Genomic DNA, 144,179 nt, shown 5'->3' with positions numbered 1-144,179 from the left:
CATCACGTCACAGGCAAATACATTTGTCAGTCGTAACGTCAGTCTAGGCTGGTAAGACTAAAGATTACACTTCGTAGATGGACTCTACCAGACAAAAGTCATGCTATAAAGGCTCAGGACTTTACGGATTTTGTAAGCGCCAGATCGACGTTGCTCTATCCCTAATATTGTTGAACACCAAACAAGGTAGCAACAACTCCCATAGGAGAATAGTCAATAGGAGTTACTTTCAATATATGTGTAAGTAAGTTAGAGACTCATACTGTATACACCATTTAGAGAAATAAATATCGTCTGCTAACTACATGTATAAAGAAAAGGTATTCTTTCTTCGACGGTAGATGAAGATTAATAAGCACCGAACCCTCGATATATTATGAACACTGTCTCGAGTGCATGTCGAGTGAAAAGGGGGAAGAAGAGCAAGGCGGGTGAAGGGGGGGGGGGGGGGGTGGGGGTCAGAGAGGAGATCAGGAGAGCGATACCAAGAAAGAAAGGGTTGAATACACAGAGGTTTGTTGTAAGATGAATAGTTTTTTGTTAAAAGGTCGTAGAGAAAAGGAGAGATAGTCAGGGGAGGAGGGGAAGGAGATGGGGGAAATGGTAAACTCCAAAGAGGGTGGCCAGATATCCGGACACCAAAAGAGGGACGTAGAAGAAAGAAAAGAAAGTATTACAAAAAGGGCACTTATTGAAGGGAAAGGGGCATTTAATTATATAAGAAAAGAAAAGTAAAAGGGGCACGTAATCATATAAGAAAAATGGAAAAGGGGCACCAATACAAAATGGAAAGGGGCATTTATTACAAAGGGAAGAGGGGCTTGTCAAAGTAAATGTATATATATATACACGTACTGTTTGATTTGCGTTATTGTGCACCTTACGTTTTAATCCGACTGATCGGCTCTGAGCCTTCTCTCACGTAGACATGCTTTAATGTAATCAATACGTTAGAGGCATGTTCCTAACAAATAGAGACTACAAAGAGAGAGAGAGAGAGAGAGAGAGCGAGAGAGAGAAAGACAGAGAGATACACACAGGGAGAGGGATCGGAGGGAGGGAGAGAAAGAGAGAGAGAGGGGAGAGAGAGAGAGGGGGAGAGAGAGGGGGAGAGAGAGAGAGAGAGAGAGGGAGAGAGAGAGAGAGCAAGAGAAAGAAAGAGAGACAGAGAGAGAGAGAGAGAGAGAAAGGGAGGGAGAGAAAGAGAGAGAGAGAGAGAGAGAGGGACTAGTCTTAGAGATTATAGGTGTACCCAAACTTTTAGTAGGCAGTGTACATAAATGAAGAAGTCATATGAACAATTAATAATTCAATTGACAAAGAAATAAAACACCATAAAAAAACTCAGGATTCTATAATACACATGACACATTTTATTTCGATGTTCAAAATTCAATCGTTATCCTATGCATATAACATATATATAAAGCATCACTGTCTTCAGAGTCATGTAAAATGACTACGCACATAAACAAATTTCACACACTGTCTAGCGTTAAAAAAAAAGAATGACATACATTGCTAAACAACATGTTTACACGCGAGAGATCACTATCATACAAAACAAAGTATCAACCCATTCCATCACTAAAACTATATACTTTTACATACAAGTTGAATAATAAAGGGTCTGTACATATTTCATATATTAAGTACATGTTAGTCAACATAAAAGGTTTATCGGCTTTGCATTGCTTTATTGATAACGAATGTTTATCACCGTGTTTTGTCTTTACAAGAACAATGAGAGGAATGAGTGACTTTACTACATAGCAACTAGACAATGAAATTTTCCCAACATATAATAACTTCAATTATGAAGAAAGAGTAAAATACCATGTACTGTAAGAAAAAAAAAACTTCTGCGGCAATCAACGTTTTGCAAATGAGGGCCTTGTTTCATAAAATGCTAAACTTCTTTGACAAATTTACTCTCAGCCATGCAATCAAATGCTACAATTTCAGTAGCTTATGACAGTTAGTGTAATTTGTTATTGATAACACGTTTTATGAAACAAGGCCCTGGACTCTGTGATGGATGAAATATGGATGAATCTTTCTGGAATTTCACCCATAAGTACACATAAGAATAGGTCTTTTACCTATTCAACATTTCTTTACAAAGAAATCATATTTTATCATGAAGTCCACTTTAGATGCAACTACAACTAATCTACAACACCAACCCGAGGAAATATGAAACAATATTAATATTACAAATACCTTCAGATATTGGAGGAAATTTCGGTGATTCTTGTTCAACACCATTTTTTTAAACTGCTACTTTGAGGGTAAGTACAAAAGGTAAACGGAAACACAGAAAGTTTTCCAACACTTTTAGATTAATGAATGTCCTGCTTTGTACACACATATGAATGTAGATTACTTGCAGTATGACGATCCCACTTGGGATGTAACTGCATGTACCGGATAATCCACTGTTTAGGAGGTCCCAGATAATTGCAGCATCAACAAGTAGGTACCTGATATCATATCATTGAGAGTTGCAAAGCACAAAGATATCTTAAACATGTCAAAAGACACTGGTGATTTACCGGTACGTGACTGACGCACTAGGAAGAAAGAAAGAAGAAAACTAGATGGAATTCGACTGCGCGCAGTCGAAAATGATGCCTCCGTCATAGAGCAATTTTACAAACCGAAATGGAAGAAATTTTTCAAATTCAAGTTCAATTGTAATCCATTAACATGTTCTCAGAATATCGTGATTACAAGCAATTTCTCATATACATATATGACCCTTTGATCTTTGACCTCATGACCCTAAAATCTACTCAGTTCATTGGCTCTGCAAGATTTCCTGAGTTAAATAGTAATCCATCTGTCAGTTCTAATGAGAATGCGTCCACAAGCTATTTTTGCATACATAATGAGCCCATGACCTTTGATCTTATGAACTATTCATTGGCTCTGCAAGATACATAAATGATCTAAGTTTGGCAGGAATCCATCAATCTGTTCTAATGATAATACGATCACAAGCTATTTTTGCATACATAATGAGCCGCATGACCTTGACCTTTACCTCATGACCCCAAAATCTAATCAGTTCATCAGCTCTGCAAGTAACATACATGACCTAAGTTTGGCAGGAATCCATCAATCGGTTCTTGAGATAACGCGATCACAAGCTGTTTTTGCATACATAATGAGCAATGTGACCTTTGACCTTTGACCTCGTGACCCCAAAATCTAATCAGTTCATCAGCTCTGCAAGATACTTACATGACCAAAGTTTGGCAGGAATCCATCAATCGGTTGTTCAGATAACGCGATCACAAGCTGTTTTTGCATACATAATGAGCCCTGTGACCTTTGACCTTTGACCTCGTGACCCAAAATGTAATCAGATTGTTTTCCTATAGTGATACACACTATCACTAAGTTTGAAGTTTAAATCTCCAGTGGTTCTTGAGATATCATGATAACAATCTCAATGTATGGAATTTCATAAGTTGACCTCTGTGACCCTTGACCTTTGACATACGTGCTCCAAAATCTAATCAGATCGTCTTCCTATGGTGATACATACTATCCTTAAGTTTGAAGTTTAAATCTCAAATGGTTCTTGAGATATCGCGCTAACAAACTCAATACAAGGAATTTCATAAGTTGACCTCTGTGACCTGTGACCTTTGACCTACGTACTCCAAAATCTAATCAGATCGTCTTCCTATGGTGATAAATACTATTCCCGAGTCTTAAGTTTAAATCTTAAATGGTTCTTGAGATATTGTGATAACGGTCAAACGGGACGGACGGACGGACGTACGGACGGACGGACGGACGTACGGACGGACGTACGGACGTACGGACGTACGGACGGACAACCCGAAAACATGATGCCTCCGGCACCACCTTCGGTGGCGGAGGCATAAAAAAAGGGGGGAAAAAAGGAGGGGGGGGGGGGAAGAAGAAAAAAAAGGGGGAAAAAAAGGGGGGGGGGGTAAACAAAAAAGGGGGAAAAAAATGTGCATCATGGCATGGCTTGCAAGAATGTAATTCCAGTGTAAGGTACAAATATTGTATCCCAATGAAGTTCAAAAAGCACAGGTTTCATACATACATGTATCTCGTAAACGGTCACTGTCACTATACATGCTAAACATCATGCTATACATGTGAATCAAGATGTGCTCTAAATTACAAGTACACTGTGATTTGATAACTATTTAAGAACTTTATTTGAAGACTAAATTGCCTCTGGTTATGTTGCATACATACATGTGCAGACATGGCACAGAAATTGATACATTGTACTTGTAGTGATTGGTATACTACTGGTGGGACGTTAACTTCATTAAAGTAGTCACCCGAAGAATCAAATGTGTTTTGAATTGATGCAAAATTCCTTTCAATGCTAAGGAGAAGCCTTAGCCTACTGATCATCATTACCAACTTCCATCTTCAAAATATGTTTGGGGCCTGCAGTAATCATCTCTCAAAAATATTAATTTTAAGATCTAGATTTTCTGCCTTCAACGCCGTAGAGCGCCAAGATTTGTGACGTCACATGGGAGACACAGCTAGCCACAAAATTGAATTTTACACCTTTCCATGATATCTATACGATTTCCGGCAAATTATTCTTGTTTTTCATGAGAAATTCTTCCATAATGATCAGTTGTCGTGAATTTTCTTCGGGTGACTACTTTAACGTTATCCGCCTGGTGGGACTAGGCCTCTTCATTAACATTTAACCTTTGGTGTTATTCCTCTACCACATACACTGTACAAATGGAACAGAATACTTGCAGCATAAGGTGACCTTTGACCTTGAGGTATGAATGATCAGTGAGTGTTGTACGTACAAAGAATGGTTCACAGTTCTGCAGCATATATATGTTAGTTAGCCAAAGTAATGGATTGGCATGAAAAGACAATTCCGGAACACAAGATGTATCATTGTTTAATAGTGATGTTGGTGAATTAAAAGTTCTTACTAAATCCATCCGAATAAAAGTTAAAGGATATATTGAGCTTGTGCAAAGTACAGTCAGACCTGTCTATAGCGACCACCCAAGGGAAACACAAACAGTGGTCTTTGTGGACAGGTGGTCACTAAAGCAGATTTGACTGTAGTACAGGTACCAACTCAATATATCGACAATGTGGTTTTACCCTGGCTCTACTTGATAAGATTACCATTTTCAGCAATCATGGACACATCTTTTCTTGCTACCACATTTTGATAAACTTCATGAGTGAGGGTATCACGGACAAGGTATCGTTGTGTACAATGTAAGTCACTCGCGAATATATTGTGTGGGTTTATTTCGGCTAGTCAGAGGATCGTTTAGTCATAAAGAGCACAATATTAGCTAGTCATGTAGTCATCTGACATATTCTGACAAATTTGATAGTTTTCGTTGTCCAAACGCTTCCTTAGCTGTTGCAGCCGTAATTCTAGAAAACTTTTGTATTATGGGCGGGGATCACCAAATTCATGATGTTGTTGAACAACACCTTCTATCTTAATAGAGGGTTTTAAAATTAAAAAATTGCAACCATTGATTAATTTCTTTTTTAATTCAAACACAAAATATGTATAAAAAACAACACAAAATGTACATACAATGTACTACACTCAGTCTTGGCAAATGAAAACATAATTATAACAAAATGATATTTTAGCGGTAATGTTAAGGAGCATGCACATAGGGTGTAATGATCTCTATAGAATAATTACAAACTGTTCTCACTGTACAGCAATAAAAAATGGCAGCATATCAGTACTCAAGCATGTTTGAATTCTTCTTACTTTTTAAAATACTGAGATGTGTTTTCTTGTTCAGGGAAGGATAAAGGGAGATAAAGATACTGATATATCAAATTACCTGATAACTATAATATTTTCTCTGGACAAAAATCTTGTCGAATTTTACAACTATGATCTACAGTGGACTAGTCTTAGCAATTCAAATCACACACAAAGATGATTCATAAAACTGTCAGAACAGACTGCATTACATTTAAGTTACTGAATTCAGAAGGTTTTCAGGTATATTCAGACAGAATAAGAAAGAAGTTAAGAAAACTAGGATAATAATATTTGTACAAAAGGTTAAATGATATCATCATCTTAAATAACTTAATACCCTGTAATGGCATAAGGACATATTAAACAGTAAAGTTCTTACTATACATATACATGTATACAAAAAATGGTTATATAATTACAAAATCAAAAAATGATTTTGTAGGTTACATTATAATGGATATGTTGCATATTTGTATTAAAGATCATTGCATTATAAATACCTGACCCTTTTCTTGCAGCAAAATAAACACTGGTTATTTTTCTGTCTCTTTGAAAACTACAATAAGACAGAGGGAGGGGGGAAGTAAGAAATGACTTCCTTTTGACGTTCAGATATCTTGCATGTGGTATCTACATAATTACACTATGATATTGTCTCAATCTGGCAGGCACTACTGTAAAAATAACCACTTTCCATCATATCCAGTATGCTATTCAGTGACAGGAACAACACTGCAGGGTTATACAGGTTTTGAAATGAACAAAAAGAACCAAATATGTATTGACTTTGAGAAATAATTCTGGGGTACAATTTACAATTGAAGGAAATGTATGCATTGTTGACCTTTCTCATAAGTTTCTCTTTTGCTCATGGACAGTTCTGTATGTGGTACTTCTGCTTTGGATACGGTTCCAGGGGGGTGTTTCACAAAGATCCAAGTCGAACTTAAGTTGGACTTAAACATTATGGAGAGCCATTTGTAGCCTTAAAATCAAATATATATTAGTCGTTTTATAAATTCCACATCAAGAACATGAAATCTCCTTGATAATAGAAAATATGAATGATTTCAATCAACATTTTATGCCTTTTAAAATAACTTTTACAAAATATTTTCATAGATGCTAATAGCTTTCCATAATTTTTAAGTCCAACTTAGAGATAAGTTCAACTTAGGATCTTTGTGAAACAATTACACCCCCAGCTCCCCTATAGCAGGATCCTCTCAACTTTTACATTTCAAAAGTTGTCTATAAAGATGTCCATTCACTCCTTGTACAGTAATGGACATCTACCCATTGAAAAGCAACTCATCATTGCCCCTCAATTAAAGATAAAGGTGAGTTCTGGTAAAAAAAAAAGAAAATGAATTCCCACAGAATCAAACAAAACTTACACTGATTGTTCAAGATTACAAATAAATGTCATGTGCCAAACAATTTTGGAAGAAAATGTAAAATGGCTGAGTAAAGAGCACAGAAAGATAAGGAAATCAAGGTAAGCTAGCCCCGACACCATTTGTGTAGTCCCATATACATCTTTCTGTGTACAGTGCTTGTTACTTTACCAAGACTGGGCCAAATGTATTTTGATTTTGATGACTCCAGAACTTTGCAGTGCACACCAATACATGCTACATGATCAACTTTTTTCTGATCCATTCCACACCTCTTCTTTCACAATGCAATCGCATTACCAGAACTCACCTTTATCTTTAACGTTGCTTGGTTAGAGATTTCAGGCTAAGCCAAAGACTAAGAACATTAATACTACTCATTTGAAGAACAACATGCTGTGAACCAATCAATATGCACACTCGCGCGACTCCACTCCCCACATCTACACACACACAATGAAACACGCTGCAGTTTGTTTGATCATAGCTTTATCACAATAACAAACAAAGGAACAAACACTTTCTCTTCTAGCAAGTATACCGATATACAATCACTTTCATCTGTACAATTAAAACTTTCAAAACTTTGCTTTCTTTTTTTCTCCTTGTGACCTTCAACGCTTACATTTTTTAGACTAAATTGGTTCTATCCATATACACACATATATATAGTCTATATATATATTTATTTATATATCTCCATATATATATAATATATATATCTCTCTCTCTCTTTATTCTTTTCCTTTCTTCTCTAGTTCTTTCTCTCTTCACGTTAGTTATCTGAAAATACAGAATCTTTTCTTTGAAGGGAACTTTCTCATTCCCATTGGTATACTCTGAAAAAGAAATATATTTCATAATCTAAACTTAAGATATTCTTTGTCCTGGTTCAATTGGTACATGTAGCTACTGTTTCTGGAAAACTATAATTCTCTCTCTGCTTTCTGAGATGCAGCTAGTGCAGTCAAAAAGTTCCTCTACACATTTTCTCCCCCTACCCATTTCAGTTACTTCCACCTGGAGGGTGTTTCACAAAACTTGTCATCAGTGACAAATGACAGTTTTTGTTATAAGCTAGTGAAATCCTTGCTTCTGATTGGTTATCAGCAGATTTGTCACTGATTTTTGCCATTTGTCATTGAAAAAAGGCTTTGTGAAATGGGCCCCTTGTCTTGGTTTTGTTATGAAGACAGTGGTATACGATATCTTTGACTGTGGACAAACCTGATTTACACGGTGAAATTCTGGAGTGTTAACTTGTCACTCAGTCTTGAAGAATGCACCATGTAGGCCCTGTAACTTCTACACAGAAGGCCTAAAGGTTACAGGATAGCCAAGTCCCATACCCATAGTATAGCCATATGTGGTCCTGGGCCCCGTTTCACAAAACGTATCATCAGTGACATATGACTGTCTTTGTTATAAGCTAGTGAAATCCTTGCTTCTGATTGGTTATCAGCAGATTTGTCACTGATTTTTGCCATTTGTCATTGAAAAAAGGCTTTGTGAAATAGGTCCCTGATGTGGTCCTTCTAGCAAGGCTTTACATCAAAATGTGACTGTAGCATGAGCAACAGATACATCTAACGGTTTTGTCAGACTTCTATCGGTTCGATTTAATACCCACCCTCCTTTTATCTTAATCTCCATGTTTTTCCTTTTCTTTGCATTTCGTTTCTTCCACTGCTGCATTTTAAAACAAATGATAAAAGAGAGACAGAAAGCTCATGACGGCTTCAAAACCTGTTTTCATCATCTAACAACGTTGCTTCAAAAACAACATCTTTGGCAAATAGAATGATCTCACATCCCTGTACAATATACACAAACCAAAAGGAAGCTTCACATCAACCTTAATGTAAGGAGCATCAACGGACTTCACCAGGCAAAACATTTGCTGCAAACAATTCTTCCTTCAGTAAATTTGGCTTTCAACCTGCTGTAGGACTCCATACTCTCTTCTTGTGTAGGAGATCAGGAGTTCTGCTGAAGTGTTAAAAAACAATCTTAAGAAATATCTGTTTAATTTAGCTAATAATTGATTACCATTACCTTTCATGTCTGTACCTTTCCTATCGCACTTTGTATAAATGTATCATGTATGTATTTCATCTTTTGCACAAGCTGCGCCTTGAGCATTTGACTGTCAAGTGGATTTGGCGCCTTATAAATCATATGTATTATTATTATTATTATTATCTTGATTATTTAAAGGGAGATGATATTCTCCAAATGATGAAGGTCATTATGTCATTGACACCAGACTTAGTGGAATAACCATTAGAGGCATCGTTGAACAATGTTAAATCTGAAATACATGGCCCTATGTGTTATCAGTGTCTGTGATATGGTGTAATATATTGAAGCCCTAAAAATAAATTACGCTTCAAAATGATCATGAAGTGCCTCAAAAAAATAAAAATCACTGTAGTGTTATAAAAACCGTTAGGAAAACAAATTTTGAAATAATGATTTCCAAATATCTTGATAACCAGACAGGCGATCGGCTTGTATAAGTCATGGGTTCCTGACTGACTTAAAGGTTTATAATTATCATTGCAGCATGAGCTAAATCCAAGATTTTGTTTCAGAATCTGAGGCAAAGATACCACATCCCTTTAAAGGGCATTTCAGGCATTTTAAAAAGGCAGGGTAAGTGATCAAATTCTGACAACATACTAGCCCTTCTAGGTCTCTGCCAATCATGTGACTTGGATCATCATGTGACTTGGATTGTCATGTGACTTCTCTCTTTGTGAAAGTTCTCTCCTACGCATACATAGTGAGTTGTTTCAAACACAATCAATTGCACTAACCATATAGACCTCTCTTATCTACCATCAACAAACAAATCGTACACCAGCAATACAACACATTTTCAACGGATAAACATTCAGATGTTCCTATGCATGCGCTGCTCATACCAAAGCAAAAATATTCATTTCAGTCTACTTGACACTGATCTGATCTGTAATACCTAACGCAGAATCTTCAAATTGGCAACATACATTAACTCAGCTCTCAAGAAGAAGATGTAGCCAGCATGTTTCCACTTGAAAGGCCAATCAAAATGACATATGTACTGAAATCAACTACGCTAATATTCCTCGAAAACCACTTAGTGTAAACAGTTCTGATCATCTTTCTCATGCATAATGAACAAGATTCTGAACCGATCTCTCCCACTTTCTTTCTCATCATGCATGTTATGTGCCACCACATGTATAATCTCTAATCGTAACCCAGTTAAGTACATGTATATGGACTTCGCAATGTGTGTTCTGTCATTCCACTCAGTACCTGAAATCATACACACTTTCTCAACAGTTCATAACCTTTGCCAAAACGAGCTAATACGATAAAGAAAAGTTGACATGGATCTGAGAACGATCTTTTTTGTACCATCTAACACCTCACAGGCAAGGAGAGCAGCTCCATATCTACCACATTAAGACACGTAGGCTTTGTATGACAGTGGTTTAGCAGGTTGCGAGGATGGACAGCCCTTCAAAAACTAGCATGGTGTGGCAGTGATTAGGGAAGGAACAGCTGGCTGCTGGAGTCTAGTGCATGGCAGTGTGATGGGATCCAATCTGGACCGTGTATGCTCCAACAAGCAGGAGAGTCTGTCAAAAACAAAAGAAACAATACATTCTTGATTACATACTGCTGATAAGCAATTCAATTCAAATCAAACTTATATTCTGTGCATGAAATGTGGCATGGAACATATGTCACGAGAGCATATGACGTACAACTAACTGTGCTTGAACATTAAAATCATTGCAATAGAGGTATGTATTAAAACAATACGTCAAAGCTATTGGCTGAATTGTGGATTCATATGAATTACTTTGCATCATATATCTTCATCATCATCATCATATGACGTACAACTAAATGTGCATTAACATTCAATTCAATATACCGGTAATAATGGCATATATTTTTGAAAAAATACTTCAGACCTATTGGCTGATTTGTGCACTCGGACACATGAAATTTCAATCAGAATGGAACTACAAAATGTTTTCAGTTATAATTCTACATTACATTACATCACAGAACAAGTGTTCACATTGCCAACTAAACAGTTCTACAATACTGGTAAGAACACGACAGGACCACTTACATTAGTATATGGATCAGGAACGGTGGAGATTGTGAGAACATTCTGCCCGCTTCTAGGAGTATAGGATAGCACAAAATTGCTTCCCTAAAAATTCAATAAAACAAACAAAAAACATGCAAATAAATGCTCAATCACAAATTTTCAGAGTTAAATAGGTATACTTACATTTTTGTGGATACACTCAAGATTATTGAGAATGGTCTAGTTTCAAACTGTACCCTGATTGATTTACAACATTGAATTTTGGCAATGTATTGTGTATTGTCTTTGTGCGAATCTAAAAGTCCCTATTACCTTTTAAATTCAGACCTACTATATTGTGTTACTCAGTACGGGAGCCTATTCACATACAAGCTATGCTTTTTATTTAGGCTCCCCACATTTTATATTGTTCTACCTAGCCTGTTATATATACATATTTCGAAATTTCGTACTTATTTTCTGTACTTTATATTTGATTTGAAATCTCTAATTTTTTATATTTTTTTTCTTGTGTGAAATCTATTCGTATAATAATATACGCCTGTATAAACTAGATGGAACTTCGACTGCGCGCAGTCGAAAATGATGCCTCCGTCATAGAGCAAGTTTACAAACCAAAAAGCAATTTCTCATATACATATATGACCCTTTGATCTTTGACCTCATGACTCTAAAATGTACTCAGTTCATTGGCTCTGCAAGATGTCCTGAGTTAAATAGTAATCCATCTGTCAGTTCTAATGAGAATGCATTCACAAGCTATTTTTGCATACATAATGAGCCCATGACATTTGACCTTTGACCTCATGACCCAAGAATCTACTCAGTTCATTGGCTCTGCAAGATACATACATGATCTAAGTTTGGCAGGAATCCATCAATCTGTTCTAATGATAATGCGATCACGAGCTGTTTTTGCATACATAATAAGCCCTGTGACCTTTGACATTTGACCTCGTGACCCCAAAATCTAATCAGTTCATCGGCTCTGCAAGATACATACATGACCAAAGTTTGGCAGGAATCCATCAATCGGTTCTTGAGATAATGCGATCACGAGCTGTTTTTGCATACATAATGAGCCCTGTGACCTTTGACCTTTGACCTCGTGACCCCAAAATCTAATCAGTTCATCAGCTCTGCAAGATACATACATGACCAATGTTTGGCAGGAATCCATCAATCGGTTCTTGAGATAATGCGATCACGAGCTGTTTTTGCATACATAATGAGCCCTGTGACCTTTGACCTTTGACCTCGTGACCCCAAAATCTAATCAGTTCATCGGCTCTGCAAGATACATACATGACCAAAGTTTGGCAGGAATCCATCAATCGGTTCTTCAGATAACGCGATCACGAGAACGGGACGTACGGACGGACGGACAACCCGAAAACATAATGCCTCCGGCTACTTCGTAACGGAGGCATAAAAAAGAAAGAATATAAACTGTTTTTCTATGTAAAATGTGGAATAAATAATACTTCAAACTTCAAACTTCAAAAAAACTGCCGTTAACAGCAATTTTGAAAAATGTTATGTTGCAAAATGATTTGGTTTTAAGAGTAATGTTGACACGTCACTCTGTGAAGAATGAGTTTTCTGTATACCCCAGACAAACCAGGTGAATTGCTGTTTGGTCTACAACCAGTTCGTCTACTATCCACTTATAGGGTGGTATTCTCATAAGTTAAAGGTAATACAAAGTTTTGGGAAATTTTGAAAATTGGGTGGATAGTGAATCTTTACAATTTTGATATATTTGGATGACCCTGTGGATGTATTATAAGCACTAAACAATTTAACCCCTAAAACACTTCTGTTTTCGAGAAAGATTGAATATAAAAATTTACCGGTGCTCCCGGTAAATGTTGACAAATTAAAAATAGCGCCTACGGCCGTACAATGGTGGCTGCGACCATGAAAATCTCAGAATATGTAGTTGTGATACATAATTTCCAAACAGGAATAGCTAATCGGTCGATTTTAGTCAAGAAACATTGTTTCATAGCTAAATTGGTATCTTGACCTTGAGAGGGAGCTATACAACATAAAGGGTTTATTATTTATAATTTCATAACTTTAGACTCGATTTCAACCAGGACAACGATCAATGAATATTGTAGGAACGCATATGCATCCAATATGTTAATTTGAACCAAATTCATGACCCCATACCAAAACTTTGTAATACCTTTAAGCCAGGACTAAGTCCAGACTAAACAAGAATTTTAGTTCACACTTCTATGGAATGCTAGATTTCATCTTCTTCCTTCAATATTCATGACAAAGGTAATCTACCAAAGACTTTGTTGAAATTCAGTTCATACTCGTATTTTCTTTTTCTTCCCATTTCATTGCAAAATTAATTTTTTGGACACTTTTCATTGAAGGATTAAAATAATCTGTACAGGGTAAATGATTTAGCAACTGGCACTCCATAAAAGTGTGGACTAACTTAGTATGCGCTACCGGAATACCACCCATAATCATTTTGTCTACTTATCATTTAGGCTGATAATAATTTGGTCAAATTTCCATTCGGTCTAATCTCCAATAAATCTATTTCCTGTTAGGTCTATCACTCATTTAGTCTAATTTCTGGTCGGTATAATTCCCAGCTTGTCTAATGTCCATTTCGTCTACCATCCATAAGGTCTAACAATCATTTGATGATGATTATTATTTCTGATTAAATTAATTTTAGACCAATTGGGTAGTAGACAAAACATTTGTAGACCATATGGGAATAGACCAATTGGGTAGTAGACAAACCATTTGTAGACCATATGGGAATAGACCAATTGGGTAGTAGACAAACCATTTGTAGACCATATGGGAATAGACCAATTGGGTAGTAGACAAACCATTTGTAGACCATATGGGAATAGACCAATTGGGTAGTAGACAAACCATCTGAATCAAAGAAGTTCTAGTTAAAGCATATCTGCACTAGTTTTGCCAGAAGGGGTTAGACCTACCTGCATAGTCACTGAAAGGTGGTTATCTCATCAAATCAGCTACCAATTAACATAAGAAAAAGGGAACCATGGGGGACTTACGGGTACAGCTTAGGCATTGTTGGCTATATAGAGGGCCCAAGTAGCTACAAGTAGTGCAGTGGGGCTTTAAGGCTTGACGTAGAGAGGATGCATAGTTACCTGAGTTAGTTGAGGTAGATATCTTCCATTGAGTAGGACTTGTTTGATGTAACTGGACCCAGAGAGCTTGCAGCTGATGCTCCAGCCTGGACCCAGTGTGGCTTGGGCAAGAAAGAGTAGCATACCACTACCTATACAAGTCAAATACACACACAAGAAGGCATGTTTAATACAAAAAAAAAAAAAAAAAACTAGATGGAATTCGACTGCGCGCAGTCGAAAATGATGCCTCCGTTATAGAGCAATTTTACAAACCAAAACAGAAGAAAAAAAATTGAATTCACGTTCAATGGTAATCCATTGACAGGTTCTCAGAATATTGTGATTACAAGCAATTTCTCATATACATATATGACCCTTTGATCTTTGACCTCATGACCATAAAATCTACTCAGTTCATTGGCTCTGCAAGATGTTCTGAGTTAAATAGTAATCCATCTGTCAGTTCTAATGAGAATGCGTTCACAAGCTATTTTTGCATACATAATGGGCCCATGACCTTTGACCTTTGACCTTATGAACCAAGAATCTACTCAGTTCATTGGCTCTGCAAGTAACAAACATGACCTAATTTTGGCATGAATCCATCAATCGGTTCTTGAGATAACGCGATCACAAGCTGTTTTTGCATTCATAATGTGCGCTGTGGCCTTTGACCTTTGACCTACGTGCTCCAAAATCTAATCAGATTGTCTTCTTATGGTGATACACACTATCATTAAGTTTGAAGTTTAAATCTCCAGTGGTTCTTGAGATATTATGATAACAATCTCAATGTATGGAATTTCATAAGTTGACCTCTGTGACCCTTGACCTTTGACCTACGTGCTCTAAAATCTAATCAGATCGTCTTCCTATGGTGATACATACTATCCTTAAGTTTGAAGTTTTTACATCTCCAGTGGTTCTTGAGATATGATAACAATCTCAATGTATGGAATTTCATAAGTTGACCTCTATGACCCTTGACCTTTGACCTACGTGCTCCAAAATGTAATCAGATTGTTTTCCTATAGTGATACACACTATCATTAAGTTTGAAGTTTAAATCTCCAGTGGTTCTTGAGATATCATGATAACAATCTCAATGTATGGAATTTCATAAGTTGACCTCTGTGACCCTTGACCTTTGACATACGTGCTCCAAAATCTAATCAGATCGTCTTCCTATGGTGATACATACTATCCTTAAGTTTGAAGTTTAAATCTCAAATGGTTCTTGAGATATCGCGCTAACAAACTCAATACAAGGAATTTCATAAGTTGACCTCTGTGACCTGTGACCTTTGACCTACGTACTCCAAAATCTAATCAGATTGTCTTCCTATGGTGATAAATACTATTCCCGAGTCTTAAGTTTAAATCTTAAATGGTTCTTGAGATATTGTGATAACGGTCAAACGGGACGGACGTACGGACGGACGTACGGACGGACGGACGGACGTACGGACGGACGGACGGACGGACGGACGGACGGACGGACGTACGGACGGACAACCCGAAAACATGATGCCTCCGGCACCACCTTCGGTGGCGGAGGCATAAAAAGGTAGCATACCACTACCTGGAAGTCTAGAAGTGTCATAGTCGAGTGGTTTAATAACTTGACTTGAAATTCAAGGTCGTGGTTCAATCCCCAACACCGGACTAACGTCCTTTGGCAAGGCTTTAATCTACATTTGCCATACTCGACCCAGGTGAGGTAAATGGGTACCTGGCAGGAATTAATTCCTTGAAATGCTAGAGCGCTGTAATGGCAGCCTTGCTAAAGCAGGGTAATAATTAATTTGTGTGCCTCTGAATAGAACTTTCTAGATAGATGGCACTATATAAATGCCTATTATCATCACCTACAAAAGTTAAATACACACACAGGAAGGTATGTTGGTTGGTTGGTTGGTTTTACCAGACTGCTAAGAGAGCGTGTGAATGCCTGTAAGAAGCATCCAAGGGGATGGACGGCTGTAAGTCCTCTCCAAGGGAGGATTAATGCCTTACCAAAGGGTACAAGCACGTCAAATTGTTTTCGAGCCTGGGACCTCTCAGTTACGAGTCCACTAGCAATCACGCCTCATGTTTTGTGCAATATCAATTTTTAAGGAAAATAAGATTGATAATGATATTAAATACATAAGAATTACAATAATATTAATAACATAGGGACAATAGTAATAACAATATTATTGATAGTTATAATATTAATGATAATAACAATAATAATAATAGAAACAGTATTACTAGTACTACTAATACTACTTATAACAACAATATTAACAATAAAAACAATTACAATTATAGTTGTAGTTAAGAACATAAGAAGTTATTGATAATGTAGAGAGTTAAGAAAGTGGCATAGAGTACCTTGGTAGCAGTAGTAGTTATTGGCGTCAAATGATACAAGAGCCACGTGTTCAGTAGCTTCCCTTAGTCTGTAGCAATGCAGCGGAAAGACAGACTTGAGGATTCGAGCTGTGCCGTACAGGAACTGACTTGCCATGGCTTCTAGCTCACAGCATAACCTGTGCAATGAAATAAGACATGTTTTTCAAGGTAAGCCTCATGACAGTGAAAAAATACACGGGGGCTCAGGGCGAAATAGCCCCCGAAATGCAGAAAAGAGCCCCCTTAAATTTGCATAGAGTTCAATGCAAAACAAATTTTAGAATGTTAATTTTCATGCAGGCAAGGTTGAAAAGTAGCCCCCGAAAAATAAATATGAATTTTTTCCGTTTCATAACATGGCGATTGCCCTAGTACATTTTTTTAACATGTAAATGAATGGCAAATGCGCACAACAAAGGACTTGCACATATTCATTGAGCTCTATTTTATAATAGAAAAGTAAAGCGTATTACACTTAACATCACCATAAAAAACACTGCGTCATATATTGTCTCATAAAACCATACTAGGGGGTTGGATTGCAGAAGTAGTTGTGAAAGGTGATTAATTTGAAGGTAAGACGAGTAGTCATCATATTTCACATCTAACCCCTGTACAAGAGCATGAAGTTGTTCAGTTATAGTGGTGGAGGAAGAAGAAACTAGGTTTATAGTCAATTAAAGAATTGTAACTACTGTTAACTAAAGGCTTATCACTGTACTTGGGGAAGTTTTCTCAGAACCTCAGACTATGCGACAAGTTCAAAGAGATGTAGAGGTTTGGGGGTCCAGTGGATAAGTCTCCAGATTGTGAACCACAAGGTACAGGCTCAAATCCATGCTACAACACTAAATGGCACTCTGGGAAGACATTTATCTACATTTGCCACACTCCACCCAGGTGAGGTAAATGGGTATCTGGTAGGATTACTCCTTGAAATGCACAGTGTGCTGATAACGGCTGCCGGAGCTAATGTTAGCGTAATAATTTCCAAAGTTCAATGGAAGCACATAGGGACATTATATCATGATGTATTATGCGGTATATAAGAACGGAATATTATTAAAGTTGTCCAAGAAGGTGATTATCTTTTAGGGGTACAGGTCTAGGATGCTATACTACATACCTCTGTACATGTGCATGAAGCATGTCCTGAACACTGCACTGGTTATGATGAAGAGCAAAGCCCAATGCCGATGAGCCATCTCGTGCTGTCACCATCCAGTTTGCACCATACTCCAGTAACAGCCTCACAACGTCTTTATGGCCTCTCCGACATGCCTGGGTCAACAACAAACGGTTGAAAATACGGTCAAACTTTCTACCAAGGCATTTTTTAACAAAGTTTCCAGTTTTACAAATCGACTTGTAAAAGTCATGGGATCCCTGACTGACCTAAAGGTTTATAATTATGATTGCAGCATGAGCTAAATCCAGGATTTTGTTCAGAATCTGGGGCAAGGATACCCAATCCCTTTAAAGGAAACGTTTTGGAAACGCTCCCCCCTCTCAAACAAGGGAAATGCTCTCGGCGGTCTCACCTGCATAACGCAATTCAATATGATAAACCAGAACGTCAATGACGTAGCGCTCATCCGCATCTCACAACAACAAATATCGTAAATTTTATGTGGTACACTTTTGAACTGGTCAAAAAATAGAAATTTGATGCCCTGGAAGGGACATAATTTCATTTCATTTGCATAAAGTACCATAAATAATCAATGGAGCAAAATCTCACAATTCTGTGTAGAAGTTTATTGTTCCAAATTTAGCTCTACCAGATAAGGCAAAATCGGTCAAGAAATGAGGGAAAAGAAGCAATTTTTGTTATTTTTGGAATAAATTTGCATAAATTATCATAATTAATTAATGGAGAACAATTTCAAAATTCTGTGTAGAAGTTTAGTGTACCAAAGTTAGCTCTACGATATAAAGCAAACCAAATCAAAATCGGTCGAGAAATGAAGGAGAAGAAGCCTTTTTTGTGATTTCGAATAAATTTGCATAAATTAGCATAGATAATGAATTTCACGATTCTGTGTAGAAGTTTAGTGTACCAAAGTTAGCTCTACGATATAAAGCAAACCAAATCAAAATCGGTCGAGAAATGAAGGAGAAGAAGCCTTTTTTGTGATTTCGAATAAATTTGCATAAATTAGCATAGATAATGAATTTCACGATTCTGTGTAGAAATTTTAAATCCCCTCCTAGCCCTATCATATGAAACAATCAGAATCAAAATCGATTGAAAAATAATGAAGAAGAAGCATTTTGAAAATCTTAATGTTGATGCCACAACAAAGTCTAAGTTTGTTGACCTTAAATGGCCTTTGACCTTAACTTAGTGACCTGAAATTCTACTCACATGATTGGGGAGACTTGATAACCCTATAGTCCAAGTTTCATTGACTAAGAACTTATACTTTCAAATTATATCAAAAATTCAAAAACTTAACCTTAGGTTAAGTTTTCGATGATGATGCTACAACATAGTCCAAGTCTGTAGACCTGAAATGACCTTTGACCTTGACTTTGTGATCTGAAATTCTACTCACATAATTGGGGATACTTGATTACCCTATAGTCAAAGTTTCATTGACTAAGAACTTATACTTTAAAAATTATACCAAAAATTCAAAAACTTAACCTTAGGTTAAGTTTTTGACGTTGACGCCGTCGCCGTCGCCGTCGCCGTCGCCGTCACCGGAAAAGCGGCGCCTATGTCTCGCTTTTTGCTACGCAGGCGAGACAAAAATGAAATGGAAGCTCTTATTACTAATCATGTGAAAGAATATGTTTTTACTTATACGAGATGATACACATTTTGCTGGAAAACCGCCTACTAATTGATATATTTGGTAAATTATTATATCTATCCGGACCAGATATTTTTTACCATTTTGATGATTCCAGAACCTTGCAGTACACACCAATACTTATATACTAGAAGATCAACCTTTTCTGAACGATTCCATAACGTTTCTTTCACAATGCAATCGCATGACCATAACTGGTCTTTACCTTTAAGACCATATAAGGGTAACCGAGATTGCGGTCACTGTAGACAGGTGACCTTTTGAGACAGGTTCTACAACACACACTATACACAGGTGGACTTTAACCCTATTTTAACTGGGCTATTTCAGACCAGGTTTTTACTGGGGGGGGGTCAATTTGACCCCCCCCTAAGATCTCGGCCGTTTCACCGCTGATCGCCGCGAAAATTCGCATGCATGTCAAGTGAAGTGTATAGAATACTATGGTAATTTCAAATTTTTGAAAAATTCACTCATTTGCATATTTATGGTAATTTATGCAAATAAGGTCATCAAATTCACATTTCTGCCGATAAATCATAGATTATTCATGTTTACGTATTCTTTTTCACTACATATATTTGTTAGACCATTTGGAATAATAATACAACACAAAAAATTGGAAGAGCCAGGTTATTCCTTATGTTATCTCTTGTTTTTATAATTTCTTATGTATTTCATTGTTTTTTTAACTTATGTATTTTATTGTTTTTGTTGTTTTATTTCAGTTATAAGTACAATTCAACTATTTTGACCCCAAAACAAACATCTAAACTTTAAACATGACTGAATAACCAATGTTTTATCTATTTTTAGGAAAAATGACTTTTACATATGTTTTGTACACAAATCACGAAAATGAGCGATTTTCGGGCTGACATGCAAAGACAAAAGGTCACGTGACCTTGTAACCGTAGGTCCGATTTTTAAAAAAATCGTTTTAAAAGATGCGTAAGACTCGAAAGTAAAAAGTCATGAAAGGAAAATTTTATATCTGCCGCGGTTTCGGAGTACTCGCGAAATTTCTACAGGGGGGGGTCAAATTGACCCCCCCCCAGTTAACGTAGGGTTAAAGAGAGGTGGCCACTAACACAAGTTTCAACATACAAGAAAAACAGGAAAATAAAGAAAATGAAGCACTTTCAGGCTGTGCACCCTTTTCAAAGTTGGTATCTTCTCATTCTGATTGTGCCTTGTCTTTTCACATTAGCAACCAGGTTTTACCAACCATATGTACAAATGGGTTTGAGTGTCTCAGGAATTTGATAATTTGCATTGTCAGTATTTTGTTTCATTTCATTTCATTTACTTCTCCAATGTACATTTGAAAAAGATAAATGTATTGAAAATAGAATGACCATTGTATCTAAAAAAAAATTGAATAGGATAATTGAGTAGAAAATCATAACAACAAGGAGTATGACCATCATTATACCATGGTACCTAAATTGTGATGTGTTGGCAATTGCCCTGAGAAGCCTACTTTCTTTGGGAAATACACATCTCACAGAGAATCCCTTCACACCTCTTGCTAACATATAAGTCAGTAATCCGACTACAAAACCACCCTGACAAAATGAAAACCATTTTATGAATTGGAATTGAAGGTTACAAAAAGGGGCCACATGCAACAAAGATCAATAATCACCTACACATGTATATGTGGTTTACAAGATATACCTGTGTGCACCTGTTCCGCTCCCATAAATGAGCAAGTTTTCTGTTTTTGTTTGTTTTCTTCATAGTCTTAAGCATTAAACCATACTACGCAAGGTCAAGTTTCTAAAGTTGATTTTATTATTCTAATTTAATTATGCACAAATCATAGTTTTCAGAGCTTGGATATATCAGCTAAGAAAGTGAATGGTTTACCTCCATGAGTGCTGATTCCCCAGCCGGTGTTGTTGAGTTGATGTATGCTCCAGCTTCTAGCAAGATACCCAGTGTAGAGGTGAATCCCTAAAAGCAACAACAAACAAACATGGAATATGACAAGAGGTGCCACAATTGATTCAGAGGAAAGAGCAGTTTTTTGTGATATCAGAATGAAACCGTCAACCCACAAGGCCACAACCTAGTACATATACATGTAATAACAATAATAATATTGGATTATATAGCGCACATAGACACCATGCATGGTCCTCAAGGCGCTCCAACTATTACCCCGGTTTTGCTAGGCAGTGGATTTCGGCGCTCACAGCATTCAAGGAATTACTTCCTACCGGTACCCATATAACACCTGGGTGGAGAGTGGCAAATGTAGATTAATATCATGCCAAAGGACATTAGTGCCATGGCGGGACTCGAACCGCGGACCCTGTGATCAAGAGTCCAATGACTTATCCACTAGACCACAACACCTCTACGTAAGAGCGGATGTGCCATTGGATAAGGCACTGTTTTTAGAATAGCCAGGGCTGGTATTCAATTCAGTACCTATGTCAGAAATGTGAGTATTTTACTCTGCTTTCGGCATAGCTAAAATACTAAAATATTAAAACAACTTTGGTTCATGAAGACTATTCAAGGGAATGAAAAGGGTTGTCTTGATGGGCAAGTGGCCTTTATATGCAGGCTGTCAGATATAAAACCCTTGAATGAATCAATGACTGACATTTAAAAGATATATTAACGACTACTTGAAGGAAAATGAATGATAGGATTACGCCCCCCCAAAAAAAAAAAAAAAAAAAAAAGAATACAATAGACAAATTTAACAAAAAGGAGCAGATGAAATAATGATTCAATAAAAATCATTTTGAAGGGGACTATAAAACAGAATATGGTATATATTTTCCTCTTTCAAACAATGAAAGAGTGCTACCTTTTCTGCAGCCATCATGAGAGGCGTCATGCCGTTCTTGTGTGTCTTGTTGACGATGGCCCCGTTGAGGATGAGTGCTTTGACGATATCATCCTGGTTGAGTGAACAGGCTAGCATGAGCGGTGTGGTGCCCATGTTATCCACCTCCTCCACCGCTCTAGGACCGGTCTGCTGCAGCATGTGCACCACTGCCTGGGTGTTGCCTGTCTTGATGGCCTGACGGAGACCCTCTGGAAATGACAAGTTGGATGAGAAGGGTGGGGCAATGTCAAGTGAGGACACTGTCTACATCATGAATATATCCCTCATATTTCTGAACACTTGTGTACACAGCGAATTTGGCATTATCTAATGAATACCGGAACTACATTGTTACAAAAATTCATTCGACTTGGGGAAAATTTGATATGTGCGAATTTGAGTTATGGGTCTGTCCAGAAAGTTGGGGCCATTTTTGTGACATGCCAAAAGTGAGAAGCTATGTCTCCTATCAACTGTAACAATGTTTGCTCAAAATGAGTTTTGCATAAAAAGCGTAGCCAACTATCTTTAGAAGTACTCAAGCTTCATGGAGAATCAATATGATGGACCCCAAAGTTTATGTAATGTTATATGAACATGGTGTCCATCCATGTAACGTTGGTAGAAAGAGAAATGTGAGTTAATCAAAGATTTTGAAGAAAAGCAACTGCAACAGGAATGATTCTGGCAGGGTATTACTATATGCATGTACAGTATACTCATTGTATAAAAATCTCCAACAGATAATATCCATGTGTAGTAAAAGATCTCATACCTACATGTACGTTACATGGACACCATCATATTTTTTGGATGAACTTTATGGAATGACCCTTATGCAGAGTTAACTAAATTTGTGGTGCTTAGGAATGACTTTATAATTTCAGAAATGAATAATGAAACGACACAGGAAGGTTACAACATTTTCTGTTGGGATCTTGAATGCTTTAGGTCCAACAACATCAGGGAATCTTTTCTTACCAAATGTTGCCAATGATCCCATCCCCTGTGGAGTAATAGAGGAGGGTACGCCATTCTGATTTCCAATGAGGCCTGATGGTGGCGATGAAAGGAAATGAATATGTATTCAGTCAAATGCATATCAAACATTACAGAAATTTTAACATTTAAGGAAAGCATAAAAATCAGGGATAGGTGTTCTAAAAATGATGTTATCTTTTATTAAAGGCCCACTGTACATTGAAATTTACATGGATGAAGGAAATAGACAATTAAGATTTCAAGTGGATATGCACATCTTGAAGAACATCAAAATAGATTCAATGTGCCAATAATACTAAAAGAGATTTCAACACTTTAGATTAGTAAATCAAAGGCAAAAATAAAAATTTGCCAAATTTGACATCTAAATGAATGAATAAAGTACCCTGTTGTGTCTCACTCTCATGTTCTGATAAATTTGAAAATATGATTCCCCACTGTGTGACTTCTAACAAACACAAATAAGTCATAAATGTTCCCAATATGTTTCCAGCTCAGAGTAATCTCTCATACTCTTACAGCCATAGCATTGACATACCTTCAATGGAGTCCTGTTTTTGAGGTTCTGGTATCCCGCTGTCCTGATTCAAAGCCAACGAGCTAGGCACAGGATGGCCCAACTCCTGCCCTTTCTCCAGAGGCCCATCACCTTCCCTCATCTCTATCCTCTGGATCTGTCTCTCTATCTGAGACAGAGGTTGGGGTTGACCGGCAATCTCTGAGGACTTGAAGGTGTTGGCAAGACTGGTGTCCACACGTAGCTCCGACAACTGTCCTGTCTGCAACCTCTGCAGCTGCTGCTGCTGCTGCTGGTCATTACCGATATCACCAATGCCTTTCTCACTGGATAAGCTATCCTCTTTTCTTGATGTCGGTGATACATATTTACTGAGCTTATCCTTGAGGCTTTGTACTTTGGCACTGTTTCTTCCATGGGCAGAGGTCAGCTGAAATGTCTGGATCTTTTCAAAGGCATTCCTGCCACCGCTTGGGCTGGTGTTGGGGAATGGAGGGCTCTTCTGGCTTGCCAGGTAGGATTTAGGACTGGGGATACCCTGAGGTGTAGCCTGGGGTGTGGCCTGGGGTGTGGCCTGGGGTGTGAAGCTGGTGCTGGGGGTGTGCGGCGTAAGTGGGGAGTTCAGAGGAGATTTCAGATCTGGAGTTCTATTTGGGGTTCCCTCACTCAGGGGCATGAGAGGGGAGGGTTTCGGAACAGCTGAAGAAAAGGAGGAGAAAAGCGATGCAGGGGGCGTGGGAGGCTGAAATTGGTTTGATGGCGCAGGTTCCACAACGTTTCCTTGCATGCCACTCCCTGCTGTACCTCCTACTTCTCCTGTACCACCTTTCTTTGCACTGTTCACATCCATTTGCACATTTCCCGTAGCTGGCTTTAAATTTCCAAACAAGTTCACTTCTTGCACTCTATAATCAACTTTACACTGTTCACTTTGATACATATTATATACATTATTTTGAGCAGACTGTCCTACTGTAGATTCCTGCTGTTGTGCAAGAGCACTTTTAGTTCCATTACCACTTTGTAACATAGTGAACATTGACCGATTGTCCACTTCCGGAGGTGTGGGTAGATTGCTCATAGTCTCATCGTCCAGGAGCGGACTTGTTTTAGAAAATATCTGCAAGGAGTTTTTAGAGTCACTTTCTCCTAATCTATTCAGGACAGCACCATCCTGCAAACTAGCATCACTGGGTAAACCTGATAAGCCCCTATCAACATCACATGGACTCAAGGGAGTCAGGACAGCATCACAGATCTGCCGATCGGCTTCGTCTACCTCTGGGGTGGGCAGGATGTTGGCAAAGTCATGCAGCTCGCTGGTCTCCTCCTGGAGGTCCAGGATCTCTCTTTTGGTCTCTGTTTTACAAAGGTCTCCAAAGAATGCAGAATGTGGATCAGCAGGTTTGTCCGGTGAAGGTGAGTCTGGCGTAATAGTCATCTGCAGAGAACAATAGTATTATAGTAATACAAAAAATATTGTTCTGCGTTATCAAGTAAGAATTAGTTTTTACATTACACATTTATTTAATAATATATCTCTATGATTTTCGGAAGAGCTTTGGATTATTACCCCGGCTCTAGCCAAACTGCCCTGATTAAGATGCCAAAGCATACAAGGAATTACATCCTACCGGTACCCATCTACTTAACCTGGGTCAAATTTGGTAAATCCAGATTATCGTCTTTCTTCTACATCCTAATAGCTCTACTGCAAGTAGGAAACTACTCAGTGTACCACATGTGTAATGGTAAAACTACGGGCATGATCCAAAGTAAACTCTCAGAATCCATAGATTTTTTTTCATTCAATAATGAATTATCAAAAAATGTAAATTCTGTAGATCTTTGTAAAACACCCCCAGGTTGCAATAAATAAATAAAAAGAAGGAAAAAAAGAAAACATGACATAAAACAGGCATCACCTCTTGAGATATGGTGCTGGAACTGGACGAGGAGCTGGAGTCCATGGATTCCAGCTTGCAAGGGGTTGTGCCACCAGAGACGGAGGCTGACCTCTCCTCTTTGGACTTCTCTTCCAGCTGAGCTATGGTCAGTATCTGCTCAGAGGGCACTGATGACCGGTACATGTTGGCCGAGTTGGCCGAGGTGTCTAGGGCAGACGGGCTCATCATCAGTGTGCGCTTTGTGGCACTTTCTAACGAGCCGAGCATCTTTGGGGAGGAAATCAAGAGGAATTCAAAGAAACGGTCATTAGAGAGTAACTTGCAGGGCACTTTGTAGTTTGTCATGAAATTAATGTTTTCAGAGCATCATCAACTTCAATTACTAGTATTTATAGACACTGAGCGAATGAGCCTTGTGCTTAAAGTAAACAAATTATCCAATAAATGTACAACTACTTCTATTACTATTACTACTACTACTACTACAACTACTACTACTACTACTACTACTACTACTACTACTACTACTACTACTACTACTACTACTTCTACTACTACTACTACTACTAATACTACTACTACTACTACTACTACAACTACTACAACTACTACTACTACTACTTCTACTACTACTACTACTACAACTACTACAACTACTACAACTACTACAACTACTACTACTACTACTACTACTACTACTACTAGTACTACTACTTCTACTTCTACTTCTACTACTCCTACTTCTACTACTACTACTACGGCTACCAGTACTTCTGCTTTTAATACTACTCCTACTACAACTGCTTCTACTACTACTAGTATAACACTTGTAAGTCATATTTTCTCCTATTAGTAAACTAAGGAAATCCTTGGGTTAACTAGCGAGAACGTCACAACGCAGAACAACTCACTTCTAGATCTACCATCCTTTTAGTCTTCTTGTGCTTGTCTTTTTTCCTCTTCTCCTTCTTAGCTTTCTTCTCCTTTTTATGTTCTTTCTTTTTCTTCTTCTTCTTGCTACGTTCATCTTCCTTCTGCTTGCTCTCTTTCTCCTCCCGCTTAGCATCCAACACGGCTCTCCTGTTTTTCACCTGTTCATATCAAAGAATTAAAGTTCACGTACAGTTTTGAAAGCTAAAAAAAAATCGGCACAAAACACATTTAATATAGTCTCACAATGTTCTCCTTGTAGTTGTATAAAAAAGCTACATGTGCAAGATTATTTGATAGTCCATCCATGATTTCATCTGTATTTTAGTGTGAATAACTGAAAAGAAAACTTGATCACAGCTATACAATACTGGGGCCCTTCCACCTTGACGGCTCCCTGCTCAACAGGGTCAGCACTTGCATTGTCGCAAACACACAACCCTCATACATACATCTAGGTTTTACACAATGTGTAGTATGCGTTGACATAGTTTTAATTGATCTCCCAATACGGGCTTACCAAAACTGTACATGATCTTGAACCATATTCTGACTGGGGGGGGGGGGGGGGGGGTAAATTTTCAACATTATCTCCCCCCCCCCCCCCCCTTGAAGATTATTTACATGAAAGGGGTGCTCACCTTTGAATACATGTCGGTTTCAAATGAAACTTCTATGAGTCCTTTCTCCAGCTGGTCCCAGAATGGATCCTTCAGCAGTGCTTCCTCATCCACTTCGTCTACATCCATCCTCTGCCCTGCCTCCTCCTCCCCTTTCCCTTCCTCCAAATTTCCCTCTTCCCCCTTCCCCTTATCCTGCTTCCCCTCCTCCCTCTTCCCATCCTCCCCCTCCTCCTCCTTCAACTTTCCCTCTTCCCCCATTCCCTCCTCCCCTTTCTCCTCCCCCTTTCCCTTTCCCTCTTCCCCCTTCCCCTCCTCTCCCTGTTTTTCATTGACATCCTTATCTTTTCCTTTCTCATTCCCTCCCTTAATTCGACTGTCCATTCTACTTTCGCTCGACTTTCCCGGAGCTTCCAATATGGCACTTTCCCGTTGCTCCTGCTTTATTCCTGTTGTCATGTCTACTTTTGCCTCTTTTTCCCCTCCCTCCTTCACCCCTCCCCCCTCTCTATCCACATCCATCCCCTCTTCCCCATCACCCTTATCCCCATCCCCCTCCTCATTGCCATCTTTATCTTCCTTCCCATCCCCTTCCTCATCTGTACTGTGACTTTTCTTTCTGTCTCTCCTCTCCTCGTCAGCCGGAACTTCCCGCTCGTATAAAGACCGTTTCCGTTTCTTCTTTTTCTTAGGTTGACCTGAGCTTCTCTTCGGAGCGTGCCGCTCCTTAGCAGGGGCCTTGGTCTCTTTCTCAGCTGGCTGACCTTTCCCAGATTTCTGAAAAATCAACATAAGATTTGAAGAGAATAAATCTTGATCACCTACACAGTACACACTGAAAACAATGATTTTGTGTTTTAAAATACGTGTACCAATAAAGAAATAGAAATAACAAGTCATACGTCAACTACATGTACTTGATATGGCATGAAACTGAAAGCTTGGTCCAAACTTTTCAGTTTTTACTCATCACATTTGGACAATGAGGACATTTGAGGAGCTCTCTACTTCAGGAAACATTTCTTCTATAGTGAAACCTGTATATAAGGACTGCTCAAGAGAGACATGAACAGTGGTCTTTGTAGGCAGGTGGTCTTTATCTTCAGGTACATTTACTACATGTTTCAATAAGAAACTATGTAAGGGTTACAGACAAGTGGTCTTTAAGTACAGGTTCATTTTAATACTACATGTTTCAATAAGAAACTATGTTCAAGGGAAACAGAAAATGTTGTCTATATAGACAGGTGATCTAGTATTGAATCCAATGACCAGGGTAATACTAGTATATCTGTAACGCGCATAGAGACATTTGAAAAAGCGGAATATTATTATTATAATTTCCATACAGATGGTCGCTAAACTAAAGCAGGTTCGACTGTATCATACTGTTCCAAATGGAGTAGGCTGGCCGGCAAACTATTTTCCACCTAAATGTATACCAGAACTCTTTCTTTTTGAGTTATGAGGTTGCTTGAGTTACCTTTGTGGCCTTTTTCTTTTCTTCCTTGGCGACATACTCATCTATGAGATCCTCACAGGTGAGCAGGTTGTCTTTGGGTTCCCAGGTGTCGTCATCAACCCCGTACCCTTTCCATCTCACCTTGTACAACGTCTTATCCTGTGCACAGAGAGAGACATAGAGAGTCAGAGAGAGAGAGAGACATAGGGAGTCAGAGAGATATATAGACAGAGAGACAGACAGAGGGAAAGAGATATAGAGAGAGAGAGAGAGAAAGAGATAAAGATAAACAGACAGACAAACAGAGAGGGAGAGAGAGAGAGGGAGAGAGAGAGAGACAGACAGACAGAGAGGGAGAGGGAGAGAGAGAGAGAGAGAGAGAGAGAGAGAGACAGGGAAAGAGAGAGAGAGACAGACAGAGAGGGAAGAAGAGAGAATTAAAAAAGATGGAGGGAGGGACAGAGACAGATAAATTCATTTGTAAATTCATTCTATATAATTATGTACATGTACATATATACAGTTGTATATATAACACCATGATTGCATGTATGAAATCAGATTGAGGAGTATAAAAAAAGAACAGCAACAACAAAAGAAATATTCATTCAAAAGACGAACTGTCTTGAATATCTGACTGTACAGTGCTCACAATGCATGAGCAAGAGCATATATTTTTGTATACATTGGTGCACTTCAGTGTATATGACAGAGCTTCCATCACGTAAATCAATATAGTACGGTGTGTGTTAGCCTCTTTTTTTCACACTCAGTGTGAGCGCATTATGCACAGAGCGAGGGCTTTGTGTGCTACTTTCCCCATTCAACTTACAAAAGCAGGCATTGAATGGGGGGAAGTGTGTACACACACGCAACACACACACACAACCACACACACACAGATCCCCTTCACAAGGCATTATGCATTCAATACAATTTAGCAGCCATTGAGCAGACCTACCAACCTATAACAACCTTATTATATATTTGCCTATCGCTGTTAGAGAGAAGCTGCTCAAAGCACTTGTGCTCGCATATTGTATCCATATTCTACTCTTGCTTCATTTCCAGCTACCCATCAAGATATACAGGTAATATAAAGAGTTTTATATTAACATAGAATTAGGGGTTGCTGCTGAACACATGAATGTACATGCATGCAGAACCATTGAATGTTGATGTCTGGAGGCTACATGTATAAGGCTGTAGTGTAAGCAACACATACAGTACATGTACATCAGTCTACGATTCGTGGCTGGATGTCTTCTAGAGTAAATTAAGCAGCCTAAGTAATGCAGGCTACATGTTTATCACAAGCTTTCCCATTTTACATTGAAAGAGTAAAATGAAATCAGTTGAATGGTTAATATTAGTTGAATAGTTGAAATTACAGTTTAGTTGAAATACTTGAATAACCTCATATTGGACAGTTTCTGACAGTATGATTACTCTGAAAGTGTCATCAAAGGAAAGTTACATGTATATCTCATTTTTCTCTGTTGTCTACCGGTATAATGTCGAAAAAAGGGAAGTAGGCTGAAATTTTACATACTGTACACTGTACATGTACATGTATGATATTCCTTCAACTGTACTAATCCTCTCACATGAAAACAAATCCGGAAAAAATTCTGAAACCACAAAGATATTTATGCTTTTCTTTCAAGGCGTCACTGTGCAACACCCTCTAACAGTAAACTATCCCAACCAATTTTTGAATTTTCCAAACTTCTGCTTCCAAATAGTACTCCAAAATAGTACTTTTTCAGAGCAACCTTAAAATAGTTGAAATATATCTGGTCACATGAAGAGCTCTCAACCACTCAAATACAGTGGAACCTCATTGTAAAGAGCCTTGATATATGATGAGGTACAGGTATCTACAAGGTAATTTCTATGTTCCCAAGGACCTTGTTATTATAACGAGGTTCCACTGGCACAGTGGCACTGTACTGTATTCAAATGTACGCTTCAAATATTACTTCTGTATTTCAAATTTGAATACCGTATACAGTAGTAACTCTAAAACATACATGTACATACTCATGTATTAAACTTGTGGGAATAATACCAGTAGTACATGTACCCATATGTCCCTGCATACTGTACACCGCAGAACGGTTCTTCACTACACTCTGTTCTGTGACTGTCAATAAAATATACATGTACATCAAATTTATCAAAAATCAATACTCTAAAAACGTCAATTAAGATCAAAATTTGAACTTTCATGCTTGGATGGGCATGTATTCATTTAACAGATTAAGATAGAGCAAGTAGCCATTCAAAATATGTCAATGAATATATGAATCTGATAGACATTCTTGTCCAACAATGAAAACAAAGAATGAGAAACAGTGAGGAGGGTTGAGTTCTGGATATCAACTTTAGTCTCAAGACTGCATGGTTTTGACAAGCACGGTCAATTGATACCTCACCATTCGACCCAAGATCATGGACCAGCCATAGAATACCTCAAATTCTTATCAACATTTGAATCGATCGATCAATCTGTAATTGAAAAATTACAGATCAATTTTTTCAATTACAGATCGCGATCAATCGATCTTACATGTACATGTACACTGTATTTACTGGGTGTAAGCCACAAATATGTTCAAACTATCAATTCAATTAATTTAATATTCAACGATATAAAAATAGGAAATGTACAATACAATAGATCATGTTGACATAATCATATATACAAACATATCCTTGATATACAGTATATATCTGCCATTGTTATCAGGGTATCATCTAAACACTTTTTGTTCCTTACTCTCATCCTTCAACTGTAGATCTCCATGAGTCAACCACGCGACATAAACCATGCTTTTAAAGGCACCCGTTTTCCTTGGACCCCAGAGAGAATGGAGTTCATCCTCAACGAACTCATCACACGGCACAACAAGTACAAGACCTATGCTAAACTCATAGATGTTTACATCATATTGGCAGAGAAGATAGGAGCCACACCTAGGATAGTGGAGAACTTCATCAAGAACTTGGGCCGGGATTACCGAGAATGGATGAAGGTGCATCCAAATTGCGATCGCAATAAGATGAAGCTCCGCGGATCCAACAACGTCTTCAAGATGTTTGAGGAGTACAACAGGATTTATCTTAATGAGGATCCACCAAATTTCCCTCTGCCTAAGTTAATGGAGTACTCCTTGGATGAACAAGACAGGCTGGTCCACATACCTGAAGGGGAGGATGAAGATGACGACAGCCCTCAGTATATAGAGGTCATTGATGCGGACATGAAGGAAGAGCCTGGGGATCAGGAAGAAGAAGACTCCCTTCAGATAACATCGGTGATGAGTATGTCATCTCAAGCTAGATGTACTGGCAATACTAACAGTGATCCACCATCTCCAACTCCGCCACCGCCCCCACTGCCCAGGGTTCCAAAGCCACAAGGGCGACGATCTATGGTAACCATACAGGCACCGCCTTCAGCTTCCGCCTTAAGGCAACATGAACCAGTAGGCCTTCAGGATGTTGTAATGATACCAACTGACAGGGCCCACGCTCCCCAGCTGAAGCATGTCACTCCTCGATCATCTGGCCCTTCAAGCACTACTCATGGCCATGTCCAGTCTCCTGTTGCCACTAATGTACATGCTTCGGTAGCAAACCAAGGACTACTATCTACCATCTCCTCGCTTCCTTCTCTAGTACAGCATCCACAGTTTCATCTTCCACAAGGATCAGCTTCATCTCCAGGTGTTGGTTCCCACTATATCCCTCTTCACGTCATACAAAATGGGTCCACCCCTCATGCGACGTACACGGAAGCGTCCGTCCCCTACGAAGGGATGCCAAGCTCCAATCCCGGGACATCGCACAAGCGCCCGATGAAGACTCCTCACGATGCCCCACAGCATTCCTCCAAGAAGAGCCGTACAAGCAACGTGCCACTTGTAGCAGAGAACTTGCCAGAGGGTATGAGTGAATTTGAGAACCGTTATTTACAGGCTTTAGACACACAGAATAAGATGCTCTCAGATATCGGTCGTGAACTGAAGCTTCTTAGGACTGGGTTCTTTGCTATTCACTCAGATGAAATAGCTGACATGGTGAATCCAAACATGCGTTAGGAGTCGCCACAAAAGATGTCAATATCTTGTTTTGTAAAAACTGTGAAAAGATTATTATTTTATTTCTTTCATTCTGAATTGGTAAATGTACATGTGAACATTTTAAGAATTTTGGAGAAAATATTAAGAGATACATTTCCACAAGTTTACCATTATCAATTTCTGAAAATAAATGTACAGATCTTTCTGCACCCAACAATAATTTAAACAAAGTCAAATTAAAAACCATGTGTCCAGGTACTCCAGGAAGCATTAAAGTGCACAAATCACCCAGAAATACATTTATTTTGCTCTAACAGTATATTAATGGTTTCATGTTGCTACCGGTATACAGTATGTATTATTCAAAATATGACTTTCAAATGTTACTTTTAAAGGAGATATTGCAAACTTGAATACACTCTCACTCTCAACTTGTGAGTAGACTGCCAAAGCATGAGTACACTGTATGTACATGAACATGCTCGCACAGAATCAAGTTTAACTTAGGTTTCATGCGCGAGATTTGTATGTTTATATTTATTTTCTTCATGTACTCCTTACCAGTTAACCCTTTGAATGCAATGTAAAGTTTTTGACAATGAGTTCAAACTATCAAGCGATTGGTACACGATTGGTATGTTGCATACTGTACATGCACATGTAACTTAGTTAAGATAATCCTTTTTTCTTTTAGTTCATTAAAAATGAGTGGACTGACTTTCTCTTAAAATTTGTGCATACATGTACAGTGTACACTAAAGCTACTTACTGTAAAGGGCAAGTCCACTCCAAAAATAACTTACTTTCAATAGAAGCAGAAAAATCAGACAAACCAATCAAAAAAAGTTTGTGCAAAATCTGATAACTAATAAGAAAGTTACGAATCTTTGATGACATATAAAAACTTTGAAATCAATGGGATAAAAATATAGTGCTAAATACTAATAGTTAGCACATGATGTCACAAACTGAACCAAATTGTCAATTTGTGTAGTGATTTCCATTGTTCCATGGTTTTACATGTACACATATACTTTTTCGAAAATTCTTAACTATCTTATTACCGGTAGTTATCTGATTTTGCTCATACCTTTTTTGATTGGTTTTCTAATTTTTGTGTGTGCTTCTATTGTAAGAAAGTTATTTTTGGAGAGGACTTGCCCTTTAAGGCAAATTTTGTTGTATTAAATATCATACTCGAGAGTTTGGTCTCTTTTGGGTATATTTATGACTGCATCACCAAGCTACTGTACATGTAATTCCCAAGTATCATCACTACTGTAGTAGTTTTGTTCTTTGTATTTTCTTGTAAGATGACGATGTATACAATTGACTGTGGAAACAAATAAAGTCAAATAATTCATTAAATTTGTGTGGTTGATAACCTGTTTGATGATTCGCGAATGAGTTACATGTTGACTATCTTTTAAAAATCAGATAATCATAATAATGTAAACATTTACAATGTACATGTATGTAGAGCATTTTCTATACAGGTGCCTGTACACCTGTACATGTTTGAATGCACTTTACAATTACAAAAATGTTTGTTGAGTAAAAGAAAAGGTGAGTTTTAAGATATATATATTAAGGTATTGAGAGATTGCTGGATAACAAAAACATGTGTACATTACATGAACATGTACAAATGTACAGATGTACACTATGAAACTACAGAACTGCACGTACAGTACATGTACAGTACAGACACGTGTACGGTACAGGTCATGTCCACAGTAACATGAGAATGTGCACTGAAGCAGGAAGTTGAAAAGAAGGGTCACATCCTTTCCTATTCTACACATAAATACTAACACATAATACTTGTGAATACTGTACAAACAGTGTTCTCCATGAGGGATTTTAATACAAGCCCAACATACTTGTGATTTCCTCCTTCCATGACATGCTTTAAAATCCCGACATGTTTCAATTATAGTCCAGCAGGTTTGAAATCACATTTGGTTAAACTGAGTGTAGACACTCAAATAAATACTGGTAGTCATACAGTGTCAATTTGAGGCCCTGTTACGTGGTGGTGGTTGACATCTTGATTTCCAACGACTTTCTCGTTCACACACCGTAGCTGGCGCTTGGCCACTGAATCAACTTCAGATATATGTACCATATGACATACATAGACAAAGAAATGGGCAGATAACACACAATGACAATCAACACATACATGTAATACAACCTTAACATCATGCAAACAAACCGTCAAAAGCTTTACACTCACAAATCATTTACAGGCAACTCGAGGCAAGACACCACCATCTACTGCACCCAATCAGGCCAGCTATACTGTACCATACGTGTTAGTACAAAATCTCGAGCAAAAATTAAAACTTTCACAATTTGGGCTATATTATACCAGAGAGTACCGGTAGGTACCTTAATTTCCAGCTGCAAGGCACTTTGTGTTTATGATGTTTGTAATAAATGCACACATTAAAGGTATTATGTCCCATTGATTTGCAGGCCAAAAAAATGAAAAAATTAATTAAATTCCAACTGCATTTGAAAGATAATACTAATTTAGAACTTCCCTAAAAAAGGTAAGGCTTGAAAATGTCTTCAAGTGAGAAAATAATGACTATACATGTAGTTGTAAAATCGACTTTAGGGCTATAGAGCCAAAAAGTAATAGTCTTGATTTTCAGACAATTGTACCGAATGGTCATACGTTTTATGCTGCGCAAAGATTCAATCAGTTTAATCTTGGCCATCACAAGGAGTGGGTTATTGATTTGATGTAGACAAATGCTCATGTACCCTTTACAACTCTTTTCATGAATGTTATTACCAAAGAAGTAAAAAGGCCAGTCAGTCACTCAATAGTGTCTGACAGTGAAGTCTAGCAAGTACAGTTGTAAACAGGTTTCCTTGCATAATTTGAATATGAAGACACTGCTAACGTTTAAATTTCACAGATAGGACATACATGACATATTCATAATTCCTGCAAAGTTCTACAGAATTTGAGGTTGGCTGCAAAAGGGACATAGTACCTTTAACATGATTACATTTTCATTTGTGGAGAACCCTGGAAGGACATGAATACAAAGTTTACAAACAAATCTTTGTAGTTTGCACAGATTCTATTTTTTCAATCTGACATTCCAGATAATAATAATACAGATCTGATAATCTGTACAGCTTAAAACATGCATGCAATCAAATTAACTACAAATCTGACCTTTTCCTTGCAGAGAGGGATACACTTACATGTAAATGTACATGTACATGTATGTACATCAGGGAAAAAATACACGGGGGCTCGGGCGAATTAGCCCCCGAAATACCCAAAAGAGCCCCCAAAAGTCATAAAAGAGCCCCAAATTTTGCATAGAGTTCAATGCAAAACAAATTAAAGAGTGTTATTTTCATGCAAGCAAGTTTGAAAAGTAGCTCCCAAAATTTTTATAGTAATTTTTTTCCCTGAATTTATGTACATTTTGATTTTCAAAATTGTAATCATTATATCTTACAACTATTTCTCTTAAATGTATTAAACACATGTACATGTACATGTACATGTATATAAAGTTTCCGTAAACATACATGTACCATACTTTCTTGAGTATACAGAGGTAATTGACGGTTGACCTGTGCAGTTGTAGTCTCTCTTTGACTGAATAAACCTCAGTCAGTTTTACCACATCATGTACAACAGAAAAACAAAACCAATCGAAAAGATTTGTTGTGTGCAGCAACATGTGAAGTACACATAAATCTACATTATGTAGGTATTTTTGTTTACAAGGCTCTCCACAAACATGTAGGCAGGTGCATGCCAATGTCATATTTCATAAATAACGAAGCCCATACTGATTCTGTTCTGATCCTGGACTGGTCCTGATCCTCAAGAGAAATATATACAGTGTACATGTACATGTAAATGACTAATGTACAGTATGTACATGTAGATGACCAATAGATAATATACGCATCCCCTTTCCCACATATGAGGATTCCACCGTCTATCTATTTTTGGAGACATCAATTTTCCTGCTTGCTTTGATCATCTGAAATATTTGCCCTGCCTGCGGAAACCACGGCCTATATTTTACAAGCAATTCTCCATATTCCACATGTTTTTAAATGGGAATACATTACTGTGTTCAATTGTGTTCACACAAAATGGCTTACCGTTTTTCACATCGCCAATCCCATGCTACATGTAATTTATGAAAATTGCTATTATTTTTGTGTACTTACACCATGTACTACTTGCACAGGCGTGCACAGGGAATTACATGTACATGTAGGCTACAGGTACATGTAGCAGAAATGAGCGACACTCCCTGCGCGCGCATACATGTACATGTATGTATTTGCATAACAGAATCAACATCGCGAACACTAGTTGGACGTTAGCTTTTTGTAATGTAAATCGTACGTTAGATCATTATTATCAGGATCATGGGGAAGGTAAGCAGAATTCTCTCACTCAATTTGGTTGAATTCTTAACAACAGATTTTAAAGTGCTTAGTTTGCAAGGTTCATCGTGTGCAGGAATGATTTACTCATGGTGAACTACCGTAATGAGATAACTTCACGCAGGCGTGCGCCAGCCGCCCGCTATCCGCAACCTACCCACCATCTGTATTGTGCAGCGGTTTGCTGTGAAACCTGTGAGAAATTGTTTACTAATATCAACGTTTTTCAAAAAATCCTCCAAAAATAACAAGAAAATTGACACAAAACAGGTAATACACATGCATAACGACTTTTAACTCATGGTCTTTATTTGGACATTTAATGAATATTTACTTCGTTGGGTATGATTTAGTAGGGTATCTCCACGCCTGAGTTACGGGTAAAAAATGGATACGAAAGTACATTAGCGCCGTCTTCTTTCGCACTGCTAGGGTCTATGCCACTGCCCCGGGCATACTTCATTTCATCACATCCTCAAGTCTCAACCATCATTCTAGACCGAATTTTCCGTCTCTTTCGTTCGTTAGCCTCTTATTGGGGTAGGGTCGGCTCTCTCTTTAGAGACGGAAGCCGTTTATACACATGTCCTTGCTAACGCCACGGCCAGTTCTGGTCGTAGCGTTTTGCCCCCAAAATCCCCCAAAATGTCATTTTACCTCGAGCATGTTATATTGTAAATTAGGCCTAGGCTATAATAAATCAGTTCCACTTACCAACTTGACTGAAATAATCAGTTTAATAGTCCCTTTTTAGGAAATTATGGGTCAAAATCGAAATCCATTTTGAAAATCTTTTTCAACATGGATTCCGATTTTGACCCATAATTTCCTTAAAAGGGACTATTAAACTGATTATTTCAGTCAAGTTGGTAAGTGGAACTGATTTATTATAGCCTAGGCCTAATTTACAATATAACATGCTCGAGGTAAAATGACATTTTGGGGGATTTTGGGGGCAAAACGCTACGACCAGAACTGGCCGTGGCGTTAGCAAGGACATGTGTATAAACGGCTTCCGTCTCTAAAGAGAGAGCCGACCCTACCCCAATAAGAGGCTAACGAACGAAAGAGACGGAAAATTCGGTCTACCATCATTCATGTCAACATGCAAATTGCACTGTGAATGTGATCGAATGAAGCTTGAACTTTGAAGCGTGTCTGGCCTGGTGCCAAGGTGCGAAAGTGAATAGAATAGCCCCTAGTGCTGTTGCCTCAATACTCCCAACATTACAAAAATATAATCACTAAAAAAAATATGATCAATCCACATCATCACATTCACAGGCCCTGGCTCGGGCTCAGCTCCCCATATCATTCACATCACAGTCGCGCAGCAGTGCTCAGTCAGGATTCATTGATGAGCCAATTTTACACAGTACACACACACGTACACACGCAAAAACTCATTCAATCCAAGCAGTCCGACTAGACAGTGACACACACGTACTGCCGCGACGACCGGTCAAAAATGCCTGCTTAAAATCGTTTTCCATGAATTCTCAAAATCTTACCCCATCTTTTGATATTCCAACTATTTTCTCCACTTCATATATACTCTCTTGGTCTTCAACTTCTGATTCTTCGTCCGACATTTTACTGTTTTCTTCGTCATGTTTACAATCTTCACCGGCTCCAGATTCGGCCATTATGCTCACTCAGCCAGTTCAGGTCAACATGAGGTCATAATTGTTCTCTTTCAAGCCGTCTATGTCATTTTGTATGACGAGGAGTACTATCATACCAGGGAGGTGTAAGTGACACCTCCCTGATCATACATAAACCGAGTCGAGGGAAATATTAGATTTCCTATTGTAAAACGTACAGACTGGATCCATGTTCCCATTTGCAAAATGTGTCAATAAACTCTAGCCTAGGAAGGGAAGGGCTGATAAGCTCAAGGGCCAGGGCGAAGACTAGCCATAAAAGAGCAACAAAGCCAAAGGGGGTGGGGAGGTGATGTTGCATGATTGTGTGTGTGTTTTTTTTTTTGTTGGGGGGGGGGGGGGCTGATTATGTTTTCCTTTCTGGTGCAGCAAAGAGTAAAGCTATGGCTATAATTTTCTCCTTGGAAATCACTTTTACTTTATCATCACACCTCTAGTTACTGGAATGGCGATATAGAGAAAATGTTAGCTAGCCTCCAAGGCTATATTTTCTGACAGAAATGGTGGATGCTTGGACTGAGGCTGCTCTCCTATGGCAGTAAATGATACATAAATGCTACACGCAATATAAACTAAAACAACAACAACAACAACAACAACATAGTGTCGATCGAGATACATGCAGTTAGGCCATAAATACTGTTTTCTCGATGATAATCTATAGAATTAAAAAAAAGTATTTCCAGTTCAGTCTGATAAACCCTCGAAATGTCATCATTTATGTCATCAATTGCGATCGTCTTTTTGTATCGATTTTTCTTCTAATCTTATCTATCTTTTTTCCACTTTATCTTTTTTCCTTCTGTCTTTTTGAAAATATATTCATTTGTGTATCCATTCATTCATTCATTCATTTCCCAAATTCTCTTTTTTTTTTCTTTCACTCTATATCTTGTTTATAGTTACACTGTTGGTAAAGGTGGAACATTGTTTTTACCCTAATAATTTATGGAATGATTTTGACAACGATTTATTCCTAGTAGTAGTATACATTCTTAGATTCTGTTGAATAATAATTTGCTAGTTTTTGTTTTGCGTGACTGCTAAAGCATGTGGATGCTACTTTGTTTATCGCTAGGGGACCACCGCCCTTAAGTCATAAATGACAGTAATGAGGATTAATGCCTCACTAATTAAGGGCACTAATAAAGCACATCGACACGGTTTTGATCCTGGGGCCTCACAGTTACGAGGCCATTGCTTTGCCACGGAATCATGACTGTACACAGCGGGGGGGGGGGGGGGTAGGGGGCAGCCCCCACAAATAAAAATAAATAAAAGAAAATGCAGTAAATAATTATCAAATGAATAATTCATTACATTTTCCCCTGGTCCCCGACAGGAAAGATTCCTCTTTACAGTCATGCATTATGGTTCTCCGGTGTGAGAGTCAATGGCGGGGCGGACTTTGTCGCGCGAAAAAGTACCACAGATTTTGGGAACACGCATGCGGTCCCTCCGACCCCGGAGTGGGGGGGGGGGTACCCCCGTGGCATATGTCTTTTAATCAAAACTAGACGTGCGTATCTAAAAGCGGCCACAAAATACCCTAACACTAACCCTAGCCCTAACCCTAACTGCTGCATTATACACGGTACTGTATGCAAATGAAATTAATGAATGCAAATCATCAGTTAGCTGCACAGTGTGTGACAATTAATTAGAAACAAGCTTTTTCAACTGATACAAATAATGCTTACCACTTTCATTTAGGTACTGAGGGGTACGCAGCTCAGTCGGTAGAGCAGTGGTCTCGTTATCCGGTGACCCCCCCCCCCCCGGGTTCGAAACCAAGTCGATACGCTAGTGCCCCTTGGTAAGGCATTAATCCTCATTACCAGCTGTCAGGTAAAATAACCACCACTATCAATAATTGTCTGACAAGAAAAGAAAACAAAATAGTTCCTTGCATTTTTTTTAAAATCGCCCTTATATTGCGAAAACGGACAGAAAAACAAAATATTAATAGATGGCAGTCTCCTGCGGTCTCCTGCAAAAACAAAATTGAAATGATTTGTCAGCTATATAGGCCTACTTGTTTTTTCTAAGGTATAGTATTTTAATGGATATCTAGAATGATATGATTATGCATGTATTTTTATTTTGTTAATGATATGTCATGTACCTAATTTGAATATAACTCTTTATCACGTTGAAAATGCAGAAAAAATTGATCAAACAAACACAAATGTATTTTTGTATAACATTTGTGCCACTGCAAACAAAAGCCAGTTCACATATCAACAAATTAAAGGTTGATAGCTGGTCACACCAGCATTCCCTGCATGTAGGAGAACCCCAATTTATGCACTATACAAATTATTATGTACATACCTGGCCGCGGATCCAGGATTTCTTAGGGGGGGGGGGCAAATTTGTAATCAATTTGAATTGTAGTGTGCTGTAATTTGAAAATCGTGCCGACCGAAATTTCGCTCAGTGGGGGGGGGGGGGGGGGGGGGGGGGGGGGGGGGGGGGGGGGGAGTGAGCACTATTTTATTTTTTACTTTGCCCCGAAAAAATTGAAAATCGCGCCGGCCGATATTTCGCTCAGTGGGGGAGGGGGTGGCATAGTGAGCGCTTTTTTTGTTTTTTACTCAACAGCCCCCCCCCCCCTTGAGCACAAATAAATTTCTGATCACCAATTTATTTTGGCGGGGGGGGGGGGGGCAAGGCCCGCTCGGCCACCCCCTGGATCCGCGCCTATATGGACTGCAAACGAGCGATTGATTGAAGGACCATAATAATGGTGTCCTTGTCAAATAAATAAAATACATAATACATCGTATAGGATTAAACTTAATATACATTCAAAGCATATGAGCAAGTTGGAACATAATGAGGGTAATAGGTAGATTGAGATATTTCAAACATTCGAGTGATCTTTAATTTCTATTTTGTATCCAAAGCCCTTTACCTGGCTGTATGAAGGTGTAATTTGATATAGATTATGTACACAGCTTACTTTCTTTTTTGTTTTAATAAATTGATAATCCTATTTTACGACTAGTTTTACATTATAAACATTGTGCAATTAATCCCTGGGCTACTACTTTGAAGGCTATTTCCAATAAACCACAATGAATCGAATTGAATTTAGAAAATCGTCTTTTCCATCCTTTTCTTTCAATTCAAGATGACAATTTTGCAAAAATTTAGATCACAGTCAGACGTTTAACTAATGAATGGCAGATATTTTTGAGACATCGGATTGCATGCTAAAGGGATCGTTTAACAATGTTAAATTATGAGATATGCGGCCTTACTTGTTATCAGTGTCTGTGATATGGTGTAATATTGAAGCCCTAAAAAAAATTGCGCTTCAAAATGATCAAAAAGTGCCTCAAAAAAGTAAAAATCTTTGAGTGACCGGTTTTTACCATACTCGTTTTCCCAATTTCCCCAATAGACTGTAGTGTTATGAAAACCGTTTGGTAAACGGTTTTCAAAATTTGTAATTCCAATCATAAATATCTTGATAATCAGACAGGCGATCGGCTTGTAAAAGTCATGGGGTTCCTGATTGACCTAAAGGTTTATAATTATCATTACAGCATGCTGAGCTAATATCCAGAATTTAGTTTCAGAATCTGAGACAAAGTTACCGGATCCCTTTAATTAAAATTAATGGTGAGACAATGTGGAGGTAAAGTCGAAACCTTGCAAGAAGTAAATCGATGAGGAGAACGAAGAAAGCAGAAGTGCCTGAGCCAACGGGACATTTTTAAGCGGTATCAATAAAAAGGAAAACAAAATATCACTTTCGTTTGATTATTGATAAATACAATTTATTCGGACAAGAAAAAAATGTTTCGTTTTAATAAAAATCATGTTAGTCATAGTCCCGAGTAAAATCAGGGAGGTGTCTATAGTCCCACCACCCGGGTGAAATTTAGCAATGTTAATGTATATAGTGTCTACAAAATGTCGCTTTACTTTACGGTCGCCTATAAATTAAAAATGAAACAAATCCTTACTGAAAAAAAATCGTTGACGTCCGAAAATTCTATTCTTTATTCGTCACTTTAGAAGGTAAATGGTTTCTTCACTGTATTATAAATTATGCCTATACCAGACAAGATAACTCCTAACCCCCCCCCCCCCCCCCCCCTCGACCCCCATGCACCGTTCGCCTCGGAATCGGCCAATCAAGAGCCGCCCGTCCCACGTGATCAGATCAATCAAGTACGTACTTGGCATTATGCAGATTTATCGCACGGCCTTTAGTACACCCCCACGTTAGCGAGTATTCCATCGAGTACTACTATACTACTCGAAAATCTACTTTCATATATTTCATCATTATGGCGAGTAGAAAAAAACCTCGGGAGAGATATTTGAGTTACAAGGTTCCACAGGTGATAGAGTTTAATTTCTACAACTATGCTTGCAATATGAAAAGACGTACGGCAGTATGTTTATCTTGCGATAAAGGGATCTCAGATGCCCCGAATACAACGTCCAATTTTGTGAAGCACTTGAAACAGCACGTAGAGCGGTAAGTCTATACTGTATACTCGAATACACGTTCTTTGTGTGGCGAGTACATTTTTGTCGTCTCTTCTACATATAGCTACGTATACTTGCAAGTATCCGCAGCATATCCTAGTGCATGGGTCATGGTGAGGCGTCTAAAGTCTAGACTCGATGTGACAATAATTTTGTTTGCTTATTCCAATCCTCGAACACAATGAATTCTATGAGCATCATTGTGGATACCTTGATTTGGAGCCTAGGATGAACAAATATTATGCTATTGAAGCTCTAGGTTATAATGGTCACGACCGTGTGTCCGCGTTCCCCGGACCACAGCTTATTTTCTCCAACGGCCTTCGTCCCTTTTCGTCCATTTCATTTTTCATCCATCTCATTCTATCTCATTTCATCTCAGAAACTCATTCTACAATCCTTCAATTATTTTTTCTTCGTATGCTCCTTTTATCCCTCTCCTAAGTGTACTCCTTGAGTCCCTTCCCCTTTTCTCACTCTTTTGTGTTGATATTTTGTATGTTTCCCCGTTTTTTTCCCTACGCTATTTTTGCATGCATGGTTTCTCTTTCTTTATTTTTGTATTTATTAGCACATTAAATTTTGTCCATTCATTTCGTTTCTCTCTCTTGTTTTCATCTTTTTTCTGATTACCTCTTTCTTATATTTCTATCTGCCTATATTCTCCTTCTTCTCCTTCTTCCTTCTCTTCTTGTACTTATTATCATTTCTATCATCAGTTTAATGTTGTTAATATTTCAATAAGTAATTCTTTTATTATTTTTTCTTATCTGTCTGTAAATATTACTATTTTAACTTATTAATTCTATACATGTCTGTAAGGGACCCCACTGGAAATGAGCTCTCGAGCTTTCGTGGGTTATCCTGTTCAAGCTGACTTATTTCTGATCTGTTATTATTGTATATTGTTGTATGTTGGAAGCTTGTCGAATAAAATAAATCAATCTATCAATCAATATCTTTCTGGGTCTCTCTATCTTTTAATAACTTTGCATTGTCTTTCTTCTTCATGTTGTTTTATTCCTCCTCCCTTCTTCTCATTATAAGCCACCCGGAGCTTACTAACTAACGAATTCGCTCATCCTAATCTGAGAATCAGATCAAAAAATTGAATAATCAGGAATAATTCATTTCATTAATGTTTGGCCCCTTATTGGTTTGAATAATGGGCGTGGTTAAACCAAGTTGTAAATCTACCTGCTACATGAAATGGGAGGGGGCATGTCGCGAAACTTGCTGTATTATAGTCATAGCAAATTACGAAATTCTGAAGCAAATTATGCAAGGGAGCCAATTAGCGACGGAGTTTTAGCAAATTTTTCCATTGGAACCCTTCAAAAATTATAGCATTGGGGTACAATATTAACATTATGTATTATCATGACCTGTTTTCCTTTTCTCCCCTCTCTCTCTCTCTCTCTCTCTCTCTCTTGCGCCGTATACACCCCTCTCTTCCGCGTTTTTGATTCTCTACAAGTACCACCCGGGCCGGGCCCATGTCCCCTCTGCCCCCACCAATAACAATGACAATTACATGAATACAAATAGTTATTATACTTTCATTTTCATTATTAATATGATGATTACAGTTATCATTATTATATAGAATTGTCATCATGATTTTTATATTTCTTTAAGTTAATACATTTTGAAGTTGTTTGGGCGGCAGAAATTGGGGGAAATAGCTCGAAAGATGGAATCTCTGCTTGCGCGTCGAAAGCAGTTTGGAATTGGGGGGGGGGGGGGGGGAGGGTGTAAACATTCCAGGGGGCTCACCTTCCAGGGGCAGTGGCGTAATGAGCAAAAACCTTTGGAAGGAGGGTGGGGACAGAAGAAAAATCTGTATCACCACCACTCTTACACGTTACATGCAGGCCCGCTGTAACGTTTTTCAAAGTGTAGTATTAACGATCAGGTATAGAACGTAAATTGGCGTGGGGTCCAGGGCCTGAGCCCCGGCACGGGGGTCAAGGGTCTGAGCCCCCGGAAGCTCAGGGTTTTTAGGCATTCAATTACGGTCAGATAAGCATATTTAGATATTACCTTATTTGTGACACTGGCATGTCACTATTTAGCGGGGAGTCTAGGGACAGAGCCCCCGGAAGCACCGGGGCTTTAGGTATTTAATTACGGTTAATGAGCATCCAGGGGTCCTCTTTAAAGCCATTAATGTGGTACAGGGGGCAGAGCCCCCTGAAGCTCAGAGGTTTTAGATAATAAATACGGTCAGTTGAGCATGCAGGGGTCTACCTTAGGGTCGTTGGCGGGGTCCAGGGGGCAAAGCCCCTTGAAGCTCAGGGATTTGAGGTATTTAATTACGGTGAGATGAGCATCCAGGGAACCGCCCTAGGGCCCTTGGTGGGGTCCGGGGCGGAGCCCCCGTAATCTCTTTGGTTCAGCTGAGTAAGTTTAATCTGTATTAGACCTGGAAAAAATATGTTGTAGGCCTATTGCCCTTTACGTGCCAAAAAATGGATCGATCGGTCGGAAACCTTTTTTTTTATATACTTTTTTTCTTCTCCCTCCTTGGACTGATATTTATCTGTTTGGAATGCTGCAATATTTGTTTTCTCTAGAAAACGGTTTAAAAAAATGCCGACCGTAGATTTTAATATTTTTGGGTCGGTCGCAAAGGGCAATACAACTTTTTTTTTTTTTTAGGCCTTATACTTTGTCATGGACCTTGGTTTTTAAAATATTAACTTTCCTGTTCAGTTCATGTTCCAACTACTTTTTAATAAAGACGACACAATACAGTCATGGATTGCATGTCCGATATGGAAAGGTGAGAGAGATGGGAGAGAGAGAGGGGAGGGAGAGAGAGGAAAAAGAAAAATGATGAAAAAGAAAAAGGATGAAGAAGAAGAAGAAGAAGAAGAAGAAGAAGAAGAAGGATACGGATAAAATGGTGATTGCAATATTCCGCCCACAGAAGACTGTTTGAAAAGTCAGAGAAGCAAACAGAGGGATATGCATGGAAAGGCACATAGAAGGATACAGAGAGGGGCATTATGTATAGGGTGAAGAGTAAGATAAACCGAGGAGAGAGAGAGAGAGAGAGAGAGAGAGAGAGAGAAAGAGGGGCGGGGTATAAGGCTAACCGGGAAAATGTACAACCCTAAATTATTATAACTCCTAGATATAACAACATGCAACATCCATAACAGAAATAGTGAGAAACTGTATTTTGCTAATAACCACAATGATTACACAATGCATTAATACATCTAAGTCATGCGAACTCGAACTGTTCTTTATAAGAGAAGATGAAATAACAGAGATATATCATATTACTTATTAGACATGTCGGAAGAGAACAAAATGGCAACTGTTGGGAAGATACATGAAAGGGTATATAAATATAGATGGAAACGAAAGAGGTTGAGGAGATGGAAAAAACTGCTCTCTTTTTATTCTTCTCCTCCTCCTGCATGCACGTCATTCTAATTCTTTTCCCCTTCTCCTTCCCCTTCTTTACTTTCTCCTCCTCCTCCTCCTCCTAGCTCCTTCTTATTTGTACTCGTCACATTTCTCTTCAACAAACTTCGGTCTATACCCCGGTTGTTCCATGTTCTCGTATAATTTTACATTATTCTCTCTTTCTTTCAAAACATCTCTCCATGCACAGCTACCAAGCATACCTAGCGAGCAAGAATCAGAAGCCCCCACCCCGCCGACCTGTGCCGCCACCAGTTCCCCCACCACCTCCACCCCAAGACATCGACTACGCCGCAATGTTCCGCGAGGCACAGCCGGTACCAGCAGCACGATCGATGACAGTGGAACGACCCTCTACTACGGTGACGATAGAGAGACCGAGAGAGTTAACGGCCGAGAGCATCGCCTATGCCTTTCCAATGGCCGAAGCGGATGATGATAATGACAACTTCTCTCTTGCATCTTCAGATGACTGCATCATACAGGTTGGTTATAAGTGGAGAGAGATCAGGGGTGGATCCAGGGGGGGGGGGGCGTCACCCCCACCTGTCAGGATATTGTCGGTAAAATTGCGCTGCCGTCTGGAAAAAAGAGAAAAGGGGGAGGGAAAAAAGAGAGGGAAAGGGAAAGAAAAGAAAAAAAGAAAAGGAGAAGAAAGAAAGAAAGGAAAGAAAGGAAAAGAAAGGAAAAAAAAAGAGAAATAGGAAAAAGGGGAAGGAGAGGAAAGAAAAGAAAAGAAAGAAAAGGAAAAAAAGAAGAAAAATGAGAAAAGGGAAACAAACGAAACGGGGGATGAAAGAGAGGAGAGAGGGGGGAGGTAAGAGCCTGAGAGAGGAGGAATGGGAGTAAAAGAGAAAGGGGGTTGTTGGGTGGAGTCGTCTCGTCGAGGGAGCAAGAAAGACACGGTTAAATATGTTGCTGTGTCGGGTCAGCTGTGTCGGTATTCTTGCTCGATCCTCTTGTACCCTATCAATGCAGAAGTTTGAAGTCGGTGAGATGTATATTGTCGGTCGGCCGACAAGATTTTTCCCTACGAACTGTGAATTTTTATCTGCTGTGACAACTTCGAGAGTGACTACAACTTGTATGTTCTCGAAGTTACGCTTTCCTATAATATCAGCTAAAGAAATCAGAGGTTTAAAATTTTGGGGGAAACTAAATTCAAACAAGGATTAAGAGTCAACAACGGTACGACGAAATCGTCTTCATTTCTCCATATTTGATGAAACGCCAAAAAATCCGCGCTTCGCGCGGGAGGGGAAAACTTCATCCAGACGATTCGAGAACGGTAAAACGAATCGTCTTCTTTCTCTAGTAATTTAGGGAAACGTCAAAGTTTCCGCGCTTCGCGCTAAAGGGGGAAACTGAATTCAGACAAATAGGGCTTATTAAGAGTCGAAAACGGTACAACGAATCTTCCACTTTCTCTAATAATTTAATGAAACGCCAAAGCTTCCGCGCTTCGCACGGGAGGGGGACAAATTCGTTCAGACAAGGATTAACAGTGGGGGAGAACTGAATTCAGATAAGTTTAAGAGTCGAGAACAGTACACTGAATTGTCTGCTTTTTCTCATAATTTAATGAAATGTCAAAGGAGAAACTGAATCAGACAAGTATTAAGAGTCGAGCAAAGTTCAACGAATCGTTTACTTTCTCTAATAATTTAATGTCAAAAGTTACCCGCGCAAAGTGCGGGAGGGGGAAACTTCATTCAGACAAGGATTAAAAGTCGAGCACGGTTCAACGAATCGTCTACTTTCTCTAATAATTTAATGAAACGTCAAAACTTCTGCGCTTCGCGCGTGAGGGGGGGGGGGGGGGGAACTGAATTCAGATAAGGATTAAGAGTCGAGAACAGTACACTGAATCGTCTGTTTTTTCTCATAATTTAATGGAACGTCAAACTTCGCGGGAGGGGGAGAAATTGAGTTCAGACAAGGATTAAGAGTCGAGAACGGTACAATAACTCGTCTTCTTTTCCTAATAATTTAATAAAACGTCAAAACTTCCGGGGGGGGGGGGGGTAGTGAGCACAATTTTCTTTTTTGGTTCTCGAATATTTTAAAATTTGCACCCTCCCCTTGAGCGCCAGGGGGGGGGGGGGGCCCAACCCCCAAAAAAGGTAAAAATCGCGTGATTTTGCATGATTTTTTTCTCAAGGGGGGGGGGGGGGCCCGGGCCCCCCGCCCCCCCCCCCCCCCCCCCCCCCCCCTGGATCCGCCACTGGGCCAGGGAATTTTTCAGATGATTGCAAAATCCTTACAAAATTAAGAATGCTCTTTGTAAAGCCGAGATGCTTTCAACCGGGCCGAGCCGATTGCGTACTGGGCAAAGTATATCCCCCAAAAATCGTACCTATCGATTTACACTCTAAAGAATTATCAAAGCAAAATAGAGAATGATACGTCCTATAACGTTGATGAGGGTGACCATGGGTGATTCACATTTAATGGGGAAGCGATGGAAATAGTTACAGCTCCGTTTCAGCTCTAGTGAACATAAAATTATGAAGTCATTTAAGATGATAGTTAGTTAAAGGTATTACAAAGTTTTGGTAAATTTTGAAAATTGGCTGGATAGTGATTCTTTACAATTTTGATATATTTGGATGCCCCTATGGATATATTATAAGCACTAAACAAATTAGCCTTTAAAACACTTCTGCTTTTGAGAAAAACTGAATATAAAAATTTACCGGTGCTCCCGGTAAATTTTGATAAATTTTAAATTTTAACTTGGGATACTGAATAAACACTGTCTTCTATACAAACATTTCAAGGCTCTGACTCGCAGGCCCAGGTTTAAAACCAGCTGGCTGATCTTACTTTCACATTCTTACTGTCCGAACCTTGAGAGTCTTCTCATTCTATTGTATCCCAAGTTGGCCACTCAGTATTCAAATTTGCATTTCTTTTCTTATTTAAAATCTTTATATATCAATTTGAAATCCAACTACCACATTAGTCTGTGAATATTGATGTGCATCCCCTCTTTCTTTTCTCTTCTATTTTCTGTCTTTTCCCCCTTTTTTACCAATATTTTGTTCTTCCATATTTGTATTATTATGTATCCTTTGAGGGTAGTCATACTATCAAGCTTTGCTTATTTTGTCAACCCTCCTGTTTGATGTTCTCGATTAGTTACACCCAGCCTTACCTTATTCTACATATATTCTTTTGTCATGTGTAAATTTGCAATATTTGTTTGTTATATATTTGTAAAAATGCAAAAGAAAAAGAAAATCAAACAGAAATAAATAAATCAAAATCAAATCAATCAAATCAAATCAAATAGCGCCTACGGCCATAGGATGGTAGCTGCGACCATGAAAATATCAGAGTATGCAGTTGTGATATATATATATTCCAAACGGTAATAGCAAATCGGTCGATTTTAGTCAAATAACATTGTTTTATGTGTGTGTGTGTGTGTGTGTATTGGGTTTTAACAGACGTGTATCAATCAGATATGATTATTTACGTCTGGGGACCGACCTTTAAACGTCACCATCCGAAAGACGTGATTCAGCTTCGAACCTGCGTCCTCGGCTGAATCAATTTGTAACTTCCACTTATAGCTGGATTACAGGCGCACGCCACAACGCCTAGTCTTTTGATTATTAAAATGGCTAAATTAATATCTTGACCTTGAGAGGGCGCTTTACAATGTAAAGAGTTTATTATTTACAATTTCATCAATTTAGACTCGATTTCAACCGCGACAACGATCACTAAACATTGTAGGATCGCATATGCTTCCAATATGTTCATTTGAACCAAATTCATGACCCCAAACCAAAACTTTGTATTACCTTTAATTATCTTGAACTTTGGTCGCAAATCATTTTGCAAGTTCAACTTGATTTATGCAGGTCAATTCATCTTACATCAAAATGTTTATTTTTAGTCAAAGCGAAGATGACGTTTTTGGAAAGCCCAACCCTTGACACACCTCCAGTTTTGACCAATTGCGAAGAGGAAACATAGATGGCGCGCGCATAATTGGCTCGTGTACACGTACACTTACGAGGCATACACAGTACGTAAAATTGATTGCTAGCTTCATCGGATCCGATCCGAGATTGATTCGCGAGCCGCGCTCACCGCGTACCGGCGCGGCCGCCGCTCCGCCAAGCGATTCGTGCCATATCTGGTGCTGGCAGAGCTGCGAGTGTGACGGACTGGCATGCAGAGCTTTGAGAAGTAGACACTAACTTAATACTTTATTATCAACATTTCAATAATCAAAAGACACTGGGGTTATACTGAAACTGGAGGTCATGGCTGAGCCTGAGGCGTTAAAGGTAACATTTAGGTTGACCATAACATCAACAGGGTGATAATTGGTTTTGAAGCGTTTTTATTTTGTGTCGTCTTTTCTACTGCGCTATTAATTTATTAATGCAACTGCAATTCGCGGTTTGTTTCGCACTCACAAATGAAACTGTCATGACTTGTTACGGTTAAATCCCCCTGTAGTACATACATGTATAAGTGAGTCCGCTAATGTTTAATATTTCAAGGTAAGGAAAGTTATGATTAGACAGAAAAATAAGTCTGCTCATGCTTGGACTCGGGACTAAATTGATAACGGAGTGGTAGCGCTTTGCTTAACCGTACGTCTACATGTTTCTGATGATAATGAGCCAACAGTAACATGCGTTTTACTTTACAAAATTATTGATCTCTCACAAAAGTTTGCCATGTTTATTCCGCCGTGAACACAAATACATGTGATGTATGCGATAATGCCAGTTTTCTTGTTGCCAACTTGACACTTAATTTACAACAATTAAGTATCAAGGATCATGGTCTTGTGTGCACCTGTACACTAAACTTATCGTTATTATCGTAAAGTATGTTATTGTTATTATAATTTTTTAAAAATTATTATAAATCATTATTCTTGTTTCTATTATTACTTTTACAAGCAATTTATTTATTTCTTGTGTTTATTTGTATTTGTATTTTTTTTTACAAGAACACTCGAGCTGCAGTTAATTTTGTATATGTTCCTGTTTTCTTTCTGTATTTAGAAAACTGTACAATGAAGGCAATAATAACATATCACATTCTGAGACAATATCGATGGCTTAGTAATTCATTGGAATTTTAACCCTCATATTTTACTTCCGACATCTTAAAGTGCTGGTACTGCACAGTGAAATGGCAGGGGGGGGGGGGGGTAGACTTCTTTATGAGTCTATTGATCTCTACACATTTGTCATAGGTGATCCCTACCATGTACTAAAAGCTGATTCAGAGATAGTTTCTGTACATGCATGGGCAGATAAAGATCATTTAAATGCAGGATTGTAAACCTCATTTGGACAAATACTGGATCCGTGCTCATGAAAGTTATTCATTTATACATGTCATGTGCCATTAGTAGATTCTGTGATATAAAGGTGGAAGTGTTCATTTCAAGAGGCAATCAAAAGAAGTCCACAAACAATAATAAGAAAATTATGAGTGTTCAAAATATGAGCTCCTTCAGCTATTCGAAACTCAAATCGCCAATGTTCGTAATGGATTGTGACGTACATGTACATGTAGTCGGAGATACATGTAACTCTCTTGTTTGTTGTGTACAAAAATATATTATGAATTTTTGTTTTTGTCACAAGTGCCTTCTCCATTGGGGCACTAGTACTAAAAGATATATTAGGGAATATTTTTTCTGAATTTTGGGCCAGAATTTTTTAAATATTTTTTTTTATAGATATCCTGTTCGGTACCCCAGTTTTCTCTCCATTATCCCAGGCATAGGGGTTAGGGTAAAAAAAAATGTTTTTGTCATTTTTTTCCTCCTTTTTTCATCTGTTGTTGTCGTGTGATACATGTGTGACTTGAAATTTGAGAGCATTATGTTCAGGTTTTCCCTTGTATTTCGAAGAATGAAGTTTTGTATAATCTTGGTTAATATAAATGAAGAGTCTTTAAATAGACAGGTTTCACTGTAGAAATTTAGTTATGATATGACTCATCGTGTTCTTGTCACCCATTGCAGTATATGAGCGGTTTTGGCAATGAGTTTGCAACAGAAGACCCACGTTGTCCAGGAGCCCTGCCAGAGGGTCAGGTAGGTCGTTGTCTCTCTTTAGCTCTCTGTAGCCCGTACAAACCAGTCTGCACTCTGCAGGCACACACTCTAATTTGACACCTAACCATACTTCTTAAAGCCTTGAGTAGAGCCCAGCTCTGTCAGTCTCTGGCTGCAGTGTCCAGGGCAGCTAAAGTACAGAAACTATGCTGTATGCTGTCAGCTTAGTCTTATCTTGCAAACACTGTTATGCACATCCACTGACAAGGGTTTCTACCTGCGAACTACCCACAAACTTGCAGGACTCGATGAACACGCATATATACATATAGGCAGACCCAGAAATCCAGGATTTCCCTTGGATGCATGGGATCGAGGGCTCACTAGCCACAGAAATCTATGAACGGGGGAATTGTATTTTATTAATTTCCACTTTTGTGCACTTGAAATAAAGTGCAAAAGATAACAATGATAAATTTACAGACACAGCTAATCTGTAAATAAAGACAGCTTTTTGTCGTAAACTCATTAAGAGTAAACCACAAGAGTTTTATTCGCAACTATTCTTCTATTTTTCAGTACCAGCCATCATTATTTTACGGAGCATATTCTTTTGTTCTGTGGAATCCTCAACTTGAGATTACTATCCAAATCTCATTTTGCTGGAAGTTGCCCTGGTTTTATGATTAATGTTGATGAAAAATTATTTAAAATTTTCAATGATAATTATGTCAACTCATGAACTTGTATTGCATATAAAAAACTTCTCCTTTGTCCAAGAATATTAATTAAAAAAAAAAAAATCATTATTTGATAATTCAAACCCCATATGACATTGATGAGGAAAAAGAATAGGCTGCAGAAAAGATTTTGATATCTTTATTTTTGGTCGATAAGCTCTTCTACACTTTTTATGATAGTGATTATTGTGAGAGCCAGTTAACTCTGCACGAGTCAATTTTTTTAAAACCAAACTATGGAAAACTATGCAAAACGTGTTATTTACACTTCCCAAGTCAAATTTTTAATAAGTCGGAGCTATATTTTGCAGCCCCAACAGATATGACCATGGTAACATGTATGCAGAGTTAAATGTATTTGCAAATATATAAAGGATATTATGATTGACTGATATCCTTTCTTTATCTTGATTTTTATCTTCAGAACAACCCTCAGAAATGCCCATATGACATGTACGCTGAGCAGCTGAGTGGGACGGCCTTCACGGCTCCCCGGGCCCATAACAAGAGATCGTGGCTCTATCGCATCCGCCCGTCCGTTCTCCACACTCCATTCAAACCCATCAATAATGGGAACATGACCAATAACTGGGATAGCTGGCCACCAAATCCTAACCAGGTACAGTCAAGACGGTATAGAAGTAAAAAAAAAAAGAAAAGAAAGTCTTACAAATTAGTTTTCCACAAATCACCCATGCTGACAGAGAGATAGAGAGAGAGGGGGAGGGGGGGGGGGGGGGTTGTATGTACACTGTACATGTAGATTATATCTTATCAACCCAAACTGCACTGACTTATTGAAGCTTCTCATTTACTAGAGTTGGGTGAAGGCCCCCAAAGGCCCCCTCCCCCGACATGCAGTATTCCATTAATTTGTACACAAGACTCTGCGTCTCACTTAAGTATGATAGTATGACCGACTTTGTGTCGAAACATGTGGATCAGTTAGAAAGTACAATGGCTTGAAATGCACTGAAATATGTGTGTAGTACTGGTAGAGTTAGATGCTTTGTATCACAGGATACATAAGCATTAGGCAAGGAAAAAGAACAACATCCAGTTAAAAAGAAATACCAATTTATAGAGGTGTTAGTGGCAAGTGAGTGCATTTCCCACTAATCTAGATCCAAACCAGAGGGTGAGGAGAGGATTGTTGGTGTTTTACACAAATTGAGCTGAAGAATAGCATTTTAGATTAAGTGCAAATTCCTGTCTTCATTATCAATGACATACATTGTATACATTGTACTTGATTTGATTTGATGTGATTTATTTATTTCTGTTTGATTTTCTTTTTCTTTTGCAGTTTTACAAATATATAACAAATAAAATTTAACAAATCATTGCAAGTTTTACATATGACAAAAGAGTATATGTAGAATAAAGTAAGGTTGGCTGTAACTAATAAAAAAAATATCAAACAGGAGGGTTGACTAAGTATTTTAGGTTGTACGGCAGTTGCTCCGGCAATAACTGCCTTGGGGTCAACATCCTACACTATCCAAATTTTAAAGTTCATCGTTGGACCAAACACTTACCCTAACACTCAATATTAATAATAATAGCTAGTTCTTATATAGCGCTTTTCAATCTCACTAAATACCAAATTGAAACCCTATTGAACCCTGTATTTTTCTTGAAATATTCCCCCGAGCATTTGTTGCCAGAGTATATGTCAGAGCACTTTGATGTAAATTACTTCTTTTGTTTTATTTTTTTGTATTTATTCAATTTCCAGGAACATGTATAAACAAAATAGAAATGACAACACAGAGCATATAACATTAAAGAGTTACAAGACAGTGAAAATGCCACCAGCGGACTCATGAGGATTACCTAAAAGAATTTCCATTCTTTCATGAGGTTCTCCACGTCCACTGGTGTTACATGTGAATAGATTGAAGAAGTAACGGTAAAATAACATGAAATAATTCAAGTACTTCCATCAAGCATAATAACTTATAGAGAGATTGCATGTATGTTGAACTTTGTGGCATGAAGAAAAGAAAAATCATGTACGGCATGTGAAGAAACATAAAGCGCAACAACAATATTCATAGATTTTTTAAATGACCTAAATAGATTGAGATAATTTAATCAAATCAATTTCTTACACTTATCTGCTTATATATACAGTCAAACCTGCTTTAGTGACCACCTGTCTACAAAGACCACCTGTCTACAAAGGCCACATGTGTTGTTTTCCTTGAAAATGGTTTCTCATTGAATCATGTACTAAAGGAACCTGTCTACAAAGACCACCTGTGTACAAAGGCCACTTTTTGTGTTTCCCTTGTGTGGTCGCTATAGACAGGTTTGACTGTATATAAAACAAAGAAGATATATATTCAATTTAATGACAATGTACAATGCTCAGTCGAGTCTTTCCTTTTAGAATTAATATATTTTGAGGAACATATAGTTTTAAATACATATTTACCTGTAATTTTACCGGTAAATTTACAGGTAAATTGAGAGTATTTCATTTTGTTTCTAACACCTTTCATGTTTTGAACCATATATCTTTAGCTGCGCTGGCGTCCCTTTGACATGCCTGGTGAAGGCGCAGCAGAGGTAGATTTTGTTCAGGTAAGTGTTGCTATTTAAAAAAAAAAAAAATTAATAATAGAAATTTATTTTTTTTGAAAAAGAGAGAGAGGGGACATTGTCCATTCTCTTTTACTAATGAGAAAGTATTATGGTCATACATGTATCTGCTGAGGGTTTCAGGAGCATATCCTTAATTTCATGCATTTGTATTGTGAATGAAACTAGAAGCAATGGGGAAGATGTTGATTATGTGGTTGTAAGAATTAATGAATACTGGATACTGTGAGATTTAAAAAATCCTCACATTGCCTCTATATGTGTGAATGCTCAGTGCCACACAAGTATATTTACACTAATCTCTACAAGTACTGCTGCACATCACTTACTTTGTCGCAAATTTGTTTGATAGTACTAAAGACTATTGCATCCTTTTACGGGGAAAAAATGTGTGATAGTCTCAGTTACGTTACTGCTTTTGACCACTCATTTCATTAGGATCTTGTACAAATGTGTATGTCCATAAGGTTTTACAATTGATATACAAACATTTAGGAATATTATATTCTTGATATACAGTCAGACCTATCTATTAAGGCCCCCTAAGGGAAACAGGAAAATCGACCACAGGTGGCCTTTCTAGACAGGTTCTGCAACAACTGTTTCTTCCTAGATGGAGCCAATATAGATAACCTTTATCTAGAGGTGGTTGCTATTAAGACAGGTTATTACTGTATTTAGAATCTGTTCATTTTGTTTATGTTGTGATGTGTATAGGGGCTGAGTACAGTTTGCGGAGCGGGAGACACTCGGAGTAGACATGGTGCAGCTATACACATCTATGCATGCAACTCATCCATGTCAGAAAAGTAAGGAATTATACACTTGACTTAGGGATCCACTTTAACTTTCTATGAAGAGAATCACTTTTTAGAGTCTGTAGGCATGAGTCCCATGTCAAAATTTGAATTTTACAGGTTCTGGGGGGCGTTTCACAAATCTTGTCACCAATGACAAATGACAGTTTTTGTTATAAGCTACTGAAATCCTTGCTTCTGATGGGTTATCAGCAGATTTGTCACCGATTTTGTAATTTGTCACTGAAAAAAGACTTTGTGAAATGCCCCCCCCCCCTGGACTTTAACTATGGGCTCCCATACATGTGATGTCTATGTCCTGTGTGCTCGTTAGGCTAGAGCCCTGGCTCCCTGACGAAGCACAATAATCCATACTGTAAATTGAATGTTTTAGACGATTCTTTGCTACTTTATCAGTCATAATAATAATCTGCTTGTAGGCCCCTTGAGCATCGACCTCTGAGATGGATACGTGCGCATTATGAATGTAGCTATTATTAGTATTGTTATTCCTTTTCAGAATGTACACTAAATTGTTGTCCAATAATGCTAGGTAACGTTGAACATGTTGTTATAAACATGTAGTTAATTCAATGAAATATGATTTTGATTATTTGTTACATGTATGTAAATTGTTTCTGTATTTTTTAAACGAATATTTGTTGAACAACTGTCATTGAGCAGGACCTTTTATGCCAAATAAGTTAGAAATATATGATTATTATTATTATATTTGTTTAGGGCATTTTGCCCTTTATCTTTCTTTTAGACATTTAATTGTATATTCTTTCCTGAAGATTGATGTAAATCATTAAATGATACATTTATCAAGTCATGTGATACAATGCATACTCTTCTTGTTTGTAGGAGTTTCTACAACTCTGATGGGGACTTTCTCATAGGTGAGTCAAATTATTATTATATCTTTCCTTATGAACCACCCTTTCTCTTTAATCACCACACCACTTCATGAATCTGCATTTGTTTTCCTTTCACCTAAGTATCCCCTGCTTAATCCAGCATTTTAAAACTCTGTATTTTCAATTGCGCTCAGCAAAAAAGGAAAAGTGGTCACTCGATCTTTATTGTTAAAATCTTGATATCAACCGTCAACAAAATATAATGAAAGAAAAATTAATGCTCTACCAACATCATTTAAGCTAAAATGTTAAACTGTCATGCTTGGATGGGCACATTCATTTAACCATTGGAAGGTCTTATTAACAAAAATAGAGCAACTTGCCATTAATATATTGATGAACATGTGCATCTGTAAGATATTTTTGTTCAATAATAAAACCAAACAAATTTGGATGATTGACCTCTGGATGTCAACTGTAGTCTCATAACTGCATGGATTTTACAAGCATGGTCAAGATGCAGTAGGATACCTCCAATGCTTATCCACATTTGAATGGCCAGATGACCCATTTTTTTTGCAATTTTCTTTCAGAAACTCATTTATGTTAAATAACTATGTTCACTCATGCATGCCTAGTGTGGTTTTAATTGCAGATTGCCTTAAAGGGGATCTTTATTTTGATTATGAAACATAATTTATACTAAACATTTTGTTGTTGAAAATATCAACTTTTAATAGTGTCCACTTTCTTTTCTTTTTTTTGTATGCAATGGAGGTTTATTCAGGCAAGATTTTTTAGTTCAATAGCATATTGAACATTTAAAATGTTTTGCTACATTGTCTTTATTCTCTCCAGTCCCTCAGCAAGGAGAGCTTCTCATCTATACAGAATTTGGAAAGATGCTAGTCAACCCTAATGAAATCTGCGTTATTCAGGTGAATATTAGCCAGTGAGGGCCCAAAGGGCATCAGAGGTGTCGTGGTCTAGTGACTGTGAATCGTATGGTTTGCCGTTCGAGTCCTGCCATGGCACCAGTGTCCTTTGGCAAGACATTAAGCTATACTTGCCACTCTCCACCCAGGTGTTAAATGGGTACCCGGTTGAATGCAAACGTTAATGTGTACTTTTGATTGGCATGTGTGTGCTTGTACAATGACGCCTGGCCGGAATGCATTGAATCCAATGACCGGGGTAATGATAATTACAATGTAAATAACTTAGAAACAAAGTACTAAGGCTACCGGTATATAATTATTATTATTAGTTTTTCAACCTTTTATACATAGTTATCATTCTTGTGGTGTTAAACAAATAAATTCATCATTTTAGTCTGATGTATATTTACCTTCAAATGAATAGTAAATAAAGTAATAAAAAATAAAAATAAAATGTACTCTTTTATGCTTTGTTTCCATGTATTGCAAATTCAGCAACGCTCATATTCAAGAAACTTTGAAATGAAATTTTATGTATAGCCTAATACACTGCATATCTTCAAATTTCTTACACAAGTTTGCATGGTAGTTTTTTTCGGGTAACTTCACTACCATGATCAACTTCGGTTTCATTTATTTTCAAAATGTAGTTAAATTGAATTTGTTGTTCTCATCATTGTTCTGTTTTCAGCAAGGAATGAAGTTCAGTGTGTTTGTAAATGGACCTTCCAGAGGCTACGTTCTTGAAGTCTTTGACGGTCACTTCACCCTACCTGACCTGGGTCCCATAGGTAAGCATTGGTGTTGGTTCACAAATAATACACAACAGTGAGGGTATTAGTAAGAATTACCCACACAAGGTAACTTTGGAACAGTCTAACACCCGAGGTGATAGCCGAGAGTGTTTGGACTGTTTTGAAGGTACCGAGTGTGGGTAATTTTACTAATGCCAGAACAAAATGATGTGTATTATTTGTTTCATGAGATTATGTTTTATTTGTATCATAAAATGATGTTTTATAACATAATTTTACTAATGACTGGTCATTAGCATTTGATAATGACCGGTCATTATCAAAATGATGTGTTAGGCAAAATAGATTGCCACCTTCAAGTGAAAAAATAGAAACTACTTGCAGAAAGAACTTGTTTTGAATATTAAATTCTGCAAGACATAGGGCGAGTTTATTGGGTCTTGCCACTAGATATGTACATATCGTACCCCACTATCATACCCCACTATCGAACCCCACTATACGAAAGTGATTTGCAGGATGTCGCGTTTATCCTTGTGTCTGCGCATCTGTTTTGGCCCGGGAAGCCGACAGTTTCTCGGAGGTCAACTACACACACATGCTCGTACACAACACATGGTGCGCGCTAGCCTCCGAACCCTTAACTTAGGTGGTTTGATTTGTATGTCACATTCAAAACACACCTTTTTGCGTCTTTAGATATGCCCATACCTAAAGACCTTTAAAAAAAGGCTTTGCGTTTATCATCTTCTAAATTTGCCTGATAGGCATTTGAGAAACCTGATTCTAGCCCAAAATTTGGTCAATAAACGCAACCATAGTGTTACCTCCAGAGCAAGTAGCATGGGTGCTAGCAGAGGCATATGCCGGGCCCTGTAGCATAAAACCAACCATTGATGGTAACTTTGATATAAATGGTAACTTCCATGGTAATTAACCTTGATTTGATTGGCTATTGAGTGATGTTGCCATGGTAGTTGATATTGATTGATGGCAAAGTTACCATCAATGGAAAGTGTTATGCAACAGTGCCCAGCACTATGCAAAACCCATCTTAAAGGCCATCTGTACTAGTTTGGCTAGGAGGGATTAAACCACCCAGGGTAGTCACTGACAAGTGGCTATCTCATCATCTCAGCTCTCAATTAACATAAGAGAAAGAGGATCATGGGGGACCAATGGCCACCGTCGATTCGGCATTGTCTTCTATATAGAGGGAGCAAGTAGCTACAAGTAGTACAGTGGGGCTTTAATTTCTGTATTTGTACTTTTCAGTGTAGATAATTTTCTCCAACAGTTTTATGCCGATTATAGTTTCTCTTACTTGTATAGTCAAACCGGATTTTGCAACTACCTGTATAGAAAGACCACCTGTCTACAGAGACCACATTTTGTATTTTCCTTGCAAATGGTTTCTCATTGAAACATGTACTAAAGGAACCTATACATAAGACCACCTGCCTATAAAGACCACTTTTCTTGTCTCCCTTGGGTGGTCTTTATAGACAGTTTCACCAGCTGTAGTAGACAGGCTTTTTAGCGATTGCTTCCTCCCTTCCTCTCTTGTGGAAGCATCATGGTGTAGTGGTTCTGACTCTCGTCTTTCAATCATAAGGTCGTGAGTTTGAATCCCACTCCAAGACGTTAATTTCCTTCAGCAAGAAATTCATCCATGTTGTGCTGCGCTCCCTTCAGGTGAAGTAAATGGGGACCTGGGGGTTGTTTTACAAAGATCCTAAGTAGAACTTAACTCTAAGTTGGACTTAAAAATTATGGACAGCCATTGGAGTCTTAAAATGAAATATATTCAAAAGCAGAAATTCAAGTATTTTAGACTTTTTATAAATTCAACATCCAGAACATGAAATCTACTTGATGATAGACAATATGAATGATTTGAATAAACAATTAATGCCTTTCAAAATAACTTTTACAAAATATTTTCAAAGATGCTAATGGCTTTCCATAATTTTTAAGTCCAACTTAGTGTTAAGTTCTACTTAGGATCTTTGTGAAACACCCCCCAGGTATGAATTTATTCCTTGAAAAGCAGAGTGCGTGACAGCTGCTCTGCTAAAGCCAGGGTAATTATGCCGCATTATTGTAGAGCGCTTAGAGACTTCTGATAAAGTAAGTGTTAAGCACTATATAATAATAATAATAATACATAAGATTTATAAGCCGACACTTACAAGCAGCATCTAAGATTTATAAGGCGCCAAATCCACTTGACAGTCAAATGCTCGAGGCACAGCTTGTGCAAAAGATGAAATACATGATAAATATATACAAAAGTGCAATAGGAAAGGTACAGACATGAAAAGTTATGGTAATCAATTATAAGCTAAATTAAACAGATATTTCTTAAGATTGTTTTTTAACATTTAAGCAGAACTGCTATTCTTAATCCATTGAGGGAGAGTATTCCATAATGAAGGCCCATCATGAGCGAAGGTTCGCTCCCCCACTTTGTTTTAACTCTAGGAGTAACAAGTAAGCCAGAGTTTTGAGAACGTAGCTGTCTAGAAGGAAATTAATGTTAAATCAAGCCGATGTATACAGTGAAATAATAGCAAAATAATCTTGAAAACAACACGTTTTTCTATGGGGAACCGCTTATCACTATTATTATTATCTTATAGGAGCAAACGGACTTGCCAACCCCCGTGACTTCCTGACCCCTATGGCCTGGTTTGAGGACCGTCCAAGCGACTACACCATGATCAGTAAGTTTCAGGGCAAGCTCTTTGCTGCCGGTCAGAGGCATTCACCCTACGACGTTGCAGCCTGGCACGGCAACTACCACCCCTACAAGTACGACTTGGAGAAGTTCATGGTCATCAATGCAGTTGCCTTTGATCATGCAGTAAGTACAATGTATTTTTGTCCTTGTCTTATTGTGTTATTGTCTTGTCTTGTCTATTTTGTTCCGTACATTACAGACTCTATGTAAGATTTAAATTTGTCCGATCACTGCATTGAGTAAAAAGCCATTACTAGAGCTTAGATCAGATCAAATTAGAAGGGAGATTTCACATTTGAAATCAGTTTATATTGTAAACTTCTAACTACTCGTCAATGTATTGGGCACCAGGGCCCCGTCTTACATAGAGTTGTGATTGATCCAAACCAATTGCAAGTCCTCCAATCAATCGCAAGTTTGCAGTCTCATATCTCTTACCGATATGTACATAGTTGTGATTGATATCAACTCTTTGTAAGACGGGCCCCAGATGACCAAACCTTGGACCTTTCTGAGTACAACATTGATCAGTTAGTAGACTGTTTTAGGATCCTCCATGATACCAGAAAGGCACAACCAATAGGAGATTTAAAGCCCCTCTGCACTAGTTTGGCATGGAGGGATTAGACCTCCCTGCAAGGTCACTGGCATGTGGTTATCAACTCAGCTTTCAATCAACATAAAAGGGCATAATGGGGGATCAAGGGGTACCGCTTAGGCATTGTTTGCTGTATAGAGGGCGCAAGTAGCTATAAGTAGCGCAGTGGGGCTTCAAAGAGAATTTGCTACAAGATTTATATAGTTTAGAAAAGATATAGAATAATGTATCCGGGCACCTCATGCTGAATGTAAATGAATAAATATCATATATTTGGTCATGACCTTGATACACGAATATGAGAATATATTCGGGCATGTCGTTGGCCAGATTTATTGTTTCTACATTATATGAGCATGGTAAAAAAAAAAGAAGGAATTTCAACGGTTTAAAAGATATAAGATATATCCGGGCACCTTGCTGTTAAGTATGGCGATATTCAGGCACTTGAAATCTGAAATCTTTCCATTTCTAAATGTTGCCAGTGAGTGAAGTGAGTGAGGAAGAAAGACACTTTAATATTTAAAAAATATTATTTCCTCCTGAAATTACATGCTCTAGCGATTTTGTTTTGATGAAAATTTGTTTGATGAAATTAAGGGTATTCAAAAGTAATGTTTTAATTTAACAAATTTCTCTTGCGGCACCCTGGTTAATAAAAGCTCACCTTGAACGTTCGCCTATCTTCATTTGCTTAGCTTGTAACCCTGCCTGTAATCATTATTTCTTTGATATTTATTTCAGGACCCTTCTATCTTCACCGTCCTAACCTGCCAGTCTAACAAGCCAGGTACTGCCATCGCTGACTTTGTCATCTTCCCCCCTCGTTGGTCCGTTCAGGAGCGTACCTTCCGCCCACCTTACTACCACAGTAAGTAGATCATGCTAGAGAGGATGGTACAGGTTGTAGCATGTTGCAGGTTTTGGTGTCATTTTAGTGATACAAATTGTGGAGCATCATACAAATTTGTGATTTATCCAGCCTGAAGCCAGCAAATACAATTTATTTATTTATTGTTTATTTGTTTTTAAATTATATCATTTTCATCATTTTCACCGAAGTCATCAAAGTCGCATAAGTTGAAATCAAAATATGTGTTTTATTTAAGCTTCCAAAGTCAAAATTTGCATTTTAAGTCGATCTGTTTTTTGTGGTCCCAACATATTCTGGGATTGCAGAGTAAATTGTAGTTTGTTTTTATAAAGCTTAAGCGTTTTACTTCTCTTTTGCTCATCATATGTATTTATATGTACATGTATAGGATTATTCCATGTATTATTCCAATCACAGTATTTTTATATGCAATGCATCTTTCTTAGGTTATAGTTTGTATATCTCTTTATGTATCAACTCACAACTCCAAGTCCGCATACCCGCTATTAATATACCCTGCACCGCCCGTGAAGTATTCATTTGTGATGACGAAGAGTCAACCTGTTTGGAACATTAACAGTTTCATCGGACCATTATTTTTCTTCCCCTCTCTGTACAATACAGAGTAGTCCTCCATAGGACAAAACTGAAAGAATATCACTCTCTCACTTGCTTTTCCCCTTTTATCCCCTCTCAAACCCTCTCAAACGCAACAGTTCTTTTCAGGCCTACCCACATGGTGAAACCGTAAACTTATTAATTTATTGACAGACTTCTTGATTAATGGCAATTGGCTGAAGCAAGTAATAGGAGTAGGATAGGATGGGAATGGAGATGATAATGATATGTACCAAATTTATATAGCGCAATTTCTGTTCTTAGACATACCAGTGCGCTTTACATGAATTGCTTAATTCATCGCCTGGCTGGCAGAAGGATGTTAGCTCAGATTTCAGGTCAATAATGAAACTTTAAGCAGATTGGCGTTAGCACTAAATCGCCTCAAACTTTTGTAAAACTGACTTATTTCCAAGAAAAAATTGTGGCCGTGTTCTACTACAACATTTCTATTATTCTTTTATGATTGAAACCAATTTTCGGGACGGAAAGCAGTTAAATATAAAACAAATCTTTAATTTGCGAATAATTTTAAAAGTAGTTTTCGAGTCGGTAACGCCCTTCTGCCACCCGGCCGACGAATTATTACCCTAGCTTTAGCTCCAGCAGCCGTTATCAGCGCACAGTTCATTTCAAAGAATAATCCTACCCGGTACTCATTTACCTCACCTGGGTCGAGTGTGGCAAATGGAGATTAATGCCTTGCCAAAGGACATTAGTGCTGTATCGGGGATCCAACCACAACCTTTGAATTGCAAGTCAAGTGCTTAAACCACTTGACACACTAGACCACAACACTTCTACATACCAGGAACTCATTTACCTCACCTGGGTCAAGTGTGGCAAATGTAGAAATGCCAAAAGAAATTAGTATGATTGTTCTAATCTTTGATTGTTTTTGTTTATGTCTCCCGTAGGAAACTGCATGAGTGAATTCATGGGTCTCATCAAAGGAAAATATGAAGCCAAGGTAAATTTTTTTTTTTTTTTTTTTTTTTTTTTGGGGGGGGGGACTAAATCTGGGATCCAATAGTTGATGGGGTTTTGGGATTGATGCTTTTCACAAACCTAAGAACATGACTGACTGGATAAATTGACTATCATGCTCTTAAGATTTTAAATAAGCTTTTCCTTTGCTAGGGCTAATTACACCACAGTCCTATCTTGTATCACGATTTTGGTTGTCAAAATATGAGAGCCTGATATTCTTTTTTTACTTTATAAAGACTGTTTTGATGCAAATTTGGCTTGTGCGAAAGAAGTAACAAAATCAAAGTTATTGCATTTACAAGCTTATGCCGCCTTAGTGAGATAGTAATGTTTAGATTTACTGCTCTCAGTTTTAATACAAACAGATAATAAATAACAAATCAAATAATATAAAATCAATAAGATGAGAAGCTGAGGATATGGAACAATGTTAGCTAATTGGTTTATCATGTTTAACTTTTGTTTGAAACCTCTGTAGTGTTGGGTCCAGGGTTATATTTAAACCCTTTAACTACTGTACAAGAAAAAGTACTGCAAAATCCCCTCTAGTGCTATCTCAGGTCAGTTGTAGCACTATGCTTCCCTAGCTGTGCTGTTGAGTCCTCTGTTTACGAAGTGAGAACTAGGTACTGGGTTACGCACTGTTGGCAAGTTGACCATGAGATGTTTTAGTATCGCTTTAATGAATGACGTTATTTAATCTGGTTTATCGCTCCTTAGTCATGTTTCAAATGTAAATAACATCCAAGTTAGTAGATGGAGTGGAGTGCATTCATGAACTAGCATATTCTAAACGAGGGGCAGGAGGGGCGTTCCTGACAGATTACCCATGAAGCAAAAAGTATGCAGCCACCTTTTATATACTAGTTGTAGTAACTGTTGTGAGTCAATAATTACACAAGTGCACTTGTATAAACAAGAAATATAGACACATTTACATCAGGTTTGCTCTTTGTTCCTTACAAATTTTCCATGATGTTTGGTTTGCAGGAGGAAGGTTTTCAACCAGGCGGTGCTTCCCTGCACAGTATGATGACTCCTCATGGTCCAGATGCTACATGCTTTGAGAATGCTTCTAATGCCCCTCTGAAAGCAGAACGGATCGCTGATGGGACCATGGTGAGTTGAACAAACCGGGTCACCGGATTATGAGACCACTGCTCTACCAACTGAGCCATCGCGCCTCCTCATGTAAACTGTGAGGTTTCTTAATAATCAAAATGATCAGAAATGGATTCAGTCCTGGCACAAAATCATGTATACGGGACTACTAACATATATGGCATTGTATTTTGTGTGCCGGCACGCACTGTGTTGAGGGGCAAGTGGGGATGAAATCAGTGGCTATAAGCAACAGGAGTCCTATGCATATTAAATATATGTGTGTTATAGGACAGAGAAATGTGAAACATATGATGATATCATACCCATCATAAGAAGACAAAAATGCTGTAGTTTACCACATCACCTATGGACATGCAGGCAAATAGTGGGTACACCCCAACGTTGTGTGTCCGGACAGTTGATTTAACAGCAATTTGAAGAGGTTAACAGCTATATTTCACAAATCTCTTGATATTTATGTTGGACAATATTATACAATATTACACAGGACAAATATTGATGATGGTTGGTGCTATTTGATGAATATATTCATAAAGTGTTCAGTAAATCCAAAGGCAAAAGAGAAGGCTTTATGTTTGTTAAGTGTCCAGACACCCAAGCCCCCATCATATAGTTTGTACGAAAATAACAGCTTTTTCATATTATTACCTTCTGATTATATAACTGAATGTTGCTCTAGCAATCGCCATTAAAATTACAACCAAACACAATTAAAGACTAGCTGTGGCATACATTTGTGACTATCCTCATTGATATCTTTTCTTGTCTAGGCGTTCATGTTTGAGTCTTGTCTGAGCTTAGCCCTGACGGAGTGGGGAGATAAGACATGCCAGAAAGTGGACCCTAGCTATTACGAGGTTTGGCAGCCGCTTCAGAAACGTTTCAAGGCAGAAGATGGCCAAGCGATGGCGTAATACAGCTCCAAATCGTAGATTCTTCAGCAATATTGATTCTGTTGCAGCTTCTCTCTTAATTGCAGTCACACGGCAGCTTACATCATTCGTTTCCTTGAATATTTGAAAGGCTTTAAAGTGTACCAATCATCAAGAAGTATTTTTTGCTCTGCAAGTTAAAGGTTTCTCATCGCTATACTACATGTACATGTATATTCAAGATAAGCGCTCTAAATATAATTTCTATAGAGTGATAATGAAAGTTTAAAGGTAAATACCAGTTTTGGAAACGCCCACCTCTCAAAAATGAAATGGAAGCTCTTATTACCAATCATGTGAAAGAATATGTTGTGACTATTACGTGCATGATCATACAAATTTTGCAGAGAAACCGCCTACTAATTGATATATTTGGTAAATTATTGTATCTATTTGAACCTGACAGATATCGCGCACATGTCGCGTTGTCCCATATACATCTTTCTGTGTACAGTCCTTGTAACTTTACCAAGACTGGGCCAAATTTCTTATCATTTTGATATTTCCAGAACCTTGCAGTACACACCAATACTTATATGCCAGATGATCAACCTTTTCTGATCGATTCCACAACGTTTCTTTCACAATGCAATATCGCATGACCAGAACTAAACTTTATCTTTAATACTCTTTTATTCAACATAAAAATGACTTGTGAGTAGACTAATCACTGCACCTGTACATGCTCACATACATGTAGAGTAAAGCCTGCACTGCATGAACCCTAGTGTGACTTGGCTTACATGCACTAGGTTTTATGTCCATACTCTGTAACCTTTGACCCATAGAATGTCAGGTCCGGTTTTCTTAAAGATAGAATTTACACATTCTCGCTTAATTGATTGGTAACCTTAAAGGTAGATCTGTTATGGTATTATGGTTAGTCTTCCAGTAATGGTCCCATATAATGAGTTCCATGTCGGTGAGGAAGAAATGATTGAATTCTTGTTGATCATCAAAGTAAGGGGTTGTTTACTATAACAGTCTCATCTTACATGTACATGCACCTACATAACAATGTTCTGGTATTTTTACATAACCTTTAGAAATGTGTTTTGTAAAAAGTCTTAAAGATGACTGCTTTGAAAATGAAATAAGAATACATTTTTGTATTGAAAATGTATTGGTTGAAATAGGACATATGCAGTAGTCCTAAATATATCCATATCATTTATTTTTTTCACCAGCATAGTTTGGAGCTCATGAGTTTTAAAGTGTTGTCATGATATTGTCCATTTGTTTTGTTTTGTTTTTGCTGAAAACTTTATAGCTACATATTGTATAGTTATTCATACACATGTGTTACAATTTTGCTTTTATTTTGTTGGTTTTTCTTTGCCCCTAGTCTATTGCTCCAAGTTTAGGGTCATAATTTTGCTGCATCAAATGATCAGGAGTGTTTTGTTTTTATTAAGCATGTACATCTAAAGATGAAGTTGAGTTCTGGTCATGCGATTGCATTGTGAAAGAAACGGTGTGGAACCGACCAGAAAAGGTTGATCATCTAGCATATAAGAATTTGTGTGTATTGCAAGGTTCTGGAATCATCAAAATGATAAGAAATTTGGCCAAGTCTTGGTAAAGTTACAAACACTTGCACAGAAAGATGTATATGGGACTACACGAACACGTGGCATAAAAAGCCGGCCCCCTGAGTTTTACGATGTTACATGCATATTTAGAATATGAAGGCATTTGAAGAGCCATGCTTTTCAGGGAACATGTCTTAACTGATGTCCTTCCACACTTGCATAATAAGAATGAGTAATGCTCACAAATTATTTTTCACCTCTTCCCAGAACTCAACCTTCTCTTTAAGATTGGTTATTTCCAATCATGGTGTAAGTAGGGTTCTAGTGCGAAAAGTGTATTGTTAAATCATGCAGGCCTACATGCATGTATATTTGACATCGTTCGGGTGTTTACCCAAGAACAGGTGTTTTCAATCACCAGGATTAGCCTTCAGTTTTTTTTATGCTTTGCTTTCCCTTAACCGAAGACTCTCAGAGAGACTAGGAGGTATTTCTTGATAGGACTCTGGGTTTGCTGTGTGCAAACTTGTTCATCCATTAATGGTATTTCCACCAAGTCTGGTGTCAGCGAATTATTATGGCCTTTGCACATGGAAACTGACGACCCAACCTCTGGCTCTTAAAAGACAATATGTAGAAACCTCTGAGCAAATTGTGCAATATTAAGTGTTTTCATATTGAATGCATTGTTGGTACTAATTAGGCTTGCACTCATCATTCAATTTCAATTTATCTTTTATCTTGCAGTATTCTCATGTACTCTGAAGTTATTTCATAGGCTCAAATGTAGTAATAAGTGTGTTTTTCTTTTTGTTTGCTATTTAAAAAAAAAATTACGTTGGCATCAAAACAAGTTTTTAGAAGATGGTGTCAGATCATAAGAGTACAATGTAGCTGCTAATTACCCCCATTTTTTTTTAAAACTTCATACCATGTGCAGAGTTCTGGGTAAATTTCCTTATCATACAGTCACAAGGACCACCTTTGTGTTCAGTGATTTAACTTTTTACAAACCAAAAGAAGAAAACATATTTATAGTTAAGAACCCTTTTTTAAAAGTTTATGGCAATTCTCTTTTAAAAGTCTTTGGGTTAAGTACCCTAACTATAAGCCCCCCTTTCCACAGATATCTTTCTACTTGCTCTATGCTATTAAAACAGAAGAGAATATAAAGCAGTCTACCTGTTATTTCTTTGGCACAAAGTGCAGAACATAATTTCATCTTTCAGATGAATACATATGTACATTGTACATATATTAAATTGTTTATTTTTTTCTCTTTTTTTATTTTATAGAAACATTGTTTTCTGTTTTAGTTTTTTTCTTGCAGTATTAATATTTTGTCTTGTGTATTAATACGATACACATGATTGTAGTGAGTATGCCCTGAAATATAAAGTGTGGTATTTGTTCCTCTCTTTTCTTTGATATCATACATGTATGCGACATACATTATAAAGGAAGGAAGAGAATATGTACAAATTATCCTGTGATAAATCGGTACTGGGACAAAAAGCATCTTAAAGGTATTACAAAGTTTTGGTATGGGGTCATGCATGTGGTTCAAATTAACATATTGGAAGAATATGCGTTCCTACAATATACATTGATCGTTGTCGCGGTTGAAATCGTGTCTAAAGTTATGAAATTATAAATAATAAACTCTTTATGTTGTATAGCTCCCTCTCAAGGTCAAGATAATAATTTAGCTATGAAACAATGTTTCTTGACTAAAATCGACCGATTAGCTATTCCCATTTGGAAATTATATATCCAAACTACATATTCTGAGATTTTCACGGTCGCAGCTAACATTATACGGCCATAGGCGCTATTGCAAATTTATCATAGTTTACCGGAGCACAGGTAAATTTTGATATTCAATATTTCTCAAAAACAGAAGTGTTTTAGGGGCTAATTCTTTTAGTGCTTATAATACATCCACAGGGGCATCCAAATATATCAAAATTGTAAAGATACACTATCCACCCAATTTTCAAAATTTCCCAAAACTTTGTATTACCTTTAATGTGCTTAGAATTGAACAATTGATTGTATTTGAAATTTATGTACATTTATTAACCATAGAAAAGAAATATGCGGTTATCACTGAGATGTACAATCTTGAAATGCTGTACATCACCAAGCATTACTCAGCGTTACATACTCTCCGTGTATTGAATGATGATTCACAGTATTTATGTGACGCCATGTTTCTTAAAAAAAAACAGAGGCTCATCCTCCTCAAATAGATCAGTTCATAATAAGGACATGGTTCAAATGACCCTGAATAACTACAGATCAATTAACATGGAGAAGTCCCACTTTGTGCTTTTTAGAATAATCACTGCCAAAGTGATGGAGGTGTTTCATGAATACGTTTTGTTTGCCCTCACAAGAAGAATGCTTCCATGAGTGCATATCCAGTATTTGCTCAGTGGGTATTAAATTAATTAATAGAAATTGTTTTTATAAAGGAAACTTGCAAAGTTGCACAGCTTTAATTAAAAGTGCCCAATTGCTGTTTATACTATTTTGAGAGAATTTATTGTCTCATTTTATGATGAAGTTGTGCTACCATGTGTTATACAAACAATCAAGAGAGCCTATTGTACAGTTATGAAATAAAGAAAGTATCTCATTCAAAACTAGACAACTCTTCTATGTGTAATATGTTTATGTTGCAGTAAAAGGTGTATTGTGTATAAAGCCATTATTTTTATGAGGACGATGCCTTTAACAAAATATAAACAGGAAAAAATAGTGCTAACATGAATTGTAAGATGCCTGTAATATTTATCACTAAAATCCCCCGTCATCAACATAAAAATTTGTATTGAAAAATATCACCTTATAAAGAGTAGAGACATGAACATGTACCTGTACTATTCAATTCTCGCAAATGATTTTTATAAGTGTATTAACGCTTGAAGAAGAAAAAAGCCAAATAATTGTTTTAGAAAAACATCCTTCTCAACCCTTATGAAAAACTGACAGAAGAATGGTAAAATTACAATTTTCCAAGATTCTGTTTTTTTTCTTCATTTAGAGCCGATATATCAGTATCTTGAGGCACCGTTAACCTACACGTATTCAGAGAAGATGATATTATACAGTGTCAATGGCAATCTACTTTGTTCAATATTTAGGTATTAGGTAAGCTATTTGCATAAAAACAGTTTGAAAGAAGACAAAAGATGCAGAACTATTGTTTCAATTTCATATAAATTTTAATTTCAATGACATACATTACACACTTCACAATTTCTTTTAATCAAAGGGAGCAGTGTGGCCGAAGCACCTCTTCAAAGATTCCCCTATGCTCAATAAGAAAGGAGCATCCACATTGATAGATACAGGAATAGACGGCCAATAATATCTGCCAAAAGCCAGATAGGCATTCACTCTATGATACAAGGTAGAGCCTATCTTGCTTTTTCCAGATATAATGAGTAATGACTACCCATCTTTTCTTTTTTTACAGGAGTTTGACATCTAGCTTATACAGTCAAACCTGCTTTAGTGACCACCCGTCTACAACAACCACCTTTGTTGTTTCCCTTGAAAGTGGTTTCTCATTGAGACATGTACTAAAGGAACCTGTCTAAAAAGACCACTTTTTGTGTTTCCCTTGGGCAGTCGCTATAGACAGGTTTGACTGTATCTCTCATTGCACATGATAAGTTTCTGTAAACATCATCAATTCTTGATATTAAGATTTTATATGAGCTTGATTTTATATGAGCTCATTTTTAAAAGTGGATATTTTTTCTCTTTGATCTGAAAGTCAAAATCATCTCTGGTCATTAACCCCTTGACTATTGGAATTTTTTATTCCCATAGGCTCAATACATGGTCCACCCGGTTCCTGCAGGCAATGAGTCTGAATAGACCAGTTCACGGTTAGCACATGGCTGCAATGAACCCGAATATCCACAGATCTTCAAAACATGAAGAGGTCCCACTTTGTACGTTTTGAAATAATCACTCCTACAACGACGGAGGTGCTACATAAATAACCTTTGTTTCCCTTTTTTAAAGAATACTTCCACCTGTGTATCATGGAGGGCACTGCTTGTGCATGAATAAATACCGGTAATGATTACATAACTTTCATGAGCACGTATCCAGTATTTTGTCTCTGTGTATTTCACAATTTGTGCTACAATGACCTTTATCCGCTCATGCTCATGGCAACCACATGTTGGTACTGTAAGCCAATCAAAGTTCACAGGAACTGTTCTAGTTTTATCATCCTGCGATGCCATTGTAGATCTTGAAGTTAGGACTCGGTCATTCTCTCTCTCTGCAAAGATTCTTTCATACTAGCAATGCAAGGTAATATGAACAAGTTATGTGTATATCTTCCTCTGCATAATTGCATAATTGAAGAATGAACTACAATCGGCTCATGAACAAGATCGATCTGAAATTCCCACTTGTTCTGAAAAGAGAGTAGAGACCCATACACGTACAATGTACATGATGCAGGCCTGTATGTTCTGTGCAATATGGAAGGTGTGAATCCAGGCCAAAGCTTGGACAACAAGTAATCCTCTAAGTAGTGCTCCACTGGTGTCCAATTCGGAATTCACATTGCTGCCTGTTTCCTATAGATAGTACATTCCCACATAGCATATTAGAGAGATAGTGGTGACCTAGCGGACGTGTGTTCAACTCTGCTGCCCTCGTATTTGAGGAACAGAGCAGGAGAGTATCAAGATCATGGTAAGTCCTTGAGCAACCCAAGGCAATGGTTATCTTTTCTTCCAGGTGAACTTCTTTCTGGCTCCAGCTTGCCCTGGCTTCTTCCTCTCTCTGAGCCTAGGATCTAATGTGAGCAGTCCCGCTGTAAGAGAGAGAGAGGGAAAGAGAGAAAGAGAGAGAGAGTGAGAATGAGTGAGAGAGTTTTACAAACCTCTCTTTAGTATGTTGAATACACCTAGTCGTCTGATTGGTCGAAATTGGAGTCATGATTTCAGCCATGCCCGCAAAGAAACGAACTGTGCCCGTTGCCCCGTAATGGTCATAGTTAATGACACAGATGCCCTTTGCTCGGGTAATGGGCATAGTAAGATTTTGCTGAGATCCCCATTGGTTTATGTGTAAAATTTTCTTTATGCGAGGCGGATACCATACAGTGTGTGTGCAATTCCCGATCGATCGCAACATTCAGGCAACTTTCCATCTAAGATTAACTGACAGTGTCTCAGATTATCTGTGATGTTTTAACCAATCTTTACTCAAGAAAAAGAGTAATAAGGCAAGAATTCTTTGTAGGCTATTTTGTGAATTTGGTATATAAAATATATATGGACTGCTTTAATATTCAAGGCATAGCAGGATGTAACGACCCCTTGAGCCTATAGAAACGGTTATCCCACTCATAGCAGTCAATATTATTATTATTATCTGTATCAAATTATATACACTTAAATATTGTATCAAACCATATTATGTTCATGAAAATGTATGATGAAAAAAAGAAAAAAGATGCAGAAACCAATAAATCAAATCAAATCAAATATATCTATAATATAAGAAATGGTTTCAATGGATGGTAAAGAAGAGAAAAGTGCATTCACCTTGTCTCATCTGCTCAATCTTCTGCTGGTCCACGAAGCTACACAGCGCCCTCGAGATAGCAAGTCGGACAGCCCCGGCCTGACTGGTCCTGCCCCCTTCAACCACCTCACACTCCACATCAAACCGGCCCAAGGTCTCTGTGAAGTTAAAAGGAAACAGGATTTGTTCTCTGTGGAGAGAGAGAGAGAGAGAGAGAGAGGGAGAAGGATAAGAAATGTTTAACGTGACCTAAGTCTATCAACTACATTATAGCCTGTAATCTAGGCGGAGTGCCGAGCTTTTTTCTTTGCTGCTAGACTAACCCTAAGCAGAACGTCTGATACGGCGAGACTACGAACCGTGAGTCGCGAAGCGGCTCACCGCCTATAATCACTGGTCTAGCTAATCAATATTCATATATATTCAAAATGGCGGATCTATGAATCATTCAACAGCCCTACCAAATAAGGTACACCTATGTTACGTTCGACCAATCATAGAATCCGTGGTCGCGTAGAAAATCACAGCACAAGGGGATTGCTTGGTATATTGCACTCTTTCCAAAACCAGTAGGTAATGCAACAAAAATATCCCTGCCGGCTTCAATAACGCTACGAATAGCGGATTCCTGCAGTTCTCTGAATTTTCCATTAGGAATGCCTAGTTTGTTGGCCGCATATGATAAACTTTCTCGCAGAAGATCGTCGTCGCATGAACTACCCGCCATCTTGGATGAAGAAAATGACGTAATGTCACGTGATTTATAATATGCATATGCATAGATTCTTCTCCATACGTGTTTCTGATTGGTTGAGTTCATTTCATATTCATGAGGTTTTTTCGTACGAAAAACTGCCACGGATTCATGGTCGATAATAAAAAAACGACTAAAGCTAGACCAGTGATTATAGGCGGTGAGCCGCTTCGCGACTCACGGTTCGTAGTCTCGCCGTATCAGACGTTCTGCTTAGGGTTTGTCTAGCAGCAAAGAAAAAAGCTCGGCACTCCGCCTAGATTATAGGCTAACTACATTACTGCTTTAGCCAATTTGAAGTGCTCATATGTTTTTAGTGATTACAACTTTCAAAAATTCATACGGTAGTCAATTTTCATCATTTTGCCTCTCTGATTTTTCTGCTTTCTTTTAGAGTAGTTGTGTATTTGGGTTGGATTCCACTTTAATTAATCTATTAAGAAGAAGGAGAAGGAGGAGGAGAAGAAGAAGAAGAAGCAGAAGAAAAGGGGGAAGGAGGAGAAGGAGAAAGAGGATGAGAAAAACAAGAGGAAGAGGAGGAGGAGGAAGTAGGAGGAGAAGGAAAAGAAGAAGGAGATGACGAAGGAGAAGAATAGATAAGTGGTATAGCACTCATGTCCTTCACACTTGACACTTTTGGTGCTCCAATATTATTACCCCAGCTTTAGCATGGCTGTTGTTACAATGCTCTAGCATTTCAAAGAATTAATTCCTGCTCGGTACTGATTTACTTCACCTGGGTTGAGTGTAGCAGATGCAGATTAATGTCATGTCAAAGGACATTCATGTCGTGGCGGGGAATCAAACCCTATACCTTATGACCTGTAGTCCAGTGACTTATCCACTAGACCACAACAACTCTACTATGAAGGTGGACCTACCTTACTCGCACCCAAGTGAAATACTTGAGAAACTCCATTCCATTGACCGTGACTTGACCTTTCCCTTGATCCTTCAGCGTGACCCAGGCCTTGGCGCTCTTCCTCCAGGCATCCCCCTTGCTGTAGGGTTGACCATTCTCGTCTTCTAGAATCTAAACAAAAACAGTTTCAAAATTATATGAAAATTAGCATGATTGAAGATTTGAAAGTGTACCAATAACCTAAAAAAACTAGATGGAACTTCGACTGCGCGCAGTCGAAAATGATGCCTCCGTCATAGAGCAATTTTACAAACCAAAACAGAAGAAATTTTTCAAATTCAAGTTCAATTGTAATCCATTAACAGGTTTTCAGAATATTGTGATTACAAGCTATTTTTGCATACATAATGAGCCCATGACCTTTGACCTTATGAACCAAGAATCTACTCAGTTCATTGGCTCTGCAAGAAACATACATGACCTAAGTTGGCAGGAATCCATCAATCGGTTCTTGAGATAACGCGATCACGAGCTGTTTTTGCATACATAATGTGCCCTGTGATCTTTGAACTTTGACCTTGTGACCCCTACATCTAATCAGTTCATCGGCTCTGCAAGTAACATACATGACCTAAGTTTGGCAGCAATCCATCAATCGGTTCTTCAGATAACGCGATCACAAGCTCGTTTTGCATACATAATGAGCCCTGTGGCCTTTGACCTTTGACCTCGTGACCTCAAAATCTAATCAGTTTTTTGGCTTTGCAAGTAACATACATGACCTAAGTTTGGCAGCAATCCATCAATCGGTTCTTCAGATAATGCGATCACGAGCTCGTTTTGCATACATAATGAGCCCTGTGACCTTTGACCTTTGACCTCGTGACCCCAAAATCTAATCAGTTCATCGGCTCTACAAGATACATACATGACCAAAGTTTGGCAGGAATCCATCAACCAGTTCTTCAGATAACGCGATCACGAGCTCGTTTTGCATACATAATGAGCCCTGTGACCTTTGACCTTTGACCTCGTAACCCCAAAATCTAATCAGTTCATCGGCTCTACAAGATACATACATGACCAAAGTTTGGCAGGAATCCATCAACCAGTTCTTCAGATAACGCGATCACGAGAACGGGACGTACGTACGTACGTACGTACGTACGGACGTACGGACGGACGGACAACCCGAAAACATAATGCCTCCGGCTACTTCGTAACGGAGGCATAAAAATTGTTATGTAAAGCTAGAATGCATATAACCAACCTAAACAATATCTAACACAAAATTTACCAAGCTTTCTATTGGCTAACAGATAGGGAGTAAAATAAATAAAGAATAACATAAAACAGCGCACACGGAACCCAAGTCAAACCTGGGTTCCGTGTGAGCCCTACTTTAAAGGTATTACAAAGTTTTGGTATGGGGTCATGAATTTGGTTAAAATTAACATATTGGAGGCATATGCGTTCCTACAATATTGATTGATCGTTGTCGCGATTGAAATCGAGTCTAAAGTTATGAAATTATAAATAATAAACTCTTTATGTTGTATAGCTCCCTCTCAAGGTCAAGATATTAATTTAGCTATGAAACAATGTTTATTGACTAAAATCGACCGATTAGCTATTCCCGTTTGGAAATTATATATCACAACTACATATTCTGAGATTTTAATGGTCGCAGCTACCATTGTACGGCCATAGGCGCTATTTGAAATTTATCCAAATTTACCGGGAGCACCGGTAAATTTTTATATTAACTTTTTCTCGAAAACAGAAGTGTTTTAGGGGCTAATTTTTTTAGTGCTTATAATACATCCACAGGGGCATCCAAATATATCAAAATTGTAAAGATTCACTATCCACCCAATTTTCAAAATTTACCAAAACTTTGTATTACCTTTAAGTGAGCGTGTGCATTGAGTTTTCATTTCAGGTACACTATATGATTTTACATAAAACATGATTTGAAACTTAAATGCACCAAGAGATGAATAGTGCATATGAACATACAGTGTAGTTCATTGTTACAAAATAATGTTTTCATAGGTATAACATACATTTTAACAAATAAATATCTAGTGGACTGCCCTGAAAATCTGGTCCTAATGAAGAAAATAACGTTCAGAAACAAAGAAATCTATATTCACATGAAAAAAATGGACTCACTAATAAAATTCATAAACATGTAGATAAATATATCTTGAGATAAACCCAGTGCAAATTAGTACAGAATAATGACCATATCAGAAGCAAAAATATAGAATAAACTGTCAAAGACCAGCTAAAAAAGGTATGCATTGTAACATGCTTGTGAGGCAAATTAAAGATCCTCCATTATTTAATACTGAATTTGTCTTGCTGTTCATGTTTGAGCCCAGAGAAACTTATTTAGTACGTCTCACAAATGACATCATCATAATAGATACAGGTAATCTATGCATGTAATAATAATCAAATAGTGAGGTTACTCTAGCATGGCTTGCTGGCCCCACAGGCCACAATACAGTCAGGTGGGGAATTCCGATTACCATGCCCTTGACCATGTTATTGTTTTAAAGGGATAGTTGAGTTTTGATTTTAGACTGCAAATGCCTTCAAAGTGCATGTTTATTGCTATGAAGGTAATTTTGGACCCCGAAATGTGTGAAATTTAGCCAATACAATCATATCAATTCAGCTCCACTTTTTAAAACTAGATGGAATTTTGACTGCGCGCAGTCGAAAATGATGCCTCCGCCATAGAGCAATTTAAACATGTTTGGAGTTTAAATCTCCAGTGGTTCTTGAGATATCATGATAACAATCTCAATGTATGGAATTTCATAAGTTGACCTCTGTGACCCTTGACCTTTGACCTACGTGCTCCAAAATCTAATCAAATTGTCTTCCTATGGTGATACACACTATCATTAAGTTTGAAGTTTAAATCTCCAGTGGTTCTTGAGATATTTAATATGGTGATACATACTATCATTAAGTTTGAAGTGAAAATTCTCCATGGTTCTTGAGATATCGCGATAACAATCTCAATGTATGGAATTTCATAAGTTGACCTCTGTGACCCTTGACCTTTGACCTACGTGCTCCAAAATCTAATCAGATTGTCTTCCTATGGTGATACACACTATCATTAAGTTTGAAGTGAAAATTCTCCAGTGGTTCTTGAGATATCGCGATAACAATCTCAATGTATGGAATTTCATAAGTTGACCTCTGTGACCCTTGACCTTTGACCTACGTGCTCCAAAATCTAATCAGATTGTCTTCCTATGGTGATACACACTATCATTAAGTTTGAAGTTTAAATCTCCAGTGGTTCTTGAGATATAATGATAATAATCTCAATGTATGGAATTTCATAAGTTGACCTCTGTGACCCTTGACCTTTGACCTACGTGCTCCAAAATCTACTCAGATCGTCTTCCTATGGTGATACATACTATCCTTAAGTTTGAAGTTTTTACATCTCCAGTGGTTCTTGAGATATCATGATAACAATCTCAATGTATGGAATTTCATAAGTTGACCTCTATGACCCTTGACCTTTGACCTACGTGCTCCAAAATGTAATCAGATTGTTTTCCTATGGTGATACATACTATCCTTAAGTTTGAAGTTTAAATCTCAAATGGTTCTTGAGATATCGCGCTAACAAACTCAATACAAGGAATTTCATAAGTTGACCTCTGTGACCTGTGACCTTTGACCTACGTACTCCAAAATCTAATCAGATCGTCTTCCTATGGTGATAAATACTATTCCCGAGTCTTAAGTTTAAATCTTAAATGGTTCTTGAGATATTGTGATAACGGTCAAACGGGACGGACGTACGGACTGACGTACGGACTGACAACCCGAAAACATGATGCCTCCGGCACCACCTTCGGTGGCGGAGGCATAAAAACAGTGACCGTTAATTAATTAATAATGACAATACATGCATGGGCCGGCTGTTGCGCAATAAACTAGTACAAAAAGGCCAACAAAAAAGCCAACATCGGCATTGGCTGAAATACGAAGTTAAAGGCGTTATTTTGTTTTTTCAACGGCTTTTTCAAATTATCAAATATATGTGTAGCGCCCTCTGCAACAGAACTCAACTATCCCTTTAAGCCTCTTGTTATGGATGCTGAAGAAGCTAGAAGAGATGGCTTACTGGACTAATGACTTCCTTGCTGAGCTCAGCGACTAGTTCTCGTCTAAACTTGTGGATATAATCGCTGACTTCACTTGCATACGGTAGCTGCAGTATCCTCTCCAACAGACTGATAAAATTTAAATACTGTGGGTAAAAAGATGGATGGAAAATGTTATATAACCCAGTATCTGTTTTGAATTCTTCTTGTTGATCCTAACAATGAAATTAATTCTAAATCTGCACTGTGAATAAGTTATCAGACTTTTAGTTTTAGGTGTCTACATGTATTAAAAGGAATTCATGAATTGAAATGATTTGTTCTAACACATACAAGGTATAGGATGATTGGAGATGCTTACAGTTAAATAATATTCAAATATACATAATACAAAATACGGTTCCATAATAAAATCAGTTGAGATCAGTGAGTACAGTCATCTAAAATTACCTTTTGAATGAATTTCATTATCATAAATAATTTGAAATTTGCATAGATGTAGTTATCTCATATTTCAAACATTCATAACTTTCTTATGATTGGTCAGAATCATTTCAAACTCCACCTTTCCGTTTCTCTGATTTGTCTGCTTCTATTCAAATGAACTCAAAGAGCTTATTACAAGGGTTGGACTACCCTTGAATGCTAATGTTTCTAAGCCAGTGAAAAAAATACACGGGGCTCAGGGCGAATTTGCCCCCGAAATGCCTAAAAGAGCCCCGTAAATTTGCATAGAGTTCAATGCAAAATAAATTTTAGGGTAAAATTCTTATGCAGGCAAGCTTGAAAAGTAGCCCCCGAAAAATAAACATTAATTTTTTCCCTGTCTAATCATTGTACTATTATTAAATAGGCATTGGCATAGCTACCCTGATAAGGCGCTCTGGGTATCGAGAAATGTCTTCCTACCAGGTACCTATTTATATCACCTGGGTAGAGAGTGGCATATGCAGATTACACCATCCTCCATCACCACTACCCCCCTCCCAACAAATAAAGAGATAGAAATAGATATCATAAAAATGATACCAATAAAAACAAACCTCCTTGTCGGACAGTGCTTCTACCACTATTCTCTCAACAGACGCTTTGTCTATCCATTCACTCCTTGCAAGGTTCCTGCATTCAAATTCAAATAAAATTAAAGTAATAGTCAAATATTAGAAAGTATACATCCACTACTAAAAAGACTTCTCTTCCCTACAGAAGGGTAGAATAATTGTCCGGGGCCAAACTCCAGGGGAGTGTTTCACAGAGACTAAGATCGACTCTAAGTTGGACTTAACTATGGCAGGCTGTTCATGCCACTGTTTGCTCTCGCCATTATGATCTTAAGATATAGTATCTGTCCTAGGAAGGATTTTGGTTCATCGGTAAAAATCTTTAAGGTGTACAACATTTAACCTGATCTTGTGACCACCTGTCTACAAACACCTTCTTTTTTGCCTTTGAATAGTATTTCTCATGTATGAAAGACACCTGCATAATATAAAGACATTCTTCCTACAGTCAATCTTCCACATTAGCTGTCAGTATATGTTCACAGTACTTACACAGGATGAGTTTCATGTATGAGGATTCCTTTTCTTATCATCTCGTCCTCCTTAGCGATGACTTTATTTGCTTCATTCACTGTGTCCTGCAGAAAATAGGTAAAATATTTGTTAATAAAAACTTCAAGACGAGCGTTCAGTTTTCATGATGGAAGAAACCAGTGGTATATATATAGAAATTTACAGATGGAAAGAGAAAGTTGGGTGACAATATCAATCGCATATGGTGTAGAACTAATTACAGTATGTAAGTAAATATTTGCAAGTCTCACATTCTTCCCCCTCCCCAACTCTTCTATCTCTCTCTCTCTCTCTCTCTCTCTCTTTCTATCCTTTCCTTCTTCTGTGTCTGCTTATTTCTATCCATTTATCTTTTGCTTCAGTAAATGTCTGATTCTGTCTCTTTCTCTCTCTACAATTTTCCTTGCCATAACCTGTTTCTCATAAACTTTTTTTTTTTCCGCATTCAACCATTTTTTAATATCCTCTAAATCTATATCAGCATGTTATTTTGAGATGAACAAAGTCTTCGCCAGAAGAATGCCCAACAAACAAACAAATTAAAAATCATTTCACACACTTGACACATGCAATTGAGAAATATACTTCCATCTTCTTAACTCACATGCATGAGATTATAGTAGTTTGGTTTGCCAGTGTAGAACAAGGCATCAAAGGGTCTACCATCTGGTCCAAACTGGGCTGCCTTCTGGGGTGGGTAGTAGTCTGCTGGAGGCTTCATCATAGGCCTCGCCTTCTTATCAAATAGACCCGATGGGAAGAGATACTCAATGGCCCTCTGGAAGGTACAAGAGAACAAGCATTAAAGATAAAGACCAGTTCTGGTCGTGCGATTGCATTGTGAAAGAAATGTTGTGGAATCGATCAGAAAAGGTTGATCATCTAGTATATAAATATTGGTGTGTACTGCAAGGTTCTGGAATCATCAAAAGATTGAGAAATTTGGCCCAGTCTTGGTAAAGTTACAAGCACTGTACACAGAAAGACACATGCGCGATATCTATCAGGTCCAAATAGATATAATAATTTACCATATATATCAATTAGTAGGCGGTTTCCCAGCAAATTTGTTATCATCATGTATTAGTCAAAACATATTCTTTCACATGATTGGTGATTATAGCTTCTATTTCATTTTTTGAGAGGGGGCGTTTCCAAAACTGGTCTTTACCTTTAACTTCATTTTCTTATTTTCATTGGAAAACAGTTGAGAAAATTAAAAAATGGTTGGGAGAATTTACTCTTAATCCCTGTTAGAGGGTGTTGCACGGTGATGCCTTCAAAGAAAATCTTAAATATCTTTGTGGTTTGAGAATTTTCTCAGGATATTTTGCCTGTTAGAGGGTCAGTACAGTATTAACAGGAATATAATAAGTACCATTTCATACAAAAAATTACACAGTTTTTTCATCATCAACCATCAACAATGTTACCGAGTCACTTTGATGAGAAGTTTATTGTGTTATTCAGTAACTAATGCAAAAGTATATACACTGTAAGTTGATAGCAGAATTAAAGTATCTGAGCAGAGTCTGTAAAATGAAATGAGAAGTTTAGACTTACATCTACATCTTCTTGTTTAAAGTCCTCTGGATCCTCCCCCATCATGTTGGCAAGGTGACGTCGCCCTCGCTCATAAGATAACTCCTCTCGTTGAATCAACGTATCTGAAACAAATCAGACGATAAAACACATAACATTTCATTTCTTAAGTATTTTGTGTGTACTTCCAAGTCTAACAGGCTTTATATATTCATTATCAATGAGTACAGTGTATATGCCATTTCTCGACAAAACTCCTATATTGGTAGCCTAAACCTAGCGGTTCATCTCAAAGATTGCCAGTCATGACACATTCAGATTTCTTCAAGAAACTGTGAATGCATAACAGTTATTGTTGACGTTTGAAACTTGATAAAGATGGCAGATTGTTTCTTTTATTTACTTTTGACAAGAATACACTTGTAACTAAGCAAGTGATGCCTTGGAGAATGTGTAGAGGAGGGCCACTAGGGTTTGTACCTTCATTCAAACGACTTGGTTATGACGAGAGACTGAAGGTGCCTATGGCTTTTAAGTTATAGACGAGCTCTTGGCGATATGATAGAGACTTTCAAACTGCTCAAAATATATGATTCTAATGCAACTCCTCTCTATTAAAGATAAAGTTGAGTTCTGGTCATGTGAAAGAAAAGGTGTGGAATGGATCAAAAAAAGTTGATCGTGTAGAATGTAAGTATTGGTGTGCACTGCTAGGTTCTGGAGTCATCAAAATAATAATAAATTTGACCCAGTCTTAGTAAAGTAATAAGCACTGTACACAGAAAAATGTATATGGGACTAAATAAAAAATGTCGGGGCTACTAACCTTGATTTCCTTATCTTTCTATGCTCATTACTCAGCCAGTATACATTTTCTACCAAAATTGTTTCGCAAATAACATTTATTTGTACTCTTGAACAATCAGTGTAAGTTTCGTTTGATTCTGTGAGAATTCATTTTCTTTTTTTTACCAGAACTCAAGTTTATCTTTAATATATAGACAAGCTCTTGGCGATATGATTGAGACTTTCAAGCTGCTCAAAATATATCATTCTATTTGCAACTCCTCTCTAACTCTAAGTCTCTCTTTGAGCTCAGTACCACTAGTACTAGGGGAACACAGATTTGAAGCACAGAGCAGACAAAAGTATTCAGAGTAACGTCTTCTCTACCAGAATAATTTGTAGAACAGCCTTCCAAACCAATTTGTGGAGGCTGATACTGTTTTTCAGTTTCAAAAATAGGCTGGATAAGTTTTGGCAAAATGCTGAATTTAAGTACAATATTTACAAAGCAGCTTCCCCAGATCGCACCCATACTGCTGGAGTACAAGCAATTACCCAGGATCTGGGGGGTGTTTCACAAAGATCCTAAGTAGAACTTAACACTAAGTTTGACTTAAAAATTATGGACAGCCATTGGAGCCTTAAAATGAAATATACTCAAAAGCAGAAATTCAAGTATTTTAGACATTTTATAAATTCCACAACAAGAATATGAAATTTCCTTAATGATAGAAAATGTGACTGATTTGAATAAACATTTTATGCCTTTCAAAAATATTTTTACCAAATATTTTCAAAGATGCTAATGGCTTTCCATAATTTTTAAGTCCAACTTAGAGTTAAGTTCTACTTAGAATCTTTGTGAAACACCCCCCAGGACTAGGCTTAATCTGGACATAGGCATCTCAACCTGTATCAAGAAGTCCACCTAAGTAAGTAACTTTAAGTAAGTACAGTATGTTCTCAGGCCTTAAATTTCAACATTTTTAGGGCAAGGCCACTTTTCTGTAGGGCACATTTTTATATTACAGCACAAATAGGAAGAATTGGAAAGGGCACAAAACTCTCCAAGGCCAATGAGAGGGGCATTGAGGCCGATCAAAAGGGCATCCACGGCCATGGCCTTGGTGGCCTTGGATTAATTTAAGCCCTGATGTTCTACAGCGGTTTGAAGAAGTACTTGTTCCGCAAATCTACTCTTACCATAAGCTGTTCTTCTGTCTTGGGCAGCAGCAATCACGGCAGCTACAGAATCTTTCTGTTTCTTCTCTTTCTTCGGCTGGACATCTGTGGAGAAGAGCTTCCATTGTTGGGTGTCTATAACCTACATTTTGATGACAAAGAGACAACAACAGAACATGGTTTAACTGTTATGACACTCAGAGACCCATAGCCATGTGGAGCAATGGGGAACATCTACTAGTGTACTAGTATTAAAAACAAAACAATTATATTGTACATGTACTGATGTATTGAATGAGTCTACATGTAGGTAAGATTGAACTTGATTACAATCGTCAAGGTCTTTTCACATATACATGTACTTTGCTACAAAATATCACCCCTCCCCCTATTTTAAACGGTTACTGCGCATAAAGAAAGATGACGTCAACAGGGCTGTCAACCTTTGGGGAACTGCTTCGAGGGAGATGGTATGCAATTTTTTGGCTCAACAAGGAAGGGGGTGGGGGGGGGGGGGTGTTGAGTAAGAATTTTTTTTTTTTTAATCAAAGTACTTACTACCCCCCCCCCCCCCCATACGATACGAGTACGCTGTCGCCGGTTCTTTGTACACGTCTGGCGGGAGGTTTTTTCATAAACCGCGAGATTGCAGGAGAGCGGGAGGGAGGGCGTGGTGGCGGGAGTCTCCCACTACGAGCTGGTGGGACGGTGGGAGAATGAGCGTGGTGGAGCAAGACTCCCTCCAAATGCTGGAGGGTTGACAGCCCTGCGTCCAATGATAGTAACACTAGTTTAAAATATGGCTGCAAAGTGCAAGAATTTCAATACAGAGCTAAATTTTGACGAACAAATTCCTGTTATTAGTGGAAACAATGTAGTTTAGCTCTAGGCCTAGATTCTATAATCAGTAGGGGCACTGGTCCTAGAATGAAACAAGGATATCCTCATAAACGCAGACAAAATGTGTCCTAAAAAATAAGGGTTGTCTGCATTTTTGAGGACGTTTTTTTTCATCGGTGCTTCGGGGGTTTCATGTTACAGAACGGCCTGCTGGCGATGCCAAAATGGATTCCCCGGGGGAAAATAACCCTAGTTCACCGTCTACTTTTATGGGTTGTCCGTCTTCCCAAGGATTTATTGCTCATAATGTGAAGGTCTCTGTACAAAGTCAATGTAAAAAGCATCAAGAAAATCATTGCAGAATCCGTTTTGTGCATTGCCAATGCACCAATCAAAAATATGAAACGTCTGCGAAAATGCAGACATCCTCGTTTATGAAGACGATCCTTATTCTCGGACCAGCGCCCCAACTGATAATATTGGAGCATAAGTGCTTCTGATAGATCTATGCATCCGCTAAAATTGAGTATTTAGGCCTTATTAGGGCACAGTTTTGTGGCAGGATCTGGCCACAAAGTTTGCACAGGAGACCCTATGGTCGGCTTCTGTCTTTAGAAAAAGGAGCTGACCCTACCCAAATAAGAGGCTAACCGTCTAGCGAACGAAACAGACAGAAATTTTCAATCTAGATTTAGATCTTGCTCCACAGCTTGGACAGCCTACCGACAATTCAGGAACCAAGTTGCCAAGAATGTGCACAGAGCACGTTGTGAGTACGTCAACAACATCATCGGGGCAAGCCTTAAGGACAACCCAAAGTCTTTCTGGTCTTACATCAAGACATGTCGTTCTGAAAACATTGGTATTCCTACCTTGCGTACTCCATCTAAACTATGCGCCTCAGCATTAGACAAGGCAGAGACACTGAACGACTACTTCCAGTCTGTCTTTACTCCTCACCAGCTCCAACCTCTTGTACAGAAAGGACCTTCTCCTTTTCCAACTATTGGTCACCTGCATGTTCACAGGACTGGTGTCGAGAAACGCCTCCAACAACTGGACCCTTCAAAGGCCAGCGGACCTGATGAACGTCCACCCAAGCTCCTAAAGTTGGTAGCTCGCGAGATTGCTTCTCCACTGTCCTTCCTGTTTCAACAAAGCTACAACAGTGGCATCGTTCCAGCCCAATGGAAACAAGCACTGGTTACCCCTATTCACAAGTCGGGAGAAAAGTGTGACCCCTCCAACTACAGACCGATCTCACTTACCTGCGTTTGCTGCAAAGTCATGGAACATATCATCCTGAGCCATGTGTCGAAGCATGTTGCAGTGAATAATATCCTCACTGATGCACAGCATGGCTTCCGACGAGGGTTGTCAACAACCACTCAATTGACAACAGCCGTCCACGACTGGTCCTCCATCCTACAGCAGCGTAGCCAAGCTGATATAATCTTCTTGGACTTCAAGAAGGCATTTGATCGAGTACCACACCTTCTCCTGTCAACCAAACTTCAGTACTATGGAATAAGTGGTGACTCACTCCAGTGGATAATGTCTCTCCTCACTGATAGACAACAGGCAGTCGTAGTTGATGGATCCAAATCAACATGGAGGGATGTAACATCTGGAGTCCCCCAGGGATCCGTCATCGGCCCTACCCTCTTCCTGTTGTATATCAACGATATCCAAGACAACATCCAGTCCACAATGCGTCTCTTCGCAGATGACAGCACCCTCTATCGTGAGATTCGATGCCCCGAGGACCATCAAATCCTAAAGGACGATCTCCAACAGCTGTCCAGGTGGTCTTCAAACTGGATGATGGACTTCAACGTGAAAAAGTGCGCTATCCTCACCATCACACGGAAGCGTACTCCCAGCATCCGAGAATACCACCTGTCAAATGGACTGATTCCGAGAGTGAAAGAGTACAAGTACCTTGGAGTAACGGTTGCTGCTGATCTCCGTTGGAACAAGCACTGCCAAACCATCCGGCATAAAGCAAGCCGTACTCTAGGTCTTCTTCGCAGGACTCTCTCACCCTGTACCAGGGATGTAAAGTCCAGGGCCTACACAGCCTTAGTGCGCCCCCAATTGGAGTATGCCTCGGAGGCTTGGAACCCACACAGCGTCACGGTCACAAAAATGCTAGAGCAAGTACAAAGAACAGCGGCTCGCTTTGTGTACCGTGACTACAGATACACCACATCACCATCAGCTCTTGTGGCAGCTCTAGGGTGGGACACGCTTCACACACGTCGAATCCTCGACCAATGCACCCTTCTCTACAAGATCCATCACCGACTTGTCTCCATACCTGCACCAACTATTGTTATCCCTGCTACATACTTCGGAAGACATGACCACAACCTGAAGTATGTAATTCCTGTTGCAACTATCGACTCCTTCAAGTTCTCATACTAGGTCCAAGAGCAATAAGGATCTGGAACCATCTGCCAGGCTCAGCAGTCAATGCAACAGGAATAACCAACTTCAAGGAGGCTGCTCTACCCTCCATCAGAATGATGCAGCCCCCCGTTGGTTCTCACATCATATAAGCTTACTAGCTTGGTTTTTACTTGCACTGGACTTAGCATATTTTACTGTAAATTGACAAGTGCTTTGTCCACACACCATTCCAGCAATTCATGACACTCCTTGTAGTCACTTGCCTCACCTACCATCCCAGTATAGCTTCCTGAGTGAGCTGCCAAAGGGATTACCCAACCAAGTACCAAGTAGACATCATGTACATCTGCACACACTGACACAGCACCTAATCCCACATCAGGCGCGCAGCCAGGGGGGGGGCGGTGGGGGCGGTCGCCCCCCCCCCCCCAAAACGCAGGCCAAAAAAAAAAAGAGAGAGAAAGAGAAGAAAAAAAAGAAAGAGGACGTAGGAATAAAAAGGGAAAAGGAGTCGAGAACGGTACAATGAATCGTCGAAGCTTCCGCGCTTCGCGCGGGAAGGGGGAAACTGAGTTCAAATTAAGAAATATGAGTCGGGAAAGGTACAACGAATCGTCTTCTTTCTCTAATAATTTAATGAAACGTCAAAGCTTCGCGCCAGAGGGGGGGGGGGGGGGAACAGAATTCAGACAAGGATTAAGAGTCGAGAAAGGTACAACGAATCGTCTTCTTTCTCTAATAATTTAATGAAACGTCAAAGCTTCGCGTGAGAGAGGGGAGGGACTGAATACAGATAAGGATTAAGAGTCGAGAGAGGTACAACGAATCGTCTTCTTTCTCTAATAATTTAATGAAACGTCAAAGCTTCGCGCGAGAAAGGGGAGGGACTGAATTCAGACAAGGATTATGAGTCGAGAAAGGTACAACGAATCGTCTTCTTTCAAAGCTTCCGCGCTTCACGCGGGAGGGGGGAAACTCCCCCTCCCTGCACCCACCCCCCTAGGGAGCGCGCTTCGCACGCTCTTTAAGTGATTCGCACGCTTCGCGTGCTCACTACCGCCTAAAATGAAATGAAATGATATCCTGGCTATGCGCTTGTCCCACATCAGTATGAGAATTCACCAGACGGTGGCATGTAGGTCTAGACTCTACTTTAGTCTTTACTTAGGTCTAGATCTAGTTATGTATAGCGAAGAAGAACTTGGATTGACACTTCAGTCAGAGCTTAGCTTCGCTTCGCTTCGCGAGCGAGCTGCGCTCATCCCGATATGATATGCACGAGTTAGCTTTCGATTCACTCCCCGTAAAATAAGCCGTACCCACTGGGCTGGGGTGGTGCGTCTTCCATGACCGCTGCAACTAAGTTAGTTAGTACCACTGACGTTGGCCAAGGAGCACTCTAGTGAGTCTAGTCTAATTTTTACTCGATTTCGTGATAAATGTTTCATACTTAACACAACAAATACAATTATACATTTGATATTTTTCGAAAATATTCACCAATACTAACCTGCAAGGCACGACTATGGTGTGATATTCGCAATAACTTTCCACCGAAAACTCGGAAAAGTCGCCCACCGTGCGCTGCCATCTTTATTCTACAAGAACACTTGAGATTTTAAATACAATTTTTATTTTATTAAGCAATAAAATAATGATATTCGCTATCAAAATATTTTATTTTCATTATTAATATTAATATTTATATAACTGTATGGTTTTTATTGTTTATTACATATTTTAGAATAATTAATTAATATATGAACCTTTATTTATACATATCACAAAATTAGCAAACCTGTATTCCATATCCTTGGATTATACGATTACGACCTTGGGACTACGTGCAAAAATGAGCATCGAATCGTTTTATGCCCACTACATTTTTGACAAATCATTTAATGATTTAATGTTTTAAATCAGTCACAGATTTGGGCTTTAGTGGTGTACACACACGACCAGGTTAGTTTTGAAGGTGAAATTTCAAAGTATAAACGATCCAAATTGTATCCAACTTCATCTTTAAAATTGAATTTCCAATTCGTCAGCAGACGACGAGCGCAAGCTCATATTTCAGTCAAACTCTAGGCCTTCTCCCAGCTTTTGAAAGACATTACTACTTATCAGTTACTCTATAGGCTAGCAGTCTTCACGGAAGTCAATTATTACTTTCACAAATTGAGTAGAGAAGTATTCCAATTTGCCCAAGATTATCAACCAGCCTGTTTTCACAAGAAATTTTGTTGAGATCAAAGAAGAGTTGAGTAGCAATCGGATCAGGATGCAAGTCGGTCAAACAGGCAGCAGAGCAGTCATGACACTGTTTCATAGAGGGATCAACATGTCCAACCAAAACATAAAAATGTTCAGCCTCGGCCTCAGGAAAATGGCAACATCACCCAGTAAAAGCCTTGTCAATTCAAGCGGATCTAGGCCTAGTGTCGTAACACAGATGGGACGTGCATCTACTGGCAGACAACTTCTTCTCAGGAGTGAGCTTTCTTCTCAGCAGATTGGCGGAAGGTGGTTATGTGATAAAACGAACAGAGTCGTTGAAGTGGATGGAAAAACAAGCAAAACCCCTGAGAAAGTACAGCAAGGTGATTTTTATTTTCATTTTTTTAATTGTTTTATTTTGTTCTGTTCTGTTTTGTTTGTTTGTTTTTGTTCATGATTATCAGACCAAGAAATCTCAATATTTGTTAGGGTCTAGACCTACATCATGTATGTATGGTGGTGTGACCAAAGTTCGCGCGTGACCTAAGTTCGCTATCTCCAAAAATCAGTAAGATTACGAAAATCTGATATCACCAATGGAAAGAGGAACATAAAATCACCCAGAATTGAAATTTTCTTTGGAATTGGGTACGAAATTGTGAAAATATTGACAAAAGATCGGCAAATTTTGCAATATTTTGCGTCCATTCCGAAAAATGATCAACTTACCGATAAGGGTCTGAAAATCTTCAATTTGAGAGCAGATTTCCTCAAAATTGTAAGTAAAGAGTGGTACTAACTGATTGTATGATATCTTGCCTTGCAAATTATGATATTACCTTATTTTTGATGGATCACACTTGGATCACCCGTGCGTGAAGTTAGGTCTCGTTGTTTTTATGACTTTTTTAGATGCAGCGCGCACGAACGATCGGACATCAAATTTTTAGATCGCGATATCTCCGAAATCCTTCGACGATAAAATTTTCTAGTTGAACTAATCTGTAGTTAAAAACTTCGCCGTCCCTTTGGTTATAATTGAAATCAATAAATTTGTGTAGAATATGAGAAATCGTAATTCGAATATCACATTTTGTAATATGTTCTAAAATGTCCGCGAACTTTGGTCACCCCTTCATAGATCTATTTCACAAAGTAAATATTCATAGGACTCTTTAGGAGAAATTTTTTTTTACCTTTGAAAATGTGCGAATAAATAAATTTATTCACAAAATTCTCTTGTACTCAACCTGTCTTTTGTAAAGCCACAACATGTCCATGTACTTACATAGTACAGTATGATTTGTATAATAATATGTTGATATCGCAAATAATTATATAATATTGACTGGCCTTGAGGGGTATATTAAATATTGACCAAACTCAGATCATATTGCCCCGAGTCGAAAGACGAGGGCAATATGGTCTTAGCGCGGTCAATATTTCTTATATCCCCCGAAAGTAAAGCCAGTCAATATTTTTATTGTTATCCAAATCAGACATCTAGAGCAAATACAAAAATCCACCATGACAATCTCAAAGAACTGAACAAACTTTGTCAAATCAGTACTGTGCATCCAGTGCTTGACGAAAATGTTTGATACACTGCAAACAGTGTGCAGTTGGTGTGATTATTACGTCACAATAGAGTGCGCGCAAAGTGCGCAGGTTCTCGTACGCATAATGCGCAATGAAAATGACAAAATACGGCGCGGTCAATACAAGATGCCCGGATGCCAGACCGTGGAAAATACCAAGGTATATTTTCAGTTTTTCACTCGTCTCTTCACGCAAAGTCTATACGAGCAAGGAGACCAAGGAAAATACAAAGAATATACCCCTTCGTTCCCACTGCTAGTGAAAATTAGGGCAATACGGTTTTGTAAATGACCAGCTCAGATGTCTGATACGGGTAATAATATTGAATATTCCATAATTCTAGCATACAAATTTTCAAATGAAATTAGTTAACTGTTTATAGACCCTCTTCTTCTTCTTCTTCTTCTTTTTCTTCTTCTTCTTCTTCTTCTTCTTCTTTGGGTTAAGTCTACCTCCTTCACAGTTGAAGATTCTTGCAGACTGATGACCCTCCTACAGTGTTCTAATTGGACTACCGGTAAATCATTTTGTTTCATAATCGTTTGTTGACCTTTTCTTTTCTTTCTTGTCTTTTCATGATCTGAACACAGTTGCCAGCAATCAACAGCATGAACACTTCAGTGCAAGAGCTCCATCTGGTTTTGATAAGCGTCTCCTAGTGTCCTTTGGAAAATTCAAGAGTGCAGAAGAAGTGCCTGATCTGGTCTCGTACGTATCATGATTAACAATAAACAATGACATTACATGATGTAGTCATTCTTGTGTCCAGGAAGCTATATTTGATAAATATTGCTGGAGGCATTTAACAAAAAAATGTTTCTCAGGCAATTAAATCAGCCCCCCCCCCTCACACACACACACACACCCTTTCTTCATGGACAAATCAAATTTATCTCTTTGGTTAAAGATAAAGACCAGTTTTGGAAACGCCCCCCTCTCAAAAAATGAAATGGAAGCTCTTATTACCAATTGTGCGTAAAAGAATATGTTTTGACTAATACGTGATGATACATATTTGGTAAATTATTATATCTATCCGGACTGGATAGATATTGTGCACGTGTTGCGTAGTCCCATATACATCTTTCTGTGTACAGTGCTTGTAATTTTATCAAGACTGGGCCAATTTTGTTTTTGTTTTGTTTTGTTGTTGTACAAGGGTGAGATACTGTAGATTAATGTCTTGCCAAAGGACACTAGTGCTATGTCGGGACTTGAACTGCAATCCAAGTCATCCATACCCTAGTTGGTGACGTATACACTTCTCTTTGATAGTATAGTTCTTTCAGAAGGGGGAGGGTGGGGGGTAGGTATCCTAGGGCAATTGCCATAATGCTGTTATTAGAGGTAGTTTTTTTTCTTTACAAGGGAAGGGGGGGGGGGGAGGTGGTGGTGGTAATGTTATAATAGCTTCATTCTATTTTTGTAATGCTGTTTATAATGCAGAACAAGAATCAAAGATATCACCATTCTGTCTCCATAGGTAATTTCAAAGGAATTTCATGGCTTCTAAAGTTTTTTTCTTTCAATGATCGTTTGGACCTGTTTTTCAATTCTACATTTTTATAAGCTGAATAGAACATACCTGTAAGAGTATTTTATAGTGTACTACTGGTTCAATTAATTTGGATGATGTTACTAGTATTTTAATTTAAGATACATGTACATAGGCTGTACATGGACACTGTACATGTATGATTTGGATTTCACTTTGATTATTATAGTGAAATCTGTTTAAGGCTCACCTTTGATAAAACATATAGAACACTGTAAAATAAATAGCTGTAATGCGTTTATGTGAATTTAACACAAATGTATTGAGGACCCTTCTACTCACACATACACTTATATGCTGATAAGCGTAATTCATAAAAACCTTTTCTTCTCTTTCATGTATTAGGGTGCACCTGTTGAATGCAACGAGGAACAAGTTCCGTGTGTATGTCAACATGTTCATCGCGTTCCTGACCATGTTTGGCTGTGGGGTCATGATCTATCGAGGCCACCAGAGGGCAGGCACTGGCGAAACCATAGCTGACCATAACATGCGTCGCCATCCACAGCACTATAAGCAACCAGAGCAGAAAGACTGAGTATATTAAAAAAGAGGTAAAACTGCCACATGTATGTGAGCACTAGCTTGCCCAATTATGTAGGCAAGTGAGCAAATGTTTGAAACAAATATTGCTGTTGAGTTGCCCATACATGGAAATGGCAGGCACAGCATGATTCGACTGCTGATTATAAAGTGTGACACAAATTAAGATAATAAGTTGTCAACAAAACTGATTTGGGATTCAAAATCATTGAAATTTTTAGCATAATCAGCTTCATTCTGGAGCCAAATCAGTTTAGGAGCAGAACTTTGAAATATATTTTTCTCCAGTGATGTGATGGTTTATGGCAAGTAGGTTTTGACGTTGGACCAGCAAATAATAATTGTAATTTTACTTTGTAATATATATTTGCCTTGAATTATAGTACTTGTACTTAATTTTGCCATTTGCAATGGGGTGAAAGACACTGGTATTTACCCTGGCCATAGCAAAGTTGCCTTTATTAAATGGCAATCATAGCATCAACCAGGACCCCATTTACTACACCTGGGTTGAAAGAGGCAAATGTAGGTGAAATGCAAAAAAACAAAACAAGCGCTGGGCTAGGATTTGAAGCTATTACCTTATGGTTGAAAATAAAAAAGACTAACTGCATTTCTATTTTCCACAATGGCAGATTACACAACACACCCTATTTTTAAGGCAAAATTTTGTTTTTTACCTACTCAATAAAAATTTATTTAAATAAGTAGTGCATTTTTGTTGTCCAGTATGTGTAACATGTTCAGAACCATTTAATACTGTTTTTCAATCAAGATTATTCCAATGTTTTGTGGACTTTCAGTTACAGAGATATATGTATCTTGCTGTTTTCTTTGTAGCTAATCAATCAATTTAAGGTTTATTTCGAGAAAAAATATAGAATACAATAATGCACATGCCGCAGCTAAAAAGCTGAAATGTATGAGTTTAAAACTATCGAGGATATAATAATAGAAAAGAATATCTATTCACAAAACATATCTACATAATCATACAATGAAACTATGAAAGTTGAAATACTGGTCCGATTAAAAAGACAACTGTTCAAATAATAAAATTTATCTGAGTTCAGATAAAACAATGGACACAACATTGAGAATCTTGCCTGGAGTATATCTGTTCGCTGTAGCATGCATTGTTTAGGTTTCTTTACTTGTTATTAAACCAGCAAACTGTAAATAAACTGCCAACAAATGGCTGCAATTATATTAACTGAAAAGCACAACTACTTGCATGTAAGTGCACATATGGGACTAGACGTTCTAATGTGTGATGACTGGTACTTGGTCAGGACTACTAGCTGAATTTCCTTCCAATTCCTTTCTTTGCTCATCACTTACATGTGTAGCTTTATCAATTATTCTATGAGAACTGTTTAGCAGGTATACATGTATATTTGTAGTCAAGAGAATGTGTTGGGGCAAGCCTTGATATATAAGTGCTATCATTAATTCAGATCATTACTATATTATCATTATTAGATGCTGCTTGTAAGTATCGGCTTGCATGGTGATGTAGATAAACAGTAGGCTTGCGGATACACCATGTGAGAGAGAGTGAGAAAAGGACTCTCGGTAATCTTTCTTTAGGGTGTGTAGTCCTGAAAAGGACTGTTGGTGTAGTCTTGAAAAAGACTGTTGGTTATCTTTCTTAGCTTATAGTTCTAAGGAGAACTATAGCGCTTGGAGAGGAATATTATTAAGCACTCAGTGTGAGTTTTATTCTATGACTGTAGATATCCTTTAACCAGCTTATGTTTTAAATTGTAGCTCTTCCAGTTTCTAAAAACCAAACCAAACCAAAAACCTGTCTTTGATACAATACATTTATCATCTGTGTGAAATGAGAGTCTCTGAAAAATATTGAGTTGATGTACATGTACTGTATGTTCATCAGAAATATATTAAATAAACATATTATTGTAAAAGTTCAATTAAAATTGCAATTATTAGCATTTTTCGGATCTATGTTAATCAATATTTCTTTACATAAAACTTTTATTCCAGGTGCCTTCTATGATCATTAAAATGTAGGGCAATGGGCATGTACCAATATCAGATTATTTCATTCTAGATTTCTTTTCATTTAATCCCCTCTTCACAAGTTAAAAATGACTGTCGCCACGTTGTGTGTAAAAGCACCCCTCCCCTCTGTTCTTGAAGCAGGCTCGGGTTCAGGGGAAAACACTCTGTTCCTTTAGACAGAACATTATTAATTGGAGGCCCTGTGTATAGCAGAGTCATACCCTATGCACGGTAATACACTACACTTCTGGCAAAGAGCATGGGTATAAACCTGGGGGTGTTTCACAAAGATCCTAAGTTGGACTTGACTCTAAGTTTGACTTACCAATTTTGGAAAACTGAAAGCATCTTTAAAAATATTTTTATAAAAGTTGTTTTAAAAGACATAAACTGTTGATTCAAATCATTCATATTTTCTATTATCAAGGAGAGTTTGGAATTTATGAAAAGTCTAAATACTTCAATTTCTACTTTTGAATATATTTCATTTTAAGGCTACATATATGGCTCTCCAAAATGTTTAAGTCCAACTTAGAATCTTTGTGAAACACCCCCTGGTGTTTAGTGTGCCTGTATACTGGTAATCTACTTACAGATCTTCGTGATAGGCTGCATAGCCCTTTGAAGATTAACAGAAGAAGAAGAAGAAGAATATCTTAGATGTAGATCAGGATGGTATCATAAAAGTGACAAATAGCTATGGACATATTTCGAGTGGAAAAGAATCACATTATAATACTTTCAGACAAAACAAAATTAGTAGATCTACAATGTACATCATCCAATCGACTATCGATTTTCATTGCACAACGTCACTTACATGTACAAGGCAAAGTCCTCTTCACCAGACATATCAAGGTAAATAGAATGATAACAATATTACAACGACAGCAGATTGTTATGTGCAGTCGCATAAAAATGGCCAAGTATTAAGTAAACATACCAATTATTATGTACACTGTAACCAGGGTGGAAATGATAGCATGTCTCGTAAATTATTATAGTGGAGCATGCACCCATACAATCAAAGAATCAGAGAACTATGATAAGTCATCACCATTTCGTGATACAACATTGTGGAAGAAATATTTCTCTCTCTCTCTTCTGAAAGAATCCAGGGTCGTACACAAGGAATTTGTGTTTATGTTGAAATAAACAATTACTCATGTCATCGTATCTGTTGATTACCTGTTTGACTTGAAAGTACATGTATTTTTAAAAGATGTAATATTATTTCGCCATGTTCACAAGAAATTTTAAATGTTCCTAAATGATTTATCAATTTTGGAGCCAGTGTCCAGTGAGGAAGGCATTTTATCGTGTTATACAGTATTGATGCCTTTCTGGCTTCAGCAGATATCAGTTTAACCCCTCAACATTTCTCAATGTGTCATTGCAGGAGGTATACTTTAATTGTGTATACATGTACATGTGTGAACGAATGAACTGTTGAAAATGTTTGCATGGTAATAAAAGAAGTCCATCGCTTTATTTGGACTAGACTATATTAAGAATGATATTCTCAGAAGTTCTTAGAAGGCCAATACTATATTTATATACTAAGAAAAATATTCTTAGGAGTTCTTAAGAAAAATAACAAATGCATACATGTAGTAAGAGTAAAATGATTGTCTATTTTCATTGGGCTATATCGCACAATACAAATAACTATAAAGGATAGGTATTTTCATAAGTTGTGTAATTTTCAAAGGCATTACATAACATGGTAGCCACCCATCATCCTTTGGGTCGATTTATCAGCAAGTTTTTTCCGAAGTTAGATAATTTTTTTGAAAAGCTCCTTTTCTGAATAACAGGCATGCTATCTGTGACATTTCTATCTTAATTTCTTTAGAACAAAATAATCATATCACTTGATTTTCATTGGTCAATTATACTTTAATTTACAATTCAAATATGCAGTACCTCCAGGCCATCATTATAATGATGAGAAATATACTTGTATTCTAAGAAACAAGCTTAGACTTCAAGTACCTGCTTTATTGTACCAGTGCTGGGACTGATTAACATTATTTCAGCTAGTATCTCAGCTAGTATTTTCCAAAGATGAACATTTGCTGTGAATACTTTTATTTGTTGTTTTTCTGATTCAAATATCTTCAATCATTCATAAAATGGTATGATCACATAAAAGTCTTCAAGACAATTTTAATGAAAATTACATTTTGCTTCGATTTCTGTCAGAGTTGGTGATGTGGTGATTTGTGTCGGCCTAACAGGGTAAATTAGGGAAGATGTTCGTATAAAGTACGTGTATTTGAAATGAGGGTACTTATTTTTAATGATAATTTCTCTGGAAACTATAAATGTTATAATTAAAATGAACCGAAAAGTATGAAAGAAAATTTAAACTAAATTTGGATCGACCAAAGTTCTGAATGAGTCTCGTACGTGGAACCTCGACACGAATTGCTCATTCTGACCGCTAGCTAGGATTATAATATTACAGTTAGAATTACTGATATGAATTATCAGAGCTAAAGCGATATAGTATAGGTGAAGTTTGAAGTTGTTGAAATTGAAGTCTGTTGTTCTTCATTTTTGTTGATCTTTTGCAGGGGCGGCGGAGCGCTTTTCAAAGTGGGGGGGGGGGGGGACCAACAAAAAAAGGGCACTTTTTGGGGAGAAAGTGGAAATATACCATTTTTAGAAATTGGTATATACCCCTGCATTGTGATTACCTTATCAGGGATGATTCTAGTATATTCTAATATATGGTCCAAGATAATGCTTAAGCATCATGATTTGCAGTTGGGTTTGGTGGTTTGAATATTCATTTGCAAGCAAGCGAGCAAAAATTTTAAGATTTGTGAGGTCGCAGTGCAACAAATTGCATCTTATAAAGAGGAAAAACAACCCTGATAGGGTTTTAAGAACAATCTAATCATGAAAGAATGAAAAGACCTTTGATAAGAAACAAAATTATATCAAATTTAAATCCGAGATCTTTGGGTGAAATTTAAAAAATTAAAAAAAAAACTTTGGTCGCTTTGAATTAGTACATTTTATGGTGAAAAGGGGCGTTTATTTTAAGGGAAAATTAAGGCACTTATGAAAACGGAAAAGGGGCGCTTATTACAAAGGAAAGTGGCAATTTTCAGAAGAAAAATGGCACTTATTAGAAAGAATAAGGGGGCCTTATTTCAAAGTTAAAGAGGGCACCTCTCAAATTTGAATAAGGGCACTCACCGGAGATGAACAGAGGCACTTACAAGAATGAAAAGGGGGCAAAGAGGTAATTATACAAGAGACGAAGGGCCACGTTTCAGATGTGGTAAGAGGCACTTCTTGTACCTGAAAAGGGGCACTCACTTAAGATGAATAGGGGCATTTTTTACAAAGGAAAATGGGCACCTGTCGAAGAAAAGGGGCACCTATTAGATTTTAATCGAGTCCTTCTATCAGAGATGTGAGAAGGGGCATTAATGAAATGGGGAAGGGGCATTCATCAGAGATGAAAAGGGGCACTGATTACAAAATAAAAGGTCACTTATCTGTAATAAAAGGGGCTCTTAAACTATGTAGACAGGGGCACCTTTGGGATACTCTATAAAGTGGGGGAGCACTGTGCCTCCTTCCCGGGTCTGCCGCCTCTGAAAGTTTAAATGTAAGCATTTTAAATCTACATTGCGTCGTCACATATAGTCAGCGCACAATCTTGAGCACGGAGGTGGGGGGGGGGGGAGGAGGGGCTGACGTACGTTACTCAATCCAAATATAACGTTTCTTGCTTCGACAGTTAGAGAGGGAACAAAGGGGAAAAGAGAAAATAGTGGAAATGGTGGTGTTTTTTCATCAAAATACATATATATGCTAGAGCGCCAATATTGTTAGCCATGTTAGAGTATGGGGTAATAATAGTGCGGAGGGCTATGCATATGCAGTACTCTTAAAACTGGCAGACATGAGCTCTATAAGAACCCACTATTATTACTATTATTATTATATCGGTTATTGTTTTCATAAATAGATCTCCTCTCTGCCCAAATCGATGACGGTTCTCAAAATATCATGCAGTAATTTCACTTTCGAGCTACTCCCACCCCCATCGATCCCCACTGCCTCGTACGTCTATGTTTAACACATATCATGAATAGGCTTACGTGGTATTGAAGGGGTGAAAAAACCGCCCCCCCCCCCCCACCCATTTCTCATACCTAAACGGGGGTACTCATCAGAGATGAAGGGACACTTCTTAGAAAGATAAATACACTCATTACAAAGGAAATGGGCGACCATAATATTTGATAGGGGTATTTCTCAGAGTAGAAAAGGGAGCATTTGAATAAAAATTGGGGAAGGGACACGTATTAAAAAAGTTAGAGGGCAACTTATTCAGAAGGGAAAAGGCACAACTTAAAAAGAAAAAGGAGCATGTGTTAAAGTAAAAGAGGCATTTGTCGGGGTAAAATATGGGTACTTCTCACACTGGAAAGGACGCACTTATTAAGGAGGAGAAAGGGGCATTTATTACAACTTGTGCAAATGGGGCACCTATCAGATTAGAATAGGAGCATTTATCAAAATAGGTTTCAGCTCAGGATAGTGGGGTTAGGATTAGATGTATTATTGGGTCAAATTAAGGTATATATAAAAAATAATTGGTAATAGGGATTTTGACCACGGGGCACTTTTCGCCGGTTCTTGGACTCATACTCCCTAGACAACCGCCATCCGGATAACCACCCCTATAGGGTAACCACCCGATAGGACATCTACCCCTAGGGCAACCACCCTCTAGGATGACTAACCCCTAGGACAAATACCCCCGGATAACTATCCCCTAGGACAAGTACCCCCCCCCCCAGACAACTACCCCGCGGACAATTACCCCCTCCCCCAGATAACCACACCCTATGACAACCAGCTTCTAGGACAACTATTCCCCCGAAAACTATCCTAGGGGATAGTCGTCCTATAGGGTGGTTGCCCTAGGGGTTAGTTGTCCTAGAGGGTGGTTATCCTAGGGATGTTTATCCGGGGGTGGTTGTCCAGGGGGTAGGTGTCCGGATACGCTTTTCGCCGGATAATGTCACGTACCGACCCCTACGACAATCGACACGCCAGTCATTGGGAAAACCCGCCATCGGTGGAAAAACCCAGTTGTAATGATAATAATGAAAATCACATGACACAGTATTCTATTTTTAGCAGCTTATCTGTTTATTTTCTCCACCCTGTGCCTACATGATATCGTATATGTTATCATAAATGCGTATGTTTTGCAGACGGTAGGTTGCCACTGTTTATTTCGGAAAAAGCTACGGTTTGATAATTGGAACATTTGCTTCCTGCATTTCGAAACATCCATATGCTTTCTGCAGAATACGGCCAATTTTGGTAAGTCGGTTATCTCAGAACAATCCGATATGCATTATAACTATTGAATGTAATACTAATAGTGTATATCTTATAGGCACTGTGTACATGTTACACTTTATTAAAAAAAATAAACAAAATGATTCGAAAAACCAATAAAAAGGGGAGTTGGAAGCATGATTATTATGATGGAGCACTTAATTAGTTATGATGATATTTATGATTTCGTAGCGTGAGACGATCTGATAGATTTTTGTAATCTTATCTTAACTTGGGGAGTGTGACAACTTAATTTGTTGCCGTGTTAAAAATGAATGAGCTTTAATTTACGTAGGGCTGTATTCAATCATCACCACCACCACATAAACGATAATCTCAAATGGAATATTAATACCTCAAGCGAGGCTCAAATGTACTTCAATTTGTTCCTCATTAACTTTGTGCCATTTTAATGCAATATATATTGTATTACGTCTATGTAGATCTAGTGTTGTTGTTGTTGTGTTGTTGTTGTTTTTTTTTTGGGGGGGGGGAGGGGGGACAAACATGAATTTCTTTTACTGTAATTATATTTTATTTTATTTTATTTTATTTTCTAAGTACAAAGTACAAAGTTTTTCGATAACCATAATAATATAAAGTACAATAAGTATTTTTTTCTGACAATGAATCATAAATAAGCAAATACATTATAGGCTATATAAATTGTTATTTTCAAAATCAAAATGAAAAACTGTCATAAATACTAAATTTCCTCACACATTATCAAACATTAAACAAAAATTGCGGAAGAAGGACTGTCATTGTAAGCAGATTGCTTGATAATACGACAGCCCCAGACAAAACTCATGAAATAGATTAACACATTTATTCAGCAGAAACGGACAGGTAATTAAAAATACAAATTTTGATGATGGTGATATTGACAATGCAGATGATGATGATGATGATGACGATGATGATGACGATGATGATAATGATGATGATGATGACGATGATGATGAAGATGATGATGATGACGATGATGATGATGATAATGATTCGAATGAAAGAAGTGGTGACATTATGATAAAAACTGAAGAGTTGAAGAGTTGACACAGAAATGTTACCTTGAATATTCTGATAATAACATCGTTTTAACTTTGGCCTTAAATGAGTATATAGAGGAAGCAACATGATTTAATAGATTCCGGGAGAGAGTTCCATAGGTCAGGACCATGGTGTCTCATGGATGTATGGGCAAGAAGTAATTTCGGGTTTACTAGATGAAAATTTGAGGAATTACGGGTAGGATAAGAGTGAACGGCTTTATTCATAGTGTAAAAGTTTTAAAATGTAAGAGGGAGCATGTTATTTAAATACTTAAAGGTATTACAAAGTTTTGGTAAAAATATTTAATTCATCTGAAACTCTTTGATGTTATAACAAGATGCAATAGGAATATCTTTAACCAATCTCCACCGCTGAAATACTTTTTTTTTTTTTTAGTGAATTAAACAGTAATTAATAAATCAATTATTAGTTCCAAGCTGCCTGTATTTAAACCGGCTCATGATGTTGTATACTAGCGCCATCTACTGTTGTAAATGGTTCATGGTATAATCGATATTGAAACACTGTGTTACGTTCGCCCCGCCCGACGCAAGCCACATGGACAGAAGACAAACAGCAATTTTGACACCGCGCTGACCCCGCTCCACGGCGGGGAAGCGACTGTATTCGAATGGCTTCGGTCCATGTTCTTTTTTATAGCTCCATGGTACCAGCATGCGTGTGCGTTTGTGTGAGAGCAAGTACCGTTCAGGATTGTATCGCACAAATCAAGGGAGTTATAATCTCCTTGCAGAGTGAGTTTGACCATAAACCTATGGTTTGACGTACCCGTAAATCCTCCTCCGCAACCGTCTAAATCTAGTCTCAGCTTCGACTGATCAGTCTTTTTGATATACATTTATAACAGACAATTTCAAGTAGGCCTACGGGATACATGAAGTCTTATCATTTTTTCCAATTGTTATGTCCGTGAAATGCATTCAGAAAAGAATATCAGAAAGAAAGCAATTTGAAAATGAATGACCACATAATCGTTCAGATAAACATGAAAGAAATACAATAAATATGTCTATCCAGATACCGCTCTCTCTCTCTATCTCTCTCTGTCCCCCCCCCCCCCCACCCCCTCTCTCTTTCCTACAGAAGTTCGATGTAATGTTCATCATATACCCTTGGAAGTTTCGAAAAAAATCATTTTCACCACATGGACCCTCTCTCTCTCTCTCCGAAATATAGACCCAGGCTCTCTCTGTCACTCTCTCTCTCTCTCTTGTTCCCTCTTTCCCTTCCTCTCGCACCCTCTCGATCTCCCTCTCTTCGCCTGTGCTCCTCTGCACTGCATGTTTGACTTGTTTTCTTTCATCCTCATCTACATTATAACCCCATCAAAAAACTATGGTCCTATCACGTGAATGAAAACTTCTATCGTCTTTGTGATTATTATTTTCTTTGTCATATATTTATATGATCCTCATTTACATACACCCCAACTATGGTCCTATCGCGTGAATGAGAACTTCTATCGTTTTTACGATTATTATTATCCTTGCCAAACGTACTGTATTATCATATTCATTTACATGAACCACAACCAATTATGGTCCTATTACGCGAATGAGAACTTCTATCGTTTTTGTGATAATTATTATCTTTGTCATATAATTATATCACCCTCATTTACATAACCCCGACAAAAAAAATATGGTCCTATAACGCGAATGAGAACTTCTATCGTCTTTATGATTAGTATTATCCTTGTCATAAAATCCAACCAAAAACTACAGTCCTATCACGTGAATGAGAACTTCTATCTTCTTTGTGATTATTATTATTCTTGTCATATCACCCTCATTTACATAACCCCGACAAAAGAAATATGGTCCTATCACATGAATGAGAACTTCTATCGTTTTTGTGATAATTATTATCTTTGTCATATATATTTATATCACCCTCATTTACATAACCCCGACAAAAAAATATGGTCATATCACGCGAATGAGAACTTCTATCGTCTTTATGATTATTATTATCCTTGTCATAAAATCCAACCAAAAACTACTGTCCTATCACGTGAATGAGAACTTCTATCGTCTTTGTGATTATTATTATTCTTGTCATATATTTATATCATCCTCATTTACATAACCCCGACAAAAGAAATATGGTCCTATCACGCGAATGAAAACTTCTATCGTCTTTGTGATTATTATTATCCTTGTCATAAAATCCAACCAAAAACTACTGTCCAATCACGTGAATGAGAACTTCTATCTTTTTTGTGATAATTATTATCTTTGTCATATATATTTATATCCCCCTAATTTACATAACTCCGACAAAAAGAAATATGGTCCTATCACACGAATGAGAACTTCTATCGTCTTTGTGATTATTATTATTCTTGTCGTATACTCTACCCCAAAACTAATGTCCTATCAGGTGAATCATAAGTTCTCTCGCATTCGTGATAATTATTATCTTTGTAATATCTTTACATCACCCTCATTTACATAACCCCGGCCGGCAAAAGAAATATGGTCCTATCACGCGAATGAGAACTTCTATCGTCTTTGTGATTATTATTATCCTTGTCATATTACTCCAACCAAAAACTACTGTCCTATCACGTGAATAACAAGTTCTCTCGCATTTGTGATAATTATTATCTTTGTCATACATTTATATTACCCTAATTTACATAACGCCGACAAAAAGAAATATGGTGCACTCCTATCACACGAATAAGAACTTCTATCGTCTTTGTGATTATTATTATTCTTGTCATATACTCCACCCAAAAACTAGTGTCCTATCACGTGAATAATAAGTTCTCTCGCATTCGTGATAATTATTATCTTTGTCATATTTTTATATCACCCTCATTTACATAACCCCGACAAAAGAAATATGGTCCTATCACGCGAATGAGAACTATATCGTCTTTGTGATTATTATTATCCTTGTCATAAAATCCAACCAAAAACTACTGTCCTATCACGTGAATGAGAACTTCTATCGTCTTTGTGATTATTATTATTCTTGTCATATATTTATATCACCCTCATTTACATAACCCCGACAAAAGAAATATGGTCCTATCACGCGAATGAGAACTTCTATCGTCTTTGTGATTATTATTATCCTTGTCATAAAATCCAACCAAAAACTACTGTCCTATCACGTGAATGAGAACTTATATCTTCTTTTTGATTATAATTTTTCTTGTCATAATATAACCCAAATTTACATAACGCCGACAAAAAGAAATATGGTGCACTCCTATCACACGAATGAGAACTTCTATCGTCTTTGTGATTATTATTATTCTTGTCATATACTCCACCCAAAAACTAGTGTCCTATCACGTGAATAATAAGTTCTCTCGCATTCGTGATAATTATTATCTTTGTAATATTTTTATATCACCCTCATTTACATAACCCCGACAAAAGAAATATGGTCCTATCACGCGAATGAGAACTATATCGTCTTTGTGATTATTATTATCCTTGTCATAAACTCCAACCAAAAACTATACTGTCCTATCACGTGAATAATAAGTTCCCTCGCATTCGTGATAATTATTATCTTTGTCATATATTTATATCACCCTCATTTACATAACCCCGACAAAAGAAATATGGTCCTATCACGCGAATGAGAACTTCTATCGTCTTTGTAATTATTATTATCCTTGTCATAAAATCCAACCAAAAACTACTGTCCTATCACGTGAATGAGAACTTCTATCGTCTTTGTGATTATTATTATTCTTGTCATATATTTATATCACCCTCATTTACATAACCCCGACAAAAGAAATATGGTCCTATCACGCGAATGAGAACTTCTATCGTCTTTGTGATTATTATTATCCTTGTCATAAAATCCAACCAAAAACTACTGTCCTATCACGTGAATGAGAACTTATATCTTCTTTTTGATTATAATTTTTCTTGTCATAATATAACCCAAATTTACATAACGCCGACAAAAAGAAATATGGTGCACTCCTATCACACGAATGAGAACTTCTATCGTCTTTGTGATTATTATTATTCTTGTCATATACTCCACCCAAAAAAACTAGTGTCCTATCACGTGAATAATAAGTTCTCTCGCATTCGTGATAATTATTATCTTTGTAATATTTTTATATCACCCTCATTTACATAACCCCGACAAAAGAAATATGGTCCTATCACGCGAATGAGAACTATATCGTCTTTGTGATTATTATTATCCTTGTCATAAACTCCAACCAAAAACTATACTGTCCTATCACGTGAATAATAAGTTCCCTCGCATTCGTGATAATTATTATCTTTGTCATATATTTATATCACCCTCATTTACATAACCCCGACAAAAGAAATATGGTCCTATCACGCGAATGAGAACTTCTATCGTCTTTGTAATTATTATTATCCTTGTCATAAAATCCAACCAAAAACTACTGTCCTATCACGTGAATGAGAACTTCTATCTTCTTTTTGATTATTATTTTTCTTGTCATAATATCACCCTCATTTACATAACCCCGACAAAAGAAATATGGTCCTATCACGCGAATGAGAACTTCTATCGTCTTTGTGATTATTATTATCCTTGTCATGAAATCCAACCAAAAACTACTGTCCTATCACGTGAATGAGAACTTCTATCTTCTTTTTGATTATTATTTTTCTTGTCATAATATCACCCTCATTTACATAACCCCGACAAAAGAAATATGGTCCTATCACGCGAATGAGAACTTCTATCGTCTTTGTGATTATTATTATTCTTGTCATATACTCCACCCAAAAACTAGTGTCCTATCACGTGAATAATAAGTTCTCTCGCATTCGTGATAATTATTATCTTTGTAATATTTTTATATCACCCTCATTTACATAACCCCGACAAAAGAAATATGGTCCTATCACGCGAATGAGAACTATATCGTCTTTGTGATTATTATTATCCTTGTCATAAACTCCAACCAAAAACTATACTGTCCTATCACGTGAATAATAAGTTCCCTCGCATTCGTGATAATTATTATCTTTGTCATATATTTATATCACCCTCATTTACATAACCCCGACAAAAGAAATATGGTCCTATCACGCGAATGAGAACTTCTATCGTCTTTGTAATTATTATTATCCTTGTCATAAAATCCAACCAAAAACTACTGTCCTATCACGTGAATGAGAACTTCTATCTTCTTTTTGATTATTATTTTTCTTGTCATAATATCACCCTCATTTACATAACCCCGACAAAAGAAAATGGTCCTATCACGCGAATGAGAACTTCTATCGTCTTTGTGATTATTATTATCCTTGTCATGAAATCCAACCAAAAACTACTGTCCTATCACGTGAATGAGAACTTCTATCTTCTTTTTGATTATTATTTTTCTTGTCAGAATATCACCCAAATTTACATAACGCCGACAAAAAGAAATATGGTGCACTCCTATCACACGAATGAGAACTTCTATCGTCTTTGTGATTATTATTATTCTTGTCATATACTCCACCCAAAAACTAGTGTCCTATCACGTGAATAATAAGTTCTCTCGCATTCGTGATAATTATTATCTTTGTAATATTTTTATATCACCCTCATTTACATAACCCCGACAAAAGAAATATGGTCCTATCACGCGAATGAGAACTTCTATCGTCTTTGTGATTATTATTATCCTTGTCATAAACTCCAACCAAAAACTATACTGTCCTATCACGTGAATAATAAGTTCCCTCGCATTCGTGATAATTATTATATTTGTCATATATTTATATCACCCTCATTTACATAACCCCGACAAAAGAAATATGGTCCTATCACGCGAATGAGAACTTCTATCGTCTTTGTAATTATTATTATCCTTGTCATAAAATCCAACCAAAAACTACTGTCCTATCACGTGAATGAGAACTTCTATCTTCTTTTTGATTATTATTTTTCTTGTCATAATATCACCCTCATTTACATAACCCCGACAAAAGAAATATGGTCCTATCACGCGAATGAGAACTTCTATCGTCTTTGTGATTATTATTATCCTTGTCATGAAATCCAACCAAAAACTACTGTCCTATCACGTGAATGAGAACTTCTATCTTCTTTTTGATTATTATTTTTCTTGTCAGAATATCACCCAAATTTACATAACGCCGACAAAAAGAAATATGGTGCACTCCTATCACACGAATGAGAACTTCTATCGTCTTTGTGATTATTATTATCCTTGTCATGAAATCCAACCAAAAACTACTGTCCTATCACGTGAATGAGAACTTCTATCTTCTTTTTGATTATTATTTTTCTTGTCAGAATATCACCCAAATTTACATAACGCCGACAAAAAGAAATATGGTGCACTCCTATCACACGAATGAGAACTATATCGTCTTTGTGATTATTATTATCCTTGTCATAAACTCCAACCAAAAACTATACTGTCCTATCACGTGAATAATAAGTTCCCTCGCATTCGTGATAATTATTATCTTTGTCATATATTTATATCACCCTCATTTACATAACCCCGACAAAAACTATACTGTCCTATCACGCGAATGAGAACTTCTTTCGTCTTTATGATTAGTATTATCCTTGTCATAAACTCCAACCAAAAATTACTGTCCTATCACGTGAATGAGAACTTCTCTCGTTATTGTGATTATTATTATCTTTGTCATATATTTATATCATCCTCATCTATAACCCTAAACAAAAATAATATGGTCCTATATCACGCGAATGAGAACTTCTAGAGAGAGAGAAAGTTGGAGCGAAAGAAAGGTGAAGGGTTGCTATCATTGACCTACTATGGTGATAGTAAGTGAGAGAGAGACAGTCATCAGACAGACGGACACAGACCGACAGAGAGAGAGACTAACAAGTGATATGGATATAGAAATATGATACAGAAGGGGATGAACGAGGTGATGCGATGAGAGGGAGAGAGAGAGAGACACTCAGACAGATATATATATATATACAATATACATCAAAAGAGAATGGTATGGGGTAGAGAAATAAAGAGAGAGGGAAAGAAAATGGGAGAAATAAAGATAGCGAGAGAGAGAAGAGAGAGAGAGAGAGAAAGGAGAGAAGGGATAGAGAGGGATACAAAAGAGAGATACAAAAGAGAGAGGGGGAGATGAGAGTGATATAGAAGCGACAGAGAGAGTGAGAGAGAGAATTTCAAGGGAGAGTGTTATAACAAGGAGTTACTACATGTAGTAACTCCTTGGTTATAACATGGACCTGGTTGGGGGGCGAAGGATATAATTCAATTATACGGAAAGAGAGAGATTAGCCCAAACCATAGCCCAAACACGTGTAGCAATTACTGATCTCTACCAGAGGTCATTTAGCAGGATAAACAAAACGTACTCGTAAACTTACTAAGGGATGATCTAAAAATAAGAATGTGCAGTATACACATGATGGACTGTTCGGGAAAACGTCAAGTCAACCTTATTATTGATTAATCTTCGTTTGTAAGATTAAACGTATCTTCCTTATTTTTAATAAAGAAATGCAAAATAAATAATGTTACGTTCTCTCTATAAATGATTACCCAAACTGTCCCTGTACAACGACTTTGGGGAGTATTTTGAGATCATCCCTAAAAAAAAATGTGCTAGGAAATTCTTCGGGCCAATCCGGCACATAGACTAATTAGTCCAGGCATAATTTGATATGACCTCCCACTAATTGCAACAGAAACTGTCTCAACTGTTTTGTGCTCTTGGAGGTGTCCATTATAACATACCAAAAGTCTTAAGGAATCCGGGTGGGGGAAAGTGCCATGGCGGCCATTTTTTCAAAATGGCCGCCATGTATAACTACTGTTGTACAATTCTGGGGATTACTTTTTAACAGCACCTCATTTTACCATGTATAAGGTGTCATATGAAAGACAATTACATTTCCTACAAGATGATACCTCATTCGATAGGTTTCGGGATGATTTACTTACCAATTTTGAGCCAAAAGTGTGATTTTTTACCATTTTTTCCAAAAATGTGAATTGCGCCAAAATACATATTTCTCCATATTTATTTGATTATTATGCTAACCAACTTGAAACTTGCTGAAAAACTGTTCAGCATCCTGGTTGATATCATATCCAAATTTCAAGTCTATTACTCTTCAAACTAAAAAGTTATAGCGCTCTAAAGTTGAAACTTTGTTATGAGCCAAAATAGCAAATTTGGTTGCTAAGGGCTATCTTCTCCTTAGCAACGGTAACATATTGGCGTGAGAAATAGAATATATCACAAGAAATTGCTATCACCAAGCAGATGACTACTTTTGTAGGAAGTATGATGTCCAATGATGCATTTTCATCCTATTTTAATGATAAATATCGCTAAGTTCCCGTTGCTATGGTAATAATATGCCTAGCAACCGATATAAAACACATATTTTTGTTGTAAATCTAATTTTTCCATATCTCTGCTTCTAAATAACATAGAGTTTTGATTTTAAGTGATAAACATACATTTCCAGGGACAAGGAATCAAATTAATTAAATTTTAATGAGCTAAACCTAGCCAAAAAGCCGAAACGGCAGCAATTTTCCAAAATGGCCGCCATAAACCTGATATCTCGCAATATCTCCGCTTCTAAATGACTTAGGGCTTTGATTTTCAGTGCTAAATATACATTTTCTGGGCCCAGGAATCCCTTGAAACACATTTCAAAAGAGCTTAACCTGACCAAAAAGCATTATTCTGAGGATGTGTCAACTATATACCATGGCATGCCATATGCCTGATGGACAACGTACATGTATAGGTCATAATTATTCAAGGACAATATCTAGGAATCCTGTGACGACAGGAAGGAGGCCTGGGCAGGAACAGTCAAAGCCCGTGTCCTCCATGTGCATGACCTTCATGCTGCAGATGCAGTGTACCACCAGGTCTGCAGTGTTAACTATAATGCTGTGATGTCTCATGGAACAGACATACCTGATTTCAGTTCGGAGTTTATCCAGTATGCTGCAGACAATGTAGACCACAACATCCATATCCTTGATGGTAACAACACATTCCATGGTATGGGGGTGATTGCTGCCATAACCCCGGCCACCAAGACCAGCAGACCTACCCTCAGGGCGCAGGTCACCTCCAGCGATATCTCCACGGTGGGACGAATTCCTATCCATTACCACAAAGAAGAGAGCCGCGGTACGACAACACTGGCATACCAGAAGGTGGTCAACATGAAGGCAAAGGACCCAACAGCAGAACTTGATCTCCTGTGGAAGACATCCGTTATGTTCACCTCACCAACACCGGCATGGTCTGGACTGATGCAGCTTGTGCATCATGGTGACCACCCCAGGAAATCATTGGTGATGTTTCTCCCAATGATCGACATGAATCCCAGCGATGTCACTTGCATCTATTCCACACTGAAGTTTGTGTGTGAGCATGCTTGTCCCCATGGTGTTACGCCCATCATCACCTTTGACCAACCACTATGGTGGCTAGCCCTCATGATCATCGAGACTAAGCTCACAGGAAGTGTTTTGAATGACATACTTTTGCGCCTGGGAGGCTTTCACACAGAAATGAGTTTCCTGGGAATCAATCTATGCAGATAACACGGTGGTACACAGGATGTCAAGCAAGGCTATTGCACGATCAATACGGGGACATCTACTTGTTGATGAAGCACTTAACGCCTTGATTTTGTCAAACGCACTTGGTGTGCCACTCCCCCTTAACCATCTGCAGATCCACATGAAGTGGAGGAGACCGATGAGGCAACCGTGTCACCAGATGATGAGCCTACAACAAACGGAACTGGAAACACTGATCTTGATGAACGTGCTGTCCTCTACAATAATCTGAAGGTTCTGTGTCTGCAGAGGAGTTCTGCCAAGCTGATGTTTTAACCAGAATCGAAGCTCCTCCAGGCCCAAACCGAATCCTTGAAGTCCTCTAGGACCGCCACACTTTGGCTACAGTACATATGGTTGACATACTACGGAAGTTTATTAGAGCAGAGCGTATTGGCAACTGGGCGTTGCACCTTGAAGCTGTGTCAGAAATGTTGCCCTACCTGGCAGCCTCTGGGCTCAACCTCTACACCAAATCAATCCGCCTCTATGTGCAGCAAATGAGCAAGCTCAAGGATGAACATCCAGATGTGTACCAACGATTCGAAGAAGGGTTCAATGTTGTCAGAAGAAGTGATCGTCTATGGGCTGGTCTGTCCGTAGATCTCACCATCGAACAGGTCCTAATGAGGAGTATGAAGACCAGCGGTGGCCTGACGAGAGGGCGAGGCATGACAGAGCAACAGCGTCTCATATGGCTGCTCTCCATGCCTGCCTGTGCTGAATTCAACTACATGCTACATGCTACATGTATGCAACAGCTCACAGGTGTCAACTATTACACTGGTGAACAAAACAAGGGCATGGCAAATGCTAGACAAGCAAGTGACATAAAAGACACACATGCTGTTATCAGCTGTCTGAAAGAGAGAACACCCTTCAGCTCAGATCCGGGCTTGCGCAGCATTTCGACAGGGGTACATGCAACCAGCAAAGTCAATGTGGATTCAGCAAAAACTGTTGGAACAGCAAGCCTGACCAACATGGATGGACAAATTGCTGCTGACTACACATTCAAGAGGAAGGATCAGGCCATCACCTTGGCTTTGAAATCGGCAGTAAAGATTGATGATGAGGCAGTACAAGTGGATCCCCAGCTGCTTTTCCAGCGACTGACAATTGCTGCAAAAGTAACAGAGACTCTAGAGTCTGTGTTCAAATATGAGCTGTGCAGTTACCCACCAGCTCTGTTTGATTCCATACTGCTGCTCCGACAGCCACAGAAGCCAGTGCTAGCAGATGCTATCTGGACACTTATGACAAAGGATGCACCAGGAATCACAGGCCAAGTCCACTACGTGTTGGATGGTGGGGCACTAGTTCAGCGCATTCCATGGGCACGTGGCTCAACAAACAAATGTATCTGCACGCAATACACAGAGTATATCCCAAAGAAGTATGGACAGGCAACAGTCGTGTTTGATGGATATGATGGTACATCAACAAAGGGCACAGCACACCAAAGACATGCAGGAGGAAATGCTGGATCAACGGTGACATTTGATGAAGATATGCAGGCTACAATGAAGAACAAGACAAATAAGCAGCACTTCATCAACATGCTCAGTACCAAACCAAACTTTGGGCAAAGAACTGCCAGACACATCATGCTGCAGGTGACGCTGATCTCCTCATAGTGCAGAAAGCAGTGGAGTCTGCAGCCACCACTGATACTGTGCTGATTGGAGATGACACAGATCTACTCATCCTGCTCTACCACACCAACCTCGAGTCATGTGACCTGTTCTTCCAACCCAAGCCAAAGAAGAATATGAAGAAACCGCGTGTCTGGAACATGAAGTCTGTCAAACAGCAGTTAGGCCCCGATGTATCACAGCACATTTTCGTCATGCACGCTCTCCTGGGATGTGATACTAATTTCCGCGTGCATGGCTTTGACAAGGGAGCTTCCCTTCACAAATTCAAAACCTGTGCGCACTTCCGTTAACAAGCAATTGTGTTTGACAGACCGACAGCGTCCACCGATGATGTTGTAGATGGAAGCAGGAGAGAAAGCCTTGGCATGCCTGTACAATGGGAAGCCTGCAGAGTCACTCAACGTAGCGCATTAAGCGGTTCTGCTAGAAGGTCGCCTCCAGCATTTCTCATGTGCAACCCCAAAGTCTACCGCCCACATCAGCAGCAGCGAAACACCACAGCCTTCGTGTCTACTACCAGGTCCGGCAGTGGAAGGGCATTGCAGCTGATGAGCTACGACCAGATGACTGGGGTTGGTGGGAAAGCAGTGGAGGAGTCGTGCCCGTACAGACGGACTTGCCACCAGCTCCGGAAGAGCTCCTCAAGATGATCCGCTGCAACTGCCAGACAGACTGCAGCAGTCTGAAGTGCACCTGCAAGAAGCAGAGCATAGAGAGCTCAGCTGCATGTGGCAACTGTAGAGGGTCAGCATGCACGAACTCAACCCAAGTTGCATGTGACAGCGATGACAATGAATAGACTTTTTGAGGAAGATTGATAGATCGAAGATGGTAGTCTGAGGCTATGGTAACTACATGCAGTATTATAATAATTATGACCTATACATGTACGTTGTCCATCAGGCATGCGGCATGCCATGATATATAGTTGACACATCCTCAGAATAATGCTTTTTGGTCAGGTTTAGCATATTGAAATGTGTTTCATTGGATTCCTAGCCCAAGAAAATATGCGTTTTGCACTAAAATTCTAAGCCTTTAGAAGCAGAAATATTGGGAATTATCAGGTTTATGGCAGCCATTTGGGAAAATGGCTGCCATTTCGGCTATTTTGTAAGGTTTAGCTCATTGAAATGTGTTTCAAAGGATTTCTGGGCCCAGAAAACGTATATTTAGCACTGAAAATCAAAGCCCTAAGTCATTTAGAAGCGGAGATATTGCAAATTATCAGGTTTATGGCGGCCATTTTGGAAAATGGCTGCTGTTTTGGCTTTTTAGCTAGGTTTAGCTCATTAAAATTTAATTAATTTGATTCCTTGTCTCTGGAAATGTATGTTTAGCACTTAAAATCAAAACTCTATGTTATTTAGAAGCAGAGATATGGGAAATATTAGATTCACAACAAAAATATGTGTTTTATATCGGTTATTAGGCATATTATTACCATAGCAACGGGAACTAAGCGATATTTATCATTAAAATAGGATGAAAATGCATCATTGGACATCATACTTCCTATAAAAGTAGTCATCTGCTTGGTGAAAGCAGTTTCTCGTGATATATTCTATTTCTCACGCCAATATGTTTCCGTTGCTAAGGAGAAGATAGCCCTTAGCAACCAAATTTGCCTTTTTGGCTCATAACAAAGTTTCAACTTTAGAGCGCTATAACTTTTTAGTTTGAAGAGTAATAGACTTGAAATTTGGATATGATATCAACCAGGATGCTGAACAGTTTTTCAGCAAGTTTCAAGTTGGTTAGCGTAATAATCAAATAAATATGGAGAAATATGTAATTTGGCGCAATTCACATTTTTTTTTTAAATGGTAAAAAATCACACTTTTTGCTCAAAATTGGTAAGTAAATCATCCCCAAACCTATTGAATGAGGTATCATCTTGTAGGAAATGTAATTTTCTTTCATATGACACCTTATGCATGGTAAAATAAGGTGCTGTTAAAAAGTAATCCCCAGAATTGTACAACAGTAGTTATACATGGCGGCCATTTTGAAAAATGGCCGCCACGGAACTTTCCCCCACCAGGATTCCTTAAGACTTTTGATATGTTATAGAGGACATATTTCTGGGTATAAAACAGTTGACAGACTTTCTGTTGCAATTAGTGGGAGGTTGACCCCTTTTTTTCATGAAATGCCTGGACTAAATACACATACACACGTAACATGTACTATACGTAGGCCTAATACATGCACAGGGATGCCAGATCATGTCACCACGACCACTTGACTGACTTGACCAAAATACAGGCAATGTGTGCGTTCGTTCACAGAGCTGACGAACAACAATATTATCAAAGTCGAGCCATAACAAATGCGTTTCAAAGTTGAAAACACAGAAACGATTAAGAGAGGGAAATGGAAAAATGAGTTGAAGAGAACGACACAGAATATTCCGGCCCGCACAGGAAATACATAGACTAACGTACGTAAGTACAATAAGATGGCGGCGGTCCGATCGATTATAAAAATTTATATAGCGATTACAGTGTACAGACAAGTGTTTTTTTTCTTCAAATTTGGGAGACAGTATAAAAATCTTACACTAAGACAACTCGACTTTAAAATAATTATCTTTATGATTATATATATTGTTTAAGTCTGGTAATATGATTTGGTGTCAAAACATGTTAATTACTACACTTTGACAATAGTGCTATATATGTGTTATGCTGTTCAGATGACATGTAAATTTTCGAACTGAGAGGGAGCTATACCAAATTTACCGGGAGTACCGGTAAATTTTTTTATTTTTTAAAATTTTAATTACTCCAAATCAAAAGCTTTTTAGAGCCCAATTTTTTTAGAGTTGGGTGTTCTAACACTATGTTTCACAATAGTAATGCAAATTTTAAATTTCATGATCCAATCCTGATGAAATATTCCCAAAACTTTGTAATACCTTTAAACATGATCAGTAATCTTTGTAGCGAATTTATGTCGAATACTGTGAGGGTGTTTAGTTTGTAAAATATTGGACTCGTGTGAGATAAAAATGGTGAAGCAGTATATTTACGAAGGGCTGCATGCTATCTTTTAATATTGGACATTATTGTGAATGTATATAGCAACTACTTCGTAAAATCAACCTAAGGCTTTTTCAATTGCCTTGTCTGTGAAATATAGAATATGAAAATGACGTATTAAAGATACTATGTCCCATTTGCAGGGCCAACAAAACGAAAAGGTTAAATTCCAACGGCATTTGAAAGATAACACTGATTTATAGATCTTCCCTCCAAACGAAAGAGCTTGAAAATGTCTTTTAGTGGGAAAATAACGAGTATTAGTTGTCGAATCGACTTTAGTGGTTGCAATCAAATAAGTAATAGTCTGATTTTCAGACCCTTGTACCAGATGGTCGTACGTTTCGTGCTGCGCAAAGATTCAATCGTGTTAATTTTGGCCATTACAAGAAGCGGGATATTGATGAAGAAAAATGCTCATGTACCTTAATTCACAGCTCATTTATATTACAAAAGAAACAAAAGATTTAAGTCAGTCAGTCACTCAATAGTTTCTAACAGTGAAGTCTAGGAAGTACATTTTGTAAACGGGTTTCCTTTCATAATTTGAATACTAGGACACTACTAGCGTTTGAATTTGACAGATAGGACATACGTGACTCCTGCAAAGTTCAACTGAATTTGATGTTGGCTGCAAATGGGACATAGTAGGTTATCAGTCAAAAATAAATACTAGACTTATGAGATCAATTGTGAACTTGCTTCTTAACCTACAATCTACACACTCTTAAAATGTTGGGGAAATTAAGTTGGGCAACCATTTTTTAAAAAATGTTTTAATTACATGGTCGAGCATGTGATCTTTATTCACTGGGTGCAAGCCAAAATTACTTTACAAATTGACATTACGCCAATGAAGCCCAACGTTCAAATTTAAACACTGGTTGATATAAAAATTACCCATTTCAAAACTGTTTTATCCAAGTTCTACTAAAGAGACCTGGGCAATTATCTATATTTAATAATTTGGTATGTATGTACCAATGCTACTAAAGTAGGGACGGGTAAGGGTTGCCTAGACTCTAAAAAGTGCTAGGCCAAAAGTTGCCCAATTTTTACCCAACATGAGGGCAATTATTACACATTTGGAATATTGATAAACAGTACATGCAACAATCGGTAACATATACAGAGCCCACAGTATGGAATTCTCTTCCATCCTCTCTCACTCAATATGTTTACTTAAACTCATTCAAGAAAAATCTTAAAATATATCTATTATCCCTTTAATTTGTTTTAGATTAATACCTATTTCAAAATAAAATATATAATTTGTAAATTACCATAAGAGAGAAAGAAGGGGGAGGGGAGGTGGTTGTGGGGGGGGGGGGGTAGGGAGGGAGGGGTAGAACAAATCCATGCTTTTATATCTGTGTAATTATTTATTCAGTTTGTTTAAATTAATTTAACATAATGCTCATGATTTGTATATTTTAAACTGTCTGTACTTTATCACATGTATATATTTGTTTGTTGTTTAACGGAAATAAAGTCTTTTGAATTGAATTGAATTGAATTATGTGTCCGACCGACAATTTGCATGATTTACCCAGAGTTGGATAAAAAGAAAATACCAAACTTTTAACCAACAAAAATTTACCCAACCAGAAATTCACCCAAATCTCACCAAGATGTGTAGCATATTGGACAGTATTTGAGCAAATCAGTTGGATATAATATTTTAGTATTGGTAGAAAATAACCCAACTGTTGGACAATTATGGCCCAACTTTGATTTGCCCAATAAAATTACCCAATTATTTCATCGATAACTACATAGTTGGTAGAAAATAACCGAACTGTTGAACAGCATTTTTCCAATATTGATTTGCCAAGTAACACCTACCTAACCTATTTTGTTTACCTTTCATTAGGTAACTTCATATAGTAAATGGTTGGGAGAAAATAACCCAATTATTAACGGACAACATTGCCCAGTAACATCTGCCCAACTTTTTTTTACAGTGTAATACTTCTTTTTCTTTTTACCAAGTTGGGTAAAGTTTGTTTGGTTAATAATGTGTTGGTCCAAAATTCCAAGTGATGAAGGTGACATTTTATCTAAGATATTGCAAGGTTAAACTCTACCTAAATAAAGGATAAAGATAAGGCCTAACAAAAAAGATGTTGTATTGCTAAAACATGGGTCGGTCTGTCGGAAATCTTTTTAAAAAACAAATTAAAAACTTTTTTTTTCTTCTCCCTCTTTGGGCTGATATTTTTCAGTTTGTAATGCTTTAATATATTTTTTCTCTAAAAACGGTTTAAACGGTTTTTTAAAGCCGACCGTAGATTTCAAGATTTGGGGGTCGGTCGCAAAGGGCAATACAACATCTTTTTTTTAAAGGCCTAATATTCAATGTTGGTCGGTCGATATCAGTGGTAATTGTTCAGCAATATGCACATTGCTCAATGTTTTACTGGGTAAACAATACTGGTCAAGTCTTGCTCAACAGTTTGTGGGTTATCATCCCGAACCATATAGCCATGATACCATCCAATAGGTAAAACGTGGCTAAATTATAGATAAGCATTGAAGAAAAGAAGGTTATCCAAGTACTGGGGCAAATATGCAGCGGATGTCTTGAACCAGTGGTTGGGTAAAATTTGCCAAAGAGTTAGCGCCGAACAAAACTATGAATAGTTATGCAAATGTTAGTAGTATTGTTTGGGGTCAGTCGATTAACTGTGTACTTATCACTAGACACATCCTAAACTCTAAAGGGCGTACATAAGAGCTTCTATTTCATATGAATGGCTGTATAGGATAGTAAAGTAAGATTTAGAATGGGATAGTTTAGGTAAGGATGATATGGGTGAGGTTAGCACTAAAAAACACATCAGGGATAGATATTTTACAGATTTGAATGGATAAGCGGGAGAACAGAACAACAACAAATGGGGAAAATTTGCTGCCCATAGAACAAAGCAATTTCATTACTCAAAATTGTGTGTAGTGGTGGTTGTTATATCTGACTGCTAAGAAAGCAACCATGCTTGTTAGTAAGTAACCAGAGGACCGATGGCTTTAGGTCCTATCCGAGAGACCTGGTAATCAGGTTTAATGCCTTACCAAAGGGCACCAGCGCATCGCCTTGGTTTCGAACCCAGGTCGCCGTAATAAGGGGACCACTGTTCTATACCAACTCAGCAACTGAGCTATTGCTAATTACTTATCGTATAGCTATAAGATGAATTTCGGTATCCTGAACGCAGGGTGAGGAAGAAATCCGCCTTTTTGAATGTAGAGGGGTTACGTTACGTTACGTTTAATAAGCCATATTAGGGATCGTACTGCCAAGCCCTTTGTTAATCATGCCTTTTCTTTCTACAGGTGAAACACCAGAATGGCGACTCGAATCAACGACCTGCTGTCACAGAATCTTCAGTGCCCCATATGCCTGAACATCTACAAGGAACCAACGCTGCTAGCCTGCTCGCACACCTTCTGTAAGGGATGCCTTTCTCGACTATTCAAGTCTCAGCAAGAAAGCGCTAAGATCTCCTGCCCAGTCTGTCGCAAGTCCACGGCTGTCCCAAGTAGAGATGTCAGCAATCTTCAAATCAATATTCCTATACAGGCTATGGTCGAGGATATCAAGAACCAGAGTCAGATCTGCACCATCTGCAAGGACAAGCCCCTAGCTGCCACCTACTGCCAAGAGTGCGACGACTTCATGTGCGTCGACTGCTACAAGACCCACGCCAAGTGGGACAAGTTCTCCGGTCACGATGTGGTCAAGGTGGATGACATCATCTCGGGCAAGATCACGACCAAACATCGACGAAAGTGCAAGAAGCATCGGTCGGAGGTTGAAGAATGTTTCTGCGTCGAATGTAAGAAGTATGTCTGCTTCCGATGCGGTATGATGGAGCACACTAAGGCTGGCCACAACATCCTGGAGGGAATGGAACATGAAGATCAGCAGAAGGAGAAGATCCGTGAGTTACAAAACAAGGTCGATGTCAAGAAAGGCAAGGTGGACGACTACATCAGCTTCATTGAGAAACAACAAGCGAAGCTGCATATCGTCCAGGAGCAGCTGACCGACGAAATCAGCCAGACGTGCGAGGAATCGATCCAGCAACTGAAAGAGAGGAGGGACATCCTCGTCGAGGATTGTAAGAGCCGTTTGAATGAAATGAATAAAGAACTTCAGGGCATGAAAGATGAGAATAAGTTAGAGATGGGTCAGATTGAAGATGTGGGTGCTTTGGTTGGGAATGGAGTGAAAGTACCTCTCGAAGGTGAGGCTCTTGCTGCCCATGAAACCCTCTGCCAGGACCTGGAAGAGATCCTTGCTAACGGTGATCCTGATTACAGCAAGCCTAGGGATACTACCAAGCAAGGGCATAAGGTGACCTTTCAGCGTGTACGCTGCCAACAAGCAGGCCAAAACGAGCTTGATCTAGGCAAGATTGAAGAAGCTGAATGGAGTCTAAAGAAGTCAACTGACTTTCCTGTCAAGGATGCGATCAACTGTATGGCATCTATGCCAGATGGTAGAATAGCCGTAGGTTCCCGCTTTGGTGGACTTGTTCTGGTATCTTCGACTGGCTGCATGCAGTCGACTGTCATGAAGGATGTTGCCATTAGACAAGTCGTATTTTTCCCAGATGGGAATGTCGTTGTCAGGGATATCCACAACAAGATCTCCATGTACTCGAAGTCATTCGTAAATCTCGATGTATCTTTTGGCCAGAGTTTCAGTAGTGATAAAGGTGGGTTTGGTGGTCTGGAGGTTGATACGAAAGACAACACCATCCTCTGCAGCTTCACTAAGGTGAAGAAGTTGTTGATGTACAAGGCGATGGGTGGGAATCCAGTGAACAAGATTCAATACAACTTTGAGCCTCATCAGATCTTTACTCTGCGTTCAGGAAGAGTCCTGGTAATGATCAATGATTTCACTGTTGGTGTTCTTGATGCAACAAAAAGCACCATTGAATTTCGGGTGACCAAGGACGGGAGCTACGCGAGCCCCGCTGTGTGCTTGGATGGGTCTGTTCTCATTGCTTGGGTTGATCATACCAAGGGGTTCGTTTCCATAGAGCAGTACTCACGTGAACTCCATCCGATTCGGTCCTTGATAAGAAATGTCAAGATTGCAGTTCCTCAGCACCCTTACTACCATCTTCGTGAGTTCTTGACAGGGGAACTTGCCTTCTGTACTCCTGATCATTTGTACATTTTCAAAAAGACCATTTCGGCTTGATTTCGCAGTGGCTTGATCTGTTCAATTCCAGAGTGACCACTGATGAGGCCCCTTTTGAATACTAATGCGACTGTCGAAGCATGATCTACTATAGATATATTCCCTCTATTATTATGCTTTCCCTGTGATGCGCTGTCTTATGTTGAAAGATTGCTGTTCTTTTCTATAGAATTAAACCTCGTGTCCTCTGCAAACCATACCCTGTCAATCAGGTCTACTTCTTTCGTCTCCTTTTCTTTGTACCGGTTTGAAATCACTTTCAGGAAATGTTTCCTGTCTCTCATTGGCAGTGGAATTTAGTTCTCTCTTATGGGTTCAGCGGTGTATATTTCTTTCGATATGGAAATAAATCATACGGAAAGACTTATACCTATTCTCAAAGAATGTCTATCTGTTTATGATTGTTATCGCTAATTTGTCGTGACTAGTTCGAGGCCCGGCCCCCACTCAGGGGTCGGAATGACCGCATGCGTGTTGCCAAAATGTCTGGTAAAGGGGTACTTTTCGTGCGACAAAGTCCGGCCCGAGAATTGTAAAAAAGGGGGTGTATTTGACTTTTCACCCGGAGATTTCTTTAAAAAGGAGTGTTTTTCCTTTTTTTTTCTCTCTTCTCTTTGGACTCCTGAGAAGTTATTCCGAATTTAGGGGGGTCTCCAAGGCAGGAAAATCCCGCGAAAAGCCCGCGAAAGGGTTCGGAAATGTTGGCAGTCCTCAGATAGGGGGTGCTTTCAAAAAGAGGGAACGAGCATATGCGTACCCTAAATAACACTGAGTGGGGGGGGGGCGGGGTTCGAAGCCAGCAAATATTTCTCTCCTGTGATCTTGGTGACCAGTAAGCACCCGTGATGCTGACGGTTGTCCTGAGAAAGAGCCCGTCAGACTATGCTTTTCGTGTGGCAGATCCGGGATTCATGGGGGTCTTGAAAACCTGCCCCCTTTTTACGAGTGTTAGAGGTTCTTAGGGTGTCTAATAAACATTCTAATATCCTGTTTTCAAGTCCCGCATCAAAATTGTCACAGTTATCCTATGCATTGTGACGTCCTCTAAACTGTATCTACTCCATGCATTGTGACGTCCTCTAAACTGTATCTACTCCATGCATTTTGGCGTCCTCTAAACTGTATCTACTCCATGCATTTTGACGTCCTCTAAACTGTATCTACTCCATGCATTGTGACGTCCTCTAAACTGTATCTACTCCATGCATTTTGACGTCCTCTAAACTGTATCTACTCCATGCATTTTGACGTCCTCTAAACTGTATCTACTTCATGCATGTTGACGTCCTCTAAACTGCTAAGGCGTCCATTTGAAGATTTGTATTTCACTATAATCGTGATTATTATACCACCCTATCAGGTAAATTGCCATGTATTCTAAATCAAATTATTTGAGTGAAAACAATAGAATGTATCACAAGGGTTACCAAAATCAATGTCGGTGCTGTATTTGATGTCAATTTGCAGTTTTATATTGCATACAATTATGCAGCTTACAGTATGTAACAATCTTTATCTTTATTTGTTGTATCTGTGTATACATGTATCTTTGGCTTAAAAAAAAAAATCATTATCATCTTTATCTTCATCCTTATCTTTATCTTTTATCATTTATCTTTTATATGTTGTTGTTTTAGTTTTAATGGCGTGTATCATTCATTTATAAATATTTTATCTTTTATTTTGGTCTTTATTTCATCCCTTTCTTATTATTAGTCCAAACTAGATTATGTTCATGATATTATACACAAGATATTATTACTGAGGTTAGGGGATGTTAGAGGTGTAGAGGTTATTCCGCTTGCTGTCGAATATGTATCCTGAACACATCTGTCTCTAAACAACAATTGCTAACTTGCAAATACATTGAAAGAGTATGGTTGTTAATTTTTTTCATTGTGATAAACGTTAATAAGTTTAAATAATCACGAGATAACGATGTTTTAATGTCTTAATTAAATATGTTGCGAAGTTTTAGTTTTATCCAATACAAATAGTTGTTGTAGATAACGCTTAATTGACAAATCATCAATCATAGTTGCATATTACAAACAGATCGATGAATATTTCAAGCATTCACCGCGAAACTGAAGCAAAAAGAATTAAGTAGGATTATGGTTCATTTTAGTCTCGTGTGTGTGTGTGTGTGTTAGTTTGAATATTTTTGCATGTATTTGCATGAGAGCTCATCAAAACATATAGATAATGAAACATTTTACATTTCATTATTAGTGCATCACATTTATACTGGTATAGTTTGCACGAGCAATCATATGGGATTTCGTATCTAGAGAATTTGAAGAATGGAGTTTCTCGGATAAAGGAAATATATTAGTGAATCAGTTTTACCCATGGAATTTATGGTTTGTAATTAAACTAAGAATTTGTTGTTGCCTCTGTTATTGGTAAGGGTAGATGTGTTATTTCTATATGATGAAATCAGTCGTTGATTATATGTATTGTATTTTCAATTTCAATTTCTATTTCAAATTCAATATATTCATGTTTCCAACAAAACATTACAAATCAATTATAAGCATTTAAAACAAATGTAAGAAATACATGTTGGAAACAGAAGGGTCCACTAAAAAGCAATGCTTGTACAAGTGTGAACACCTCAAATGATACTTAGAAATAATAAGTAATTAAATTAACTAATCCGTACCTACAAAAGGAACTACAAAATAGGGGGATGTCAACAGAGACGAGAAAGGGACAAGACAATGCTTTACACGACAAAGATAGAAGAACACGGTCATAATACAGACGTGAGAGATCGAGGGTACAGAAAATAATACAAAATGATGAGCTGCATGTGGGGTTGAGAAGAAGATAAGGAAAGAGAAATGCGCGTTAGAAAGGAGATAAGCATGAGAAGGCACAATATAATATATAAAATTACATTTTGAGTCAGCGAGTGGAGAATGATCTTGTATTAGACAAAAGCAATGTATTGTTACAATGAGTAGATGGTTTATATTATGTATATGATATCGATGTAATGCGAGGACCATTTCATTTTGTAGTTTGTGAACAGTAAATCAAACATAACGATACATGAATACAACATTTTAAAGAAAGAAGGCTTTGAATTAAAATTTTGTCTGATATTGTCTGATATGCATAATATTTATATAATATATACATTGTTTGAATATTTGTAGAATCGCGGTTGTCACTTAGCAGTACTTTTATTTGTGCCATTGAAAATTGTAACCATTAAATGAATTTGCCATTACTCAAAATGTACAAAGTGTAGATTTCCATTCATTAAAGTGTAAGCATAATGATTAGACAAAGCTTGAAAGATGTATGTAAATTTATTTTGTATGTAGCAATATATTGTTTGTCATTTAATAAGATAAGGAGGGAATGAATAGATGATACTTAGAAACTTATGCCTGGTAGTAATTGTGAAATGAGAACAAAGGGTAATGATGTGATTTAATGATGGTGTATATGTTGCATGGAGAGTATTCAATTAGTGTTTTTGTTTTAAGTCACTTCATTCATTCATATGTATGGGTGCGGAAGAAAGAGAGAGAGAGAGAGAGAGTGTGTATATGAAAGGAATTGGATCACATTTGTGTAAAAGGATATGGTAGGATAAAGATGAAAAAGAGGCACATGGCAGAATGAAAAAAGGGCACTTATAATTCGAAAATGGTTATAAGACTATATTATCAGAACTTTCAGAAGTACACTATGCACCTGAACAAAAAATTTAAAAGAGACACATTACATGAAGGAAAAGTGCACTTCATATAAATATTAAAAAAGGTAACTATCAGATGTGTTTAAAAAGGGCACTCTTAAGGACAAAACGGGACACTTTTACGTACTTTAAAATATAGGCCATTGTGCCCCCACCCCCTCCCCGGAGTGCCGCCTCTGATATTGATAATGCTTGAAAAATATATTTAAAAAATGAAGAAGAAAAAATAACTTTGGTATTTTTACCTCTGCAATTTTTAACTGCCAAATGGGCACTTATCAGATGTGAAAAAGGGCACTCATATGAGATGAAAGGGGCATTTCTTAGAAAGACCTAATGCACATATTACAAAAGATGAGACTATGAGGGCAGTAAAAAGGGGTACCTATCGAATTTGGAATCGCAACGACAGTCATTGGGATATTCCGCTATTGTTTGGAAAACCGCATGACACAATATTATATTTTTAGCAGCTTATCTGTTTATTTTCTCCGCCCTTTGCCTTATTGATAAGTGATTCCGTCTTCGTTGTCATAAATGCGTGTGTTTTGCAGACCGAAGTTTGACACTGTATATTTCGGAAAAAGCTAATTAATGTATACAGTTTGATAATTGGCACATTCGCTTCCTGCATTCGAAACATCCATATACAGTGCATGCTTGCTGCAGAATACGACCATCTTTGGTAAGTAGGTTATCTCCGAACAATTCGATATGCATTGTGACTAATGTCCTTTGGGAAGACATTGATCTACATTTGCCTCACTCAACCCAGGTGATGTAAATGGGTATCTGGCAGGAATAATTCCCTGAAATGCTGGAGCGCTGTAATGGCAGCTCGGCTAAAGCCGGGGTAATAATAAATGCGCCTCGGAATAGAATTTTGAACTCACCGCCCAGTGACCGACTGATCTCCCAGCGGCGACCGGGCGGCGACCGCTTGGCAGCCTATGACCTAGCGGCTTCGATTTTTGACCTATATCGCTCGACGGCGAACGCTCGATTAGGTCGGTGCCCGGACGGCGACCGCCCGGGCATCGAGCGTATTTTGGGCGACGATTAAAAGTGAGCAGGCGCCGCCCGAATTTTAACTCCGCGCTTAAACTTCAGCGGCGACCGAGCGATGCCCTAAAAACAAGCGGAGCCCGGTCGGCCCCCGCTCGGTGACCGGGAGAAAATGGCTAAAAACTCGCCTCCCGGCCGCCCAGCAGGCTAATTTTTGGTGTTGTGACTATAGTCAGTACCCATAGCGATAAATGCACGCGCCCACAGGGCAAGTGCGTTATCGATATCGCACTGGAACTGCCATAACTAAAACGAGAGAAACAGTGCATTATTTGTTTTATCAGACGGATCGGCAATTCGTTCTTACAATACAGTATAGATCTAAAGTATAGATATATTAGATCTAGATCTAAATTAGATCTAACTATATTGTTAATTTTGTTCCAGCTGTTTAGTGACTTCTTTGGTTATAGTATCATGTACATATTTAATATTTAATTTAATTTTCATTTAATTTTTATGTTTAAATTTGTATTACCTGAATTACCCTATTACATGTAAGCTATATAGGAATTGTGTATCATTTTTGTTGTTGTAATTAATTCTTTTCATGTATGAGGCATAAATGTTCATTTCTATTCCGCCCTTTTCCTTCATTTCTAAGCGCATAGGGACTTTCTTTGTGTTAGTGATATGCGCTATACAAATAACATTCATTATTATTATTATATGTAGGCCTAGAATATTCAAGATTTTAATCAAGATAATGACAACTTTGCACAAATTAATTTGGCTGAATTACGCGAAAGAGATATCGGCAGTATCGAGCGTATGTTATCGATTTTTGATGGGAGCTTTTTGCATGGTGGGAAAAACTAATGCACGCCAACGTGATATCAATTGACCAATCGGATTGCTTAGATTCTAGAACCCGTCTTATAATTTAGCTTAGGTACGTTATAAAGCACTCATATGCACAACAGGGAGACATATTTTACAGATTTGAATGGATAAGGAGGAAAGAATTATACTATACTTTTTTAACCATGCAGGTTAGGGAAAAGAACAGAAAAGGTGGGGCAAAATTTGCCCATAGAAACATAGCATTTCGATTACTCAACATCATACTACTATATTCTAATCACTCATGTACGATGAATTTCGGTAGTCTGAACGCAGTGTTAGGGAGAAATCCGACTTTCTGAATGTAGAGGAGTTGAAATCCACTACGTTTAATAAACCATATTAGGGATCGCCTCGATTCTAGTTGAATCTAATCCAAAACTTTAGTGGCTCAATAACTCATTTGAGAGTCAACTCCATTATTTTTAGTTTGAATTTTCACCACACCTCTAGGTTTAGAGAGTAGAGAAGGGAAGAACAGCCAATGCATTCTGGAATTAGTCAGCATCTTCATCCAATGATTTGCCCGAATCTATCTGAAATTGACAAACTTAATAGAATAGGCATTTGTTTCATTTTAATTAATATTCCTTTCAATCGAGCCGTTACTTTATTAGCCTTTTTCGTGATGAACTGCCTAGCTCTTTCTTAGGCTTTATGTTTATCATGCCTTTTCTTCCTACAGGTGAAATACCAGAATGGCGGCTCGAATCAACAACTTCCTTTTACAGAATCTTCAGTGCCCCATGTGCCTGAACATCTACAAGGAACCAACGCTGCTGGCCTGCTCGCACACCTTCTGTAAGGGATGCATTTTTCGACTTTTCAATTCTCAACAAGAAATCGCTAAGATCTCCTGTCCAGTCTGTCGCAAGACCACGGCTGTTCCAAGTAGATATGTCAGCAACCTTCCAATCAATACTCCTATACAGACTATTGTCGAGGATATCAAGAACCAGAGTCAAATATGCACCACCTGCAAGAACAAGTCCCTAGCTGCCACCTACTGCCAAGAGTGCAACGACTTCATGTGCGTCGACTGCTACAAGACCCACGCCAAGTGGGACAAGTTCTCCGGTCACGATGTGGTCAAGGTGGATGACATCGTCTCGGGCAAGATCACGACCAAACATCGACGCAAGTGCAAGACGCATCGGTTGGAGGTCGAAGAATGTTTTTGCGTCGAATGTAAGAAGTATGTCTGCTTCCGATGCGGGATGATGGAGCACACTAAGGCTGGCCACAACATCCTGGAGGGAATGGAACATGAAGATCAGCAGAAGGAGAAGATCCGTGAGTTACAAAACAAGGTTAATGTCAAGAAAGGCAAGGTGGATGAATACATCAGCTTCATTGAGAAACAACAGCAAAGCTTCATGTCGTCCAGGAGCAACTGACCGACGAAATCAGCCAGGCTTGCGAGGAATCAATCCAGGTACTGAAAGAGAGGAGGGACATCCTCATCGAGGATTGTAAGAGCCGTTTTAATGGAATGAACAAAGAACTTCAGGGCATGAAAGATGAGAAGAAGTTAGAGATGGGTCAGATTGATGATGTGGGTTGTTTGGTTGGGAATGGAGTGAAGGTACGTCTCGAAGGTGAGGCTCTTGCTGCTCACGAAACCCTCTGCCAGGACCTGGAAGAGATCCTTGCTAAGGGTGATCCTGATTACAGCAAGCCTAAGGATACTACCAAACAAGGGCATAAGGTGACCTTTCAGCGTGTACGCTGCCAACAAGCAGGCAAAAACGAGCTTGAACTGGGCAAGATTGAAGAAACTGAATGGAATCTTAGGAAGTTAATTGAATTCACTGGCAAAGATGCGATCAAATGCATGGCATCTATGCCAGATGGTAGAATAGCTGTATGCTCCCGCTTTGGTGTACTTGTTCTGGTATCTTCGACTGGCTACATGCAGCCGACTGTCCTGAAGAATGTTGCCATTAGACGAGTCGTATTTTTCCCAGATGGGAATGTCGTTGTCAGGGATATCCACAACAAGATCTCCATGTACTCGAAATCTTTCGTAAAGCTTGATGTATCTTTCGACCATAGTTTCAGTGGTGATGTTGGTGGGTTTGGGGGTCTGGAGGTTGATACGAAAGACAACACCATCCTCTGCAGCTTCACTAAGGTGAAGAAGTTGTTGATGTACAAGGCGACGGGTGGGAATCCAGTGAACAAGATTCAATACAACTTTGAGCCCCATCAGATCTTTACTCTGCGTTCAGGAAGAGTCCTGGTAATGGTCGACGACTTCACTATCGGCGTTCTTGATGCAACAAATAGCACCCTCAAACTTCGAGTGACCAAGGACGGGAGCTACGCGAGTCCCGCTGTGTGCTTGGATGGGTCTGTTCTCATTGCTTGGGTTGATCATACCAAGGGGTTCGTTTCCATAGAGCAGTACTCACGTGAACTCCATCAGATTCGGTCCTTGATAAGAAATGTCAAGATTGCAGTTCCTCAGCATCCTTACTACCATCTTCGTGAGTTCTTGACAGGGGAACTTGCCTTCTGTACTCCTGATCATTTGTACATTTTCAAAAGAACCGTTTCGGCTTGATTCCGCCGTTGCTTGAACACTAGTGCGATTGTCGAAGCATTATCTACCACAGATATATTCCCCTCTATAATGCGTCGTCTTATGTTGAAAAATTGCTCTTCTTTATTACGGAATTAAACCTCCTCTCCGTTCTGCAAAGACAGAACCCTATCCTAGCAATAAGGCCATTTTTTTCTTCTCCTTTTTCTTTGTACCGGTTTGAAATCACTTTCATTGGCAGGGGAATTTTTTTCTCACTTGTGGGCTCAGCTGTGCTTATTTCTTTTGAGATGGAAAGGAATGATATGGAAAGACTTGTACCTATCCCTCAAAGAATGTCTATCTGTAATTATGATTATCGCAAATTTGTCGTGACTGTCTAGTCAGAGGTCAGCAAATATTCCTCCTCCCTTGATCTTGGTGACCAGTAAGCACCCGCGATGCTGACGGTTGTCTTGAGAAGATCCCGTCAGACTATGCTTTTCGTGTGGCAGATCAGGGTCATGGGGGTCTTGAAAACCTGCCCTTTTTTACGAGTGTCAGACATTCTTAGGGTGTATCATCAACATTATAATATTATGTGCATCCTGTTTTCAAGTCCCGCATCAAAATTGTCACAGCTATCTTACTAGGGCTAAAACTTATACCCCAACCGTGTTGACGTCCTCTTAATTGCTAAGGCGTGTATTTGAAGATTTGCATTTAACTATAATCATGATTATTATACCACCCTGTCAGGTAAATTACTTGTATTCTAAATCAAATTATTTGAGTGGAAACAATAGCATTTAGCACGTGGGTTGCCAAAATCAATGTCGGTACTGTATTTGATGTCAATTTGCAGTTTTATATCGTATACAATTATGCAGATTACTGTATGTAGCAATCTTTATCTGTATCTTTATTTGTATTTTTGTATGTATCTTTATCTTTGTCTTTATCTAATTTATCATCTTTATATTTATCCTTGTCTTTACCTTTTATTCATTATCAGGTGGGCTGTATAACGTACAGACCACCTTATAATTTCGTTAGAATTGCCTTTATTTATTTATTTATTTATTATTATCAGGTGGGCTGTATAACGTACAGACCACCTTATAATTTCGTTAGAATTGCCTTTATTATTTATTTATTTATTTATTTATTTATTAAATATTTTTCTTATTTCTAACCACTTTTTTGTTAGCAAGATAACGAGAAAATGGCTCGATCAAATGCCTTGAAATTTGGCACACATATGTATAGGCATATGTACAAAGCACAATAACGTTTTCAACATTGACCTTTAATGATGACGTCATCTAGGCGCCATTTTGTAAAATTTTACGAAAATCAACTCATGATCATATCTTCATAACCAAAAGTTATTTCTCATTCATATTTATCATGATCAAGGTCAATATCCGTCCGGTCAATTTCAGGTCAAAGAACGAGCGCGTGCGCGTACGTCCGCGCGATAATGCGCGCGCAAAATCCTAAAATGCTCAAAATCGTCTTAAAATCATTTTGCATACGTTTTGGTTTTCTAAGCATTTTATAAAAAATCGCGCACACGCGCATGCGCGCTCGTTTTCGCACGTAAAACAATTACACAACATAGAATCGCAATTTTTTTCTTTCATAATATTCCACATATTTTTATAAACAAATTGATACCATGTTTATCTCTTTATGACTATTAATGACGGAATGATCGACCGTTAAACATAAATTTCCGTGCGCGCGAGCTCTTGTAATACATAGCATATATGGGCAAAAACATGCCTATGCAAAATCCATTGTAGCTCTTTAGGATGCAAGGTGACCCCAATTTGTTTTCATATTTTGATTCAGTATGAATCGGAGATATGATTTCATGTCTCATTTGATCTCAATTAACTCATGACGTCATCATAATGGCCTCCAAACTCAAAATTTCAATTTGCATATTATGACGTCAGCATATTTATGGAAAATTGATTGTATCATTGTAAAAATTGATCGATTTTCATCCAAATTTTGATATGTTCTAGCTGAGACAATCTTCTACAAATCCAGTCCGCACGATTTTTCGTTTTGACAAAGGAATCATGGCGTATTTTTGCGATTAAAGGAGGCATGTCAATTTTTCACATTTTGCGTGTATTCTCTATGGGACATGACTTTTTCTCAAAACCTGATTCTACATTCCCGTCTTTCGCGAGCAATATCTACGTCGTTTTAGCTTCATTTACGCTGAACTTCGAGTATGTTGTAGCTGAGACAAAAAGCTATCTCACATGTACCCTTCATTTTGTCTCAATTTTTTGTTGGATCAACCCACCTATACTTGTTCGAAACAAGTATTACAAATCTAGTCTTTTTTTCTTTTTTCATTTTCATTTTATCTTTTAACTTTTATCTTGTCTATATTTTGTATAAAGTTGTATACAAATAGATGTCAAGCCTTCACCGCGAAACTGAAGCAAAATAATTAAAGGGATAGTTGAGTTCTGTTGCAGAGGGCGCTACACAAAATAATTTTTGTGAGATAATGAAAAACCAAGTGTCGAATTTGAAAGAACATACAATTTAAATTACAGGTCATTTTTGTTTAATCAAAATCGGTTCAGAGACGGCTGAAATATCCAAATATAACGATTTCTAATATTTGTGTACCGACACAAATATTCGATAATTTGAAAAAAACCGTTGAAAAACGTTGAAAATACGAAATAACGCCTTTTACGTTGTATTTCAGCCAATGCCAATGTTGGCTTTTTTGCTGGCTTTTTGGTGTTGGTTATTATTACGCACAACCAGCCAGCCCATGTATTGTTATTATTAATTAATTAATTAATTAACGGTCACCGTATTTTTTTAAAGTGGAGCTGAATTGGTATGATCGTATTGGCTAATTTCACACATTTTGGGGTCTAAAATCACCTTTATAACAATTTTAGGTCCTAAAACGGCATTAGAAATGTTACAGATAAGAATAAGAGCAATAACCATGCACTTTGAAGGCATTTGCGGTCTGAAAACAGAACTCAACTTAGAGTTTAAATACGGTTAATGTTAGTCTCTTGTGTGTTTGTGTTAGTTGTGTATTTGCATGATAGCTCATCAAAACATGTAGATACGGAAACACTATACACTGCATTACTAATGCATCACATTTATACTGGTAGTTTGCACGAGCAATCATATGGCATTTTATATATACCGAGTTTAAAGAAGGGAGTTTCTCAGATAAGGAAAATATTTGTGAATCAGTTAAACAATTATAAGTATTGTTTTTCCCCTTTTCTTGGTATGGGCAGATGTATTATGTCTATAATGATGATGAGAGCTGTGAGGATTACGTAGATGGATTGTATTATGCATATTATATCGATATGATGTTAATTTGTAATGTATTTATTTAATCACGGTAAAACCTCCACTCAGCTAGAAGCTGCTTTTCATCAAGGCCGTGAACAAAATCTCAAACATAATTATATATGAAAACAAAAGTATATAAAAGGCAATCACAGATAATCATACAAAAACTAACAAAATCAAATAGAATAAAATTAAAGATTTGTATTTGTTAAAGAAAAAGAAATCTGAAGAGATGAATATTCAGACAAAAGGCGTCAGCCCCCTAGATCCGTGCAGAAATAAGTTGTCCCCTTACACCTTTAAATTAAAATATTGACTGATTTATCTTAATTTTTATCTGAGAATAAACGATAGTTCATAATATATGATTTATACATTGTTTGAACAGTTTTAGGATCCCGGTTGTGACTGAGCAGTACTATCATTTGTGCCATTAGAAATTGTAACCCTTGGATAAATTTGCTATTGCCCAAAATTTAAATAGTGTAGATTTTCATTCATTAAAGTGTAAGCATAATAATTAGACATTATAGCTTGAAAATGTGTGTAAATTTATTCTGTATGAAGCAATGTATTGTTTGTCATTTAATAAGATAATGGGGGTGGGAATGATTAGATGAGACTGGAAACTTACGACTGGTCGAATTATGATATGATGAGGCAATGATGTGATGTAATAATGGTGTGTGTGTAAGATTGGGAGTATTAAAATGGTGGCGAAAATATAGAAAAAGGGGCACGTGACATAAAGGAAAACGGGCACTTATCAGACGAGAATGGTGGCAATTATCAAAAGTACAATATGCAATTGAAAAAAAGGTGAAAAGGGACACATGACATACAGGAAAAGTGCACTTAATATAAATAAAAAGGGGTATTTATCATAAATTTTAAAAGGAGCTCTCATCTGAGATGAAAGGGGCATTTCTTAGAAAGAAAAATGCACTTATAACAAAGGAAGAAGGGCAGTGGTCAAAGTAAAAAGAGGCACTTATTGAATCAGGCGCGTAACCAGGGGGGCGATGGGGGCGGTCGCCCCCCCAAAAAAAAAAAACGCCGGCCAAAAAAAAAAGAGAGAGAAAGAGAAGAAAAAAAGTAAAAGGACGTAGGAAGAAAAAAGGGAAAAGAAGTCGAGAACGGTACAACGTCTTCTTTCTCTAATAATTTAATGAAACGTCAAAGCTTCCGCGCTTTGCGCAGGAGGGGGACTGAATACAAATAAGGATTAAGAGTCGGGAAAGGTACAACGAATCGTCTTCTCTGTCTAATAATACGTCAAAGCTTCCGCGCTATGCGCAGGAGGGGCGGACTGAATTCATACAAGGATTATGAGACGAGAAAGGTACAACGAATCGTCTTCTTTTAATGCCCCTCCCTGCTCGCTCATTAAGTGATTCGCACGCTTCGCGTGCTCACTGCCGCCCCCCTAAGATAAAATACTGGCTACGCGCTTAGGGACATTTCACAGTGCAGAAAAAGGAGCATTTATAAACTTAAAAAAAAGAAGAATAGGGGCACTTATCAGAAGATAAAGGGTACTACTTAGAAGGGAAAAGGGGCGTGTTAAAGTGTTAATGTGTTAAAGTTAAAAGGGGCACTTATCAGAGGTAAACATGGTTATTTCTCACACTTGAAAAAACGTCACACTTATTAAAGAGGGGAAAGGGGCATTTATTACAAAGGTAATGGGGCACTTGTAAAACTGAAAAGGCCACCTAACAGATTACAAAAGGGGAATTTATCATATTGGGTGTTAGCTAAGGATAGAAGGTAAGGGTTAGATATTTGGGTCCAAGGTGAAGTTAGGAATTCGGTAATTAGGATTTTATCCGCGGGGCAATTATCGCCAGATTAGGTCTCGTACCGATACCTACGACAATCGAGACGACAGTCATTGGGAAAACCCGCTTTTGGTGGAAAAAAACAAATTTTAATGATAATAATGAAAATCACATGACACGATATTCAATGTTTAGCAACGTATCTGTTTGACTTTGCCTTTGTAGGTGATTTCGTCTCTGCATTTCGAAACATCGCTATGCTTCCTGCAGAATACGGCTATTTTTGGTGAGTAGGTTATCTCAGAACAATCCGATATCAGATCTACCACAACGCTGGGAACGAGGTATCCATCCCTGTCTTCCAGACCCTCTTGTGAGGATCTTGCGGACATCATTTCCCTGCTACCGACCATAACATTTGTGGAGGAGTAGTGGGCTTCGGGGCGTCTTGGATTCCTGGCACGTAGAACGATTGGGCCACCACCACCACCACCACCACCACCCTCGGCCCCGTCTGGAACAATATAGTACGTTACTGTCATCTATGCATATAACTGGGTTTGACCTGAGCGAAGATACGTCGATTCTGTTTATGGATAGATTCTCCTGCAAGGGGTCTTTTCTTTGTGCAGGATGGCGGCCCGATGAAATGGGACATGATTGTAAGAGGATGTCCGGGTTATCCGCTGCTCTTTGTGTGGGGACGGGATGCTTAGCCCTCCTGGTGATGTTACGGTTCCAAATTCCTTTCATGGAGACATACATTTTCCGATTTTCGTTATTGTTGGCATTTTCAGTCGGTCTTGCAACTGCATTACTACCGATTTTTGACCGACAAAACTTGAGGTAGATGGCAAAGCAGAAAATGATAGCAAATAACACCAACACTAAAACAACTAACGTCAAAACTGTTGTCATCCCAAATGTTTTATCGAGGACAGGGTCAGATGTTTTGTTCGAATAGTCCGACATTTGAGTCATGACGGTTAAGAGTGATTCCGACATCATCACGTTCTTGCGTTGGTCATCCGTTATCAATTGACATCTCACTAGCACGGGTTCGTCTGTCAGAACCTGAACGCCTTTGATCAGCAGCGTGCTCGCTTTGGTGGATTGCGTTATCTCCATGCTGCTGATGAGCTCCTCCGGATCGAACAGCCTTGAAGACACATTCCATTGGAACATTCCTTCTGGTGCTTCCAAACTTGCGATACAGACAAACATGGCATCCATCCCCTGCTGGATAACACTGTACATGGGATCAACGCGGACGCCTTGACGACGGACTGGAGCTAATAAACCTGATTGTATCTCCTGCATGTAAGAACAGGACGCTAGCTCCTTGAAGGCATCCTCGCCTATGGCCCCCATCAAGGCACACGTGAAATTGAAACATCCTTCAGCATCACTCTCGCTGTCACCATCTCGCCAACGAAGTACTTGCTGAGAAGCTCCTTCCCATTGCAGAAGAGTGTCGGCGAGGCATCTGGATGATCAAAGGCAGACCAGCTACATCTGACCTCCATCTCGCAACCTCGTCTACATTGATCAAATTCATCATCGGCGGTATATAAGACGCAGAACATTCTAGAGAATGCGGAGGATTCGGTTTGTTTGATTTTTCTGAGACCGATTTTGAATTTTTAGCATAATTTCAAAAGTGTTTGTTTAAATGCCATGAAACTTGTACACAGGGGCTATCAAGTACCACAGGTCATATGACACAAATTCCAGGTCACAAAGTCAAGGTCAAAGGTCATTTTAGGTCAGTAGGCTTGGATTATGTTTTCACAACTTAATATGAGAATTAATAAACCATTTTTTGTTATCAATCTTGGTACAAATTATAGTAAATAACACTTCTGATGATTTTTAGTCAATATTTACCTCAAAATGCGAATTATATTCAAAGGATTTCATTTTTGGGGCCTGCTAAAGGGCCATCCTGCCTATAAATAATGTCACAACCTCAATTTTTGATCATATCGAATTGCGTAATACAGGCGAGTCCGCCGAGAGCGTTCCCCTTGTTTATTGATTGATTGATTGTTTAATTGCTTTTCTGATGAATAGATGTCTATTGTTAAATTGATTGTTAGGAATATAATGATTGTTAGTTTTATGGAACTTAGATTTACTGAGTTACACTCTTAATGTCAGCGAGTAAATTGTGCCGAGTAAAATAAGCTGAGTAACAAAATGAGCAATTCAGTACTCAAGCTGGAGTAAGAAGTAAATTTTAGTGGTACTCGGCATCCGAGTAATTTGTTACCTTCGATAAAGAGTAAATCAATGACTCAACATTGAGTAAGAACTTCGTTTGTGTCAATTTTGAGTAAACTACGGTTGGGTATTACGCGGCGGCAGGTGATAAATAACTCAACATTGATCTCTTACCCGAATTTACCTCGGGTGCGAGTGAAAGTTGGATCGATGGAAAGTGCAACTAGCTGTCAATATGCAAGTGACACCTGTTCTACACGTTTTTACATAATAGCAGCTGTATGTTCCTTTGTCTACCTAAGGAACTGTATATTTTGTACTCTTTCATTGTCCGTCATGTGCATGTCTCGTGCATGCATGTGCGCGTGCAGAAAGATGCGAAAGAACTGAGATAGATGTGACACATTGGGAAGAAATTCTGAGCTCATGGATCGAGCTTGGAAGAGCTCCAACCGACATCTAGGTAAGAAATCCTCATGATAATATTAAAAGAGCTACCGTGTGATATTTAGTCAAGGCTCAAGGCTCAAGGACACTGTGTTGATCGAGATTGTGAAATTATTGTTGTCACTGTCGATGTCATTAATGTGATTTTGAACTTGGGCGATTCTCTAAGGGCGAGCGTGCATAGCTAATAGCTAGCCTACTTTATTGTATTTGTATTAAACACGTATTGGCCTGGGGTAGGCCTATTGATGCAGATGGTTCTAGGACAATTACCCCTGGGCAATCGGCCAATTACCAGTGGGACAATTACCCCCCCCCCCCCCCAGAAAATAACCCCCTGAAGACAACCACCCCAGATGACAATTACCCCTAGAAGATTACCTCCTAGGACTCGCAGTAGGACAACTTCCCCCCGAAAAAGACAATCTTCTTTTTATCAAAACCAATTAGTTGTTATCATCCTATCGAAACTTAATGCACATATTAACCTCTACCTTGTTAATTCCTACCATGTTAAATACATATCCAAATGTTATCATTTTAGGAAGGAACTGGCTTGGACTTTTTTTCTGGCCTCCTTCAGAGGAAGGAGCCCACTGTGTTTGTTGGTGCTTTGAGGAGCACCGAGGAAGCCAGGACACTGTTATGTAGTCCTCGAGAGAAGCGCCTATTCATGCTCTTCATTAGGGACTTTTAGATTTGCGTGGACTAATACGTGGTACTTCCATTCACGGCAGTGCTTTAAAAGGACGTCGATCATAGCATAGACCTATTGTCTTCGTGCGAATCTAAAAGTCCCTAATGACAGCAGCAGTTGACTACTGCTACAAGATGTTTCAAGTACTACAGCTGGATTACCATGCCCAGGCAGCTGTCATATGGGACTTCTTTGATCGTCTCATTCATGGAATTCGTACCATGGATCTTGTTAAACCATGGACCCTAGTATACGTATACAGATGGACTAATAATGAGAGTCTTTCTTTGATGAGAGAACTCTGAGTTTTCACTGTGATTCAAACTTATTTTGGAAATCCAAATCCACAAATTATGTTACTGAATTTAAAATGTCGTTGACTTTATGTTATTTGCATAGTGTGTGAGTCAAGAACTTCAAATCAATGCTAAATTTAGAAATCGGGCAAAATTATGGTTTATATTCTCTATTGACAAATAATGGTTACTTAACAGCTGTTAAAAAAAGAACAATATTAGTCAGCGGTTCAGTTAAACCCTTAGTCAAAAAGTTAAAACCCTAGTTGAATCCACCTTTGTTTTAATCAGTATTGAGTAAAAACATGTACTTAACTTAATACATGTTTTTACTCAATATTGATTGAGCAACTAAGCGTTACCCAGAAAACATCATACTCAATATTTGAGCAAAAGAATCGCTCAAACAATTTGAGTCAAAACATGTACTCGTTAATTGAGTAAAATTTGGCTCAACTCATGAGCAGTTTCTTACTCGACATGAGTTGATCACGTTTCTACCCAGTACTGAGTAAAAAAGGGAACCGCTCGACAAAGGAGTAAATATTGAGTAAAGGTTTACTCATTCAAACTGAGTAGAGATTTAGTCTTTTATTGAGTAATATTTTTACTCAACAGATGAGTAGATTTGTTACTCAACACATGCTGAGTAAAGTTTACTCAAAAGTTGGGTGGTTCCCTTTTGACTACTCAAAAGAGTAACATTTTGACTCAAATTGAGCAGTTTTTTTTTAAGAGTGTACTTCTTGCGCGAGAAACTAGTTAGCTTTTACGATCGAATTCCTTCATAAGCAACGACGCATTTGCTCTATCTTTTCAACCAAGCATTGCTTTTAACATGTAAAAAGTAATGTTTTAGGGAATGAAGGAAAGTGTGCATTTGAATGATTATTATGTTCCTACTCATAGCTGATGCTCTTTAATATAGCCCCACTACTCTATTTTGTATTCACTTGTTTACGTACTTGTTTGTTTTACCTGACTGCTAAGAAAGCATTGTATGCTTGTAAGACAAGCAACCAGGGAATCGGCGGCTTTAAGTCCTCACCGATGGACTGGGTATGAGGATTAATGCCTTACCAGACCAGAGTGCACTAGCGCATCGACTTAGTTGAACCTGGAATCTTCCGGTGACGAGATCACTGCTCTACCACTGAGCCATCTACTTTTTGTTATATAACTAAATTGATAATGATGTCAGAATCCACATTGCTGGGAAAAGAAATCAAAATAAAAGATTTTTTTGGTGATTTCCTATTTGATTTCTCTTTAAAACGACATAACTATATTGGCGTAGTTGCATACTTATGGGTCCAACCACTAGGGGGCACTGATGTCATAGGGAAGGGGCAGTCCCATTGATTAGCAGAGTTTGACCGGCCCTGTTCGAATTGAGTACAATATGGCGAATACTGCTTTCTTGTACAAGGAAAGAATAATAAAAAGATACGCCATGTCGTGACCAATAGAATATGTAATTATTTTGTGTACAGGTGTGTATCAATTAAGATATGATTATTACAGCTGGAGACCGACCTTTTACGTCAATGGTTTGAATAGAACGGTTTAATATCAAAAAGGAAGACGAGTTTCGGTTACAGATAAATCAATAAACTCGGACGAAGCTCAATCAATCGAGACCCATTCCATTCTTGTATCCATGATTTTGATGAAAATGGAAGGAAAACAAAAAATAGTAAGAAATTAATAATACATTATTGAAGGTGGAATTAGTTTACATAGTTATACCTGGAGGTACGATCAATTTTCAAAATATAAAGGAAGGTACGTCAAACGAAACAATAAAGGTCACATGCCTTTTGCACACGAGGCGGTATTTTCCTATTACCGTCAGGAATTACGCGGTCTTTGATGCACCATGTGTGTGGATGACATCGATAAAGAAAATAACAAAATACAAAAAACGAAAACAAACAGGAAAAGGAAATAAAAAAAGAAACCCTGCACACTGGACAGTGCACCCTCTGAGGTAGATTTGAGGTACTTACGGGTGTAATTCACTTCACAGGCTTGAGCGTCAGAGCCTGGCGGATACCGGCGCTATATAAATATCCATATCATGATCATTATTATTATTGGCGCATGTATTAGCGCAATAACAATCATCGTGTGTAATTGGCATATAAGGTGAAGGTTCGTCAATCTTGAGGGTTTTTTTGTCATGAAAGATGTGAATTGTATGGAACCAGCCTTCGAAACAAAAAGGACCATAGCCATCACTATGGAATATGCTCGAGTCAGAGGATATTGAATTTCAGCGGGCATGGAAGGTGGCGCCCTCTTGTTCAAATACAGCTTTACAAAATATGATTTGAAATGATAGCTTACTGTCTTTCAAAAAATCACGGCATAACCTACTTTACAGCCTTACTTCTTTACGCTAATTTGTTTGGGAGAAGATATCAGGAAAATACAAAGTAACGAGATAGTTATTCCAGTTAAAAGGATGATTGATTCTTTCATTTAATAATTTGTTTTTTTAAATAAAAATTAAAGAGTGAGATTGTTTGAACGTACCCCTCTTCTTAACCTATTCCTACACGACGTTAATAAATAATATGTCTACTCCGCATCCTATGAATAAAATACCAAGTACAAATTAGTGTTCCTTTGTGAAGAAGTCAATTCTTTGTCAATAATTATTTGAGTGCAATTATTTGTCTACGTGCGTGCCAAATTTGATATTTTTATCACAATATGGACAATGAAATTGCAATTTACTGCCTGGCGGAGGGGGGGGGGGGGGGGGGGGATTCGTTCTGATGTGGCATATTACAACTCATGTCATCTATATTACTTTGTGTCGTATGAATAACAAATATAAAGATTGTTCCTATCGTGGTTATGAGTTCAATCTATTTTTGTTTTCAAGTTGTCATGGAAAGGTACTTCTATCCACGCTTTGATTTCAAAATCAATTATATTTCAATTAACAACGAGCGGACGAGAGAGAAGCAAGTGGAAGTATCAAAATTACATCGTCACAAAAGAAATTACAAGTTGTGTTAACAAATGATATAGTGGCAAAGCTGCAGGGGGCTACGGGGGCACAACCTCTACCGTATGGTGAAAAAAGAGAAAATAAAAGAGAGTTACAGAGAGAGAGACGAGGGAGTAAGAGGTGGAGATATAGGGGAAGAGGGAGGGAGAAAAAAAAAGAGAGATTGGGGGAGAGGAAGGGAGAGAGCGAGAGAGAGAGAGAGAGAGAGAGAGAGAGAGGAGAGAAAGCATGAGGAGAGGGGGAGTGGGAGGGAACGAGAGAGAAAGAGAGAGAAAGAGAAGAAAGCGTGAGGAAAGGGGAAGGGAAGGAGGGAGGGAGCGAGAGAGACAAAGAGTTAAAGAGAAGAAAGCGTGAGGAAAGGGGAAGGGAAGGAGTGAGGGAGCGAGAGAGACAGAGAGAGAAAGAGAAGAAAGCGTGAGGAAAGGGGAAGGGAAGGAAGGAGGGAGCGAGAGAGACAAAGAGTTAAAGAGAAGAAAGCATGAGGAAAGGGGAAGGGAAGGAGGGAGAGAGCGAGAGAGACAGAGAGAGAAAGAGAAGAAAGCGTGAGGAAAGGGGAAGGGAAGGAGGGAGGGAGCGAGAGAGACAGAGAGAGAAAGAGAAGAAAGCGTGAGGAAAGGGGAAGGGAAGGAGGGAGGGAGCGAGAGAGACAGAGAGAGAAAGAGAAGAAAGCGTGAGGAAAGGGGAAGGGAAGGGGTGAGAGAGCGAGAGAGACAGAGAGAGAAAGAGAAGAAAGCGTGAGGAAAGGGGAAGGGAAGGAGGGAGGGAGCGAGAGAGACAGAGAGAGAAAGAGAAGAAAGCGTGAGGAAAGGGGAAGGGAAGGAAGGAGGGAGCGAGAGAGACAGAGAGAGAAAGAGAAGAAAGCGTGAGGAAAGGGGAAGGGAAGGGGTGAGAGAGCGAGAGAGACAGAGAGAGAAAGAGAAGAAAGCGTGAGGAAAGGGGAAGGGAAGGAGGGAGGGAGCGAGAGAGACAGAGAGAGAAAGAGAAGAAAGCGTGAGGAAAGGGGGAGGGAAGGAGGGGGGACGAGGAGAAAAGGAGATGATAACACCCGACCCTCTCGCATCCCACTCTTTATCGATACCCTGGTTCGCCGGCTCGCCGCTTCATGTTGGCAGTACTCCCTGCATCGCTGGTCTCCTGCTACGCCAATGATGAGTGTAGGAAAAGCAGCGATGATTAGAATGATGCGTTCCGTCTCTATATATGAGAGCTTGCATCATACTGAATAGAATAGATCATATCAAACGGCTGATGAGGAACGGATACACCTTGACTCATTCCCAACATGTTGCTCCGAGAGTCTTTCTTCTTGATTTTCACCAGATGCTTGATACTTGGTAAGAACTTCGAACTATGTATGAAGGCATTATTTTATAATCATCTACTTTGTTTATGTATTACAAAATTATGA

General features: G+C 38.2%; 7 protein-coding genes and 2 long non-coding RNA genes across 10 annotated transcripts; 5 read left to right on the top strand and 4 right to left on the bottom strand.

Moving 5' to 3' along the window:
* Window positions 1-10,664: 10,664 nt before the first annotated feature.
* On the bottom strand, window positions 10,665-26,921 carry LOC115928097 (flocculation protein FLO11-like). Its single transcript, XM_030994843.1, has 11 exons — window positions 26,844-26,921; window positions 25,951-26,199; window positions 24,047-25,466; window positions 23,488-23,559; window positions 22,486-22,715; window positions 21,531-21,617; window positions 17,966-18,120; window positions 16,819-16,976; window positions 14,458-14,588; window positions 11,315-11,398; window positions 10,665-10,808 (listed from the first exon to the last, which is right to left on the bottom strand). Exons 1-11 carry the CDS (start codon window positions 26,856-26,858, stop codon window positions 10,746-10,748), a joined length of 2,664 nt encoding a protein of 887 aa, XP_030850703.1. The 5' UTR covers window positions 26,859-26,921; the 3' UTR covers window positions 10,665-10,745.
* A 22-nt stretch (window positions 26,922-26,943) lies between these two features.
* LOC115928098 lies at window positions 26,944-27,688 on the bottom strand. Its single transcript, XR_004065874.1, has 2 exons — window positions 27,504-27,688; window positions 26,944-27,023 (listed from the first exon to the last, which is right to left on the bottom strand). It is a non-coding gene; the product is annotated as an uncharacterized LOC115928098 (long non-coding RNA).
* Window positions 27,689-29,847: 2,159 nt separating this feature from the next.
* Window positions 29,848-33,815, top strand: LOC577814. The gene is made up of 2 exons (XM_794879.4): window positions 29,848-30,035; window positions 31,746-33,815. Exon 2 carries the CDS (start codon window positions 31,752-31,754, stop codon window positions 33,048-33,050), a length of 1,299 nt encoding a protein of 432 aa, XP_799972.2. The 5' UTR covers window positions 29,848-30,035; window positions 31,746-31,751; the 3' UTR covers window positions 33,051-33,815.
* Window positions 33,816-43,358: 9,543 nt separating this feature from the next.
* On the top strand, window positions 43,359-67,948 carry LOC575623 (homogentisate 1,2-dioxygenase). 2 transcript variants are annotated; one of them, XM_776010.5, is made up of 14 exons: window positions 43,359-43,637; window positions 47,277-47,571; window positions 53,097-53,168; window positions 54,294-54,488; window positions 56,399-56,458; window positions 57,194-57,285; window positions 58,141-58,175; window positions 58,992-59,071; window positions 59,763-59,862; window positions 62,469-62,692; window positions 63,912-64,038; window positions 65,577-65,629; window positions 66,640-66,768; window positions 67,545-67,948. In XM_776010.5, the coding sequence occupies exons 1-14, from the start codon at window positions 43,444-43,446 to the stop codon at window positions 67,686-67,688; spliced, it is 1,800 nt and encodes a 599-aa protein (XP_781103.4). In that variant the 5' UTR covers window positions 43,359-43,443; the 3' UTR covers window positions 67,689-67,948. The 2 variants fall into 2 exon arrangements, with proteins under 2 accessions (XP_781103.4, XP_030850702.1); XM_030994842.1 differs by lacking the exons at window positions 43,359-43,637; window positions 47,277-47,571 and adding an exon at window positions 51,245-51,390.
* A 5,631-nt stretch (window positions 67,949-73,579) lies between these two features.
* Window positions 73,580-90,502, bottom strand: LOC575681 (28S ribosomal protein S9, mitochondrial). Its single transcript, XM_030994841.1, has 10 exons — window positions 90,411-90,502; window positions 85,670-85,790; window positions 83,702-83,805; window positions 82,743-82,916; window positions 82,118-82,203; window positions 81,608-81,683; window positions 80,585-80,710; window positions 76,439-76,590; window positions 74,824-74,993; window positions 73,580-74,087 (listed from the first exon to the last, which is right to left on the bottom strand). The coding sequence occupies exons 1-10, from the start codon at window positions 90,489-90,491 to the stop codon at window positions 73,996-73,998; spliced, it is 1,182 nt and encodes a 393-aa protein (XP_030850701.1). The 5' UTR covers window positions 90,492-90,502; the 3' UTR covers window positions 73,580-73,995.
* A 196-nt stretch (window positions 90,503-90,698) lies between these two features.
* On the top strand, window positions 90,699-95,351 carry LOC115918928. Its single transcript, XM_030994840.1, has 3 exons — window positions 90,699-91,500; window positions 93,307-93,424; window positions 94,617-95,351. Exons 1-3 carry the CDS (start codon window positions 91,182-91,184, stop codon window positions 94,807-94,809), a joined length of 630 nt encoding a protein of 209 aa, XP_030850700.1. The 5' UTR covers window positions 90,699-91,181; the 3' UTR covers window positions 94,810-95,351.
* Window positions 95,331-98,274, bottom strand: LOC115928096. The gene is made up of 3 exons (XR_004065873.1): window positions 98,263-98,274; window positions 96,110-96,115; window positions 95,331-95,418 (listed from the first exon to the last, which is right to left on the bottom strand). It is a non-coding gene; the product is annotated as an uncharacterized LOC115928096 (long non-coding RNA).
* A 3,777-nt stretch (window positions 98,275-102,051) lies between these two features.
* LOC105438260 (E3 ubiquitin-protein ligase TRIM68-like) lies at window positions 102,052-123,273 on the top strand. The gene is made up of 2 exons (XM_030994839.1): window positions 102,052-102,200; window positions 120,911-123,273. Exon 2 carries the CDS (start codon window positions 120,924-120,926, stop codon window positions 122,790-122,792), a length of 1,869 nt encoding a protein of 622 aa, XP_030850699.1. The 5' UTR covers window positions 102,052-102,200; window positions 120,911-120,923; the 3' UTR covers window positions 122,793-123,273.
* A 5,840-nt stretch (window positions 123,274-129,113) lies between these two features.
* LOC115927975 (probable RING finger protein 207 homolog) lies at window positions 129,114-129,812 on the top strand. The gene has a single exon (XM_030994405.1). It carries the CDS (start codon window positions 129,114-129,116, stop codon window positions 129,810-129,812), a length of 699 nt encoding a protein of 232 aa, XP_030850265.1.
* The last annotated feature ends 14,367 nt before the right edge of the window (window positions 129,813-144,179 follow it).

Source organism: Strongylocentrotus purpuratus, unplaced genomic scaffold, assembly GCF_000002235.5.
Source record: "Strongylocentrotus purpuratus isolate Spur 01 unplaced genomic scaffold, Spur_5.0 spur5_scaffold_21, whole genome shotgun sequence".
Lineage (NCBI taxonomy): Eukaryota > Metazoa > Echinodermata > Echinoidea > Camarodonta > Strongylocentrotidae > Strongylocentrotus > Strongylocentrotus purpuratus.
The sequence above is the reverse complement of the archived record's forward strand: the minus strand, read 5'-3'. Positions and strand labels throughout refer to the sequence as shown.

What these genes read in the sequence shown, in the direction of transcription:
- LOC115927975 (XM_030994405.1), top strand. Translation starts at nt 129,114, where the DNA reads ATGGCGGCTCGAATCAACAACTTCCTTTTACAGAATCTTCAGTGCCCC.
- LOC105438260 (XM_030994839.1), top strand. Translation starts at nt 120,924, where the DNA reads ATGGCGACTCGAATCAACGACCTGCTGTCACAGAATCTTCAGTGCCCC.
- LOC577814 (XM_794879.4), top strand. Translation starts at nt 31,752, where the DNA reads ATGAGTCAACCACGCGACATAAACCATGCTTTTAAAGGCACCCGTTTT.
- LOC575681 (XM_030994841.1), bottom strand. Translation starts at nt 90,491, where the DNA reads ATGGCAGCGCACGGTGGGCGACTTTTCCGAGTTTTCGGTGGAAAGTTA. An exon ending in TTAAACAAGAAGATGTAGAT is followed by an intron (nt 82,917 to 83,701) that starts GTAAGTCTAAAC and finishes TGTACCTTCCAG; the next exon opens with AGGGCCATTGAGTATCTCTT. An exon ending in ATACATGAAACTCATCCTGT is followed by an intron (nt 81,684 to 82,117) that starts GTAAGTACTGTG and finishes ATTTGAATGCAG; the next exon opens with GAACCTTGCAAGGAGTGAAT.
- LOC115928097 (XM_030994843.1), bottom strand. An exon ending in AAAACAGGACTCCATTGAAG is followed by an intron (nt 23,560 to 24,046) that starts GTATGTCAATGC and finishes CGCCACCATCAG; the next exon opens with GCCTCATTGGAAATCAGAAT. An exon ending in ATCTACCTCAACTAACTCAG is followed by an intron (nt 11,399 to 14,457) that starts GTAACTATGCAT and finishes TTGAATTTTTAG; the next exon opens with GGAAGCAATTTTGTGCTATC.
- LOC115918928 (XM_030994840.1), top strand. Translation starts at nt 91,182, where the DNA reads ATGCAAGTCGGTCAAACAGGCAGCAGAGCAGTCATGACACTGTTTCAT. An exon ending in CCCTGAGAAAGTACAGCAAG is followed by an intron (nt 91,501 to 93,306) that starts GTGATTTTTATT and finishes ATCTGAACACAG; the next exon opens with TTGCCAGCAATCAACAGCAT. An exon ending in GAAGTGCCTGATCTGGTCTC is followed by an intron (nt 93,425 to 94,616) that starts GTACGTATCATG and finishes TTCATGTATTAG; the next exon opens with GGTGCACCTGTTGAATGCAA.
- LOC575623 (XM_776010.5), top strand. Translation starts at nt 43,444, where the DNA reads ATGGCGAGTAGAAAAAAACCTCGGGAGAGATATTTGAGTTACAAGGTT. An exon ending in TTGAAACAGCACGTAGAGCG is followed by an intron (nt 43,638 to 47,276) that starts GTAAGTCTATAC and finishes CTCCATGCACAG; the next exon opens with CTACCAAGCATACCTAGCGA. An exon ending in CAGATGACTGCATCATACAG is followed by an intron (nt 47,572 to 53,096) that starts GTTGGTTATAAG and finishes CACCCATTGCAG; the next exon opens with TATATGAGCGGTTTTGGCAA.